The sequence below is a fragment of the Pecten maximus genome, chromosome 9 (assembly GCF_902652985.1).
Source record: "Pecten maximus chromosome 9, xPecMax1.1, whole genome shotgun sequence".
Taxonomy (NCBI): domain Eukaryota; kingdom Metazoa; phylum Mollusca; class Bivalvia; order Pectinida; family Pectinidae; genus Pecten; species Pecten maximus.
Genome location: NC_047023.1, coordinates 35629748 through 35773926, shown reverse-complemented (window position 1 = coordinate 35773926; position 144179 = coordinate 35629748). Strand labels below are relative to the sequence as shown.

Genomic DNA, 144179 nt, shown 5'->3' with positions numbered 1-144179 from the left:
AAAAGCTTAGGGTAGATACGGTGATGTTGGTGGAAAGGTGGCGTGTTGTAGTTTGAGGAACAGAATTTAGGTTAGTGCGTTATTGGGAAGGAAAGAAAAAGGGTTATGTTATAATGACAATAATATTACCAGTTAAAATCACTATGATAGCAAATTGTAAAAGGTTCATTTGTAAAATATCACCAGAGGAAGACACATCATTGTGATAGATATGTAACTATCTGATATTACATCAAGTATTTCAATGTGGAACGATAAATGAAAGGAAAAACTTCTTATGTATTTGGATTTTTAGAAATCATAATTGAAACTACAAACAACCCACTCTGTACATGCACTTTATATAGAATAATCTTCTTTATTCATTCTCCGTGTGTGTCAAACACATCTTAGAACTGACAACACCAACTGTGATATCTTTACGAAGATGGATGCTGAGATGCAGGCGTGAATGGCCTTGAACTATACACAACTAGACTTAAATATCGTGTAACACAGACTCTATCCATGTGGAACCCGAACTGTTAGTCCCTATCATGTGTAACCCGAACTGTTAGTCCCTATCATGTGTAACCCGAAATGTTAGTCACTATCATGTGTAACCCGAACTGTTAGTCCCTATCATGTGTAACCCGAACTGTTAGTCCCTATCATGTGTAACCCGAAATGTTAGTCACTATCATGTGTAACATGAACTGTTAGTCACTATCATGTGTAACCCGAACTGTTAGTCCCTATCATGTGTAACCCGAACTGTTAGTCCCTATCATGTGTAACCCGAACTGTTAGTCCCTATCATGTGTAACCCGAACTATTAGTCACTATCATGTGTAACCCAAACTGTAAGTCCCTATCATGTGTAACCCGAACTGTTAGTCCCTATCATGTGTAACCCGAACTGTTAGTCCCTATCATGTGTAACCCGAACTGTTAGTCACTATCATGTGTAACCCGAACTGTTTGTCACTATCATGTGTAACCCGAACTGTTAGTCACTATCATGTGTAACATGAACTGTTAGTCCCTATCATGTGTAACCCGAACTGTTAGTACCTATCATGTGTAACCCGAACTGTTAGTCCCTATCATGTGTAACCCGAACTGTTAGTCACTATCATGTGTAACCCGAACTGTTAGTAACAATCATGTGTAACCCGAACTGTTAGTCCCTATCATGTGTAACCCGAACTGTTAATCACTATCATGTGTAACCCGAACTGTTAGTCACTATCATGTGTAACCCGAACTGTTAGTAACAATCATGTGTAACCCGAACTGTTAGTCCCTATCATGTGTAACCCGAACTGTTAATCACTATCATGTGTAACCCGAACTGTTAGTCCCTATCATGTGTAACCCGAACTGTTAGTCACTATCATGTGTAACCCGAACTGTTAGTCACTATCATGTGTAACCCGAACTGTTAGTCACTATCATGTGTAACCCGAACTGTTAGTCCCTATCATGTGTAACCCGAACTGTTAGTCCCTATCATGTGTAACCCGAACTGTTAGTCCCTATCATGTGTAACCCGAACTGTTAGTCCCTATCATGTGTAACCCGAACTGTTAGTCCCTATCATGTGTAACCCGAACTGTTAGTCCCTATCATGTGTAACCCGAACTGTTAGTCCCTATCATGTGTAACCCGAACTGTTAGTCACTATCATGTGTAACCCGAACTGTTAGTCCCTATCATGTGTAACCCGAACTGTTAGTCCCTATCATGTGTAACCCGAACTGTTAGTCACTATCATGTGTAACCCGAACTGTTAGTCACTATCATGTGTAACCCGAACTGTTAGTCCCTATCATGTGTAACCCGAACTGTTAGTCCCTATCATGTGTAACCCGAACTGTTAATCACTATCATGTGTAACCCGAACTGTTAGTCCCTATCATGTGTAACCCGACCTGTTAGTACCTATCATGTGTAACCCGAACTGTTAGTCCCTATCATGTGTAACCCGAACTGTTAGTCCCTATCATGTGTAACCCGAACTGTTAGTCACTATCATGTGTAACCCGAACTGTTAGTCACTATCATGTGTAACCCGAACTGTTAGTCACTATCATGTGTAACCCGAACTGTTAGTCCCTATCATGTGTAACCCGAACTGTTAGTCACTATCATGTGTAACCCGAACTGTTAGTCCCTATCATGTGTAACCCGAACTGTTAGTCCCTATCATGTGTAACATGAACTGTTAGTCACTATCATGTGTAACCCGAACTGTTAGTCCCTATCATGTGTAACCCGAACTGTTAGTTTCTATCATGTGTAACCCGAACTGTTAGTCTCTATCATGTGTAACCCGAACTGTTAGTCCCTATCATGTGTAACCCGAACTGTTACTATCATTAACCTGTAATTTACGTTTATATCCTGTTAGGTAACTTTCATACAAATGTGATATATAAGAACATAATTGTCCTCTGAATCATCCTATTAACTAACGACGACTATATTAACTTTTCATATAATTTGTGTGTATTTGCTGTTTTTAAACATCTGATGGACATATATGTACATGCATTTTGTGATGCATCCTTGCATCATCTTTAAAGATAGCATTAATGTAATCATATAAATTCGTGAAAAATATTGATTTGTTGTGATACTCGTGAAATATATGTTGTATTCAACGGGATATCGTTCATATGATTTGTTTTATCTATTTTTTATTTCAAAGACCAAAAACGAGAAAAAACATCTTTGTAACAGCGTAAAAGCGCGGGAATCAGTAGTATATTTTACGTTTCACAAGACGGTGCCATTTTTAATTGGATACTCAACACTATTTCAACGTTTTGCCTGTTACCTGGTAAGCTTTGTTACATTTTTTTTGTGTGAAATGAGTCTGTTTTCAACATTTGCAAAGTATGTTACAGAAATGCAAACACCTACCACCTATTCTACCTTCACTTCCACGATCTGACCGAAAAATCCACTCGGAACTCCAAGAAAGAACCGATCTGATTGTCAAACACAATGAGATGATAAAAGTAGTGACGATTAGATTTTGCATTTGTAAAAATGTAATAATTTTACCTAAACGTTAAACTCTATTTGTCCTTATGCGGGTGGTGGGCCCATTCGCCACTATGCGTGACTATTGTTACAACGATATCATTCTATATCAAAACTTATCAAATATTAAATTAATATCAAGATCAAGCATGGTATATACAACTTTGCATTTTTCAGAATCCAGAAATCCATGTATTGTAAATGAGTATATTGTACCGACCACAGATATTATATAATCATTGTATATTGTACATGTAAGTATGCTTCCCGGCACATTTTATAGTGAATGAGAATGAAATTGAATAGAAATCTTTGGTTTGAATTTAATTGACTTCACTTCATCGTTTGTGTTCTTGTTCTTAATGCGGGGCTTCGTCTACAATACTGCTGTATAAATAACGATAGCATTATTTCACGAAAATCTAAATCAATAATAATAATCAACTCGAATTATTTCCATTAATAATCTTATTTATTTTAAAAATCATAATTAAAAAATGAATTATAAAAAGGCGTTTGTCATTCTTACTGTACTTAAATATCTTTTATTTGTTTTTTTCACCACAAAACTTCAATTACATCCTCGGCAGGAATGTGTCGACTATCTGGTTCATCATTGTAACTTTAAAACTTTATCTTATTTCTCTTCACCAACCTAGATGTACAGAGAACAGATAAAATCAATTTCCCTTGCCTTGTCCTTAGTTTTAGAAACGATGACAAGTACAAAGCATTCCTTTCCCATCCGGGTAGTTTTAGGATGATTCGCATTTCTGTTCAATAGGTCGTATCTACAGATTGACCTGTCTATGACCAGATGGCCACTGATTGTCCACTACCGTCTTGGAAACTGACCAGTGTCGTTATTGACTCAAACTATAGCTGAACACAGCATACAATGGCCGTCTTTGATCGCCCATTAGGTGTTTGTATAAACTGTATAGAAGTAACGTTATTCAAAGTACCCGGCTAAAGAAACTGTGTGATTATGTCGAGAAAACTAAACACTCAGCTACATAATGTCTGGTTTAGCTTACACCTCCAATTCTATGGGGTTTGTGGACGTCCACGCGGTATTACGATTCACAATTTCATTTATTTTGACGGAAGTAAATTAGCAGTCAATTATTTGGATAACTGATTCTACAAACACTATGACACGAGATATGTTCGCACGCGCGGATCCCGAGAGGAGGCACGCGCAAACCCGCATCGGACTTCACCTGACAACACAGGATCCGAGCACGCAATGCTGTATCCGCGCCCAGGAACCTACTCCCTTCCGTTGTCGACTTTCCGTCAACTGATCCCCCTCCGGAGTATTCCGATATGGGGGAAAGCTGGGAAAAGTTAATTCTACAATTACATTTCCGTCAAAACTAAATTGCCTCGGCATCTTGGATGCAAATATAATCATTTCTATGTTAATTAAACTGTCGGTATTGCGTGAAGGAACCATAGCTCACGATAATGGACAAGGGCTGTGGCTTTGTACAGAGTGTTCTATAACAAAAAATATTTCAATTATTAAATTTCACAATTTCTGTAAAAATTAAACTAACCAGAAGAAAGATTCGTTTGAATGTTAGCAGACCGTACCTTCTAAGTGGCCAATCGAATATATGAACACTCTTAGATATGGCACAATATAAAACACCTGCACCCCTCATTCCCGTTCTCCCAATTCTCCGCACCCCTCATTATCACTCTCCACACTCCTCGTTACCACTCGCATCCCCACTCACCTCAAATTCACCAACCTCACTCCCCATACCCTCGTTACCACTCCCATCCCCACTCACCTCAAACTCACCAACCTCCCTCCCCACATCCCTCGATACCACTCCATTCTCTACTCACCTCAAACTCACCAACCTCACTCCCCATACCCTCGTTACCACTCCCATCCCCACTCACCTCAAACTCACCAACCTCACTCCCCATACCCTCGTTACCACTCCCATCCCCACTCACCTCAAACTCACCAACCTCACTCCCCACATCCCTCGTTTATACCACTCCATTTCCCACTCACCTCATACTCACCAACTTCACTCCCAACACACCTCGTTACCACTTGCATCCCCACTCACCTCAAACTCACCAACCTCCCTCCCCACACTCCTCGTTACCACTCCCATCCACACTCAGCTCATTCCCCAACATCACTACACACACGACTAAACGCCGGTCAGTAAAACTGCATTGTGTTAACTAAATGAGTTTTGTTAAACGCCGTAAATCGCAGATCTACTCATGCTTGCGTATCTCCGAAATATCTCAATATAATTGTTTAAATATTTAAATACAATTAAGAAAGACAGACACCGGACGGAAACATCCACTCATAGACTGAAATGTCCCCTAATATTAAAATAGTATAAAATCGTACATACAGTCACCAACTATTTTATACAACTTCAGTAGTTATAAGTTCCGTTGTATGTGAAAAGTCGAATACTGTACAAACCTGTGAACGTGTAATACACAACTACGCAATAAATGAAAACCTTGAAGGTTTACAAACAACCAACTTTAACCTATGTCAGAAGGTTTGATAGTTTATTTTCCCATCCTGTCAAGTCCAGTGTCCGCCCTTCCAACCCAACTGCTGCTAACAAAGCGTTGGAAATGGATAGGACCAGTATCTTTACATATCCTGACCCCTACCCGCAATGTCCCGTTTCCTCTAAATGGTCCCGTTTCCATATCCTGTCACCTACCAGCACTCTCCCGTCACCTATAAACCACCCAGTGCTGGTAAAGTTCGGATGGATATCTTATTCTTAATCTTAATGCCTATGCCCTCAGCCCTCTTCCCACCCCCTCTTAATATTGTACAAAAGAGATATATCTTAATACCAGTGAAGTTTGTTTGAATCATGAAGAGCCACACCCTCTCTCTCCCCGTCCTGCCTCACGTGTAAATACATGGCGACAGGACTTAAGTGATCCTTTATAAATTGCGGATGAAGTTGTACTGCCCTGTAATATTTACCAACGAGATCAGGTCCCTACACCTACTGCCTACAGACACATTACGTATCCATTTGCCGATTCGTTAGAGATCTACGAAAGACATTTGTCCGTGTGAATTACTCAATAATTCTTGTAACGATAACAAAGACATATTTGGACATGGTGTCCCGGTCATCGGTCGATACGTGCTGGTCAATACTGAAAGTAAAGCCAGACTGGACATAACCGATTTTTTCTCACTTTGGATCGTTTCAGTGAACAATGGAACAAATGATATTTATTCCGAAATAATTGAGGTTAGGTATACATTAAAATTCGGCGGCATACATCAAAGACTTGGGGACTTCCTCTAAAGGTAACGCGATTGTGTATTGGTATGCATTTCGATCTATATATGAACATTACATGTTTATTGTGAACTACTATATATACCTGAGGGATAATCATTGTTATGTCTGGTTATAGTACACATTTAAAGTTTTTATTGGGATATACAATGTAGAAAGAAGCAGGTCACATTTAACATACCTAAGAGTAGTCGAAATTCGTTAACTATATTTCAAAATGGAAGGATTTCAATTTCATAAAATGCATTATCATAATACACAAGTAACCTGTGGTAATATTGTTCCTGCTCGAAAAATTTGCCAATAAGCATACGTAATAATTCATCTCTTTCTTGTCTCAAAACTTATCTAAAAAGATCATCCGGAACTACCAATCTATTTCTATAGTGGAACACGTTTAGGTCAAATCTATCATGCTACATTGGGAATGAAAGTAGTTCACAGAATGATCATCAGTCTAAAAGAAATTTAATTCCCTCAAAGTATATTCCCACTTTACCATATACATATGTAACATAACTAAGTTTATTACTGTCTGGAGATGCTTTTCTTTCCATCGACATTTCTTACTGTGCAAAATTTCCTAATTCAATCTAACAGATTTTCAGTACTAATATAGCATGTACACGTGTTTACTTATGTTAGTTAAGGTTAATACCTTATACAATATATAATATACATGTACATCTATAGCCAGATCGAAGCACCAAATACCACATTCACATTTATTTACTAAACTTTAATGTATTTAATTATTTGATCAAATTCCAACTGATGTTTTCACATTAGACTCTATTGTCATTATGAGATGATGTTGTGTTTTATCATGTATATGTTTAAACAAAACTGGAAGGAAAATATGAAGGCAGGATACTTAGTAGATATACAGTAGACTGACCACCAGCCCTAAACTTTTTAAAAATCTGGTCCAGCTAAATCCTTACACTATTTTTTTCTATTTCAAATCCCTGTCATATCCAAGAGACTAAGATATAAAGCTGATATTACATATTTTGTTTTAATATGTCCATTCTATAAAGATAATCGAAAAAAGTTCATTAAAATGTATTACTGGAATCGCCCATCTTCATATAAACCTGTCCAGCTGTTGTCTGTACGTAACAGGAAAGAGCTTTGTAATTTAGGGAAGTACTTGGAATTGTGTTTTACAGCACGTTCTAGATCTCAGCTTAAGCTAATTTTGTTTTCACTCATATCAGTTTCTAGGTTTACCAACATTATAGCCGTCTATCCCCTGACTACACTATTGTATACGCCACTCACTTATCCATTCGATATTGCCGCTCAGAAATGCCAGAACATCTGTAACCTTACTGTAATATTTATTTTAAATATGATATATTTTTTATAGATTTTCTGTATATGTAAAGTAATTTTATTAATGCTGTCCATCTTTCGTTAATTTGTATTATATATTAATGATTGTACATTATATAATGTAATCTTTTAGTATGCTTATGAGCCGTAAGGCTGAAAGTGAATAAAACATTGAAGATATACAAGTCCTAATATCCTAGAGACTAAAATTATAAAGATGATATTATATATAAGTCTAATATTCTAGAGACAATGGTCAGTCTAGATAGGAAAATGACATTTGCTTTATCGACATTTTCGCTTGGTACTGTACCTAGCATGCTGACGTATCTAAAACAGCAAAACGGCTGTGATTAAGTTGGAATACTTAAATTATGCTATTTACATGCAAGTCTAATGCACAATCTTTGTAGATCGTTTTTTATAAATGAGAATAATGAATAAGTTAGTGTGTCTTTCTTCTTACTGGATTAATGAGATTGTCTAATCAAACAGTTCAAATTAATAATTGGGGTAAAAAATTCGTGAATATAATCAGTGAAATAACCTTGAGGTCCTGTGGTACTTCAGTAATGGCCACTGTTGTACTTATAGTAGAGTCGGACTCTCGATCGTTAATGGATGATAAACCTTTGTCATCGATCATAGAAGACCGAAGGAAGAAAACCGAGTAAGCATGGAATATACAGTTCTGCTGATACATACATCGATTTCACCTCTTAAAATACGTCTAAAAAACAAGTGTTAATAAAAATGGTCAGAAAAAAAGGCAGTGATGTTCGAATTTGTTCAACAAGTGTTTATAATATGAAGGAAGAATTTAATCAGCTTTATCACAATTTTCAATACATGAATAAGGTTTTTAGCGATTTAGTATAAACAATATCGCGATTTTCAATATAAATTTCTAACGACTTACTAGCAATATCATATTAAAAAAAATATAAGCCTTCTAGCGAACTAATACCAATAGCCAGCACCCAGGAATAAATTCACATTTGGTAATTATTCAATATAACAAATCCACAGATTTAGCGTAATCTTCAACAACATAGGTGGTACATTATTATAATATATTAGTGTAATTATTATCGCCTTCGGTATAAATATAAAAGTTGAAATTGTACATTTTATTTGCACACAATAAGTTGTTTCCTCTTAACACGGGAGGCTATACATTGGACTAGCCAATACATTAATCATATACAATGTATGATAAAAAGGTGTCGCTGTCCTGCTGATATCCTATCGAGATGTGGCATATATGCACACAATAAAATCAGTGTTTCACTTGTTTAGATATACCAATGACCTATTCTGTTCAGATGACCTGCTATGTAGGTTTACTATTAGACAATACCACGAAAGAAAGAGAGATTATCATAACAGTTAAACATAAATCCAGCGTAATTAACATTGCAAAGTGAGACAACAAACTATACCGACGCAATAACAACCTACAATAGCATGGGGTGTTCCTTTCGACTGTTAAAAGGACATTTCTCAATATTTTTGTTGAAGTTAATAAACATAAAGATTATTTTCTTCTCAAAATCAAGTTTCACTTTGATAGCGCATTTGTGAAGTCATTTAAAGTATAATGTATCAATTAATCTTTTGCTATGTCGAAGACCATCATATTAAGCATTCGAAGTCGGTCAGCGACCAATGAATTTGAGACAATTGAAGAAAGAGTTTTTTTTATTTGTTTTGAAGTAAGTAAGTTGGTGATAGGATTTTCAACAGCATTGCGTTAGATTACATTTTTAGTCTGACTATTTATCACGAAACTGTTTGTTATTTAAGGACAGAAGGGAAAGTCCCCAGAATGAACAACACCAGGTACAGCCAGAAATCCTTCATGTACGAGGTATTCCGCATAACTTCTTTCAAATTTCGAAAGCTGTTCCGTGGATAATCTGAACTGTTCGATGTGTGTAAACATTTATTATATGAAGCTCTATATCAATGTTAATTTCGGACATCGCAACTTTTGCTATATTTGCATATACATGTAGGTATATAACTCCTTATTCAAAAATTGTTTTGACCTGGCATATATTGTAAGACTGTTTCGGAGCTATAAAACCGTTTATGTCTTTTAAATATTTCATCTTACCTTGAAATCTTTTGAGGGACTTAAACTGTGATAGTTTGTCATCAAACTGAGGTGTTTTGTCTTTAAACACTGATAATTTGTCATTTAGCATTGATAGTTTGTCCTTAAACATCGATAGTTTGTCATTTAACATCGATAGTTTGTCATTAAACAGTAATAGTTTGTCATTTAACATTGACAGTTTGTCATTAAACTGTAATAGTTTGTCATTAAACTGTAATAGTTTATTAAACTGTGAAAGTTTGTCCTTAAACATTGATAGTTTTTCCTTAAACATTGATAGTTTTTCCTTAAACATCGATAGTTTGACATTAAACTGTAAAAGTTTGTCATGAGACTGAAATAGTTTGTCATTAAACTTTGATAGTTTTTCGTTAAACTGTGATTATTTGTTAGAGTTTGTCTAGTATTCATTTCTCATCAAACTTAAACGTTATTCGTATTTTTGTGATTACTAAACATGTATTATATAATCTTAAACCTTGCGTTACTTATTTAATTTTTCATGTTTTAATGCTGTAATTTTCGTTTGTGGAAATATTAGATAGTGTCTTGGTTTGATGTCGATAACACTAAGATTAATTACGTAGATCTAGCGTTAATATAACAAAATAGAAACAAAACACTGCAGCAAATTGACCGTGAAAATACTGTATTTATATTTAAAGCATGACAAAACCAGTTAATTGGTATTTTTTTCTCCATTCTTTTCGTTTTCAAAATAGTCCGAACATTGTCTTCAGACAATTGCAAATGTGCGTGTATGGACAGTCGCATTACCATTTTTCGTTCAAACGAAGAGTTTATTTGACAATTTGTGCGTGACATATTATTTACTAATAACAGAAATCATGGATATGTTACAGAAGGTGTATTGGATTAAATAGTTATGAAACTAACAGGTCTACGGACATTTTAATCTGTTTTCACCTAACGCAGGTAATTCAATAAGATCGATTTAATATGGTGAAGGAGTTCGATAAAAATAATCAATGAAATCGCCTGATGTGTTTCTTTTTAGCTAAAATAAGGAGGTTTAGTTGGTTAAGACTAAAGTGAATGTGAATCAATACAAGAGTATTCGTCTTCAATTTTTTTTTTCTTTTTCTAGAACTGATACACTTTTACGCTGGACCCAAGTTGTTGAAGAAAGAGGCACTGTACAGTACCGATATGAACTAATTGTACCGGAAACAGTGTCTTTCAATATAAATGTTTGCCTTCCGCAAAGATGACGCTCATAATATATTGATGAACGTCTTTACTATTCACGGAAATTTCATATGGAGAAATTGATGTAATAGGAGTTTCATTACTATTGTTGTAACTTTCTTAAAAACACAACAAAATAAAATATTCTTACTACATTGTGCCAAAAGGATGTTATGATCATCAGTAGTTATAAAAAAGGTCAAAATCTTAGTTAGATGTACCACAATATACATGTCTAATCTCAAAGAGGTGAAATGATTTACCTACCATCTTACCTTATATAGTAGATCATGAAATGATAAAAGTACTTCAGATTTAAACATGATTACTTTGTAAGACACTCTCTCTGCAGGTATATTCTCTAAAACCAACCACGCCTTAATACATACTTGCAGATTCCCTGATTGATAAGATTCTCGAGAAGAGAACAATTTTATGCAATCGTCAACAGGTGTTTGTGAGGTTAAACTGTAAATGAGACATGTTAACATAACAGGTATATCTTTACAGCATATTTGACACTCACGTGGTTGCACCTGTCAACAAGCAGCTGTCGTTCTCTAATAGAATATTAACAAACTAAGGGTGTGATGGTGAGTTATATGTCAAACGTGTGTATGTTTGTCTACCCAATGTGTAGACCTTTCAGTTAAACAAGATACATATATTAACCTTGGTTAATTATATATGTAGATATCAATTTAAACTCAGAGCAATTCGTATTCAGTGGACAAAATTGATAGAAAAGTCTATGTTTTGTTCAGTGCACAAAACAAAAATCAAGAATGAAGGGGCTTGGCACTTAATCTATCGCTGACCAGGTAACTCTTAATGAACCTATCATTGACCAGGTAAATCTTATTTAATCTATCATTGACCAGGTAAATCTTACTTAATCTATCATTGACCAGGTAAATCTTACTTAATCTATCACTGACCAGGTAAATCTTATTGGACCTATCATTGACCAGGTAAATCTTTTTGAACCTATCATTGACCAGGTAAATCTTATTTAATCTATCATTGACCAGGTAAATCTTACTTAATCTATCATTGACCAGGTAAATTGACCAGGTAAATATTATTTAATCTATCGCTGACAAGGTAAATGTTATTTAATTTATCGCTGACCAGGAAGTTCTTATGTTATCCATCGATGACCAGGTAAATCTTATTTAACCTATCGCTGACCAGGTAAATCTTATTTAATCTATCGCTAACAAGGTAAATGTTATCTAATTCATCGCTAACAAGGTACAGGGTAAATCTAATAAGTTAATTTATCGCTGACCAGGTAAATATCATTTAATCTATCGCTGACCAGGTAATTCTTATATAATCTTTCGCTCCAGGTAAATCTTTAATTTATTGCTGACCAGGTAAATCTTATTTAATCTATAATATATTCTTTGATAGTTTCCCTGGTTGTAGCTCTTTATCAAGAAGAAGTTTTAATTGTTAAACGATGTGAAATTCGGTTACCGAATGTTAAGTTTGATTTAGATATAGGTTACTTTGTTTAACCTTTTAGGCTTGGTATTCAATGACGATAAAATTTGCCAATACTACACAATTTATCGATGAGAAACCTGCTTTCTTTTTAATTTTTTGTTTTTGTTTGTTTGTTTAGCTACCCAGTAAGATTTTTAAAGGGTGTATATTTTTGAACGTTTGATAAGTCCGGTAATTAATGAGGGGTCTATACATTAATTAAATTCCTTTGATAACTAAACTTTACGGATGTGAACATTATGTATTATTTTCCGCCAGAGTTGAATAATATTAATATTATATAATTTGGCTTAATATGTGATTTGACATTGCTTGTCTATGAACACCTATTAATCCGTATAAGGTTTTTATCGAAGATACAAGTCCGTCCTGACTGATGGAAAGATGTGGTCAAGTTATTCAAGTTGTGTTTTAATACATATCATAAAAAGACTCTTCATTCTTACCTTGGGACCCATCTTAAATTTACCGATTTCTACTACATGTACGTAATATATATCGTATTTGAAATTGTTTGTTGTTTTAATGGTTTTTTTATTACTTAATATGTACAATTTCTGCATTTATATGCATTTCACTAAGCCAGCAGAATTTAAACCTTATTTATTTATTTATTATCTTTGAATTTCTGATTTATACACCATTTCCACCCAGCAATGTAGAACGGGGCGTTTAAATGTTTGTACTGTTCCCTATATGCTTGTTTTGCATTTGGATGAAATAAAAACTAAACTATCTACGCCATTATATTTCCATTAGTAACGACCTCCTATTTCATTTATTCATTCCACTATATATCTACAATGCCATACATTTAATCGCCAATCAACTGACTTAGGTTGGATCAGATATTTCCACCAACAGGCATTTGACAAATATTTTTGTATCGTAGATTTATTATAATTAGGAAATCTACTGATAATAACATATCTTTTCATTAATCTCTACAATATCTACTTAGTAATGTATATATATCATTTATCATGATAACTTTAAAAACGTTTGATTATCTATCATATATTTTCATTTATTTCCCCTAATTATTACTAACTGATATTATATCATTTATGAAAAAATGCTCATTTCTTATTTATGTATTTGATAGTTAAAACTGTGTTTTATTTGTCAATTTCAATTATATATATAACATATAAATGATACAAAAAGGAATCAGAAAAAAATGTGTAGAAGACACTTATTTAAATATGACACATGTATCTGTTATTTATCAACGAAATTATTTATATTCAATTGTAGCATTCAGCAGATATATGTAAGTATTTATTAATCTATTTGTTTGTTTGTTTATAGATTTAAAATGCTACTAACATATTTGAGTATTAATCTAATTCAGAGCTTTCTAGTTCCATTTAGACATACAATATCAGTTCGTTGTATAGCGGCTCAGATTAGAATTAAGACCACTATTTATTTTGTATCATTTTCAGTAAGGATGCTACTCAGACTTAAATATATAGTGCCGATTTTCCTATCTATACCAATATATTTCATTGGTGATTTATTAAAGGGATCGGGCGTGCGATAGGGACCACGCCCCTAGTTTAAAGTATATATTTTTAATAGGTGTATACTTATATATTTATCTATTATATAATTATATATTTGGATATAATGAGTCTTTACTTTATGGATATAAATGTTTACACCACGTATCTATAAATATGTAAATGTTTATGTATTGTATATTCATATAACCAAGCTCTATAGCTTTATTAGATTCATTTACATACGTAAACCAATCTCTATAATAAGGCTTTACTTTAATACATATGGAAGTTCATGTACATATCTATAAATAATAATTTATTTTTCTGTATATAAATGTTCATGTATTTCATTTATAAGTAACCAATCACTAGGTTATTAGTATAATGTATATACGTTTACATATACCTATCTCTATAATCAAACTTTACTCTTATTTATATAAATGTTTATAAATTTATCAATACAATGTAGTTTTAATTGAATGTTTATACATACCAGTAAATCTAATCAATACGTTTAACAAAGGTTTACGTTTTATGTACATGAATGTTGTAGAAAATTTGTATAATATGTGTCACCATGTACAAATGTATTTATAGATTCTATACTTTATCATTTGTATCCACTTAATCGATGTATTGTGTAGCTATAAATCTATATTTTAAAAAGCAGTGTATTTGTTTATAAATGTAATAAACTATATATTTAGTACGAAATATCTAAAGTGTGTGTACAAATGCATGGGTACATGATAATATTTACATAATATGCTTATGCATTTATAAATGTCAATTTATGAAACGTATACATTTATTAACGCTTTTAGTTTATGTATTAATAGATAATATATCAGCAATCTTTATTGTATGCAATGATAAATATTAACGTACGTAAAATTCTTACGTATTTATCAAATCTGTTAGTGTAAGTTTTTAGAAATCTATACAGTTATAAATAATTATAGTAATAGGACACTTTTCTTTGTGGTTTCAGGTGTGTATATCTTATAAAATATTTTAATGGGTGCGTATTTATAAAAGTGAAAACAACATGCACATATTTATGGAATGTTTAAGAGTATGAGGTTATAAAATAAGCTACACGTCCATTTTAAACTGTCGAATGTCCAACAACTGTAGACTCACCTGTACCCGGGATTCCGTCAATCCGATTCTCAATGCTAGTTCTTCCCTCATGAAAATATCCGGATAATGAGTCTTGGCGAAGCTCCGTTCCAGTTCGTTGAGTTGAGCCGGAGTAAAGCGTGTCCGATGTCGTTTTTGTTTGGAAGGTTTATCCGAGTCGCTGATGCTGTCCGGTGTTCCTACGCTCCCATTGGAAGAGTCCTTGGAAGGATGCATGTCCTTCATTCCCGCCATTAGTTCGTCCTTCATTCCTAACAGGTGGAAATTTAATTACAGGTGTATAACGATCGCTTGTATTACAGCATCTTCAGCGAAATTATCTTAAAACATCTTATTCCATACCTGCACATTTCAAACGGCCTCAGTTTAAACTCAACAAGAGTATTCTAATTTAATTTTAATATAATTGTTAACGTATTTAATTGTCTCCTTCTATGCTATATCCAATTTAAAATGCAGACTAACTCAATTTCGATCTCAATCTAAATCTCGAAATGTTTTATCATTAAAATTTGTTGGTTTATAATATTTGTTCCATAAAAATATACATGTTTAATAATAAAATAGTATTGTTGTTAAACGGGAGTTTCCCTGTAAAGTATCCGACAACAACAACGGTAAGATCAGTAAAAATCTCGTAAAAAAAGTCGCAAAGAGTTTTCACTGAAAAGGATGAACATTATTTTTACCAGGTAGCGATCACGTACAACGTGATAAAACCATGTTGATGATAAAGGCTAAATGCTATGATAGGTGCTTACTTTGTGAGCAAATTAGCAAAAATATTTTATGTTGGCAATTGCATATGACAGAGTAAAACTCTGTGGTGCGGATTTCAATTCAAAATCAGTACAGGAAAGTAAGTGTAAAAAGTCTATGTAAAAATTTAGTCAGTATTAATCAACATAACAGCAAACTTATATTGGTAAAAAATGAAATAGAGTCCTTGCGTAAATTTTTACACAATTTGTAAAAACAAAAATAATTATCAATTAAAATTTGATATGTTTTTTTACAATAATAATTCTCGATATAATCAAATCTCCCTGTAAACTGTTAATTTACTTACCTGTTTTAACTCCATAATAACACATTAAATCCTTTTATCGATGTCCAATCCAATAAATTAATTTCATCTATTACTTCCATTAATTATAAACATAAGAAAGCACAAACGTATATACATTATGTACAATGAATACATTATACTTCCACACAAACTGACAGCGAATAACCATAATTATAACTCATGTGAGAACACGGACAACTAACTAGTGTCTCCAGTAGATGATCTCATTTTACAGAATTTACGAGGTAGAATGGGAATTATTTAGCGAGAAATAGAGATATAACGATTTGCATGAAATCGTACGTATCCTAGCTAGCACGTGTAAAACAAAACCTTTCAATTAATTACAGATCAATAGCCAACTGAATAATTATAAGCTACCCAAAGTCAGATGAAATTAAATTAATTAGTGAGACCCGCAGCCCCAGTATGTCCGCATTTAGACCTGTTAGTTGTAAATGGAAGAAAATTGAAAAGCAAAGATTTCATGATAAGAGAAATAAATTAAATAAAGCTAAGACCAACCAGTGTTGTTGTGCCTAATACACCCCAAACCGCCTCAAATTACAAGCAAAGGTGCCCAAACCGCTATAAAACGTCCTCGCCTCTACCGACAGTGCTACTTTAGCTAAGATTTTGATGTAGAAAACGACTTACCTGTACTATGTACCAAAGCGTCTCCAAGACTCATAGAAGCACTACTGTTGGGTTCCATTTCATTTGCCTTTGAATTAACAACGCACGACTGTTTTTGCTTTAAACTTGATCCTAGTTTTTACAATACAACACGCATTCTTTGAAGACGACAAGTCGAGCTGTGATTGGTCGAGCGCTCTCTCTACATGCTGACAGCACCGCGCCCCGATGCCATGCTGAGAGTGAGTGCGATATTCCGAGTACGGGCGTGAATTGAAAGACGCATCGATATCATATATAAATAGCATTAATAACTGACTAACATATGACAAGACAGATAAATAATTATTGGAACAAATAATATTTACATTTATAAACAATTGTTTTAAAAAATACAGTTTGTCACGAAGGTCAATTTCAGGTAATAATAGATGGTTGTTAAGATTACACATTTACATATTGGTCAAAGTTTTGAAAAAAAATGTTTGTATTTGGTAGCGGTTTCAAAGAATGGCGACTCGCCTTACAATACATGTAGATCTATTGTCCCGATAATACAAACACAGAAATGTATACCTCGATATGTATGGCAGTGAGAATTTTCTCTTTGTGCCTGTCGCCGCTCGGCGTGGTCATTTTACAGTACAGAACTTCGGACACCACACAGCTAACGCATGGTCATCTCTGTTGTGCCATCAAATAACGACACAATTGGACATTATGGGTCGGGACCTGGAGCGGTTCCTTTGTCACTGAGAGGGCCCAGTTGATTTTAGTTTTCCTGTTTTGTTTTTCGGTATTTTGAAAGACTTCAATATTAGCATTAAGTTATTAGTGAAGTGAATCGGTTCCTATTTTAGATAGATCTAGATTATTTATCAATAGAGACAACAGATTTAGATTTCAGTTCGGTAGTAGAAATCGACACGCTAGTACATCTATTAATTATCTATCCTTCTAAACAGCAAAATAGCCCAGCTGTGGGTTTTGGTGACCTGATGCAAGAACATTTCTTTGTTATGTTTTAATAAAATATTTTTAAGATATAAAAATGTTCGTTAGATAGAAGAAATTGAAATGTGAACAGAAACAATATATTTATTTATTTATTTATTATCTAGTTATTTATTTGTATATGATTTAACTAAAAAAACAAATCAACGTTATCGGTCATTTTTTTATACTTGATATTATTATGTACTAAACGAAAGCCTGAAAATGCTTTCAATTTCTATCTGTTTGGTAGACATTGGGACCTGCACCAACAATGAATTTACTCGGACTATAGTGTTACTTTTCTCACGGAGTAGTGGGGATCGCCAAGCGAACCTGTGATTACGATGACAGATCTCGCGTGCCTTCCTTGTTAGTTTTACTAACACACAGCTAAAAAAGTAGTCGGAATAATTGAAATAAAAAAAAAGTATAGTAATCGAAAAAAAAATACACGGTTGGGTAAAATAAAAAACACATTAGATATCTTCAAAAAAGACAACAGCCGAAGTTTATATCAATTGTTGTACTTTTAAAAAAATATTTACTTTCGACAAAAATGAACAATCAACAGTTTCGGGGATAACCGAGTTCTGGACAGATGGCGTACAGATACTCGTCGTGTCAAACCACATTGACATGGCACGAATTCCCAATCTAAGGTCACGTGCAAGGGTCGCAACTTTCAAGAAACGAAAACAGAACAAGTGCTGTTAAAATAGGTTATCTTATTATGTGACGGATCGTTAACTCACTAATGAGTCGAGTGTAGAGTGTGAGACACAAACATAAGGGAAATGACCTCGTGTAATATATTGTAGTCTACGGGTGTTTTATGGGGATTGTTATACCAGGGTATTTTCTAATATACAAAACCGAATTCATACGCCTTACTTACTAAGATCAATAATATGACCCGTCTCTGATACGGGAATCGTATTGAAAACAACTAGCCATGTGGGTTATGGCGTACACTAGTGTGTGGTTTACATCATTAATTAACGGGTCGATACCGACGTCATACCCACAAGTAACAAACACACCTACACAAAGTAGTCCAATACCACATACAAAAGTAAATCACCACTGACACAGGTAAGTAACTCATCACCTACACAGGTAAGTAACTCATCACCTACACAGGTAAGTAACTCATCACCACTGACACAGGTAAGTAACTCATCACCTACACAGGTAAGTAACTCATCACCACTGACACAGGTAAGTAACTCATCACCACTGACACAGGTAAGTAACTAATTACCTACACAAGTAAATAACTCATCACCACTGACACAGGTAAGTAACTCATCACCTACACAGGTAAGTAACTCATCACCTACACAGGTAAGTAACTCATCACCTACACAGGTAAGTAACTCATCACCTACACAGGTAAGTAACTCATCACCACTGACACAGGTAAGTAACTAATTACCTACACAAGTAAATAACTCATCACCACTGACACGGGTAAGTAACTCATCACCTACACAGGTAAGTAACTCATCACCTACACAGGTAAGTAACTCATCACTTACACAAGTAAGTGACTCATCACCTACACAGGTAAGTGACTCATCACCTACACAGGTTAAGTAACTCATCACCTACACAGGTAAGTAACTCATAACCTACACAGGTTAAGTGACTCATAACCTACACAAGTAAGTAACTCATTACCTACACAGGTAAGTGACTCATCACTTACACAGGTAAGTAACTCATTACCTACAGAAGTGACTCATCACCTACACAGGTTAGTAACTCATCACCTACACAGGTTAAGTAATTCATCACCTACACAAGTAAGTAACTCATCACCTACACAAGTAAGTAACTCATCACCTACACAGGTAAGTAACTCATTACCTACAGAAGTGACTCATCACCTACACAGGTAAGTGACTCATCACCTACACAGGTAAGTAACTCATCACCTACACAAGTAAGTAACTCATCATCTACACAGGTAAGTAACTCATAACCTACACAGGTAAGTAACTCAGCACCACTGACACAGGTAAGTGACTCATCACCTACATAAGTGACTCATCACCTACACAGGTAAGTAACTCATCACCTACACAAGTAAGTAACTCATTATCTACACAAGTAAGTAACTCATAACCTACAGAAGTGACTCATCACCTACACAGGTAAGTAACTCATAACCTACACAGGTAAGTGACTCATTACCTACACAGGTAAGTAACTCATTATCTACACAAGTAAGTAACTCATAACCTACACAGGTAAGTAACTCATTACCTACAGAAGTGACTCATCACCTACACAGGTAAGTGACTCATCACCTACACAGGTAAGTAACTCATCACCTACACAGGTAAGTAACTCATTATCTACACAAGTAAGTAACTCATAACCTACACAGGTAAGTAACTCATTACCTACAGAAGTGACTCATCACCTACACAGGTAAGTGACTCATCACCTACACAGGTAAGTGACTCATTACCTACACAGGTAAGTAACTCACCACATACACAAGTAAGTAACTCATGATCTACACAAGTAAGTAACTCATTACCTACAGAAGTGACTCATCACCTACACAGGTAAGTAACTCATCACCTACACAGGTAAGTAACTCATCATCTACACAGGTAAGTAACTTATCACCTACACAGGTAAGTAACTCATCATCTACACAGGTAAGTAACTCATAACCTACACAGGTAAGTAACTCAGCACCACTGACACAGGTAAGTGACTCATCACCTACATAGGTGACTCATCACCTACACAGGTAAGTGACTCATCACCACTGACACAGGTAAGTGACTCATCACCTACACAGGTAAGTAACTCATCATATACACAGGTAAGTAACTCATTACCTACACAAGTAAGTAACTCATCACCTACACAAGTAAGTAAAGAACTTAGTACTTAACCCATTACCAGTAAGTGACATTCTCCCCTTCATATGCTGTCCTTTTCTGATGTTCACATTTTCCATACCCTATTCATGATCACTGTACTGTGTTTTCTATATTTTAATGTGTATTGGTAATTAAATTTTGTCAGACAATATACATATGTCTACTGCGAACGAAATTAAATTAAAAAATGAGTTTAATAGTCCTATAGTTTTTATGATCATCATTTATCACACTGTATTGTGCTGACAGATTTACTCGGTTAAGAAACATGACATTTTCGATAGTTCCATATCCTCATCTTTTACCCTAATCAAGGCATCAGACCTATTTTTATTCAGTATTTTTCTGATTTTACATTATCAAAAAATTAGTTTAAGGGCCGAGTAAGGGTAAAGGGGGAATGTATTTGTCTTTGCACGCTATCTACCACTCCCTAAAAACGCGTATTTATTTAAAATCCTTAAAAGCTTGTAACATTTGGAAGAACCTTTTAAAAGTTTAAAACCATTGCGATTTTTCTGTACTTAAACCACTTAAGACCTGTCAGCGGTTAGGTGCTGAACTTATCTTGGAGAGGTTAAAATCCGGTCATTCATCTAAGGTAATAGTATTACGTGCTCGTATGTTGAAATAAATTTAAGTGAAAAAAGTTGGAGGAGCGGAACTAAAGATCGAGAACTCAGAGTAAAGTGAACTGAGGGGAACAGAGGAGAGGTGATTTAGAGATGGAAGGAGAGAGGAAGACGATTTATGATAGAGGAAGAGGGATTAAGAAAACAATGGTACAGGAAGAACGAAGGAAATACAGATAGGAAGGAGAGAAGAACGGAGCAGATTCATAAATAAATGAAGGAAAAAAGAACGAAGAAAATACAGGTAGGAAGGAGAGAAGAACGGAGAAATTTAAGAAAGATATGAAGGAAAGAAGGACGAAGGAATTTTAGATAGGAAAGGGAGGAGAACGGAGAAGATTCAGATAGAAATGAAGAAATAAAGAACGAGTGAAATATAGATGGGAAGGAGAAATAGAACAGCGGAGATTCAAATAGAAATGAAGGGGAGAAGGACGAAGGAAATTCAGATAGGAAAGGGGAGGAGAACGGAGGAGATTCAGAAAGAACTTAAGGGAAGCAGGACGAAGGCAATTCAGAAAGGAAAGGGAGGAGAACGGAGGAGATTCAGATAGAAATGAAGGGAAGAAGGACGAAGGCAATTCAGAAAGGAAAGGGAGGAGAACGGAGGAGATTCAGATAGAAATGAAGGGAAGAAGGACGAAGGCAATTCAGAAAGGAAAGGGAGGGAAACGGAGGATATTAAGAAAGAAAGAAAAGAAGAACGAGGGAAATACGGATGGGAAGGAGAAATAGAACGGCGGAGATTCAGATAAAAATGAAGGGAAGAAGAAAGAAAGAAGACTAATAGAGGGAAGAGTGGAGGAAGCGTGTGAGGGAAGAGTGGAGGAAGCGTGTGAGGGAAGAGTGGAGGAAGCGTGTGAGGGAAGAGTGGAGGAAGCGTGTGAGGGAAGAGTGGAGGAAGCGTGTGAGGGAAATATCGAGTAGTAAAATGGAGGGGGTTGTGAGGGAAATATCGAGTAGTAAAATGGAGGGGGTTGTGAGGGAAATATCGAGTAGTAAAATGGAGGGGGTTGTGAGGGAAATATCGAGTAGTAAAATGGAGGGGGTTGTGAGGGAAATACCGAGTAGTAAAATAGAGAGGGTTGTGAGGGAAATACCGAGTAGTAAAATAGAGGGGGTTGTGAGGGAAATACCGAGTAGTAAAATAGAGGGGATTGTGAGGGAAATACCGAGTAGTAAAATAGAGAGGGTTGTGAGGGAAATATCGAGTAGTAAAATGGAAGGGGTTGTGAGGGAAGAGTGTAGAGAGTGTGTGAGGGAAATATCGAGTAGTAAAATGGAGGGGGTTGTGAGGGAAATATCGAGTAGTAAAATGGAGGGGGTTGTGAGGGAAATATCGAGTAGTAAAATGGAGGGGGTTGTGAGGGAAATATCGAGTAGTAAAATGGAGGGGGTTGTGAGGGAAATACCGAGTAGTAAAATAGAGAGGGTTGTGAGGGAAATATCGAGTAGTAAAATGGAAGGGGTTGTGAGGGAAATATCGAGTAGTAAAGTGGAGGGGGGTTGTGAGGGAAATATCGAGTAGTAAAATGGAGGGGGTTGTGAGGGAAATATCGAGTAGTAAAATGGAGGGGGTTGTGAGGGAAATATCGAGTAGTAAAATAGAGAGGGTTGTGAGGGAAATATCGAGTAGTAAAATGGAAGGGGTTGTGAGGGAAGAGTGGAGAGAGTGTTTGAGGGAAATATCGAGTAGTAAAATGGAGGGGGTTGTGAGGGAAATATCGAGTAGTAAAATGGAGGGGGTTGTGAGGGAAATATCGAGTAGTAAAATGGAGGGGGTTGTGAGGGAAATATCGAGTAGTAAAATGGAGGGGGTTGTGAGGGAAATATCGAGTAGTAAAATGGAGGGGGTTGTGAGGGAAATACCGAGTAGTAAAGTGGAGGGGGTTGTGAGGGAAATACCGAGTAGTAAAATAGAGAGGGTTGTGAGGGAAATATCGAGTAGTAAAATGGAGGGGGTTGTGAGGGAAATATCGAGTAGTAAAATAGAGAGGGTTGTGAGGGAAATATCGAGTAGTAAAATGGAAGGGGTTGTGAGGGAAGAGTGGAGAGAGTGTGTGAGGGAAATATCGAGTAGTAAAATGGAGGGGGTTGTGAGGGAAATATCGAGTAGTAAAATGGAGGGGGTTGTGAGGGAAATATCGAGTAGTAAAATGGAGGGGGTTGTGAGGGAAATATCGAGTAGTAAAATGGAGGGGGTTGTGAGGGAAATATCGAGTAGTAAAATGGAGGGGGTTGTGAGGGAAATATCGAGTAGTAAAATGGAGGGGGTTGTGAGGGAAATATCGAGTAGTAAAGTGGAGGGGGTTGTGAGGGAAATATCGAGTAGTAAAATGGAGGGGGTTGTGAGGGAAGAGTGGAGAGAGTGTGTGAGGGAAATATCGAGTAGTAAAGTGGAGGGGGTTGTGAGGGAAATATCGAGTAGTAAAATGGAGGGGGTTGTGAGGGAAGAGTGGAGAGAGTGTGTGAGGGAAATATCGAGTAGTAAAGTGGAGGGGGTTGTGAGGGAAATATCGAGTAGTAAAGTGGAGGGGGTTGTGAGGGAAATACCGAGTAGTAAAATGGAGGGGGTTGTGAGGGAAATATCGAGTAGTAAAGTGGAGGGGGTTGTGAGGGAAATATCGAGTAGTAAAATGGAGGGGGTTGTGAGGGAAATACCGAGTAGTAAAATAGAGGGGGTTGTGAGGGAAATATCGAGTAGTAAAATGGAGGGGGTTGTGAGGGAAATATCGAGTAGTAAAATGGAGGGGGTTGTGAGGGAAATAGCGAGTGGTAAAATGGAGGGGGTTGTGAGGGAAATAGCGAGTGGTAAATTGGAGGGGGATGTTAGGGAAGAGTGGATGAAGTGACAAAGGGAAATATGGAGAAGTATGAAAGTGGAAGGAGTGTGTGAGGGAAGTATGAAGTAAAGTTGAGAGAGTGTGTGAGGGAAATGTGGAGTAGTGAAGAGGAGCAAGTATGTCAGGGCAATATAGTGTAGTAAAGTGGAGGGGGATGTTGGGAGTTAATAAGGGAATTCATCGTATTCTCCCGCCTGGTCTTTAAACAGTATCGGGATTAAAACTCCAGAATGTTTACATCGTGCACGTATCATTTATTTTATACCCAATTTACAGGAAACAAAAGTTATTTAAAATGCATATAGGAATAATAATTCAATATGTCAACAATGAAAAATCATAACCATAAAAATACATTGACGGGTGTTTTTCTTATTAACGTCTTGATATTAAGTTCCTGTTTTTATCGGTCAATTTAAGGTCATTTCAATCTAATCGCGATCTCAAGAAGATAATTTCGATGTAACGTTGTTTAAGATTCTGCCGTAAGCGAATTATTGATGCAGAGTTCTAGCCGGGGCCGATAAGATATTGAGACTAGAAGATCTTTGTATCTCGTGGAATTAAAAATTAATTAGACTGGCGTATAGCCGACTGCACATTTCGCTGTGGTGAGTTCTAAGACGCACAGTGAATGCGAGTTTCGGGTGATGTAGAAGGCATTTCTCTTTCTCCCCATAGGAGAGCTGTCTTCAGCCCCTTCTCCTACATCTTTAGTTTCCTGTAGAAACAAACAGCACACGGAGAAATTTCATTCATCAACGAGGCACACGCCATGTTATGGTAGAGACGTAGAACTGTTCTCTTGTCTCCAACTCCGAGTCCCGTTGTTCGCTAACAGCAGTAATGAATGCCCCTTGAATCATTCATCTGCTCCATTACATACCCAGCAGGTTCTATATTAACCCTCCTTCTCACCTGTATGTAAGTTTAATATCCGGTGTTTATTAAGCAATTTTCTGATATTACCGTGTCTCCCTCTGAAACCTTGACAGGGGGTGGTCGAGCTGGCTCATATAAACAGGGGCTATTCTTTCAGAACAGATCTAATTTTCTCTTTTCTCGGCTGGATAGAAACAATGATTAAATAATACTTAGCGGAGCTCGCTCTAGCCTTGTCGTCGATGGACTACTCTCACAAATCTATCGCTGCCTTAACTTTTAATTTATTAACGAAATCACTGTTGGTGCCTACGACCATGCCCTTTTCTGTGTTGCTATTTAGAAAATAAAACCAAGCAGGCGATGCATATATGATTTTTCCTGGAACACGAAATTAAATTTTGAAATAAGAAGACGTTGAACTACCTCAGTTAGGCCAAGGTCGAGGCAGTACATCCCTGAAACAGAAACGTACCAAGGTTGATTGTCTAATGTCATAGTTCGATCTCAACATAGCTTTTTCATTCCTTGTCACCATGAATTCCCGTGATTATTTTAGACATAATGACGTCGACGGGAATGGTCAGTGTAAAGAGTCATGGCAGTTATCTTTAAACATACTCCCTGGCTTCAATAAAACTAGTACTACTATCGATTATGACGAATGAAAAATCTTAATCGTCTGACGCGTTATTCGTTTTTACAAAGTTTGGGGCCAAAATGAAATACGGTTGGTCAATTGTGCCGACTAAAATTTATTGCAAAGCATTTTTTTTTCATCGGTTGTTCCGCATACTTCTATCCATTATATCACTTCCTTCGTATTCACAGGTTGAACAACAATTAGGAATTCACAGAGATTAGGAATGAACTCTCAATCGAATTACCTGTATGGTACGTACCTTGCTGGTGTTATAGATATAAATCACGGACGATATCAGTGGAGCATATGAACAAGTTCTCAAGTCTAATTAATTGAACAAAGAACGAGAAGATTGTTATTGTTGTTATCCTAAAACGCCTGAACCCCAAATCGTACAATGTACCCAACCTATGACATACCTGCATACATTCGATTTTATTTTTAGTTACGTCATGATAATGTTTGTCGACATTCTCAAGTGTCATAAATCCATCCTTTGTCAGGTATCTCCCCGGAGTCTGGGGTGAACCCAGTATGACACGAAGTCCGGCCCCGGATACCACGGGTAAGATTACACAGGTGCTATATTACTCTACCTGCGTCAAAACGACATAATTCACTTAACGGGCACGTGCGATATTAACATGCTCACGTGTGCATGTTTGATCTTTGTATTAAGCATGCGCTCGTGGATGACATTCCAGTGTCAAGCACGCGAATGCTATTTTCATCTTTTCCGACATTTCATCAAGTCTCATTACATCTTAAAATGTTGTAATGTGAACCTTGGACTGTCGTAATAAATTATAACCTGTACATGTCACGTGACTTATCTCCCCGGGACTGTGTTGTGTTTAATATCATATAGTCATTCTAGGATCTATTCTCACGACAGCACAAAGAATCAATATTTTTTATTAGAATTTTCTAAATGAATAGCCTATATCTTTTTATTTTATTCAAACAATTTATTAAATTACCTAATATAATATGAGCTAACACGGGTTTATGACATTTTTTTCTTGTATTCTACACATTATAACAGAAGAGCTCAATGGCAAGTAAGTAATGACCGTGTTTGCTTTACCATTTAGTATGTTTTCAATTTCACTTTTTATTTCGGGACAAAATAACATTGCAGTCAGGCTTTTTTAAATTTGAAATAAAAGTATGCAATATGAAGAAATGTTCTACATGTTACTTATTTGTACATACACAAAGATTTATTTTTGTTTTTATTTACTCAAAATAATTTAATAAACTTACGTTTCCCGTCAGATTGTAAAGTACGAAATGCCGATATCAGTAATAAAACTTAAAATTCGTGGCATGTTTTAAAGCTAACACTATTTCCATTTGCTCTGCATTGACACGTTATAACCTTAAACACTTTACAAAGTTATCAGATCTTATTTTAATGGGACGGAATTTCCGATATTTCTCCAGCCGCCGTTTTATTTATAAATAATAAAACGTATGTAAATCAAATAAAATGACGTTAACAATCACATCTGACGTAAAATTGTAATCTGCTACTGCAGTGAAAATCATACTCGCACTTCAACAAGACGTCCTGGGTTCGATTTATCGATCGGGAAATGAAATGGGTTTGGGGTCACGTGCTCAACCACATATGGTTGATTCTGGGTACTCCCTTTACCTCTCCTACCCAAACCCCCGTACATGTACATACCTATCAAACCCATGTACGTTCCTATCCAAACCCCCGTACGTTCCTATCAAACCCCCGTACGTTCCTATCAAACCAACGTACGTTCCTATCAAACCCCCGTACGTTCCTATCAAACCCCCGTACGTTCATATCAAACCCCTGTATGTTCCTATCAAACCCCCGTACGTTCATATCAAACCCCCGTACGCTCCTATCAAACCCCCGTACGTTCCTATCGAACCTCCGTACGTTCCTATCAAACCCCCGTACGTTCCTATCCAAACACCCTTACGTTCCTATCGAACCACTGTACGTTCCTATCAAACCCCCGTACGTTCCTATCAAACCCCCGTACGTTCCTATCAAAACCCCGTACGTTCCTATCCAAACCCCCGTACGTTCCTATCAAACCCCCGTACGTTCCTATCCAAACCCCCGTACGTTCCTTTCAAACCCCCGTACGTTCCTATCAAACCCCCGAACGTTCCTATCAAACCCCCGTACGTTCCTATAACACCCGTACGTTCCTATCCAAACTCCCGTACGTTCCTATCAAACCCCTCTACGTTCCTATCCAAACCCCCGTACGTTCCTATCCAAACCCCCGTACGTTCCTTTCAAACCCCCGTACGTTCCTATCAAACCCCCGTACGTTCCTATCAAACCCCTGTACGTTCCTATCAAACCCCTGTACGTTCCTATCCAAACTCCCGTACGTTCCTATCAAACCCCTCTACGTTCCTATCAAACCCCCGTACGTTCCTATCCAAACCCCCGTACGTTCCTATCCAAACCTCCGTACGTTCCTATCCAAACCCCCGTACGTTCCTATCAACCCCCCGTACGTTCCTATCCAAACCCCCGTACGTCCCTATCCAAACCCCCGTACGTCCCTATCCAAACCCCCGTACGTTCCTATCAAACCCCCGTACGTTCCTGTACGTTCCTTTCCAAACCCCCGTACGTTCCTATCCAAACCCCCGTACGTTCCTGTACGTTCCTATCCAAACCCCCGTACGTTCCTATCCAAACCCCCGCACGTTTCTATCAAACCCCCGTACGTTCCTATCCAAACCCCCGTACGTTCCTGTACGTTCCTATCCAAACCCCCGTACGTTCCTATCCAAACCCCCGTACGTTTCTATCAAACCCCCGTACGTTCCTGTACGTTCCTATCCAAACCCCCGTACGTACCTATCCAAACCCCCGTACGTTCCTGTACGTTCCTATCCAAACCCCCGTACGTTCCTATCCAAACCCCCGTACGTTTCTATCAAACCCCCGTACGTTCCTGATCGTTCCTATCCAAACCCCCGTACATTCCTGTACGTTCCTATCCAAACCCTCGTACGTTCCTATCCAAACCCCCGTACGTACCTATCCAAACCCCCGTACGTTCCTATCAAACCCCCGTACGTTCCTGTACGTTCCTATCCAAACCCCCGTACGTTCCTATCCAAACCCCCGTACGTTCCTATCCAAACCCCCGTACGTTCCTATCCAAACCCCCGTACGTACCTATCCAAACCCCCGTACGTTCCTGTACGTTCCTATCCAAACCCCCGTACGTTCCTATCCAAACCCCCGTACGTTTCTATCAAACCCCCGTACGTTCCTGATCGTTCCTATCCAAACCCCCGTACATTCCTGTACGTTCCTATCCAAACCCTCGTACGTTCCTATCCAAACCCCCGTACGTACCTATCCAAACCCCCGTACGTTCCTATCAAACCCCCGTACGTTCCTATCAAACCCCCGTACGTTCCTATCAAAACCCCGTACGTTCCTATCCAAACCCCCGTACGTTCCTATCAAACCCCCGTACGTTCCTATCCAAACCCCCGTACGTTCCTTTCAAACCCCCGTACGTTCCTATCAAACCCCCGAACGTTCCTATCAAACCCCCGTACGTTCCTATCCAAACACCCGTACGTTCCTATCCAAACCCCCGTACGTTCCTATCAAACCCCCGTACGTTCCTGTCCAAACCCCCGTACGTTCCTATCCAAACCCCCGTACGTTCCTATCCAAACCCCCGTACGTACCTACCCAAACCCCCGTACGTTCCTATCAAACCTCCGTACGTTCCTATCAAACCCCCGTACGTTCCTATCAAACCTCCGTACGTTCCTATCAAACCCCCGTACGTTCCTATCAAACCCCTGTACGTTCCTATCCAAACCCTCTGTACGTTCCTATCAAACCCCCGTACCTACCTAAACCCCTGACGTTCCTATCAAACCCCCGTACGTTCCTATCAAACCCCCATACGTTTTTATCAAACCCCCGTTCGTTCCTATCAAACCCCCGTACGTTCCTATCAAACCCCCGTACGTTCCTATCAAACCCCTGTACGTTCCTATCAAACCCCTGTACGTTCCTATCCAAACTCCCGTACGTTCCTATCAAACCACTCTACGTTCCTATCCAAACCCCCGTACGTTCCTATCCAAACCTCCGTACGTTCCTATCCAAACCCCCGTACGTTCCTATCAACCCCCCGTACGTTCCTATCCAAACCCCCGTACGTTTCTATCCAAACCCCCGTACGTTTCTATCAAACCCCCGTACGTTCCTTTCCAAACCCCCGTACGTTCCTATCCAAACCCCCGTACGTTCCTGTACGTTCCTATCCAAACCCCCGTACGTTCCTATCCAAACCCCCGCACGTTTCTATCAAACCCCCGTACGTTCCTATCCAAACCCCCGTACGTTCCTGTACGTTCCTATCCAAACCCCCGTACGTTCCTATCCAAACCCCCGTACGTTTCTATCAAACCCCCGTACGTTCCTGTACGTTCCTATCCAAACCCCCGTACGTTCCTGAACGTTCCTATCCAAACCCCCGTACATTCCTGTACGTTCCTATCCAAACCCCCGTACGTTCCTATCCAACCCCCCGTACGTACCTATCCAAACCCCCGTACGTTCCTATCGAACCCCTGTACGTTCCTATCAAACCCCCGTACGTTCTTGTACGTTCCTATCCAAACCCCCGTACGTTCCTATCCAAACCCCTGTACGTTTCTATCAAACCCCCGTACGTTCCTATCCAAACCCCCGTACGTTCCTATCCAAACCCCCGTACGTTCCTGTACGTTCCTATCCAAACCCCCGTATGTTCCTATCAAACCCCCGTACGTTCCTGTACGTTCCTATCCAAACCCCCGGACGTTCCTATCCAACCCCCCGTACGTACCTATCCAAACCCCCGTACGTTTCTATCCAAACCCCCGTACGTTCCTATCCAAACCCCTGTACGTTCCTATCAAACCCCCGTACGTTCCTGTACGTTCCTATCCAAACCCTCGTACGTTCCTATCAAACCCCTGTACGTTCCTGTCAAACCCCCGTACGTTCCTGTACGTACCTATCCAAACCCCCGTACGTTCCTATCCAAACCCCCGTACGTTCCTATCCAAACCCCTGTACGTTCCTATCAAACCCCCGTACGTTCCTGTACGTTTCTATCCAAACCCTCGTACGTTCCTATCAAACCCCTGTACGTTCCTGTCAAACCCCCGTACGTTCCTGTATGTACCTATCCAAACCCCCGTACGTTCCTATCCAAACCCCCGTACGTTCCTATCCAAACCCCCGTACGTACCTATCCAAACCCCCGTACGTTCCTATCCAAACCCCCGTACGTTCCTATCCAAACCCCTGTACGTTCCTATCAAACCCCCGTACGTTCCTGTACGTTCCTATCCAAACCCTCGTACGTTCCTATCAAACCTCTGTACGTTCCTATCAAACCCCCGTACGTTCCTGTACGTTCCTATCCAAACCCCCGTACGTTCCTATCAAACCCCCGTACGTTCCTATCCAAATCCCCGTACGTTCCTATCCAAACCCCCGTACGTTCCTATCAAACCCCCGTACGTTCCTATCCAAACTCCCGTACGTTCCTATCAAACCCCCGTACGTACCTATCCAAACCCCCGTACGTTCCTATCCAAACCCCCGTACGTTCCTATCCAAACCCCTGTACGTTCCTATCAAACCCCCGTACGTTCCTGTACGTTCCTATCCAAACCCCCGTACGTTCCTATCAAACCCCCGTACGTTCCTATCCAAACCCCCGTACGTTCCTATCCAAACTCCCGTACGTTCCTATCCAAAGCCCCGTACGTTACTATCAAACCCCCGTACGTTCCTATCCAAACCCCCGTACGAACAAGAGTGATTATTGAACGTTACTTTGACTTAACTTTTTATAATGAACTAATTAATTAATTTTACAGATATCCTGTAAATAGGTGTACAGTTAAATACATGTACATAAATTGCTACATTTATTTCTTTCGTATTTTCCCCCATTTTGATTTTGAAAAGTGTGAATCAATTATTTTGAAAGATTGACAGATTTGAATGAAACGCATCAAGGTCTGTCTAAGTCAAATTAGTGATGTTTGTGATTCTAACTCTGACAGTCGTATCGGAATTAAAGGCACTGCGTAACGAAAGCAGGTGTCACTGGTCATGACACGCTTGTTTTTTTAATGTGTAATACACATCCCACGCGTGATAGACGGGTAGTAAGGCGGTATTGTGTTCGGGTGTTGTAAACTCAACATCAAGCACACCTTGTAAAATTTACCTCACACTTAACGGTACATTGTCACGATCGTGTAAATCCAGGGGCAATCAGATGTATTCAGACGATGACACTTTGGTCACACACCTTTTACAGGTGATGACTTAGAGCACGCGCTGGTCATTCTTCTACTGTCTAATAAACGCACCTCAGGTATACATACCGTTATAGCGTTTCACAGTTTACCGTATTTCGCAGGTGAGCGACGTGAAAGGCGTCCGTTGGTCAATCAGTATAATAACGACGACAACACGTACATGAGTGGTCAGTGACAACCCGCTGACCATTACACACTCCGGATACTCAGCGACAGATTGGCACGTGTATACTAAGGTAGCAAATAGTCTATAGGTGATATCAGCTGTCTCATAGTGTCAAATATCCATTGTTTGTCGAGAGATCATATAATGGTCATTCACGGTGAAAAGAAATAGGTAAATGCAAACAAGTAAAACCACACGTTATCGTGTTTAAGATATCAACTTGCAAGAATGAATTTAGTATCAACTTCAAATATCGAATTAACTTCAGTGTTGAATAACTTGTAACAGTAAACATCAACATTATGAATATCAACTAACACGTTAAATGTGAATATTAAAATGTCACTAACACGTTAAATGTGAATATTAAAATGTCACTAACGCGTTAAATGTGAATATTAAAATGTCGCTAACGCGTTAAATGTAAATATCAACTAACGTATTAACTATGAATATTAACTGACGCGTTAAATGTGAATATTGATTTATACGTTAAACATGAACATTGACTAATACGTTAAATATGAATAATAACTAACACGATGTCGTTGGTTTAAGGTCAAGGTCACCGTTAACACTTTTAGAAACTCCAAGTTTCTTTATATATATCATCAGAGTTTAATAGCTGGTGGGGTCCGTTTGGGGACCTGTATTGTTTTAACAATAATCTGTATGCTTTTTTCAATTCTGTAAATTAAAATTTTTTTTTCTTTTTTTTTTCAATTGAGAATTTTCATACTAATCAACATAACAAGACCAATTTTAGCTTGAAATGACAGCATCGAGTTGGGATATGTATTTATTTATTTATCTGTTTATTTATTTATTTATTGTTTTGAATCTCATTAAAATGATATCAAGCTGACGATAAAACACCAATATGATGTGACGTGATTCTAAAACGTCAAGGAGGAAGAAAAGAGCCCTGTAATACTCCTTATATAGCACCACATTTATCGAAATTATACTATAGCAAAGTAGTATGACGCATATATATACAAATACAAATATATTTATGATATTATATATGATATTATATATGATATATTTTGCTGGCTTAACTAAATCATTTAAGCCATGGATATGTCGCGAGAAAATAAACGAGCGTTTTTTTTAACCAGACGGGTGTTCATATATTAGAGAATTTATTATATCATATGAAATAATAATTAATACATGTACATGTGAAAGTAATAACTCATGTTTGGAGTTCATACTTTGATGGAGAATTGTAGGGAAGGGGCATAACTCTGATTGTTTTCAAATAATTGACATGAACAGGTAGATTATAGTGCCATGTTGTGTATAGAGGTGTACATTATCCTACGATGAATAATGCCACTCACGTCTTTTTTCAGGATTTAAAATCTACAGAACGTCTCTAACCAGTCGTATATATTACAACATTGTTCATCTTTTTCGAACTGACACGAACTTCTGTGTTGCTGTCATGTATTTCTATGATTTTGCCGACAGATTTATCAAATGACCGAATAAATTGCGACAAGCCAAGATATTTTGTTGGTCGCTTTATAAGTCTACAATGCAGACATTGTGTAATAATATTATGCGATAAAACCATGATGATTTTTGTTAAATTTCCGACGAGAACTTTATTCATATCATTTATTTTATCGCGGAAAAGATCATCGAAAAAATAAGATGTTATTTCATATGGCTGCGATCTTAGGTCACCCTACCGAAAAATATTGTGTAACGTCACATCTATGTGACGTATGATATATATTTATATATATATACCGTGAGTTGGGAATACGTACTGTATATGTAGTTTTGGATATTCGTGACAAGCACATGAGATGCATTTTTATAAACAGAATCCCTTGCCACCATCTTATATCACTTACACTATAAATCCTATCTCCAGTTGTCAAATATCAAACAACTATTTAATGATACTTAATTGGAGCAATATCGGAACGTTGTCCACTGAATGGAATACGGATGGTTCCCGCGGTTATTTTTTTTTTATATATACATGTATATTCATGAATGTTTAAATCAAACAAGGGAGTCTTTTTTAAATCGTCGTATTCATTTACTGTATAAGTTTTGATTTATGTCAAATAGTATTGTGACAACTTTGACTCACTACGACACCCATTTTCGAGTTAGTGCTTACATAAAGCACTGGTTAAATATAACTTAAATGGTTGAATAACATCAATATTCCTTTTGTGAACATCTGAATCGAAAACATCAGTCGCCATATTGGATCCAAGATGGAACCCCAGACGTTCCGGTAGAACGTTGCGTTCGATTTTTCCAGTGCGGCTGGTTCGTTCCGGTAAAACTTGAACGTACGTTTCGCTAAAAGGAACGCATGATTACATGTATGCTGTCGATAAAGACAATGTAACGTGTACGATTCTATCGATACCAATAACGGCAAATATGGAATTGATTGTACGAATAAAATATTTTAATAATTATTTATTCATTTTACCACAATAATGAAACAAGCTATACGGTTGTATTTATAACTTTTGTTAACCCAAGTGGAAGGGCACTTGGAGTCATATTATAAGGGGAAAACAGAGTACGCGAGGAAAGTCCCGCGTAGTCAGGCAGAGGACGCACCGAGTACATTTTCAGGTCCGATCGTTGAATCGAACCCCGATCGGCTTGATTAAAGTCGAGTGCGATATCTGCTACGACACCCAAATACTCATACATATCGTAATTAAATCGATTCCGCATGACATGGGGGTACAATTCTATTTATCGCGTATCTAGTTCAATATCACAAACCGATAAGCTAATACTGTCATTTTTTACTGTAAGAAGCGTTCGACTCAACGATACACCTAAAAACTGCACAAAGTTTTATCAAGATTTTGTTTCACTAGAAAGATAAGTTGAAATTTATGTAAAGTCCATATGATGTTTAAGAGTTCACTTTTCAACAGAGCAGTATAGTTGTTTTGATGTCCATTTAAAAACGCCAGTTCGGATGTCAGTATTCTGAAAACATGTTTGCTGATTTCCAGATTCCAATGTACAATGTAATTTGAAACCAATTTCCTGTTTCAACAAGAAATGTGTAAAGTTGCCAATAAAATCGACAAAAATAACATAAAATTGACACATTTCTGACGTTGACATCGTGAAGCCCCAATCATGCTCTTCAAAGCTGCGAGAATCACAACGTGGCTATAGATCGTCCATAAACAGCAGACCAGAGTAATGGACTCTGGTTTGGCTAATCTCATTTAGATTGAACGATTTAAAAATACATCATTCTGTCTTATGGAGGGGTTTGCAAGCGATTCCATCAACCTGCCCAGAAAATACTTTTAATCCCTGTTTCGGGAAAGCTGCAGTCTATGTCAACAGACAAGGCTATTTCTCAACTGGTTTTCCTGACAATTCGAATTCGCTGTCGAATCCCACAAATATCATCAAAATGATCCCGCTGTATCTACGAGACTATAAGTTACCAGCCAGCGTAATGTTATAGGATTTTTATAATTCTCTCTGTTAATAGCCCTCGTTTGTTTGCCATCAATTAACTTTGGGATCGAGAGTATGATTCGTCTGTCATTAAACCGGAAGTACTTCGTCTTAATGGGACAGTGAAATGGAATGGTTAATTAAGCACGCGGCCTTTCAGGACCAATAATATGGCGCAGTGCAAACATATAATTTTCATACGTGAGCAAGAATATCCACAAAGTACCCGGTAGAGTAGGACCGAGTGTCGACCCAGACAACAGCACAACGTTAATAGAACACGTGGCCGGATGGCGGTACCAACCAGGGCATACATGATTCAGTTAATCTCATTCTTTTATTGAAAAAAGCGTTGAAAGACATCGACAATACTTTATGGTTTCATCTTGTCTTCTGAATTAAAGACAAATTACCCATGATCTGACTCTGTTTTGTCCGAACTGTCTCGCACTATTTCATTTTGATCATTTATTGTTAAGCTGTAATAAATAATAGATACTTTTTCATTTCTTCACTTCCGTAAATTTCATAAATTAGCCAAGACAAATTGAGATCGGAAGTATGTCTATAGCTTGTTGAAATTCATTAACAAAATGTATATAATATCATATTTATACCCCACTACAAGAATATCGTTTTACAGCACATGTATTTGTCATTAAAACTTATATTATGACAGTTCTTACCATAGCCACTAGAGATAAAGTGATATGTGATATTTATAATTAAAGGAAAAATATTTTTGCTACAAGAATGTTTTTTCCTGTTACTATATAACACTGTACTGTGCTGTAGACATTCCGTAATCATACTAAAACAGTGTTTGTAATAATTTCCTGTTACTATATAACACTGTACTGTGCTGTTGACATTCCGTTATCATACTAAAACAGTGTTTGTAATAATTTCGACTCGACATCCTTCCACTCCCCCTTCCGCACACTCACACTCACACAGACACAACACATGTAATAAGAATTTCCTCTAAGTACATATGTAATAATAAATCTGAATTCCATGTGTGTAATCAAAACTCCCTGTGTGTTATCAAAATTCCCTGTGTGTTATCAAAATTCCCTGTGTGTATTAAAATTTCCCTTTGTGTAATCATATTTGCCTGAGTGTAATAATAATTCCCTGTGTATAATCAGATTTCCTGTGTGTTATCATATTTTCCCGTGTGTTATCATATTTCACTGTGTGTTATCAGATTTCCATGTGTGTAATAATGAATTATTTCTGTTTTTGTAATCAGATTTCCCTTTGTGTAATAATATTTCCTTTTGTGTAATCAGATTTCCCTTTGTGTAATAATATTTCCTTTTGTGTAATCATAGTTTCCTTTGAGTAATCAGATTTCCCCTTTGTGTAATCATAGTTTCCTTTGAGTAATCAGATTTCCCCTTTGTGTAATCATAGTTTCCTTTGAGTAATCATAATTCCCTTCGTGTAATCAGATTTTCCTGTGTGAAATCATATTTCCATTACTATAATCATATTTTCCTGTTTGTAGGATTCCTTCTGTGCAGCTGGGATCCCTCTGTGCAGGATTTCCTCTGAGCAGGATTCCTTCTGTGCAGGATTCCATCTGTGCATTTCGGATACCTCAGTGCAGGATTCCTTCTGTGCAGGATGCCTTCTATGAGTTTGGATCCCTCTGTGCAGGATTCCCTCTGTGCAGGATTCCTTCTGTGCAGGATGCCTTCTGTGCAGGATTCCTTCTGTGCAGGATTCCTTCTGTGCGGGATTCCTTTTGTGCAGGATTCCTTCTGTGCAGGATTCCTTCTGTGCAAGATTCCTTCTGTGCAGGATTACCTCTGTGCATGATTCCTTCTGTGCGGGATTCCTTCTGTGCAGGATTCCTTCTGTGCATGATTCCTTATGTGCGGGATTCCTTCTGTGCAGGATTCCTTCTGTGCGGGATTCCTTATGTGCAGGATTCCTTCTGTGCAGGATTCCTTCTGTGCAGGATTCCCTCAGTTCGGGATTCCTTCTGTGCATGATTCTTTCTGTGCAGGATTCCATCTGTCCAGTTCGGATCCCTCTGTGCAGGATTCCTTCGATGATGTTTCAACAGTTCATAAATCATACAGCGAAAACGTAATTTATAATTTATACCTGTATGAACGTTACGGATGTAGTGACATGACATCTACATGAGAACTGATAACCCAGTATCAACCCATCTAGACTATTACGGAAAGTTTTGATATTGATAATAAACTGGTATGTTAATATTTTTTTACTTTAAAAACAAGCACCTACAGTCGGGTTTGTGCACCACCATATCAATACCGATCTCCAGTATCAGACTGCTTAAGTTACAAGATATTAGGTTTTACTATCCGTATCATTGATTGTGCTGTAATAACAAAACTGCTGTATTTCATACAATCAGATTGATCAGTGGTAAATTTAGCTGTTATGTTGGGATTTCTTGGTGATACACTATCCTGCTATTTTCCCGGCATGCCACTTGTTGTGATGCTACCCCCGTAGATCTTTGTCTTACTACAAAACCAAAACAAATGCGAACATTTGCACCCGGAAACGCCATCCAGGCCAAAATGTCTAGAGTTTCAGAAATACATATATAATTAAGTTCAGTTTTTCACACTAAAAGAGTGATATTATTTTCGGAACCTCGAGATGTTTATGGAGGCTGATGCTATTCGTAGAAACACAGCAAGTAGTTTTGATATAGATACATACCAATGTTTGTGTTATTCTCAACCCTCAAGGCGAACATCGATAATTAAAACTGTTTTATAACATTCAGTTTATACCACACGTGGCATAAACTGTAAGTTCGTTCTTTTTACGCTAAAATGGTTTTAGCAAGCTATTGTCACCGCATTCGACAGATGAGCACGCAACGCGCTTTTTAACCCCCCCCCCCCCCCCCCCCCCCCCAACCCCCAACCCCAACCCGTCTGGTGTTTTGTAAAATTACTTGACTGCTGTGATATCTATGTTGGTAAATTTACACAAATATGTAAAACTGTAAGGTTTGACATCATTCTGTTTGTCATCATTCTGTTAACTTATTTTGCAATAAAAATATAGTATAAAGATAATATTTCCCATGTGTGTAATCATGTTTCCCTGTGTTTAATAATATTTCCCTGTGTGTAATCATATTTCCCTGTGTGTAATCATATTTCCCTTTGTATAATCATAATTCCCTTTGTATAATCATATTTCCCTGTGTGTAATCATATTTCCTTGTGTGTAATCATATTTCCCTATGTGTAATCATATTTCCCTATGTGTAATCATACTACCATGTGTGTAATCATATTTCCCTATGTGTAATCATATTTCCCTTCGTGTAATCATATTTACCGGTGTATAATCATATTTTCCTCTGTATAATCATATTTCCCTCTGCATGTCCATATTTCCCTATGTGTAATCATATTTCCCTATGTGCAATCAAATTTCCCTGTGTGTATTCATAATTCCCTTCGTGTAATCATATTTGCCTGTGTGTATTCATAATTCCCTTCGTGTAATCCGATTTCCCTGTTTGCAATGATATTTTCCGTGTGTAGTCATATTTCCATGTGTAATCAGATTTCCCTTCTGTGCAATCAGATTTCACGGTGTGTAATCAGATTTCCCCTTGTATAATCATATTTTCCCGTATACAATCTGATTTCCCTTTGTGTAATCAGATTTCCCTGTGTAAAATAATATTTCCCTGTGTTTAATCATATTTCCCTGTGTTTAATCATATTTCCCTGTGTATAATAATATTTCCCTGTGTTTAATCATATTGCCCTGAGTGTAATCAGAATTCCCTTCGTGTAATCAGATTTAATTTAGTGTAATCATATTTCCCGGTGTATATTCATATTTCCCGGTGTATATTCATATTTTCCTCTGTTTCGTTGCGATTTCCCGACCAAAATGACATTCCTCTTGTACTATCAGATTCTCTCTGTGTAGATGGAGCTTCTCTGTCAGGTGCATGCAATTATGGTTCCTTTCGTGCAGGATTCCCTCTTTGTAGGATCCCCTCTGTGCAGGATCCCCTCTTTGTATGATTCCCTCTTTGTAGGATTCCCTCTGTGCAGGATTCCTTCTGTGCAGTTCGGATCCCTCTGTGCAAGATTCCCTCGATGATGTCATAAAGCGAACATGTAATGTATGATTTATATCTGTATGAACGTTACTGATGTAGTGACATGACATCTACATGAGTCCTGATAACCCAGTATCAACCCATCTAGACTATTACGGAAAGTTTTGATATTGATAAAAAACTGGTATGTTAATTTTTTTTACTTTAAAAACAAGCACCTACAGCCGGACTTGTGCAGCACCATATCAATACCGATCTCAAGTATCAGATTGCTTAAGTGACAAGATATTAGGTTTTGATATCCGTATTATTAATTATGCTGTAATAACAATCAGATTGATCAGTGGTACATTTAGCTGTTATGTTGGGATTTCTTGGTGATACGCTATCCTGCTATTTTCCCGGCATGCCACTTGTTGTGATGCTACCCCCGTAGATCTTTGTCTTACTACAAAACAACAGCGAACCTTTGCACTCGGAAACGCCATCCAGGCCAAAATGTCTAGAGTTACAGAAAAAAAAAAAAAAAAAATTTGTTAAGTTTTTCACACTAAAAGAGTGATATTATTTTCGGAACCTCGAGATGTTTATGGAGGCTGATGCTATTCGTAGAAACACAGCAAGTAGTTTTGATATAGATACATACCAATGTTTGTGTTATTCTCAACTCTCAGGGCGAAAATTGATAATCAAAACTGTTTTATAATATACTGTTTATACCACACGTGGAATAGACTGCAAGTCCTTTTTAACACTAAAATGGTTTTAGCAAGATATTGTCACCGCATTTGAGAGATGAGCACGCAACGCGCTTTTTAATCACGTGTTTTGACACGATTAACCTTGAAGGGAAATTTAAGGCCGCTTCAGGTGGTCGCGGAAATGATAACACACGCAAAAATAGTTCGCGATTGTTTTTGTGATTGTTAAGCTTTTATTGCTTACAATAAAATAGTTGTTGATTGCTTGTTATGGTTGGTATCAATCATAATATTTCAACTTCTTTTGAAGTTGTCACCTTTACATGTTAATTAGCGGCATTTCACTCAGGTCCTATCCTTACGCCCCACTGACATCGTAAACAGAGTACTCTTTGAGACAGGACAAGTCGATTCATTCTCAGAATAAATGATTTATTGCGGTAGAAACAAATCACTTGTACACACATATGACTTTTTCACTCTCGTAAGTTATTTTTTTAAAAGTTACAAAACACTCGTTTGAAATCCAATATATGACTAGATCTACCACGTGTTGTGTAAACTCTATAAGGGGAAAGATTATATCTACCACGTGTTGTGTAAACTCTATAAGGGGAAAGACTAGATCTACCACGTGTTGTGTAAACTCTATAAGGGGAAAGATTAGATCTACCACGTGTTGTGTAAACTCTATAAGGGGAAATATTAGATCTACCACGTGTTGTGTAAACTATATAAGGGGAAAGATTATATCTACCACGTGTTGTGTAAACTCTATAAGGGGAAAGACTAGATCTACCACGTGTTGTGTAAACTCTATAAGGGGAAAGATTAGATCTACCACGTGTTGTGTAAACTCTATAAGGGGAAATATTAGATCTACCACGTGTTGTGTAAACTATATAAGGGGAAAGATTATATCTACCACGTGTTGTGTAAACTCTATAAGGGGAAAGATTAGATCTACCACGTGTTGTGTAAACTCTATAAGGGGAAAGATTAGATCTACCACGTGTTGTGTAAACTCTATAAGGGAATAGACTAGATCTACCACGTGTTGTGTAAACTCTATAAGGGGAAAGATTAGATCTACCACGTGTTGTGTAAACTCTATAAGGGGAAAGATTAGATCTACCACGTGTTGTGTAAACTCTATAAGGGAATAGACTAGATCTACCACGTGTTGTGTAAACTCTATAAGGGAAAAGATTAGATCTACCACGTGTTGTGTAAACTCTATAAGGGGAAAGACTAGATCTACCACGTGTTGTGTAAACTCTATAAGGGGAAAGACTAGATTAACCACGTGTTGTGTAAACTCTATAAGGGAAAGAATAGATTTACCACCTGTTGTATAAACTCTATAAGGGGAAAGACTAGATCTACCACGTGTTGTGTAAACTCTATAAGGGGAAAGACTAGATCTACCACGTGTTGTGTAAACTCTATAAGGGGAAAGTCTAGATTTACCACGTGTTGTGTAAACTCTATAAGGGGAAAGACTAGATCTACCACGTGTTGTGTAAACTCTATAAGGGGAAAGACTAGATTAACCACGTGTTGTGTAAACTCTATAAGAGGAAAGACTAGATCTACCACGTGTTGTGTAAACTCTATAAGAGGAAAGACTAGATCTACCACCAGTTGTGTAAACTCTATAAGGGGAAAGACTAGATCTACCACGTGTTGTGTTAACTCTATAAGGGTAAAGACTAGATCAACCACGTGTTGTGTAAACTCTATAAGGGGAAAGACTAGATTTACCACGTGTTGTGTAATCTCTATAAGGGGAAAGATTATATCTACCAAGTGTTGTGTAAACTCTATAAGGGGAAAGATTATATCTACCAAGTGTTGTGTAAACTCAATAAGGGGAAAGACTAGATCTACTACGAGTTGTGTAAACTCTATAAGGGGAAAGATTAGATCTACCACGTGTTGTGTAAACTCTATAAGGGGAAAGATTAGATCTACCACGTGTTGTGTAAACTCTATAAGGGGAAAGACTAGATTTACCACGTGTTGTGTAAACTCTGTAAGGGGAAAGACTAGATTAACCACGTGTTGTGTAAACTCTATAAGGGGAAAGATTATATCTACCACGTGTTGTGTAAACTCTATAAGGGGGAAAGACTAGATCTACCACGTGTTGTGTAAACTCTATAAGGGGAAAGACTAGATCTACCACGTGTTGTGTAAACTCTATAAGGGTAAAGACTAGATCTACCACGTGTTGTGTAAACTCTATAAGGGGAAAGACTAGATCTACCACGTGTTGTGTAAACTCTATAAGGGGAAGACTAGATCTACCACGTGTTGTGTAAACTCTATAAGGGAAAATACTAGATCTACTACGTGTTGTGTAAACTCTATAAGGGGAAAGACTAGATCTACCACGTGTTGTGTAAACTCTATAAGGGGAAAGACTAGATCTACCACGTGTTGTGTAAACTCTATAAGGGGAAGACTAGATCTACCACGTGTTGTGTAAACTCTATAAGGGAAAATACTAGATCTACTACGTGTTGTGTAAACTCTATAAGAGGAAAGACTAGATCTACCACGTGTTGTGTAAACTCTATAAGAGGAAAGACTAGATCTACCACCAGTTGTGTAAACTCTATAAGGGGAAAGACTAGATCTACCACGTGTTGTGTTAACTCTATAAGGGTAAAGACTAGATCAACCACGTGTTGTGTAAACTCTATAAGGGGAAAGACTAGATTTACCACGTGTTGTGTAATCTCTATAAGGGGAAAGATTATATCTACCAAGTGTTGTGTAAACTCTATAAGGGGAAAGATTATATCTACCAAGTGTTGTGTAAACTCAATAAGGGGAAAGACTAGATCTACTACGAGTTGTGTAAATTCTATAAGGGGAAAGATTAGATCTACCACGTGTTGTGTAAACTCTATAAGGGGAAAGATTAGATCTACCACGTGTTGTGTAAACTCTATCAGGGGAAAAACTAGATTTACCACGTGTTGTGTAAACTCTATAAGGGGAAAGACTAGATTAACCACGTGTTGTGTAAACTCTATAAGGGGAAAGATTAGATCTACCACGTGTTGTGTAAACTCTATAAGGGGAAAGACTAGATCTACCACGTGTTGTGTAAACTCTATAAGGGGAAAGACTAGATCTACCACGTGTTGTGTAAACTCTATAAGGGTAAAGACTAGATCTACCACGTGTTGTGTAAACTCTATAAAGGGAAAGACTAGATCTACCACGTGTTGTGTAAACTCTATAAGGGGAAGACTAGATCTACCACGTGTTGTGTAAACTCTATAAGGGAAAATACTAGATCTACTACGTGTTGTGTAAACTCTATAAGGGGAAAGACTAGATCTACCACGTGTTGTGTAAACTCTATAAGGGGAAAGACTAGATCTACCACGTGTTGTGTAAACTCTATAAGGGGAAGACTAGATCTACCACGTGTTGTGTAAACTCTATAAGGGGAAAGATTATATCTACCACGTGTTGTGTAAACTCTATAAGGGGAAAGATTAGATCTACCACGTGTTGTGTAAACTCTATAAGGGGAAAGATTAGATCTACCACGTGTTGTGTAAACTCTATAAGGGAATAGACTAGATCTACCACGTGTTGTGTAAACTCTATAAGGGGAAAGATTAGATCTACCACGTGTTGTGTAAACTCTATAAGGGGAAAGATTAGATCTACCACGTGTTGTGTAAACTCTATAAGGGAATAGACTAGATCTACCACGTGTTGTGTAAACTCTATAAGGGAAAAGATTAGATCTACCACGTGTTGTGTAAACTCTATAAGGGGAAAGACTAGATCTACCACGTGTTGTGTAAACTCTATAAGGGGAAAGACTAGATTAACCACGTGTTGTGTAAACTCTATAAGGGAAAGAATAGATTTACCACGTGTTGTGTAAACTCTATAAGGGGAAAGACTAGATCTACCACGTGTTGTGTAAACTCTATAAGGGGAAAGACTAGATCTACCACGTGTTGTGTAAACTCTATAAGGGGAAAGTCTAGATTTACCACGTGTTGTGTAAACTCTATAAGGGGAAAGACTAGATCTACCACGTGTTGTGTAAACTCTATAAGGGGAAAGACTAGATCTACCACGTGTTGTGTAAACTCTATAAGGGGAAAGACTAGATCTACCACGTGTTGTGTAAACTCTATAAGGGGAAAGACTAGATTAACCACGTGTTGTGTAAACTCTATAAGAGGAAAGACTAGATCTACCACGTGTTGTGTAAACTCTATAAGAGGAAAGACTAGATCTACCACCAGTTGTGTAAACTCTATAAGGGGAAAGACTAGATCTACCACGTGTTGTGTTAATTCTATAAGGGGAAAGACTAGATTTACCACGTGTTGTGTAATCTCTATAAGGGGAAAGATTATATCTACCAAGTGTTGTGTAAACTCTATAAGGGGAAAGATTATATCTACCAAGTGTTGTGTAAACTCAATAAGGGGAAAGACTAGATCTACTACGAGTTGTGTAAACTCTATAAGGGGAAAGATTAGATCTACCACGTGTTGTGTAAACTCTATAAGGGGAAAGATTAGATCTACCACGTGTTGTGTAAACTCTATAAGGGGAAAGACTAGATTTACCACGTGTTGTGTAAACTCTATAAGGGGAAAGACTAGATTAACCACGTGTTGTGTAAACTCTATAAGGGGAAAGATTATATCTACCACGTGTTGTGTAAACTCTATAAGGGGAAAGACTAGATCTACCACGTGTTGTGTAAACTCTATAAGGGGAAAGACTAGATCTACCACGTGTTGTGTAAACTCTATAAGGGTAAAGACTAGATCTACCACGTGTTGTGTAAACTCTATAAGGGGAAAGACTAGATCTACCACGTGTTGTGTAAACTCTATAAGGGGAAGACTAGATCTACCACGTGTTGTGTAAACTCTATAAGGGAAAATACTAGATCTACTACGTGTTGTGTAAACTCTATAAGAGGAAAGACTAGATCTAACACGTGTTGTGTAAACTCTATAAGAGGAAAGACTAGATCTACCACCAGTTGTGTAAACTCTATAAGGGGAAAGACTAGATCTACCACGTGTTGTGTTAACTCTATAAGGGTAAAGACTAGATCAACCACGTGTTGTGTAAACTCTATAAGGGGAAAGACTAGATTTACCACGTGTTGTGTAATCTCTATAAGGGGAAAGATTATATCTACCAAGTGTTGTGTAAACTCTATAAGGGGAAAGATTATATCTACCAAGTGTTGTGTAAACTCAATAAGGGGAAAGACTAGATCTACTACGAGTTGTGTAAACTCTATAAGGGGAAAGATTAGATCTACCACGTGTTGTGTAAACTCTATAAGGGGAAAGATTAGATCTACCACGTGTTGTGTAAACTCTATAAGGGGAAAGACTAGATTTACCACGTGTTGTGTAAACTCTATAAGGGGAAAGACTAGATTAACCACGTGTTGTGTAAACTCTATAAGGGGAAAGATTAGATCTACCACGTGTTGTGTAAACTCTATAAGGGGAAAGACTAGATCTACCACGTGTTGTGTAAACTCTATAAGGGGAAAGACTAGATCTACCACGTGTTGTGTAAACTCTATAAGGGTAAAGACTAGATCTACCACGTGTTGTGTAAACTCTATAAAGGGAAAGACTAGATCTACCACGTGTTGTGTAAACTCTATAAGGGGAAGACTAGATCTACCACGTGTTGTGTAAACTCTATAAGGGAAAATACTAGATCTACTACGTGTTGTGTAAACTCTATAAGGGGAAAGACTAGATCTACCACGTGTTGTGTAAACTCTATAAGGGGAAAGACTAGATCTACCACGTGTTGTGTAAACTCTATAAGGGGAAGACTAGATCTACCACGTGTTGTGTAAACTCTATAAGGGGAAAGATTATATCTACCACGTGTTGTGTAAACTCTATAAGGGGAAAGATTAGATCTACCACGTGTTGTGTAAACTCTATAAGGGGAAAGATTAGATCTACCACGTGTTGTGTAAACTCTATAAGGGAATAGACTAGATCTACCACGTGTTGTGTAAACTCTATAAGGGGAAAGATTAGATCTACCACGTGTTGTGTAAACTCTATAAGGGGAAAGATTAGATCTACCACGTGTTGTGTAAACTCTATAAGGGAATAGACTAGATCTACCACGTGTTGTGTAAACTCTATAAGGGAAAAGATTAGATCTACCACGTGTTGTGTAAACTCTATAAGGGGAAAGACTAGATCTACCACGTGTTGTGTAAACTCTATAAGGGGAAAGACTAGATTAACCACGTGTTGTGTAAACTCTATAAGGGGAAAGACTAGATCTACCACGTGTTGTGTAAACTCTATAAGGGGAAAGACTAGATTAACCACGTGTTGTGTAAACTCTATAAGGGAAAGAATAGATTTACCACGTGTTGTGTAAACTCTATAAGGGGAAAGACTAGATCTACCACGTGTTGTGTAAACTCTATAAGGGGAAAGACTAGATCTACCACGTGTTGTGTAAACTCTATAAGGGGAAAGTCTAGATTTACCACGTGTTGTGTAAACTCTATAAGGGGAAAGACTAGATCTACCACGTGTTGTGTAAACTCTATAAGGGGAAAGACTAGATCTACCACGTGTTGTGTAAACTCTATAAGGGGAAAGACTAGATCTACCACGTGTTGTGTAAACTCTATAAGGGGAAAGACTAGATTAACCACGTGTTGTGTAAACTCTATAAGAGGAAAGACTAGATCTACCACGTGTTGTGTAAACTCTATAAGAGGAAAGACTAGATCTACCACCAGTTGTGTAAACTCTATAAGGGGAAAGACTAGATCTACCACGTGTTGTGTTAATTCTATAAGGGGAAAGACTAGATTTACCACGTGTTGTGTAATCTCTATAAGGGGAAAGATTATATCTACCAAGTGTTGTGTAAACTCTATAAGGGGAAAGATTATATCTACCAAGTGTTGTGTAAACTCAATAAGGGGAAAGACTAGATCTACTACGAGTTGTGTAAACTCTATAAGGGGAAAGATTAGATCTACCACGTGTTGTGTAAACTCTATAAGGGGAAAGATTAGATCTACCACGTGTTGTGTAAACTCTATAAGGGGAAAGACTAGATTTACCACGTGTTGTGTAAACTCTATAAGGGGAAAGACTAGATTAACCACGTGTTGTGTAAACTCTATAAGGGGAAAGATTATATCTACCACGTGTTGTGTAAACTCTATAAGGGGAAAGACTAGATCTACCACGTGTTGTGTAAACTCTATAAGGGGAAAGACTAGATCTACCACGTGTTGTGTAAACTCTATAAGGGGAAAGACTAGATCTACCACGTGTTGTGTAAACTCTATAAGGGGAAAGACTAGATCTACCACGTGTTGTGTAAACTCTATAAGGGGAAGACTAGATCTACCACGTGTTGTGTAAACTCTATAAGGGAAAATACTAGATCTACTACGTGTTGTGTAAACTCTATAAGAGGAAAGACTAGATCTACCACGTGTTGTGTAAACTCTATAAGAGGAAAGACTAGATCTACCACCAGTTGTGTAAACTCTATAAGGGGAAAGACTAGATCTACCACGTGTTGTGTTAACTCTATAAGGGTAAAGACTAGATCAACCACGTGTTGTGTAAACTCTATAAGGGGAAAGACTAGATTTACCACGTGTTGTGTAATCTCTATAAGGGGAAAGATTATATCTACCAAGTGTTGTGTAAACTCTATAAGGGGAAAGATTATATCTACCAAGTGTTGTGTAAACTCAATAAGGGGAAAGACTAGATCTACTACGAGTTGTGTAAACTCTATAAGGGGAAAGATTAGATCTACCACGTGTTGTGTAAACTCTATAAGGGGAAAGATTAGATCTACCACGTGTTGTGTAAACTCTATAAGGGGAAAGACTAGATTTACCACGTGTTGTGTAAACTCTATAAGGGGAAAGACTAGATTAACCACGTGTTGTGTAAACTCTATAAGGGGAAAGATTATATCTACCACGTGTTGTGTAAACTCTATAAGGGGAAAGACTAGATCTACCACGTGTTGTGTAAACTCTATAAGGGGAAAGACTAGATCTACCACGTGTTGTGTAAACTCTATAAGGGTAAAGACTAGATCTACCACGTGTTGTGTAAACTCTATAAGGGGAAAGACTAGATCTACCACGTGTTGTGTAAACTCTATAAGGGGAAGACTAGATCTACCACGTGTTGTGTAAACTCTATAAGGGAAAATACTAGATCTACTACGTGTTGTGTAAACTCTATAAGGGGAAAGACTAGATCTACCACGTGTTGTGTAAACTCTATAAGGGGAAAGACTAGATCTACCACGTGTTGTGTAAACTCTATAAGGGGAAGACTAGATCTACCACGTGTTGTGTAAACTCTATAAGGGAAAATACTAGATCTACTACGTGTTGTGTAAACTCTATAAGGGGAAAGACTAGATCTACCACGTGTTGTGTAAACTCTATAAGGGGAAAGACTAGATCTACCACGTGTTGTGTAAACTCTATAAGGGGAAAGACTAGATCTACCACGTGTTGTGTAAACTCTATAAGGGTAAAGACTAGATCTACCACGTGTTGTGTAAACTCTATAAGGGGAAAGACTAGATCTACCACGTGTTGTGTAAACTCTATAAGGGTAAAGACTAGATCTACCACGTGTTGTGTAAACTCTATAAGGGTAAAGACTAGATCTACCACGTGTTGTGTCAACTCTATAAGGGAATATATTAGATCTACCACGTGTTGTGTAAATTCTATAAGTGGAAAGACTAGATCTACCACGAGTTGTGTAAACTCTATAAGGGGAAAGACTAGATCTACCACGTGTTGTGTAAACTCTATAAGAGAAAAGACTAGATCTACCACGTGTTGTGTAAACTCTATAAGGGAATAGACTAGATCTACCACGTGTTGTGTAAACTCTATAAGGGGAAGACTAGATCTACCACGTGTTGTGTAAACTCTATAAGAGAAAAGACTAGATCTACCACGTGTTGTGTAAACTCTATAAGGGGAAAGACTAGATCTACCACGTGTTGTGTAAACTCTATAAGGGGAAGATTATAATCTACCACGTGTTGTGTAAACTCTATAAGGGGAAAGATAGATCTACCTACGTGTTGTGTAAACTCTATAAGGGGAAAGACTAGATCTACCACGTGTTGTGTAAACTCTATAAGGGGAAAGACTAGATCTACCACGTGTTGTGTAAACTCTATAAGGGGAAAGACTAGATCTACCACGTGTTGTGTAAACTCTATAAGGGAAAGACTAGATCTACCACCGTGTTGTGTAAACTCTATAAGGGAAAATACTAGATCTACTACGTGTTGTGTAAACTCTATAAGAGGAAAGACTAGATCTACCACGTGTTGTGTAAACTCTATAAGAGGAAAGACTAGATCTACCACCAGTTGTGTAAACTCTATAAGGGGAAAGACTAGATCTACCACGTGTTGTGTAACTCTATAAGGGTAAAGACTAGATCAACCACGTGTTGTGTAAACTCTATAAGGGGAAAGACTAGATTTACCACGTGTTGTGTAATCTCTATAAGGGGAAAGATTATATCTAACCAAGTGTTGTGTAAACTCTATAAGGGGAAAGATTATATCTACCAAGTGTTGTGTAAACTCATATAAGGGGGAAAGACTAGATCTACCTACGTGTTGTGTAAACTCTATAAGGGGAAAGATTAGATCTACCACGTGTTGTGTAAACTCTATAAGGGGAAAGATTAGATCTACCACGTGTTGTGTAAACTCTATAAGGGGAAAGACTAGATTTACCACGTGTTGTGTAAACTCTATAAGGGGAAAGACTAGATTAACCACGTGTTGTGTAAACTCTATAAGGGGAAAGATTATATCTACCACGTGTTGTGTAAACTCTATAAGGGGAAAGACTAGATCTACCACGTGTTGTGTAAACTCTATAAGGGGAAAGACTAGATCTACCACGTGTTGTGTAAACTCTATAAGGGTAAAGACTAGATCTACCACGTGTTGTGTAAACTCTATAAGGGGAAAGACTAGATCTACCACGTGTTGTGTAAACTCTATAAGGGGAAGACTAGATCTACCACGTGTTGTGTAAACTCTATAAGGGAAAATACTAGATCTACCTACGTGTTGTGTAAACTCTATAAGGGGAAAGACTAGATCTACCACGTGTTGTGTAAACTCTATAAGGGGAAAGACTAGATCTACCACGTGTTGTGTAAACTCTATAAGGGGAAGACTAGATCTACCACGTGTTGTGTAAACTCTATAAGGGAAAATACTAGATCTACTACGTGTTGTGTAAACTCTATAAGGGGAAAGACTAGATCTACCACGTGTTGTGTAAACTCTATAAGGGGAAAGACTAGATCTACGACGTGTTGTGTAAACTCTATAAGGGGAAAGACTAGATCTACCACGTGTTGTGTAAACTCTATAAGGGTAAAGACTAGATCTACCACGTGTTGTGTAAACTCTATAAGGGGAAAGACTAGATCTACCACGTGTTGTGTAAACTCTATAAGGGTAAAGACTAGATCTACCACGTGTTGTGTAAACTCTATAAGGGTAAAGACTAGATCTACCACGTGTTGTGTCAACTCTATAAGGGAATATATTAGATCTACCACGTGTTGTGTAAATTCTATAAGTGGAAAGACTAGATCTACCACGAGTTGTGTAAACTCTATAAGGGGAAGACTAGATCTACCACGTGTTGTGTAAACTCTATAAGAGAAAAGACTAGATCTACCACGTGTTGTGTAAACTCTATAAGGGAATAGACTAGATCTACCACGTGTTGTGTAAACTCTATAAGGGGAAGACTAGATCTACCACGTGTTGTGTAAACTCTATAAGAGAAAAGACTAGATCTACCACGTGTTGTGTAAACTCTATAAGGGGAAAGACTAGATCTACCACGTGTTGTGTAAACTCTATAAGGGGGAAGATTATATCTACCACGTGTTGTGTAAACTCTATAAGGAGAAAGACTAGATCTACTACGTGTTGTGTAAACTCTATAAGGGTAAAGACTAGATCTACCACGTGTTGTGTAAACTCTATAAGGGGAAAGACTAGATCTACCACGTGTTGTGTAAACTCTATAAGGGGAAAGACTAGATCTACCACGTGTTGTGTAAACTCTATAAGGGAAAAGACTAGATCTACCACGTGTTGTGTTAACTCTATAAGGGGAAAGACTAGATTAACCACGTGTTGTGTAAACTCTATAAGGGGAAAGACTAGATCTACCACGTGTTGTGTAAACTCTATAAGGGGAAAGACTAGATCTACCACGTGTTGTGTAAACTCTATAAGGGAAAAACTTTCACTTATTGTTGTTATAGGAAGATAGCATAACTGGGGAACACGTTACTGTTCATGTGTTGGAGCAATTAATGTTAAAATAAACTTATGTAATGGATACAGTATTCTACAGATTAATGGATAAAAAAATTAATACAGTGATTTACTAATTGATGGATACAGAATTGAATTGATCAATGAATACAGTGATTTATTGCCTAATGGATACAGTATTATAAAGATTGATAGATACAGTATTCTACTGATTAATGGATAAATTATTTACTGAATAATGGATAAATTGTTCTACTGATTAATAGATACAGTATTGTACTGATTAATGGATACAGTATTTACTGATTAATAGATACAGTATTCTACTGATTAATAGATAAAGTATTCTACTGATTAATAGATATAGTATTTACTGATTAATAGATACAGTATTTACTGATTAATAGATACAGTATTTACTGATTAATAGATACAGTATTTACTGAATAATAGATACAGTATTTACTGATTAATAGATACAGTATTTACTGATTAATAGATACAGTATTTACTGATTAATAGATACAGTATTTACTGATTAATAGATACAGTATTTACTGAATAATAGATACAGTATTTACTGATTAATAGATACAGTATTTACTGAATAATAGATACAGTATTTACTGAATAATGGATAAATTGTTCTACTGATTAATAGATAAAGTATTCTACTGAATAATAGATACAGTATTTACTGAATAATAGATACAGTATTTACTGATTAATAGATACAGTATTTACTGATTAATAGATACAGTATTTACTGATTAATAGATACAGTATTTTACTGATTAATATATACTGTATTTACTGATTAATAGATACAGTATTTACTAATTAATAGATACAATATTTACTGATTAATAGATACAGTAGTCTACTGATTAATAAATACTGTATTCTACTGATTAATGGATACATTATTCTTTCTACTGATTAACGGATGAATTGTTCTACTGATTAATAGATACAACACTCTACTGATTAATGGATGTATCACTTTAATGATTAATGGATACAGTATTCGCTCCTTAAAGGATACAATATTTACTTCTTAATTGATTTAATATTCTACAGATAATTGGATACAGTATTCTACTGATTAATGTATAGAGTAATTAATGATTAATATATGCTGTATTCTACTGATTAATGCTTACATTATTCAACAGATTATGGATACAGTAATTTACTGAGTAATGGATACAATATTTTACTGATTAATGGATACATTATTCTACAGATTATTGATACAATGTTTACTGAATAATAGATACAGTATTTACTTAACAATAGATACAGTATTTACTAAATAATGTAGAGTATTCTACTGATATATAGATACAGTAATTAACGAATGTAACATTTTTAAGCATAGAAAAAGGGGGACTGTTTGATATCTAGATGAAAAATTAGGAAGAAGCGAGAGCAGCCCCTACTTTTCTGAGGAATGGGGCATATACCCATGACATATAGACATTCAGCTTTCATTGTTTCGCCTTAATTTCGTTTTGCCATGGCAAAATCAAAGATTCAGTCACCGCCATCTTGTGGATAACACAAAAAGACTACAGTGTAGTTTGATCCCTTGCTGTCCGGATGTCGGGGTTTCCGTGCCGTTTGACTGTAAACCTTTTTGTCGCTCCTCTGTCATCTTCAAAGTAAAATTTTCCAAAACTCCAATTAAAAAGTTTGTCGAGCGCATTCGATTTGCCATGACATGATCAAGGTATGTAGAGAGTTAAAGTCATCCCTGGAGTATCGAGCTGTTTCATAATTAAGTCATATATAAATTGGTTAACATCAGTCTGTGAATAACATATGTATATATGTAATAAAAGATACCAATAGACGTGCACGTGCGGACAACACCAGCGAACAACACCAACATCTATCATCATCAATATAGATTTCGAGATCAACACCGCACCTTTTTTTGTGTGTGAAAAATAAATGAAACTGAATTATACAACTGTTTGGTCCTACATTGCACTAGGACTAGGGACCATAGTGTCTAAATCTAATATGATCAATAACAGGAGAGATCAATGATCAATCATAACCATTTATTATGATTTCATTCCCCTCCGACTTCACTTTGTACGTTTTCTTATTATCATTTTGATTTGTTATACAATTTCGAGATTTTGTATAGGAACCTATTTCTGAACTTGACGCCATGTTATCTGTCGTCTTCTTTGATATACTTGTTGTTTTGGTTTTATTTCTAAATATAGTCGTTAAAATGATCAAATAATTTAAAGTCTGAAATGCCAACCTTATAAAATGACCACAAGGTAACAAGGATACAACTTCATCAGTTTCCCTTCAATCGTGACTCTACTGATAAAGGGGTTCACCTTACTGGAGGTCAACTGTGTTTGGAACCTTAATTGAAGAGTCGTTCGACAAGCTACCAGAGTTTAATAATTCCTTTAACAGGGATGTCAACTTCCAGGTCCTCGGTGGGAGCTTTCTCCCACGAAGTCTTCTCTCACACGACGTATGACAAAATTCAAAAAGATTCAGTCAATATACCGGATTACATGACATCAGTTTTTAAACACTTTATTTGCTTGTGAAAGATACTCTGGTTTTTGGGGGCCGCGGTGGCGGAGTGGTTAAGGTGTCCCGACACTTTATCACTAGCCCTCCACCTCTGGGTTGCGAGTTCGAAACCTACGTGGGGCAGTTGCCAGGTACTGACCGTAGGCCGGTGGTTTTTCTCCGGGTACTCCGGCTTTCCTCCACCTCCAAAGCCTGGCACATCCTTAAATGACCCTGGCTGTAAATAGGACGTTAAACAAAATAAACCAAACTACTCTGGTTAACATCACCATCATAATGGAAATCTAGCCAAAAATTAATTTTACATTTGTAGGTACTGCGTCACTCTCAACTATGCTAGAACCAAACAAGTTTATTGTGTTCTAGTTAAGGTAGCAGACCACATAAAGACTGTCTGGACATGGGATTTTTTTGTTCAGCAAATAACTCCTGTATTATGGCATGCATATATATGGTATATTTGGTAATTTCATTATGAGGTAGTACATATAGGATTCACATTTGTTAAACTGAAATGAATGAATTAGTTCCGGATGTTAAAGTAGTACACCGGACATTTAGTTTTGCCTACAGCAAAGAATGGTGCCTCACAGTGAAGGTAAGATTGCGGAAAACTAAACATGTCAAAACAAGATTAATTCTGTCTTCGAGATGGAGATGTTTAATTTCGAATAGGTTTCAGAAAAAATATTAGTAGAGAATTGTGTCATTTTGGGTCAAATACCATTATATTTTTAAGGGTTTTTAATTGATGGTATTCATACGTCTGAAAAATATAGAAAAAAATAATTTTACTTATCCTTCAGAACTGTATTAAAATTGCAAATCTTGTATAGATAACAAATATATATACTTTATTATAAGTATTATGCAGGGCTAAATGACTATCTTGATTGCATTGTTGAAAGTTGTAATACAAACATATTTTGTTCAGAAAATGCATTGGCAAATAATTGATTTTGGACTCGTACAAATTGTCGAATTTAGTAGGTGTTCAAACGCGAACAATGGCAATATTGCTTTATGATGAATTTGAATTCCAGCCGTGTACATAATACGAGTGTTACCAAACTCTATAGATACAAGGCTGTATAAAACTCTACTCTTCAATATGGGAAGTTATAGTAAACATTTCATTAAAGCAAAATTGTTCATTTTAAGCACACGATATTGTACAATACAGTTAATATAACACAACCAATATTCGATCAATTAATACTTTATTAACCTTAATTTACCAATTTATTAGCATGTGCTGTGCTGACATTTAGATACAAGTATATCTGCCCTATATAACATTAATGGCCTCGATGTTCGATGTAAGACTGTGCTTCTGCTACTTATGAGATATTTTTTCTGCAACACTCATGTTTATGGAACGCCAAATTAATATATATTCAGTTAATTGAACCTATCTACAAATAACTGAAGATAGGTTCAATCAAATTAGAGATAGGTTCAATTCAATTGTACTTATCTTTAAATAATTAAAGGTAGGTACAAATAATTGGACCTATCTTCAATTGAATTGAACCTATCTCCAAATAATAGAAGATAGGTTCAATTAATGGAATATATGTTGATTTGGCGTTCCATACATGTTTGGAGAGTTCCAAAGTAGAAAAAAAAATTTTATCCAAAGAATCTACCATTACACACGACTATCACTCTCTCACTTCAATTTATCGACTACATAGGCCTGATTTCGACGTACATGTAATATTGTACGCTGTTTCATATTCTACATATTGACGTCATCAATTCAGGTTTACGCGGACAAACGAAGTTAAGACCAATCAGAGATGGAACTGAAATGTAGCTTTTAAGTGCGATTGAGTCAGGTCGTCCTGATGTACATTTCTATGAACAGGAAGTTTCATGTTTTGCAAATGACTACCGCGTAAATAAGGTCACCCATCGACAGATTTCATGCAAATATTTGTAAACAAATTTGACTTCGACAGACAGTAGGTATAGATTGTTTTATGTTATATTTATATCTACAACACATACACAATCTCTCCGAATGCCTCACATTCATTTCTAAGAGATTGTGCAAATTTGCGTTATAAAGGAAAGAAAGAATAATAATTGTATTTAAATGAGAACGCCAAAAGGTCAGCAATTTCAAATTTAGTCGCTCAAAGGTTGCCTCATAAACGCACGTATGGTTTTAAGCTCGTTGTATTTTAATGTATCTTAATTGTGCACATGTACACTCCTCACTTGGTCAGAAGCAGGTGTTTGTTGCTTGACGTCTGTTTCTACTACAACTTAATTGCTGTGATTACGATTTGATATGTATATGTTATCATGAAAAAGTACGTTGCATTTTCAAATAATTTGAATACCTCGATCATAGATATTCGCATACACAGGTATATATATAACAGTTATTTCATTCAATTAATTTTGGTTAGAAATACAATATGCATTCTCCAAAAGTTGATGTGTATTAAGTAGTAAGTATTGCTATAACTTATCAAATGCACAAAAATCAACGTGTTATAGTTTTGCTTGGAGTGTTGCAACACAATTCTACTTTCCATGCCAAGTATGGCTATAGCCAAACGACTTATAAACATATGTTAGCAGAAGGGAGGTTGCAAAATACGGAATGATGAAAAATGCTGAAAAGAAATATCCATTTGGTAAATTTGTGTATCATTAAATGATTAACGTTCCATATTGGTTGTTATGTAGCTATAACCAAGCAAGCTTAGATTGTACTCTAAATAAGGTAATCCTTTAATCCAATCTGATGTGCACAATCCGTGTGGAAATCCGCTTTTAATGATCGGCACTTTTCTCTTAGAATTTATAACGCCACTGTACCGGCCGATCAAGTCCAACGTTACAAACGGTGGCGTCACGCTTTACCTTACCTTACAAGAACGATTAAATAATATGAACATCTTCTAATCACATTTAAAAGTGAGTATATTCTAAACAGGTGCCTTTATTCAAAAAGATTGTGTGTGGCCTACAGGGTAACGACAACTTTCGGAGACTTAGGTCCACCATCAGGTTGACAACAAGTTCAGGGAATAAGTCCACCAACAGAACATACCACCAACAAATCTCAACAGGTCGTACAAAAGGACATTATTAGCGCATCAAGATGTGTATAAGTAACAGTAACATGGGATACAGAATGATTGATAGAATTTTAATTACACATGTTTCCCTTAATGAACTAGTCAAGTATGCCATGAACCCAAAATCTGGAAATCTGGAAAGCCTATAATTAATTTTTAAAACTTTAATTTTGGATCATTTTAATGATAAAATAACTACGTGCAAACTGTAAATCAATATTGTAAGCGTTTGATTGATAATTACCTGTAATTTACTAAAATACAAAAAGAATGTATTAAGTAGATACGCCTAACATTAATAATTATTGATGTTGTCAATTTTATTTTATTAAAACATATATCTATAGTAATTTATTCTCTCGGCTTTTTAAATTCTTCTGAATGCCATCTCGACACAACTAAAGAAACGGCGATGTTACGAATTATCGACCTATTATTGTACTTAGTAAGGTTATAGTCAGGTAACATTGATACATAAGTTTTCATCGTTTCCAATCCCTTGTAAACTGCACTTGTTTCTTTTTTTATGTTCAGTATAACTGTCAAAATAGCACATAAGGATAAATACTAACACTTTTAATTTACCTGATAAGTAAACAATTAGAATGGTGTAGCTAGGTATCCCACGTGTCGTGGGGGATAGCTTGGTCTTATCTATGTAACCACATGTGTTCGACACAAGCGAGTTTTACTGTTTATTACATATATTCTGAACCATTGCTATCAAATGATTCTACATTACCCTATACAATACCAGTATTTGATTAAATTGAACAATATTTCTATAAACTCTTTGTAGTGATTGATTTCTAGCAATACAATGATTTCATGATAATCAATTTACAGTTTTTGTGTTCTATATTTATCACTTTCGGGTTTTGTATTCTATGATTATCAGATTGAGTGATTTAATATTCTATAATTATCAGATTTACTAGTTATGTATACTATAATTATCAGATTTACTGGTTTTGTATTCTATGATTATCAGATTGAGTGATTTAATATTCTATAATTATCAGATTTACTAGTTTTGTATACTATAATTATCATATTTACTAGTTTATGTTTTCTATAACCCTCCCATTTACTGGTTTTGTATTCTATTATTGCAACATTTACTTGTTTTATAATCTATAATTATCAGATTTACTGGTTTTGTATTCTATGATTATGAGATTGAGTGGTTTTATATTCTATAATTATCAGCTTTACTATTTTTGTTTTCTATAACTCTCCCATTTACCAGTTTTGTATTCTATAATTATCTGATTTACTGGTTTTGCATGCTATAAAAATCACATTAACTTGCATTCGTAATTTCCTATAAATATTTCATTGATTTTAATGTGATCATATTCTCAAACAAATTGATTTACAGTGTACATGTATATAATTATCATTTTCTCTTGTTAAATATATATTCAATGAATTGTTGAATTACTAGTATCAGAGTTTTATAAACGGTTCACAAATTGTGTTAGATAAATAAATGAAATATTTTTTTTATATATTTTATTCATGAATGTGGGATTTTAGTGATATCTGATCATAAATATGAAATAAATAAAATAGGCATTCGAAACTTTAACCCATGCGTTGTAGAGTTTTAGGTTCCTTCTATGTTCAGTTTACCTCTCGTTAAAGTTGCACACTTCCATGTTGATACGACTTTCTAATTCTAATACACGTATTGATGTATTCATTAGAAAATACACTGTCCACAAAAAAAAAATCTGTTTTATAAAGATGAAGTTTTTTAAGAACCTACGCAGCCAGACGTATTGCCTTCAAGAAATCATTGCCGTTCATTTAATCCTCGTCTACACACGAGTCCGAGCGGTTCTTGAGTCTACTCAAACCGACGGTTCTACCGTGTGTCGACAAATGATATTGTCAATAAATGTCTAAAGCGTTTATTTAGCACGATAACTAGCAACCGCAAAAATGTTACCAAGCTGGATCAATCACGCTACTTTTACCATAAAGCCCTTTTAAAGTCAGTGTTTGATTGGAGCGTGTCACGTGATCCCCCCTATTGGATTTTTATGAGAGGATATTTTCAATTATCGACCTCATTACAGTTTTGCCATTCAGCCTGTCTGTTCGTTCATGGAAAATGATATCGCCAATTTAACTCGGATCCCCAAATGTCGCCGAAGATAATTGGATAAGAGTTTTCCAAATGTATTTTCGAGTCAGAATACTTTTCAGTAGTTACCTCAAAGCCTCATTTCCGGCGTGACTTGCCTCTACTGGGGACTGTGGTAATAGAATAGTGTTAACACGTCGAAGACATCTACGACCATCTTACGACAGATACAAAATCCAAGGAAAAATATCTCGTTTATACATTTATTATAAAATTCTCTCAGTACGGTTTTTGTTATATATGATTTCGAACCTGGTCTGACTTAGTCTGTCCCCATACCCGTGTGGAACCCCGCAGAGTAACACTCTATATGAGACAATCCATTATGAAAGGCAATGCACGTCTCTACTTGTTTACAGATGCCGAGTCGTTAAGTGTTTCTCTTTTGCGATGAGGGAGAACGGAAAATCGCAATTCAACAATGTCACCTCTTCTTTGTGTGACGGCGTTATTGATGAGAAGGCGAAGCTCAGTAATGAGTTTTGGCAGGACAAAATATTTCTCTCTAAACCCAATTACAAGAATTTATATGCGTTTAATGTTCATAAAACCCTGTCCTAGGCGCGATCTCTGGTGTTAGAATTTATATCCATATTTCCAGAACGACAATACTACAAGATGGCACATTTATCTTCGGGCCTTGCTGGCAGAAGATACAAACCATACACACAGCTTCTCTCCTTGTCTTTACGTTTATGGAATGAAGATACATTACCTTTTGGGAGACACATATATATATGTTATTGGCCTAGGATTTTTCTACAATACAGATATTTCAAGATACGCAAATACTTCGAGGAAGCAATATGGACAAATGTATCCTGCCTGCTTTTCTTGTGTATATGTCATTAACAACCATGATTAGGAGATATAAATTAAATGTGATCAATACATTCATAACATATTTTCTAATAATGGAATAAATTAATTGATTATTCGAACATGAAATATTCAACTTCCCGCTTGCGGAATTATAACCAACTGGCATGTACATTTATCTCTATTAAAGCCTTTTATCTTATGTTAATTATTATAATTCATTACGGTAGCAATACGTATTTTCCTTCAGTATTTTACATTAAAGATGAAATAAATTACATTCTGATATATATTCATCACTCAGTAATTTTGTTACTTTTTCGTATCTTTCACAAAAGCATTCACGTTTGTCACGTGTCATAAATATACATGAATACAAAACATTTTCATTCATTATTGTGACACAATTACACTGTCCTAGTTTTCATGTCACAATGCCAATACATCATTTAGTGATATATGCCACTACACTGTATATATTTCTCGGAGAAACGAATTTATCTCCTTACATTTCGTGAACAATAAACTTCGATGAACTGTAAATGTAGAAGTAATTGTCTGGGTATCTCCTCTAATTATTGAGTCATTACAATCTGTCACCAAAGAATGCACAAAGCGGGATGTTTTGGTTATCTGCTTTTTCATATCTTTTCATATCAAGCATAATAAATTAGAACGAATAGCAATCAGTCAACTGTCGAGGACGTATAAATCTTTTTCATTTCAAGCTCATACATTTGATCCAATAACAGATTTTAAACATCACAGTTTTGACAATCTCAACCATAGAAGCCTCTTACTATATGTATATACATCTATTAAATATTTAGGATTAACTTTTGACTATATTTTAATGTTATGCACATAAAAAATGTACTCTAAACACACCGCGTGGTTTAAGGTTAAGAGTACCCTCCGGCTGTTTTGTGTTAAGGCTAAAATTATATATACATTGTATATATATTTATAACTAAAATTACTACACACAAAACTTCTGTGGAAGTCGTCATTTTACTATCAATGAACTCTTTTCGCTTAGAAAAGATTACGCCGCTGTATCAATCAATCAAAAGTGACGTCACAGATGATGACGTCAATGTTTACGTTATGGACTGATGACATAAATGTTTAAATTAAGAAAAATTCTAGTTCAAAGCAGGATTAAATCATAATATTATAAATACTCTGTTTTAACAATGGTGACATTGTTATGAGATATGCTGTTATATGTTTAGACAGAGCGCTTGTGTTTAGTTCGTTTTAAAATTACACCACATTGGCAGTATAAAAGGCTAATATCAACCTGTCGAAACATATGCACTTTTTACTTTTATAAAAAAAAAGAAAATACTGAGTCTCATCGCAAACAAATTAAGTCCAAAATGTTTCCTATAACTAAAATACTGCTTGATACATTTTCTGCTGGTTACTGGCGAAAGATATTAATTAAAAAATAAACAGAAATGTAACCTACGTTGTAACCTACGTGCTATAACGTTACATTTATTCCAATATTTGTAACGTCTCTAGTACATACCGCTAAGATTTAATGCATTACTTATGTAATCGAATATTACATCAATTAACTCTAACATTGCCCTGCTTAAATCGTCAGGGTTGCACATTGTATATTAGTTAAAGTCTAAAACACAAAACTATATAAAATACAGGTTTACGCACCACATTGCAGAAAGAATCAAAGATGACTTCATAAAAATATCAAATTGGTCTTTTTTGAGAATTGCGAAGATCAAAATATTGTATAGTACATCATTGCTAACAATACCTATGATTTAAGTTTAAGGAAGGCAAAATTGTAAATCACATATGTGTATATTTACCAATACCCAGTCTATCACTTTGGCTGGCTCCAAATGTTCAGCGTAAGGAAGCCTACACAGCAGAAAAACAATTCTTTCAAGGCAGATGTAACCGCTGCTTTACTAGAATAGTTTATGGAAATTCTTTTTTTCAAAGAACCATATTTGTCTTTTATTCGTCGGACATGCAATCTATTAAGATATGAACTAGGATTGAAAAATCGTGCATCAGTCTGGGGTAGTATTTAGGAAATGATTCATTTTGTGTGCATTTGAAATTATATTTGATTTTTTTCTCTAATATGGAACATGCGTGCAATTTTAGAATTAATTCTAATTAACGTTGCGATTCGCAATAAATACTAATCAAAAGTTCTAAAACTTTGTTGATTATTCATCAATACATAACCCAGTATATCAGTCGTGTTCTACTAACACTACTTATTTCATCCCAAATATATTATTCCCGATGTGGACATACTTTTATATCACGTTGGCTATTATTATATTAAGATGGTTGATGCTGTTTAAGCTTTAGTTTGACATTCTAATCGCTTTAAATGAAATATATGGATTATTTTTAGAAAAAAAAACCATCAATTCGTAATGATAGCAAACCTTTTCGCAATTTTATGTATCTCGAATAGTCATTTTTACAAGCGGACGTTTTTGAGATAGTTAAAATTCAACAAATCCTCACATGACCATATCTGTTCCGAAGGCGTTTAACCCATACAAAGCAACAACTCCACACATGACCATGGCTGTTCCGAAGGCGTTTAACCAATACAAAACAACAACTCCACATGTGACTATGGCTGTTCCGAAGGCGTTAAACCCCTTCAAAACAACTCATTGTTTACATATACAGACACACTATAATCACCACTGTGAATATCCCATCTCTCGATAACAATACCCCTACTTCACCTATTGTGAATAACCCATCTCTCGTTACCAGTACCACTACTTCACGTACTGTGAATATCACCTCTCTCGATAGTAGCATCCCAACCTTACGTACTGTGAATATCCATTCTCTCGACAGAAGCACCCCAATAAGCCTCAGTAATGTTTGAATTCGGATTCTAGACAAATGATACATTCTGTTTCTTTTGCAATATGAAGTAAGACACGACGAATGTTCGTTAAACGCTGTTTTAATTAATACATCTTGATTTTGTTTGTAAGGTTATGACCGAGAAAATAATTCAGCAATGATATTTCACAGAACTATGGTTATCTAGTAGAATACATAATTCTGCTTTGCTTTATTTACACATCATTAGAAAATACATTGAAAGCTGATAATATGATATGTTATACTGCTTGCCGCGTTTGTTTCTATTTAAATAGTAACACTAACCAGAATATACATGTACTGAATTCTTTTTTGACATCCAATATTGGAAATCATTAATTTTGTTGAATAGTACGGCTATCGCTCTTCCCTATCTATATACTCCTTTCCATCCGTTTCTGGTTTTTGGGTCGACTTCTATGATCAATACCTTCGCCTCTAAGCGTAACTGACGGGTCCTTCAAAGAGGAAACAACTTTATTAAGAAGGTAACGACTTTGATACTGTATGTATAGTAGACACTGCTGGAGGAGGTTTAGTTCGCAGGTTTATTGGTGTCTCTTTTTTAACGTTTTAATTCATTTAGATAGTGACACGGCTCAAATAATGCACATGTTATTAAGGGTCATATATATAGGATGTCAGCCGTTGTGAATAATGTCGCACAAATATGACATAAAGTGGGGCATGTCAGTTAAAAGCTACTGCTACTATTCGGATCATAATAAGACAAATTGTTGAACTGGTGAGTTTGGGGCCTTTCTCAGAAATATGCATCTTTTACGCCAAACTGAGCGGTTAAACATTTCCCATAAAAACAGTCTTGTTGTCATGTCTAGAGTTCATGATAGCATCTAATCAGGGCATTTTAATATTTGAAAAACCTCCATATATGCCATACTTGTGCGTTATTATTCACAGCCGCCATTTGCACTTCAAGGTCACAATAGTATATACATATTATTAAATAAAATTTGGTCAAACCAATGCTCCTAATTTGTGCTTTAGACACTTGTGAGAAAAAACGTCGTGGCTATTTTTGCAATATATGTGATACAAACGAGCTAATCGTATCCCCTGAAACATACATTTTCGCATATTTTGTTTAAATTTACAAACAGCCTAACAAATCACATGTCAAAATCATGGCCCGGTTTGCCATGATACATACTAAAAGGTGATCAAGTCACTTCTGTTAAATTGCATCAGAGTAGGAATTTATAGGCCTTTAAACTATCACGGTTTTTACTGGATTAGCTGTTTAGATATCCTCTAACATCTTATTATATATCCGGTAAACACGTATGTAAAAGTTCACGTTTTTGGTATGTAGATGATTGGCGACACTCCGGTATTAAGATGTAAAGTAGATACAATTTTGATTTTACTGATGACGGATAGGCCAAAAAAGGTTGATCATCTAGGTTGAACAAAAGTCAATCAACCGTGGAGACAGCGACGTGCGATAGTGAACACACCTGAACAGGTTTCAATTCAGTTAATTTATTACTTTAAACCTTAGTGTTTAACAGTACATACATATACCGTACACGTCGTTCTTGCCTTATTAGCCTCAAATACATATGTAGAAAGTCTAAAAAGATCACATATTATCAATACTTATTAACTGTAAAAGTTTGTACATGGAAGTATTTCGCCAGTTATATGGTTTTATGCATTCGTCTACTATATTTAAATTGCAGCTCATTAGTCTTTGTTCTCTCGTTGTTCAACTATAACTACCAGTCTCAATAGCTAAATTATGTTGTTTTATATTGTTGACTTTGAGTAGATATTCTTGGTTTTATCAAATACAAAATAATTGTATGGTTAAAAGAATAGTGATTTGTCCATACAGCTGCAAAGAGAAAGAAGAAAGAACCGTTTTACAAATTTTACCCAGTAAAGGTAATTGCATATATTGCTATTTTTAAAAGGAATAGGCAGTCTTCACAATACAATTTTTCGAATCCGTAAGTTTTAACCACTTACTTATCATTCTGAATTTTGTTATATATTCTAAAGGATATCGACCTAATTCAAAATACACATTCATGCATTTCAAGTCGACTTCTTAACTTTTAAAATCTTCTTATAAAACTGAAAATGTGCTCTCTCAATATCTCAATCCTTTGTAGACCCCTAAACTTCACATGCATAATGGAGTTTACTGCAAACATACGCATCAAAAACTGCAGTAACGTTATACAATTTATGCTCAAGTTAGAACAACTTAAAAAAAGAGCTAACATGGCCTGACGTCCTTGATCAGATAACTGCTTTTGTTTATGATTGAATCTATTATTCCAAAATAGCTTAACACATCTACAAACTCCGCCTCCACACCATTATACATCCACCTTTCTCTATCTCGTATTCGACCTCTGTTTCTAAATACAACACTTTTGGTTTTTTCAGTGTTAATTGTTAATTTCCATTAAGCAATAATGTTTCAGATTTTCTAAAAGACGCTGTACACCTTCAATAGTTTCGGAAATATTATTTAGTCATCCGCATACATTAACAAAAACAAACTTAACTTCCCTAACTCAAGTTATATTGCACCATTATCAATAAATGAGGTTTCAAGGTCATTAACACAAACTTAAAACAATAGAGGTGATAATATTTCCCCTTGTGTTGATCCAACATTTTTCCCGAAATGATTAGAATATTTACCGTTAACTGATACACACGATTTAACTGATTTGTACATTGACATAACGACAGATATTTTTTACCAAGCTTAGTCAGCTTACACCATAATCTTAACCTATCAACAAAATCAAATGCTGTGCGGAAATCAACAAAACAACAGTACAAACGTTCCCTCGAAGATAACGTTTTCGTTGTAAAAGAATATGTTGCAAAAATTACGCCTTATCTTTTGGACAGGAATAGTTATGGCTGACGACAAATTAGAAATAAAATAACCAGATTCTAGTATGTAATTAAACATCGTAGATAAAGTAGGAAGAAGTAATTCCTCGCCAGCTTTTAAACGTAATGATCAGGGTTGTTTTCTATGTTTTAACGGCGTTTGTGATGATTACTACTATTTATTTCAATGTAATAATGAAATGGAAACTAAAAATAGACACAGCTATATCCCACATTGCTACTATACATATCTACATATATCAACTAACTAACACTTACATACATATATGTATTTTACACTGATTAGATCTATACACCACGTTGTATACAGCTGTATCACTACTCGAATGCAATTGACCCTAATGGGTATCTATAGTGAGAAAATATTGATTATAGTTAGTTATATAATTATTTTTCAATGTATTTAGTGATATTTTGCAAAGTGTCGTATATATTTGCATTACTATAATATCACCATGTTCGTTTGAAATCCCAATCATCCTTTAGTAATATGTACAATGAGATACCATAGATAATGGTTATTTACAAATATCAGAGTGTAATAAAGAAATCAAATCTGTAAAATGAAACGTCTGAAAAAGGCACTTACCCACCGAATGTTAGTCTAACCCCTAAAAGGTCGTAAAAAGGTACGTTACAAACGGCATGATATTATTCTAACAGCTAAAACGTCTGAAAAGGTACCATATACATCGGCTATTAAGCTAACTCCCTAAAACGCTGAAAAGGTACTATACACACCGGATGTTAATCAAACCCCCTTAAACGTCCAAAACGATGCTATATACAACATACTTTAATCAAATCCCCTAAAACGTCTAAAAAGATACTTTATAAAAACGGATTTTAATTGAACCCCCTAAAACGTCTAAAGAGTGTTATATACACTGGATATTAATCAAACACCTAAAACGTCTAAAAAGGTGATATACCCAGTGGATGTTAATCCTATCCCCTATATCGTCCAAGAAGGTGCTATACCCAGTGTATGTTAATCGTATCACCTAAATCGTCCAAGAAGGTGATTTACACATCAGGTTGTGTCCAAATGACCTGGAATTTACCAAGTCATCAGGTCCGTGTGACAGTGTTAATTCAGTTGTCCTGATGTTATATTTAATAAAACTTCGTTACAGAGTTAAACAATTTGACATCTAAACGATACCATTACACGTAATATTATTCAATCGTTTGTTTTGTCTGTAGATTGGATAGTTAGACATACAATTTAGAACAAATAAATTAAGCATTGAAAATAAGTCAGGAGTTTTAAAATTGGCAGTTATAGTATCTCAGCTAGTCATCATATTTATCATGAACTGTAATATAAAGCTCATCACACGCTTGGTAGACAAGGAGAACATACGTAGGAACTGATCATATATCTCGGAGGCCCTGGCCTGACATTTAACTTCTCTGTACAGTAACCCAGAGATTTAAACGCTTTGATTACAGGCATGGGACGGGACTAAAGTAGCACATATTGTTAATTAATTTAACATTCGTTAACGATAAACAATGGTGTGCACTAAATCAATCGTCACTCTATCGATAATATGACGTAGTATGTAAATCCACGAGAGGGCTAGGTAAGCAGACAGTCTGTGTCTTAATACTTGTGAGTAGTACCGTCGTTCAGAAGGGATGTATGTATTTGTGTGAAAAAACATTCCAAGATGTAAGATTTACCAAATGTATTAAATTATAGAATCGGGGTATATCACTTTCTGTGTTTTAATTTTTCCTATTCCTGATTTGATTCTCATCTGGATATCCATACTTGCTCTCTAGAAGAATAAACTCGTTGACTGGTGCAGTTTTATAACTAAGTCGCCGGTACAACATCTGTTAGTTTGTATGTACGTCATGTAAGTCATCTCTAGAAAATAAAAATAAAAATAAAAGATTTTTTCTTCATTTTATTTGTGAAATATAGGGAAATATCAAATAAGAAAAGAGTAAATTTTCAAAAACAAGTTTGAGTGTAAATTGGCCAACCAGAAAGTTCGATACCATATTTATATACACAAATGAGTTCAGTATTGTTATTTCTTTAAAAAGTGTAATAAACCGAGTGTTTTAAGTAATATTTAATATTTATTCACAGATACAGCATATTTACAGATATATTTCACTCATATAATTGATCATTTTAGTACCTTTTACGAGTACGCAGATAAGAAAATTCTTGCCTCATTTTTTAAATATGTATTTGCTATTAATTAGCCCTTGATATATCCCCCATATCTCGAACGGGTGGTGTGACCTCTCTATAGAATAACAAATTTGGCAGACGATACGAACCTCACATGCCCACACCACCTTGTTACAGGTATTTTCACGCTTGATGTGAAGTTTGATTAAAATCCTTTATAAAATGGAGCGAAGGCATAGCCTCGACCTTGACGACTGGAAACACGAACTCTTCCGAAGTTTTCGCACACTTGACTAATTTGTGAAGTTGGGTCCACGTCTGTTTTAGACTACATTCTAGTTTTTATAAAGACTATTAATGCACTGTAATTGACAAGGGCTGAATCTGGCATATATTTATATATTCATATATTGATCTGGGAGAGAGATCCATCAGTTTTTTTAAGTATCTAAGAAAAAAAAAAAAAAAAAACACCTACAAATATCATTTTGACAAACTAAATTCAAGATAGCATTTCTGGTGAACTAACTGGCTTCGTAAATATTGAAAAATAAATAATTTTACCCATAATTTTGTCTAAATTTAGGGTGAAATCCGGTATTCTCTCTCATTAATCGGGAGTGTTGGCAAACAGAATGACCTATCTTATGGACAATGTAGCGGAATTTAATTTAAGAGAATTGGCTTACCTTATTATTTATCTCTGAACCGACTATAAATATGAATTGAACTGTCACAGGTGCATGGGGTCGATTTGCCTGTGATAAGATATACACGAGACAGCTGATTAATGGCGATGTAGATTATGATTATTATCAAACACGATAACGGTATGAGTGACGTTGTATGTGTCTGGAAGTCTGTATATTGCACCTTTAACCTCACAGTTAGTTTTACACCAAACCTACTCTAGTGACGTTTGTACATATCCGTCCAATTCTAACGGGGTGTGGTTTAAATCTTAACTAAGTGTTACTGTCATCCTCCTACTCACCATTACCCCCCAAGATTTCTAGTGGTTTGTACATATCCGTCATAATTCTAACGAGGTGTGTTTTAAATCTGAACTTAGTTTTACTGTCATCCTCCTACTCACCATAACCCTAGTCTAACTCTAGTGAGGTACATTTTTAATGTCAAGCTTAGACAGTAAAATCATTTTTACTTCATCGCTTACTGTGATGTCACAAACATTTCAGTGTGGATCACCTCCAGAGCTGATCGTAAAAACAACAAAAAATAAATTTTAGTAACTTTGGAATGTCTTTACATTGAGAAAGAATATCAGTTCTCAAGGGTGAGTACTCAGTTCAGAAGGTTTTTATTATAAGGTAGTCTCAAGGGAGGCATGGAGAATTAAAGATGATTAGAAAGAAATATCATTTTTAACTATCAGCCACTAGTACGTATTTGAAGACAAGTCGTGTAACAGGTTACCTATTGAAGTGCCGGGCCGTTCTTTGATTGGTTGATTAAATAGATAAACTATATGCGGTGTAGAATCAGTACCATGTCCCGCAAGGTGAAGACATATTTTATCGTCACGTTCAACCTGTGTTTTATCTACAAATTCCGCAAAAATCACGAGACGTTTGCAGAGGTAAACTAGTTAAAGTTCAAACTCCAGGTAGGGACCAGACCGGCAGAAATTCGCCGACATACACTCATTTATATTTAAAGTTGTCAAATGAGTATTATACACGCAAACCGGTAAACCTGTCCACGATATCGCCGTACATGGAAAATAGACAGACGACGGTCCAAAGTGGAATGATTGAATTGGGAAAGAGGAACTTGATAATATAGTGTTTGAGACAATTATTCTGGACTCGAGGAACATTATACCAAACTAAAGGCAAACAGAATGGGGGGTACAACAGCACGTGCAGTGATGATGCTATGTTTGATATTCATACAAAACACAGGTATGTACACGTAACTGTCCTATTAATGACATCCGGGAGCAAAACCTAAAAATTGGAAGATTCAAATATGAAAGAAAATTTGATTTAATTAACTGATAATGAATAAAAAAAGTATCAGGATATGAAATCTGAAATACAGAAAAGTGCCGGATGCTAAATCGTGTCAAAAACCTGGGAAGTCAAAGTAAATTAACCATGAAATCAAAATAACTTTATTGTATATATATTTAGCTTACTGAGCCGTCAACATACCAGTAACTGTAGCGCGAAGTTAAACTAACTTTGGCGTGAAATCAAAATAATTTATTGTATATTTATTTACCTTACTGAGCCGTCAACATACCAGTAACTTTAGCGCGGAGTTACACAAACTTTGGCGTGAAATAAAAATAACTTTATTGTATATTTATTTAGCTTACTGAGCCGTCAACATACCAGTAACTGTAGCGCGAAGTTACACAAACTTTGGCGTGAAATCAAAATAACTTTATTGTGTATTTGTTTACCTTACTAAGCCGTCAACATAACTTTACCGCGAAGTTACTCTAACTTAGGCGTGAAATTAAAATAACTTTAATGTAAATATATTAACTTTACTGAGCCGTCAACTTAACTAGGAAGTTACACTCACTTTGCCTTGGCGTCGCGATAACTTAACTGTGAAAAAAAACCACACGAAAATAACGTGAACGTTATGTCGTGGAGACAAATAACCTTTATAGCACTAAGACAGAATCATGCCAATGTAAAAAACAGGATAACTGTGACGTCAACAACAAGATAAAAGGAAAACCTACATAAAGAAACCAAACTCAATAAAACAAGGGCAAAGTATGACAAAAATGTAGACTTGCAAGAGACCTTAAAAAATACGAGGAAACCAAGACCAAGAGTTCCGATGGAATAAATAACTCAACCTTTTCCTTTTACCGATAGGTCAAAGTAACTAAACCAAGAAGTCAGCGTAACTAAACCAAGAAGTCAAAATAACTCAGCCATGAAGTCAAAATATTTTTACGTGAAGTCAAAATAACTTAACTGTGCAGTCAAAATAACTCAACCGTGAAGTCAAAATAACTTTACAGTGAAGTCAAAATAACTAAGCCGTTTAGTCAAAATATCTTTACGTGAAGTCAAAATAACTTTACAGTGAAGTCAAAATAACTTTACCGTGCAGTCAAAATAACTCAACCGTGAAGTCAAAATAACTTTACAATTAAGTCAAAATAACTCAACCGTGAAGTCAAAATAACTTTACCGCGAAGTCAAAATAGTTCAACCGTGAAGTCAAAATAACTTTATCGTAAACTCAAAATAACTCAACCGTGAAGTCAAAATAACTTACAGTAAATTCAAAATAACTTTACCGTGAAGTCTAAATAACTTAACAGTGAAGTCAAAATAACTTTACAGTGAAGTCAAAATCACTAAACCCGTTTAGTCAAAATATCTTTACGTGAAGTCAAAATGACTTTACCGTGCAGTCAAAATAACTTTAGCCTGAAGCCAAAATAACTTTACCGAGAAGTTGAAATAACTCAACCGTCAAGTCAATATAACTTTACTATGAAGTCAGAATAACTTAACCGTGAAGTCATAATAACCCAACCGTGAAGTCAAAATAAGTTTATCGTGAAATCAAAATAACTCAACAGTGCAGTCCAAATAACTTTACCGTGAAGCTAAAATAACTTTACCGAGAAGTTGAAATAACTCAACCGTGAAGTCAAAATAACTTAACTATGAAGTCAAAATAACTTAACCGTGAACTCATAATAACTCAACCGTGAAGTCAAAATAAGTTTACCGTGAAATCAAATAATTCAAGGGTGAAGTCAAAATAACTTTACAGTGAAGAACACAGTGAAGAAAACAACTTTACCGTGAAGTCAAAATAACTCAACCGTGAAATCATAATAGCTTTACCTTGAATTCAAAATAATTTTTCCGTGAAGTCAAAATAACTGGTTTGTGTGAAAATAAAGTACATTAATCGTTCGACACGATAGCTCTACCCCTATGAGACAAAAAGACAGACAAATTTAATATGTTTCACTGGCCATCAACACATATAGGCCATGTAGCATCGCGAAATCGCCAAATTTAGAAAGGGATCAACATAATAATTAAAGAGGGCCAACAAAATTATAAAGGAGGTAAAACTGAATGTGTCGAGAGGATAAAATGGTAGATCTGTTAATGAAATCAAAAAGGATATGAAAAGGGGGACCAAAAGGAGCAAGGCTCTTTTGCCCTTGATCCTTTGATGAGGAACTAAAATTGAGCGCTCCAACAATAGGTACACTTATTCGACATTTTATCTAACACCATTATCAGACACTTGTAGCTGCAAATAGGTCCGTTTTTCTTAATTTTCCCGTCGACTTTTGTAGGTGTAGATGCAGACACCAACGCCACCTTGCTGTTTGATCACTTGTTTACTAACTACAAAAGTGGTGTCCGCCCGTACTGTGACAGCAACAATGCCACTGTCGTTCGACTTGATCTTGCTCTCCGACAAATAGTTGACTTGGTCAGTATATCTTAAGAGGTATCCAAAACAATTAGTGTACTAAGAAGTATTAATTTAAACAAATGATGACAAACGGTAATCAAATACGTATTCACCTTACTTACGTGATTTTGTAGTCTCGCACCCATCATATTCTATTATTACAAAACTTGCAAAACAATAAAATAATGACATTTACTAAAGAGTGCCCAAGAAAGAAATTCTTAATAAATACAACAATAAATTATATAACCAATTAATTTGTTGACATTCTGTTATTTTTAGGATGAGCCGTCCCAGATTTTAACTTTAAATCTCTGGGTAAGAATGGTATGTATATATTATCATACTACCAATTACATGTATGTCGTGAAGTGGTCAAAGGATTATATCTCCGATAGGGAGAAATATTAATAAAAAAAAGTGACGCAGTTTACGCTGCACCATCCTCAAGACTTTTTTTTTATCGTTTAACTTTTTAGTGATTAAATCATTAATTGCACACATAAAAATTCTATTCGCCTCTATATCTTGTATCTAACTTTCAGTCATTAAACGATTATCAATATGTTAAGACATCATTCACAATTCGCATTTTCTTCTTTTATTTGTATTATTTTTTTATGAATTTCTTCTCTTGAAGTTTTGGACAGACTGTCAGCTGACTTGGGATGCCAGTGCGTTTGGTGGACTAGGTAACATAGTGGTGCCGTTCAAACATCTGTGGATACCAGATCTTACCTTGTATGACAGGTAAGTTCACATACATGTAGATCTTGACCTTTTGACACTCGCAAAACAAAACTGTCTCAATAACATTGTTTCTTGACCTTATTCTAATAATTTGTTTTATCTTATTCTTAATTAAAACTGTTTATTGATCTTACCTTAGTGTATAATTATGATTAAATCATTTCATTAGCGGTCTTTTCAGATCCAATATTGAATTTTACAAAATTTATTGAATTACTTGTTTTGTGAGCCTTCCCATTCATGTTTTTACATTCTTTCGACCTACCTTGAATCTTTCGGTTTTTCTCCTTTTATCAACACTTTATATTATTAACGTCACTGACGAGTCCTGGAAGGATAGAACAACTGTTAAGTGCAGTTAATTTCATTTTGGACTTCATTGTATCTAACCCTGTTTTAAAAAGTGCTAATATCTTGTGGGTTTTCTGTCCAATCATTCTATATTCATCCCTGTATAAAGTACCAAAATTCAACAGGATTAAATCATTTTCTTTGAACACCACTCTAATATAACTTTTAACTGTATCTTTCCCTTAAAGATGCTACATCTCCGACACACATTGATTGCGTACTAATTAGTTTTAATTCACTTGGAGAGTACAACGGCTCAGAGTATACACATATATTAAATGTTCTTTGAAAGCCAATATTTAAAATTATGAAACATATCGAATTATCTTTTGTTTGTTTTTTTGCTTATCTCTGTCCAGATTTTCTTTTGCCGCATTTTGAGCTTTTCGTCACCTCTTCTAATCAACACTTTACAATGTAGGTTCTTAGCATTCAAGAAGGACGATCCAGATGTATTCTGTAGTTGATTTTGACTTTTCCGTATCTACATGTAACTCACAATTTGTTTTGAACGAATATAATCTGTCTTATGTACAGTCCTTAGATATAATTTAATACTGTTGATGCCACTTTTGTGAGAAGCGTTTAGGGTGTCCGTGATAAAGCCTCTTTGATTTATATCAAAGACACTGCTCACTTGAGTGTCTTTTGTTAATTCAGGTTAGATCTTATTCTGTTTGGTATATTCAGTATGTGGTGATATCAGTGATTATGACTGGCGTTTAGGGCACAAATCGTCGTAAATGCTTCAAATATGTCCCTGAAAAATCGGTAAATACATGGAATGTTTCCTGTTCTCTGTTACATAATTAGTCAGTGCTCTATAGGTACAGAGATTGCACTCGTTTCAGTGACGAAACAGGATGTCTTTGTATGCCTGATCGTTATCCTTTTAGTTTCTTTTTCTTCGAAAACGTACAATATTTACATGTTTGTTCTGTATGTTGTACATTGCATCTCAAATGTCTGTAAGATAAACATTTAATGTTTTAAGAAAAGTTCTGAAGCAGAGGCTAAGGATCAGATAAGAATTGTCTTCAAATTTCAAATTAATGAAGGTTTTTGTTGAAATTCTTCTGCACAGCGCTTCGGATGACTTTCCGGGTTATGATGACTACCGGGCGAATATCTATTCGGATGGGGCCGTATATTACAATTTCCCAACTGTTGTCCAGAGTCGATGTCTTGTGGACGTAGAGAGGTTCCCCTACGATACCCAGAAGTGTGGGATGACTTTTGGGTCGTGGTCTCACCATGGTTTCGAAATGGACCTTGTCTACAAGAACCCCTATGGAGATCTGTCGTCGTCGGTTAAGAACGTTGAATGGAACATATCTAGCTTTACTGCTGAGCGCAACGTTGTGTATTACGGTTGCTGTCCGGAGCCATATCCAGACGTCACCTATTATCTAACTATCAAACGAAAGCCGGCGTTTTACGTCGTAAACATAATCATCCCGACTTTTCTCATTACTGGAATGGGGATCCTCGGTTTCTTCTTACCTGTAGAATCCGGTGAGAAGGTGTCTCTACAGATCACTGTCATGTTGGCCTTGGCAGTGTTCCAGCTTCTTGTGGCAGACTCTCTCCCGCCGTCAGCGGAAGCAACCCCTCTTATCGGTAAGTATTTCTAAAATGAAATCATCGGTACTTCACCTATTTCATCTCAGTTATCCATTAATGAAATAGAATAAAAACATAGGAACGAATCAGTAACCGTGACTAATGACAGGAAATACAAACATAGGAACGAATCAGAAACCGTGACTAACGACAGGGAATACACACATAGGAACGAATCAGTCACCGTGACTAACGACAGGAAATACAAACAAAGAAACGAATCAGTAACCGTGACTAACGACAGGGAATACAAACATAGGAACGAATCAGTAACGACAGGGAATACACACATAGGAACGAATCAGTAACCGTGACTAACGACAGGGAATACACACATAGGAACGAATCAGTAACGACAGGGAATACAAACATAGGAACGAATCAGTAACGACAGTGAATACAAACCTAGGAACGAATCAGTAACCGTGACTAACGACAGGTAATACAAACATAGGAACGAATCAGTAACCGTGACTAACGACAGGGAATACACACATAGGAACGAATCAGTAACGACAGGTAATACAAACATAGGAACGAATCAGTAACGACAGTGAATACAAACATAGGAACGAATCAGTAACCGTGACTAACGACAGGGAATACAAACAAAGGAACGAATCAGTAACGAAAGGGAATACACACATAGGAACGAATCAGTAACCGTGACTAACGACAGGGAATACAAACATAGGAACGAATCAGTAACGAAAGGGAATACAAACATAGGAACGAATCAGTAACCGTGACTAACGACAGGGAATACAAACATAGGAACGAATCAGTAACGACAGGGAATACAAACATAGGAACGAATCAGTAACCGTGACGAACGACAGGGAATACAAACAAAGGAACGAATCAGTAACGACAGGGAATACAAACATAGGAACGAATCAGTAACGACAGGGAATACAAACCTAGGAACGAATCAGTAACCGTGACTAACGACAGGGAATACAAACATAGGAACGAATCAGTAACCGTGACTAACGACAGGGAATACAAACAAAGGAACGAATCAGTAACGACAGTGAATACAAACCTAGGAACGAATCAGTAACCGTGACTAACGACAGGGAATACAAACATAGGAACGAATCAGTAACCGTGACTAACGACAGGAATACAAACCTAGGAACGAATCAGTAACCGTGACTAACGACAGGAATACAAACCTAGGAACGAATCAGTAACCGTGACTAACGACAGAGAATACAAACATAGGAACGAATCAGTAACCGTGACTAACGACAGGTAATACAAACATAGGAACGAATCAGTAACGACAGGGAATACAAACATAGGAACGAATCAGTAACCGTGACTAACGACAGGGAATACAAATCTAGGAACGAATCAGTAACTGTGACTAACGACAGGGAATACACACATAGGAACGAATCAGTAACCGTGACTAACGACAGGGAATACAAACATAGGAACGAATCAGTAACGACAGGGAATACACACATAGGAACGAATCAGTAACCGTGACTAACGACAGGGAATACAAACATAGGAACGAATCAGTAACGACAGGGAATACAAACAAAGGAACGAATCAGTAACCGTGACTAACGACAGGAATACACACATAGGAACGAATCAGTAACCGTGACTAACGACAGGGAATACAAACATAGGAAAGAATCAGTAACCGTGACTAACGACAGGAATACAAACATAGGAACGAATCAGTAACCGTGACTAACGACAGGGAATACAAACAAAGGAACGAATCAGTAACGAGAGGAAAACAAACATAGGAACGAATCAGTAACGACAGGAAAACAAACATAGGAATGAATCAGTAACCGTGACTAACGACAGCGAATACAAACATAGGAACGAATCAGTAACCCTGACTAACGACAGGGAATACAAACATAGGAACGAATCAGTAACGACAGGAAATACAAACATAGGAACGAATCAGTAACGACAGGGAATACAAACATAGGAACGAATCAGTAACGACAGGAAAACAAACATAGGAATGAATCAGTAACGACAGGAAAACAAACATAGGAATGAATCAGTAACGACAGGGAATACAAACATAGGAACGAATCAGTAACCGTGACTAACGACAGGAATACAAACATAGGAACGAATCAGTAACCGTGACTAACGACAGGGAATACAAACATAGGAACGAATCAGTACCGACAGGGAAGGCAAACATAGGAACGAATCAGTAACGACAGGGAATACAAACATAGGAACGAATCAGTAACCGTGACTAACGACAGGTAATACAAACATAGGAACGAATCAGTAACCGTGACTAACGACAGGTAATACAAACATAGGAACGAATCAGTAACCGTGACTAACGACAGGGAATACAAACATAGGAACGAATCAGTAACCGTGACTAACGACAGGGAATACAAACATAGGAACGAATCAGTAACCGTGACTAACGACAGGTAATACAAACATAGGAACGAATCAGTAACCGTGACTAACGACAGGGAATACAAACATAGGAACGAATCAGTAACCGTGACTAACGACAGGAATACAAACATAGGAACGAATCAGTAACCGTGACTAACGACAGGGAATACAAACATAGGAACGAATCAGTAACCGTGACTAACGACAGGGAATACAAACATAGGAACGAATCAGTAACCGTGACTAACGACAGGGAATACAAACATAGGAACGAATCAGTAACGACAGGGAATACAAACATAGGAACGAATCAGTAACGACAGGAAAACAAACATAGGAACGAATCAGTAACGACAGGAATACAAACATAGGAACGAATCAGTAACCGTGACTAACGACAGGGAATACAAACATAGGAACGAATCAGTAACGACAGGGAATACAAACATAGGAACGAATCAGTAACGACAGGGAATACAAACATAGGAACGAATCAGTAACGACAGGGAATACAAACATAGGAACGAATCAGTAACGACAGGGAATACAAACATAGGAACGAATCAGTAACGACAGGGAAATACAAACATAGGACGAATCAGTAACGACAGGGAATACAAAACATAGGAACGAATCAGTAACGTGACTACGAGGGAATACACACATAGGAACGAATCAGTAACGACAGGGAATACAAACATAGGAACGAATCAGTAACGAGAGGAATACAAACATAGGAACGAATCAGTAACGACAGGAAAACAAACATAGGAATGAATCAGTAACCGTGACTAACGACAGGAATACAAACATAGGAACGAATCAGTAACGACAGGGAATACAAACATAGGAACGAATCAGTAACCGTGACTAACGACAGGTAATACAAACATAGGAACGAATCAGTAACCTTGGACTAACGGACAGGGAATACAAACATTAGGAACGAATCAGTAACCGTGACTAACGACAGGAATACAAACATTAGGAACGACTTCAGTAACCGTGTAACTACGACAGGGAAGGCAAACATAGGATACGAATCAGTAACGACAGGGAATACAAACATGGACAGAATCAGTAACGAGAGGGAATACACACATAGGAACGATCAGTAACCGTGACTAACCGACAGGGAATACACACATAGGAACGAATCAGTAACCGTGAACTAACGGACAGGGAATACAAACATAGGAACGAATCAGTAACCGTGACTAACGACAGGGAATACAAACATAGGAACGAATCAGTAACCGTGACTAACGACAGGGAATACAAACATAGGAACGAATCAGTAACCGTGACTAACGACAAGGAATACAAACATAGGAACGAATCAGTAACCGTGACTAACGACAGGGAATACAAACATAGGAACGAATCAGTAACGACAGTGAATACAAACCTAGGAACGAATCAGTAACCGTGACTAACGACAGGGAATACACACATAGGAACGAATCAGTAACCGTGACTAACGACAGGAAAACAAACATAGGAACGAATCAGTAACGACAGGGAATACAAACATAGGAATGAATCAGTAACGACAGGGAATACAAACATAGGAACGAATCAGTAACGACAGGGAATACAAACATCGGAACGAATCAGTAACCGTGACTAACGACAGGGAATACAAACATAGGAACGAATCAGTAACCGTGACTAACGACAGGGAATACAAACATAGGAACGAATCAGTAACGACAGGGAATACAAACATAGGAACGAATCAGTAACCGTGACTAACGACAGGGAATACAAACATAGGAACGAATCAGTAACGACAGGGAATACAAACAAAGGAACGAATCAGTAACGAGAGGGAATACAAACATAGGAACGAATCAGTAACGACAGGAAAACAAACATAGGAATGAATCAGTAACGACACATGAATACAAACATAGGAAACGAACTCAGTAACGACAGGAAATACAAACATAGGAACGAATCAGTAACCGTGAAACGACGGTAATACAAACATAGGAACGAATCAGTAACGACAGGGAATACAAACATAGGAACGAATCAGTAACCGTGACTAACGACAGGGAATACAAACATAGGAACGAATCAGTAACCGTGACTAACGACAGGGAATACAAACATAGGAACGAATCAGTAACGACAGGGAATACAAACATAGGAACAACAGAACCGTGACTAACGACAGGAATACAAACATAGGAACGAATCAGTAACCGTGACTAACGACAGGGAATACAAACATAGGAACGAATCAGTAACGACAGGGAATACAAACATAGGAACGAATCAGTAACCGTGACTAACGACAGGGAATACAAACATAGGAACGAATCAGTAACCGTGACTAACGACAGGGAAGGCAAACATAGGAACGAATCAGTAACGACAGGGAATACAAACATAGGAACGAATCAGTAACCGTGACTAACGACAGGGAATACAAACATAGGAACGAATCAGTAACCGTGACTAACGACAGGGAATACACACATAGGAACGAATCAGTAACCGTGACTAACGACAGGGAATACAAACAAAGGAACGAATCAGTAACGAGAGGGAATACAAACAAAGGAACGAATCAGTAACCGTGACTAACGACAAGGAATACAAACATAGGAACGAATCAGTAACCGTGACTAACGACAGGGAATACAAACAAAGGAACGAATCAGTAACGAGAGGGAATACACACATAGGAACGAATCAGTAACCTTGACTAACGACAGGGAATACACACATAGGACGAATCAGTAACGTGACTAACGACAGGAATACAAACATAGGAACGAAATCAGTACGACAGGGAAATACAAACATAGGAAGCATCAGTAACGACAGGGAATACCAAACATAGGAACGGAATCATGTAACCGGCCTAACGACAAGTGAATACAAACATCGGAACGAATCAGTAACCGCTGACTAACGACAGGGAATACAAACATAGGACGAATCAGTACCGTGGATAACGAAGGAAACAAAACATAGGAACGAATCAGTAAAGTAACGACAGGGAAATACAAACATAGGAATGAATCAGTAACGACAGGGAATACAACACATAGAGGAACGCATCAGTAACCGTGACTAACGACAGTAATACAAACAAGGAACGAACAGTAACGACAGGGAATACAAACATCGGAACGAATCAGTAACCGTGACTAACGACAGGGAATACAAACATAGGAACGAATCAGTAACCGTGACTAACGACAGGGAATACAAACATAGGAACGAATCAGTAACCGTGACTAACGACAGGGAAGGCAAACATAGGAACGAATCAGTAACCGTGACTAACGACAGTGAAAAAGAGTGTCAAACCAGGAGGGTAAACGTCTTCTCCTTCACTGAAGATCCGTAGGATGCCATGTTTTCAAAATGAGAACTAGACTCGATAAATAAAGCTACCAGGCGTTTTAGAGAGTATCTAATAGTCTTACACCATATGTCACTTGAAAATGGTATTTTTCTATTCTGATGTGATACATAACATTTGAAGAAATAATTATATTTTCCTTTTGATAATTTCGTATTTTCGTTTTCAGCGATCTACTTCAACTTTTGTCTGTTTCTTGTCGGATTTGCCTGTGTTATGTCAGTGGTCGCATTGACTGTTTACTACCAGCCAATGGAATACATGAAGCGCTGGATGTTTAAGATATTCCTACAGACTTTGTCTAAGTTCACATGGGTTTATGTACCAGAGCTAGAGGACGACTCAACGGAAAATAACAACGATTCGACATCCCGGGTAAATAAACTGATAACAAGTAACAATAGCATTCTATCAGTGAATATTTTCCTAGTCATTCAATTAAATGATAAAATAAATGAATATATATAAAAGGTCATGACGTCTGGTATCTCTGATTAAAGTAGAAAAGTAAAGATATCTAATAACTTTTATAATTGTACTTTTTTTTTTATTTCTTTCAATGAAAAATTCGTAAGAAGTAAATTTTATTTTTTTTAGCCTCAGACATCTTCGTCACTTCACCAGGGAAATGGGAACAAGATCACAACAATACATGTAACAGGAAGCGCGAAAATCGGTACAGAAAATGACAAGCCTAAAGCCACACCGACAATAAAGGTTACCGCTGAACACTGGAACTCTATGTCGAAGGTTGTCGATAGACTCGCTTGTTTAACATTTATTCTTATGGGTTTGGCTGGAACTGGAATTGTCTTTAGTCAATTTAGTGACGACGAATAGTGCTAGACATTGCCAACCTTCAATAAAATTAACATGAATTAACATTTTATTTCCAATACACTTTTGAACCACACTTTCATCATTGACATAGCAACAACGGAAAATTTGTCATCAAATGTCTACGCTGTTATCTGTGGCACCAAACATCTACCCTGCCCCGTGCCATAACATCTATGACGAAAACATTGCCATTAAATATTTACCCTATTACCAGTGTCATGACACACATTGCAAACCATAACCCTCGTCATCACATACAGTTAACCTGTGTCAGTGACATAATACGCATTGCATCAACTAACTTTGTCTTGTCTTGCAATTATAACACCTACGTCAAAGTATATTATCAACACCCATCACTTAATCTTTGTCATCAATTGACTACGATGTTATCGGTGTGGTAGCATAATCATTACACACAATTATCCTGCAATCAGTGTCATCATTTAGATAATATTTGTCATCATATAATTGCACTCCTATCAGTGTTATACACCAACGATGACATGTGGCATCAAGTGACAACGCTGTTGTCAGTGCCATAACGTAATATTCGTCATCACAAACAATTCATCTGTAATAGGATATATCTTATTACAGATCAATTGTGTATATACATGGCATATCATTCTGTACATGCGTATAATAAGACCTAGCGAAGCTATAATTGAATGTAGATTTCGTTAATAACGTCATATCATCTTAACGACATATATATTGTGACGTCATCGCAGACAAAGAAAGAGTAAGAACAGAGAAAGAAGTCATTTTTGATTTTGTATCAGTCTTTAAAACCTTCTTAGTAATCGTATTATACGGTATGTGATAAATAGAATTTTACATTCCTTACCTATTCGAAAGACGCTGGTAAAATTGAAAAAGAAAGAATTCAATATTTGAGTGTATTATTGAACATTATTCAATTTTATTTAGAAATAAAAATCGCTTAGTGATGATATTAAAAAAACCCAGACTTCTTCCCAGAATGTAGGTTATATTTATAATACAGCAGTTGGAATGAAAATTATATACGAACAAACTGTTAATACTCTTATTTACCAAATGAATTAAGATATATTACATATTTTTCATATATTAGTTAAGATATATTTCGAACTGTCAAAAACATGTTCAAAACAGCTCAGATTTTAATGCATCTTATATCTATAAAAACGTAGTTTCACTCAGACATGTAGGGCATATTGCTTTTAATTGCTGAAATTAAATTTGTTTTTAATTTTCGTGGGATTTTTCTTGATATATTCGTAGTTTCCGGATTAGAAACGCAGCCAGGAACGTATTGAATTGTATAACTTGTGTATATTGTAAATATGTAAAGCTTTTCATGGCACAATGATTGACAATAGTTATTTTGTATCACATGTAATCCATAAATAGGAACGCTTCCCAACACTATTTGGTTCATTCAAAATAATCCTCCTCCGTATTTGCTCGCACTTTGAGCAGTTTGTCACATAGGCAGGCTATAATGTTGATTTGCTAAGGATTGGGTGGCACAAGACATACTGTTGCATACCTGTAATACGATTGCGACTTTTTTATTTATTTATTTATTGTTTATTTATTTAATATACAGGCATGTGGAGTCAAGACGAAATCAGCTAAACTTGTTATATATTAACTAATAGATGATGTAAATATTTTCATGTGGATCCCATTCTTTGACATGTCCTAATTCTCGCCATATTTATTTACTGATATAATTAAACCCGGTGATATTTCTTTTGCTTTTACCGGAATGATATATATTTTGCTGTATGTAACCATTTGGGATTTCATTGTTATCATAGAAGGGATTTTATTGTCTATGTAAATGAGATTCCATTGCTTATATGGATCAGAATTATTGTTTATTTGGATAAAATATCTTTGTTTATGTGGACGCGATTTCATGGTTCATGCAAATGAGATTTCATTGTGTATGTGGATGATAATTTATTGTTTATGTGGATGATAATTCATTGTTTATGTGGATGAGATTTCATTGTTTATGTGGATGATAATTTATTGTTTATGTGGATGATGTTAAAGTGTTTATGTGAATGAGATTTCATTGTTTATGTAGATGAGATTTTCTTGTGTATATGGATGAGATTTTACTATTTATGTAGATAAGATTTTTTTATTGTCCAATTAGATAAGATATCATTGTTCATGAAGATGAAATTTCATTGTTTATGTGGATAACATTTCACTGTTTACGTAGATAAGACTTCATTGTGTACATAGATGACATTTCATTGTTAATGTGATTGAGAATACTTAATTAGTTTTGATAACGAACGATTTAATTCATATGATTAATGACGTTATATACAGGATAAATGCAATATTGTATTATCAATGTATTTATTTCTTTGACTATTGCAATTCTCTATCTAGGTTTTGATCTTTGACTTTCCAGTCGTCTACTAAATATTAGCCCTTTGCATCACTGACGAGTCCTAGAAGGATAAAACGTATAATGCGGTCTAGTTCATTTTAATCATCCCATATCTAACTCTCAATTAGTATAGAAAGGTGTTTCAAAAATGTAATATATTATTGGTTTATTATACATTCCATTGAAACGACCAGTAAAGAGGTTATGTCCCTCACATTATTATATGATTTTTCACAATGAGGTCAGGCGAAGATTAATTGACCAATCCAACGGTTTAACAGATCAATAGTGCACCTCAATGTTGCCTAAACAAATTAATCCCTTTGGTAACCTTGGTAAACTGCACCTACGTGACAGTAAGTACACGTCAGGCATAATTGCCAACGTTCCCTATTTTGGAGGGAAACCGTATTATACCCCTAATTTAAAAGAAAAATATCTGTATAACGTCTTTTATCTTAATTATTTAAAAAATGCAATCAGCCAATCCAAAGATATATTGTTTAAAGAACTGATAAAAGGAGGTTTATGAATTTGTGTTGTTTCTAGGTCTTACAATCTTGAATGCGCACCATTCTCCCTCCTCAACAGAACATACCTTTGTTAGATTCTATTGATCTAGAACTGTAAATTTACTCTAGGGTAATTAAAATCATCACGCCTATTATACATATTAGTGATAAAAATACCCGGTGGTAAGGATCACATGACTCCTTTATGTATATCATTTTACACATAAAACATAAAATACAATTTATCAATAAAAGATGATTGAATTAAACGACCATCTTCGACCTCATTGCTCGTTGACCTGTATGGTTTATCTTGGAACATAGAAAATTACAATATCTATATCGTATTACATATTATCACTCAAACATTATATTATATAATTAGCTTTATTTGTATAAGAATATATTGTTTATGTGTATTGTTTGTAAATCCACAACTTGATAGACTGATAAAAATAAATTTTCTTAAACTTTTATTTCTAATTGTAATTCCAATCGTAGCACAAGTGCCGCAATTATTTCTTTCTTTTTTCCTGCCATTCCCTTTCCCCCTTGGTTGATGTAATGTTCCCATTAGCTCTAACATTAAATGACCCCTGTTGTTCCGGCGATGTTGACAAACAAACAAACCAAAGTAAAAGCATCGAGGTATATCAAAAGAACGATAAGTGTCGATAATTATTTATTCGAAAAACCTGGACATTTAAAAATTAGGACCTACAGTCCACAAATGAACATTTTCAGTAATAAGAATGGACATCAAGGGACACACACCTTAGAATTAAGTATTTTAATCCTGAAGTAGATTCGTGTATGTTGATTATTTCTCCTTGTTAAGAACATGTCAACGCTACACCATCATATTATTTTCCACTGTCAATAACCAATACACACAAGTCGTGAAATAATTCACCTTTTGTAACGACGAGTAGGTATGTTGTTAGTTTGTATAACAGATCAATTTATAGTATAGAAACAGTACCATGTCCCGCTAGGAGAAGACATATTTTATCGACACATTCAACGTGTGTGTATTATCTACTGTTTCCGCTGAAATTCTCTGACGAGAAGTTTGAATAGGTGTAGCAAATGTTGATACTTCAGATAGGTAATAAACAGGTAAAAATATACTCGCACATATTAATTTGTATTTAAAGGCCTTCTTAAATGAGAATTACACACGCAAACCGACAGTTCTACATGAAAAGTAGACAAATATAGGTTCACAGTGTTAATTCTAAATTGAAAACAACATTTTTTTTTGAAACAATCCACACGAGGAAAGTTGAAATTAAACCAACGGCGAACGGAATGGGAGGTACAACGACACGTACAGTGATGGTACTGTGTTTGATTGTCATACAAAGCAGAGGTAAGTTTACGTCAATGTTTCTGAAGTAAAATCAGGGATGACTAAACAAGATAATATGATAATGTAATAGAAAAGGATGGGGAGTTGAAATAAACAAAAGTAGTCGGAAGTTACACATAACGTCATCATAACTTTACCACGACGTCAAAATAACTATAAAAAATAACTATCAAGTCAAATAACTTTACTTCGAAGTCAAAATAAATTTACCTAACAGCGATGATTCCAATTTTTCACTTCTTAATTTTCCATCTTAAACAAATTAACATTAAAGCGATGTCAAAATGACTTTCATATGAAGACAGTGTACGTTTATCGTTACTGCCATGGGACTGACTAATCTAACTTATATAAACAGGATCGAGACATACTTAAGCTTTTTCTCGAAAAATGACAACTTAAGATGATTCTATATATTATATTCAGGTTATCCACAGAGTGGATAATATTTCAGAGCCAAGAAGAACATTCTTAAGACTTTCTTTAGCAGCTATAGGCGCAAAAAATCCACTGACACGTTCTTGAATATAGCATCAATATACAGTAAAAGTGATACCTAGAAATCTGGTAACCCTGCTTCACTCGAAATAAGAATTCATTTCTAATAGTAAAATCATATTCAGTTATTTCGAACATATATCATATATCTCACAGTTTCCCCATGGCCAATCGGATTTCGAGATAGATATTTGATTGTACTTGAATTGAAGATCAATGTAATTATTATAACGTTCTCAGCTACATATGAAATGATCACCAACTGCGACATGTTAGAAAGACAGGACCAATGCGATGAGTGATAACAGCTTCCACCATGATTTGAATAAAAATAGCATACTGTGATGACAAAGCAATTTTGGCATTATGATCCGATAATGACGATGCTGTTTTATTTTCTTAATGTCATAACCCGAATGTTTGATAATTTACCAATGAATGCTTTCGAAGAACAAAATTTGGTTTATATTTTATATTCTAGAATATCAGTTTATCAACAAAAAGCTGGATAACAGTAACCTTTCCTTTCTTTGAAGTTATAGGATCTATCATCACGTGCAAAATATTTAGTATAGGAAAATTACCTTATATCGTTTTGTTTAAGTTTTTATTTTTCATTGTCATCATCGTTATTTAAAAGTAGATATTAACGGGTTTTTTTTTTCAATGTCATCGTCGTAATTTAAAAGTAGATATTGACGATAGTTTTCATTGTCATACTCGTAATTAAGTAGATATTGAAAATTAATTTAATTGTCATAATCGTAATTAAGTAGATATTGACGGTTGTTTTCATTGTCATAATCGTAATTAAGTAGATATTGACGGTTGTTTTCATTGTCATAATCGTAATTAGGTAGATATTGACGGTTGTTTTCATTATCAAAATCGTAATTAAGTAGATATTGACGGTTGTTTTCATTGTCATAATCGTAATTAAGAAAATATTGACGTTTGTTTTCCCCAAGCCACTGAACCTACTGATTAAAAAATATGTTACACAAGTTTTTTTCATTTCGTATTTTATCAATTAAGAGACGCTTTTTGTTAGGATATATCGGAGATCCAATGCTTTTAAATATTTCCATCCTTTATCATATCCTTGTAAGGAAGTCGGTAATTTTTATCATATATCAGGTCAATTCTAATACATGTAAACATTTGATAGTTCCAAGTGCATTTCTCATTTCAACGACAAATATACCTTACCGTTTAAAAAAAATCATTTTTTCTTTTTTTCTTTATTTTTGTTTCTTTGAGATTTAACGTCCTAGCCCTCACTTAGATATCTTCTGAAATGTCTGTTTCTATAAATCAACATTCCGACATCTTTGTGATATTTCTTTCCATATTTCCATATACATGTGAATTAATATTTCAATTTTTCGTGTTATTTTATAACAGAACGCATAAGCGTATCCAATATTTCTAGAGACGAATTTCAAATTTCTCTTAACAATGCCAATTGTATTTTATCAATACACATTAAACCAGAGATTATTTCTCTGACACTATTTTTTATTATTGGTTTTTTTAATGTAATCAATTATTATGTTTATTTATCTATTTTTATTTATTTTTCCCGTCATTGAAAAACATTTAAGATAATAACTAAATAGTTTCGGAAATAACTAACCCCAATCACATTCTCTTTCTCTGGGCTTCAAACTATAATACTGGACGGAATTCCGCCAGGTCTATATCAACTTTTAAGCTGCATTGTAATAAACAAAACTGTTTATCTCTTCTCAACGCAGGTTGATCATTTAAGAATATATAAAAACATAAAGCTTATCAATAAAAAAGAACAGGGAACACTGAATTGAAGCTTGATTTAATACCCCGTGGGATAATGAAAACAATATATTCGCCTCATGTACGACATCAAATACATATACATTAAATAACAGTAGGGAATATCTTACTACGTGTGGGGTAGTTTAGAGGGATTAAACAAAGACACACAAGATATTAAGATTTTCCAATACAAAAAGTTAGACATTGAAGATCAAAAAAGAATTTTATACCATATATCTCTTTCGTCATTCCTGGACTCGTTAGTGATGCTGATTGCCTATTATTATATATAAAATACAGATATAAGTATGACCTAAATAACTATTGCTGTTTGTCTCTTTTCTCGTTAAACAAGACGAGAAATACCGACATTTAAATGGAAGCGTAATTCACGCTCAAAATCTATAAAATGAGGCACAAATAAAAGAAAAATATAGAATTAAATGGAGGCTCCTGAAGAAAGCTAACAAGGAGAATAGGACCAGGTGTTCCTGGATGATAGGCGACACGCGTCTACTAAAAGTAGATCAAGCCAGGCAATAGAACATCACCTTCTCAAACTGCTGTATCAATCTTTCTTAACCTATATTGATGAAAAACGTTGACAATTTAAAAATGCTATTGTTAATTGTTCCATTCGCTGTATTTCTTCGACCCACTTTCAAATTAGAGGTAAAAGCTACCACTTATTTTATTTTTAGTATTCCCTTTTGCTGACACTGAGAGACACAAATGTCCTAAATTTGTTTCAATGTTTCATAAAATCTAAAATCTGCCATTTTTTTTCCCGCGAAGCACCAGGTTTTTTGGTTGTTCTCTTTAAGGCACTTAGTTTACCAAATACAACATGATTTCCAGTTACATACCCTAATTTTTTAAACCAGCACTAGTTTTTATTCGTTCGAGGAACGTGCTGATTTCCCAAACCACCTACTAGTTTAAGACGACACCTACCAATTTTCGCTGACCATCACTAAAATCTTTGAGACTTACTAGTTGTAGACAAATGCAAACATTTTCGAAGAACATGCCAATTTTCCTTGCCACTTACTTGCTTCCGACAAACAGATCATTTTTGAGAGGCAATACTAATTCATCAGTGATACCTATTTATCTCAGACGCCTGGTACCAATGTTGAGGACATCGTGGAGAAACACCAGTTTCCCAGTACTTTACACAGACAAAAAGAATGAATAACATAAAATGGCAAATACAAAAACTTGAACAAACACAAACACGAAATAATTATCCTCATTCCCCAACTGTAAACGTACATATCTATCTATGATTGTAAGTGTTCGCGCTGAAATCATTTTATTATCGCGCTGGATCATTACGCTAAAGTTTGATTACTTATAGTACACCAAGCGTATACCTAATAGTTTTAATAGTAGAAATCCATCAGAAATAGATATCTACAGAATAATACTTCTTTTTTTATTTCCTTGAATTATGAAAAATATCTTTCGTGCCAATAGTGCCCTTTTGCCCGATTATTTCTTTGACTTTTCCAGGCGTAGATGCTGACACCAACGCCACGTTGTTGTTCGATCAGCTATTTACAAACTACAAAAGTGCTGTCCGCCCTTTCTGTGGCAATAACAGTGTCACTACTGTACGGATTGATCTTGCTCTGCGACAAATAGTTGATTTAGTAAGTATATCTTAAGTATATCTAAGACAACAAGAGGCCATTACTGCACTTAATTAGAAAGTTTTTGTCTTACATTGTTATATCCCGTAATTTCATGCGTATTACTTTCTCCGGAGAATAATCCATGAGAAGGTAAAAGTAGAATTTTTAGCCTTTTGTAAAAATGTGTAATTTTGTGATATTACCTGAATCTAGGAAATAGTGATTAAAAAACACATAGCCCACTTGCGTACAAATTGATATGATGTAAAAGTAAAAATGCAGATAGCCCGTTTTACGTAAAAACAAAATCGTCTTTAGATTTAAAACAATCGTATAACTTGCTAGGTATGCGTAGAAAATTACTGAAAGAGATTTTAAGACAACTAGAAGACTAATACCCCTATGTTGATAGACGAAATGTCCCATCGGCGAGCGGAAATACATAAATATAGTTACCTTTCGTCACATAGACGTACAGGTAACCATGTCTTTCGCTTACACAGTCAGTCAGCGCTTGACAAAGAGACCTGTTGGTCTTGGAACGTTGCAACGACACTCGTACGTATTGTAACATTTACTGTTTGTGTATGTACATCCAAACTGACAAATCTTATTAAAGATGTATGCTTACGAATTTCTCATATATCGATTTGTTTATGATCTCTTAATTTCAGGATGAGCCGTCCCAGATTTTAACCCTGAATCTTTGGGTAAGAATGGTACGTATACATAAGTGTACTGTCTCATATGGCGTTACGTCAAAGTCAGGAGTTCTTTAATATCTCACGCTAACATAATATGTTTCTAAATCAGGACTTTTGTGATATGACTATATGTGCATACAACACAGGGTTGAATATTCATAATGTTGAAAATACTATGTTATATATAAGAAATTAAGTAGAATACAAAAAAAGGGGGGGGGGGGGGGGGGGGGGGGGTGGTATTTAAAAATAAAAAATATTTCCTACACTGGAAGAGCTGCCTCACTCTCCTAAGTTATGTGTATATAACAAATTTCACTGCTATCTTCACTTTCAATATTTTTTATACAGTTTTGGACAGATTGTCAGCTGACTTGGGACGCCAGTGCGTTTGGTGGTCTAGGTAACATCGTTGTGCCGTTCAAATACCTGTGGGTCCCCGATCTTACCTTGTATGACAGGTAAGTTTACTCTCCTCCAGGTTCTGGACTCTACCTTGTGATCTCAACTTGTAATACAAAGATGTCTTAATACATATTACTTCTAGTTCTTAAAATATAAACAAGTATGATTCATAACCTGTCATTTTTAGCGACTCACTTGTAAAACATATATGTTTAACCATTTCTATACCTTACCCTTATACCTGATTAAACTGATTGAGTTATACTGTATACTGTAAACGTATATATTTTCGCTGTCATCTTATTTTAGCTTTTTTCGTGCGGGACGCGTTGCGCTAATTTATCATTGCACGTATTTATCATTGCGCTAATCTAGTTAAATTTGACAATGCCCTATACCTAGGTGCGCTAATCTGGTTAAATTTAACAATGTCCTATATCTGGCTGCGCTAATCTGGTTAAATTTGACAATGCCTTATACTTGGGTACGCCAATCTGGTTAAATTTGACAATGCCATATACGCTTGGGTGCGCTAATCTGGTTAAATTAGACAATGTCCTATATTTGGGTACGCTAATCTGGTTAGATTTGACAATGCCCTATACCTGGGTGTGCTAATCTGGTTAAATTTAACAATTCTTCTACACTTGGCTGTGCTAGTCTGGTTAGATTTGAGAATGCCCTGTATCTGGCTGCGTTAGTCTGGTTTGATTTGACAATGCCCTATGCATTGCGTGCGCTAATCTGGTTAACTTTGACAATGACCCGTACTTGAGTGAGCTTATCTGGTGAATTTGACAATGCCCCATACTTTGGAGCGCTAGTCAGGTTAAATTTGACCATACCCTATACACTTTTGTGCGTTAATCTTGTTAATTTGACAATGCCCTATACTTAGGTACGCTAATCTTTTGAATTTGACAATGTTCTATCCTTCTTTACTTGAACATTTATTTAAATTCAATTTGGCTTTTAACTTCCATTCTCGATTTCCTCACGTACGGTCCCTAGCATCACTAACGAGTCCAACAAGGATATAACATCGCTGTGGTGAAGTTTTATATTCATGATTCAACACATACCTCTATAAGCCTCTTGCTAAATTCATATCAAAATTTGTAACTCAATTGTGTCTTCTGTACAATCATATAAACACTTGTATACTAGTAGGCTTTGGATCTAATTCTGTTTGATGGGATTTTAATACATTGTACGTGTTGATACACTGAATGTGCCACTTTTGTCGGGCGTGACATTTAAGGTTACGGACAGGCGCCCACGCAAATGCAACATAGCGTGGAACAATTGAATGCGTAAAACCTGATCGTTTAATCAGAACTCCTTCCATTTGTATGATGGCTGCTTCAATTCAGTGGACAAGTTAAATTGTCTTGTGGAACAAATTAATAATCAATTTAATTATTAATAGAAATACATCTGAAATGTACGAAGGGTGCACAATTGCTTTAGAGAAATTATCTAATACCAAAGGGATGTCTTTTATTAATTTTACACGTGTATATACTTATTTTTATTTATTTTTATTTAGTTATTTACAGTATTTATTCATTTATCATTCATTTTTATTTATCTATTTTATTTACATGTGTTTTGTATGTGTTATTTTCTTTTTTTTTTTTTTTGATTATTTATTTATTTATTTATTTTAAATATATATAGCACCGCAGATGACTTTCCGGGTTATGACGACTACAGGGTGAATATCTATTCGGATGGGTCCGTATATTACAATTTCCCAACTATTGTCCAAAGCCGATGTCTTGTGGACGTAGAGAGGTTCCCCTACGATACCCAAACTTGTGGGATGACTTTTGGGTCGTGGTCTCACCATGGTTTCGAAATGGACCTTGTCTACAAGAACCCGTATGGAGATCTGTCGTCGGCGGTTATGAACGTTGAATGGAACATCTCTAGTTTTACAGCTGCACGCCATGTATTGTATTACGGTTGCTGTCCGGAGCCATATCCAGACGTCACCTATTATCTAACTATCAAACGAAAGCCGGCGTTTTACGTCGTAAATATCATCATCCCGACATTTCTCATTACTGGAATGGGGATCCTCGGTTTCTTCTTACCTGTAGAATCCGGTGAGAAGGTGTCTCTACAGATCACTGTGATGTTGGCCTTGGCAGTGTTCCAGCTCCTTGTGGCAGACTCTCTCCCGCCTTCAGCGGACGCCATCCCTCTTATCGGTAAGTACTCACAAAAAACTAAGATGTTAAAGTTAATGCTTACATCAATTGAAAAAAAAAAGTAAACATGTAAATGTATCTGGCAAATACATGAATAAGGAATATCAGCAGAATACTCATTTTTGGGTTCCTACTTCAGCTTACCGAGGGATTGTTTGGCCTTGAAATTAATCGCTCTTTTTTCCGGGGTAGGAACGCCGTGAAAAGACGGCTAAACAACTTGGTAAAATATCCATGGACGGAAGGAGTAGCAATATATTCACTGCATAATAGGGAAAAATTAATCTCAGGAGAAAGTGGATCTCGCTGATCCGACCAATTCGCATCTGGCCCCGAACAAATGGACCAGGATTTGTTCTTGCCATTTTGTGGAAGGACAACTTTCCGAGATGAATCCCATCCCAAAGTTGGCACTGACACGTACAAGATACTTAGAAAACTTACATAGCTTCCTTCTGTGCTGCTGTACAAACGATATGATCAGGTTGGTCACAGCCCGCGTATGGGTAATAATCCTGGACACACACCCGCATATGGGTAATAATCCTGGACACAACCCTGCGTATGGGTAATAATCCTGGACACACACCCGCGTATGGGTAATAATCCTGGACACAACCCAGCGTATGGGTAATAATCCTGGACACACACCCGCGTATGGGTAATAATCCTGGACACAACCCCACGTATAGGTAATAATCGTAGCCACACCCCCGTGTATGGGTAATAGTCCTGGGCACACCCCCGTGTATGGGTAATAGTCCTGGGCACACCCCCGTTTATGGGTAATAATCCTGGACACAACCCCACGTATGGGTAATAATCCTAGCCACACCCCCGTGTATGGGTAATAGTCCTGGGCACACCCCCGTGTATGGGTAATAGTCCTGGGCACAACCCCGCGTATGGGTAATAGTCCTGGGCACACCCCCGCGTATGGGTAATAATCCTGGACACAACCCCGCGTATGGGTAATAATCCTGGACACACACCCGCGTATGGGTAATAATCCTGGACACAACCCCGCGTATGGGTAATAATCCTGGACACACACCCGCGTATGGGTAATAATCCTGGACACAACCCCACGTATGGGTAATAATCCTAGCCACACCCCCGTGTATGGGTAATAGTCCTGGGCACACCCCCGTGTATGGGTAATAGTCCTGGGCACACCCCCGTGTATGGGTAATAGTCCTGGGCACACCCCCGTTTATGGGTAATTATCCTGGACACACACCCGCGTATGGGTAATAATCCTGGACACATCCCCGTGTATGGGTAATAATCCTGGACACACCCCCGTTTATGGGTAATAATCCTGGACACAACCCCGTGTATGGGTAATAATCCTAGCCACACCCCTGTGTATGGGTAATAGTCCTGGGCACACCCCCGTGTATGGGTAATAGTCCTGGGCACACCCCCGTGTATGGGTAATAGTCCTGGGCACACCCCCGTGTATGGGTAATAGTCCTGGGCACACCCCCGTGTATGGGTAATAATCCTGGACACAACCCCGTGTATGGGTAATAATCCTGTGCACAACCCCGTGTATGGGTAATTATCCTGGGCACAACCCCACGTATGGGTAATAATCCTGGACACAACCCCACGTATGGGTAATAATCCTGGGCACAACCCCGTGTATGGGTAATAATCCTGGGCACAACCCCGTGTATGGGTAATTATCCTGGACACACACCCGCGTATTGGTAATAATCCTGGGCACAACCCCGTGTATGGGTAATTATCCTGGACACCCACCCGTGTATGGGTAATAATCCTGTGCACAACCCCGTGTATGGGTAATTATCCTGGGCACAACCCCGTGTATGGGTAATTATCCTGCATTTGAGTAGGAGTTCGGGTAATAAACAATTTACAGATTATTTATGAGATGTGTTGCACAAAACACAATGATATTTGATGTCCATTGCCGTCACCCCCGTACTTTGAGAAAAGCCTTTTGATATCAGCCTTCCTCGTATTAATTATTGTTGTACTTTTCCTGGGCGAAACTTGTTGTGTAAACATTTCAGCCACTACCCTACCAACCGGCAAGCAGATATCATTTTTGATCTCTTTTTTTGAAGGGCATGCAATTGGAAACTAATTCAGAAATTGTGTATTCGACCAGCTATTTCGAATTATAAGTCTTACTGACGACATCCGCCATATAAATATATGTCGAATATTGGTTATGTCATGTCCAGCCAGAGTGAACCTCCAGGGATGTTAACGAAAAATTAAACACGTTATATATCACACCAGGAAATAATATGATAATGTCCAATGGAATTATGATGTCGACCATGAACCAAGTGGTATGAATTATTTAAAAATTTTTACTTGGGTTTATGTTGTCTTTTCAGCGATCTACTTCAACTTTTGTCTGTTTCTTGTCGGGTTTGCTTGTGTTATGGCAGTGGTGGCATTGTCTATTCACTACCAGCAAACTACAGTCATGCGGCGCTGGATGGTATCGATATTTCTTCGTAGTTTATCCAAAGTCACATGGGTGTATGTACCAAAGATAGAGGACGATTCTAACCAAAGTGATAACAATTCCACGACTCAGGTAAATAAAATCAAATCACGTGCCAAATAATACCTGTAGAATAAAGAGCTTTGTGATATGTTTGTGTAGTGAAAGCCATCATTGGCAATTTGTTCATTTTTGACTGTTGGCCATGCTGTATCTGTGTTAATAGATTTCTGTTGTTTATACATTTTACTTTTCATGAACTTTAATCATGCATATGTAACTAAAAATATTGTGTTTATACAATCTGTATTTAATTGATTGACCGGTAAACGTTGATCCACATCGATTCAATCTTCTTGCCGTTACTTTTTATTGTTTGTTGTATATACACTGTATATTATTGTACGTAGGGGAGCTTTGTGCGAGGGTTATCTCAATGACAAGTTTTTATAGGTATATATTATCTATAGCTTCTTTTACAAAATAGTTTTGTTGTGATGTATTACTGGTATTTTCTATATAAATACAAAAATAACGATATTGTGAGGTAATAATTATAATTCAAAATATAATCACATTTAAGACTATACAAGTATTACAAAGTCAAACAGGTGTTACTAAATGTCATAAAATCCTGTTTTCTAGCCTGAGCTCGATTCTTCTTCGTCGATTCACCAAGCAAATGGAAAGAGAACAACAAAAATAACAGTGATGCCAGCAAATACGAAAATCGGTACAGAAACAGATAAGCCTAAAGCCAAACCGACAATGAAAGTCACGGCAGATCACTGGAAATCACTTGCTAAGGTTGTCGACAGAGTCGCCTGTTTAATCTTCATTCTCATGGGTTTTATTGGAACAGGAATTGTGTTTAGTAAGTTTACTTACGACTAGTACTACACTGCAGTAATAGATATATGAATCAGTACTGTACATAGCGCTGCTGTGATTGGCTGTAAGTCCTGATTGTTTCAATTATGACGTCACCGAGCAACGCCTTTTAGATTCCATAGCAAGCTGATGAAATGCTGTTTTCTAATAATGTACATGATACACACATTTATATAATTAGTATTTGCTACCAAGAAGAAATTATGCATGAGCAAATCTTTGAAAAATGCTTGATATTATATTTCTAAATATATCCCTCTGACGGCATTCTATTTATAGAAACGTTATCCTTGTTGCCAAATATATTAACCAATAAATGATATTTTTACTAATCATTATGATACTAATTTTGTTCTGAACACAATACTGTCTGATTTAATCTAATATCCTTGATATTTAAGTTAATGATAATAAGCTCTTTGTGTCAATGAGAATAAGTAAGTATGCATTATATTGAGACGAGTACATAATTTATCTTCAGCTTGAAGAAATTGCATTTGTTATGTTGATCCTTTGTTGTTGTATCATGTATTTATGTCAATGATATATGATTATTTGTCCTGACGAGTCGAACAGATGACAGTGTTACATGTGAACATCACAGTATCTATTGATTGGAATGTTTCATTCTGGTAGGCATCCGTATTTTTGTCGACACAAATTCTGCAGCAACATTCTAAGAAATAAACTAATGATTACGCAAAAGTCAATCTATTGATGTTTTTACGTTTCTGAAAATTAAAAGGGAACTCGCATTCGGTAAATGTATTTCTAAATCCTAGTATTTCATACCCTTTGTGATATACTTTTCTGAGTTACATATATTATATCAACAACATTTACTGTAAGTATGATTCACATATCACCATGGTTTGTTTAGACGTAATGCTTATCACAGGAGTCTGTCGTGTATCTATGACAACATAACTATGTTAATGATTTAATGAAAGTTATCCTCGATTTCGTGTGTGTTACAATACCCACACAATATCAGGCACTGGCAAGTGTTACTGCTTAATGCACTTACACGAGGTGTTGGGGTTAAATATAAAAGTACGGTAACATCACAATATCACTAAAAAAATGAGCATTATTGAACTGATATGTTGATCGGTGAAATAATGAGTTCCGACAACCTAGGTTAATATAGTGTACGCATTATCATATCTACAACACAACACTTTAAACTGACAAGTTCTCGCTGTTTATTTGAAATTTAGTCTTACACTGTTATCAATAGTACTAGCATTAGGTAAACTCTGTTTGTGTGAAAAAGGCTATGACAGGTAGCAAAAACCTAACCATGTGTAATAATGTCGACAAGGGATGTTGTTAAAGTGACCTAACCATGTGTAATAATATCGACAAGGGATACAGTGATAAAGACATAACCATGTGTGATAATGTCGACAAGGGATATAGTGATAAAGACCTAACCATGTGTGATAATGTCGACAAGGGATATAGTGATAAAGACCTAACCATGTGTGATAATGTCGACAAGGGATATAGTGATAAAGACCTAACCATGTGTAAAAATGTCGACAAGGGATATAGTGATAAAGACCTAACCATGTGTGATAATGTCGACAAGGGATATAGTGATAAAGACCTAACCATGTGTAAAAATGTCGACAAGGGGTTTTGTGATACAGACCTTACCATGTGTAATAATGTCGACAAGGGATATTGTGATAGTGACCTAACGACGTGTAATAATGTCGACAAGGGGTATTGTGATACAGACCTAACCATGTGTAATAATGTCGACAAGGGGTATTGTGATACAGACATAACCATGTGTAATAATGTCGACAAGGGATATTGTGATACAGACCTAACCATGTGTAATAATGTCGACAAGGGGTATTGTTATACAGACCTAACCATGTGTAATAATGTCGACAAGGGGTATTGTGATACAGACCTAACCATGTGTAATAATGTCGACAAGGGATATTGTGATACAGACCTAACCATGTATAATAATGTCGACAAGGGGTATTGTGATAGAGACCTAACCAGGTGTAATAATGTCCACAAGGGGTATTGTGATACACACCTAACCATGTGTAATAATGTCGACAAGGGGTATTGTGATCAAGACCTAACCATGTGTAATAATGTCGACAAGGGATATTGTGATACAGACCTAACCATGTGTAATAATGTCGACAAGGGATATTGTTATACAGACCTAACCATGTGTAATAATGTCGACAAGGGGTATTGTGATACAGACCTAACCATGTGTAATAATGTCGACAAGGGATATTGTGATACAGACCTAACCATGTATAATAATGTCGACAAGGGGTATTGTGATACACACCTAACCATGTGTAATAATGTCGACAAGGGGTATTGTGATACAGACCTAACCATGTATAATAATGTCGACAAGGGGTATTGTGATCAAGACCTAACCATGTGTAATAATGTCGACAAGGGATATTGTGATACAGACCTAACCATGTGTAATAATGTCGACAAGGGATATTGTTATACAGACCTAACCATGTGTAATAATGTCGACAAGGGGTATTGTGATACACACCTAACCATGTGTAATAATGTCGACAAGGGGTATTGTGATATAGACCTAACCATATGTAATAATGTCGACAAGGGATATTGTGATACAGACCTAACCATGTGTAAAAATGTCGACAAGGGACATTGTGATACACACCTAACCACGTGTAATAATGTCTACAAGGGATATTGTGATACACACCTAACCATGTGTAATAATGTCGACAAGGGATATAGTGATAGAGACCTAACCATGTGTAATAATGTCGACAAGGGATATTGTGATAGTGACTTAACCATGTTTAATACTGTCGACAAGGGGTATTGTGATAATGTCGAAAAGGGATATTGTGATAAAGACCTAACCGTGTGTAATAATGTCGACAAGGGATATAGTGATAGAGGCCTAACCATGTATAAGAATGTCGACAAGGGATATTGTGATAAAGACCTAACCACGTGTAATAATGTCGACAAGGGATATTGTGATACAGACCTAACCATGTGTAATAATGTCGACAAGGGATATTGTGATAAAGACCTAACCACGTGTAATAATGTCGACAAGGGACATTGTGATACAGACCTAACCATGTGTAATATTGTCGACAAGGGACATTGTGATAAAGACCTAACCATGTGTAATATTGTCGACAAGGGACATTGTGATAAAGACCTAACCATGTGTAATATTGTCGACAAGGGACATTGTGATAAAGACATAACCATGTGTAATATTGTCGACAAGGGACATTGTGATAAAGACCTAACCACGTGTAATATTGTCGACAAGGGATATTGTGATAGTGACCTAACGACGTGTAATAATGTCGACAAGGGACATTGTGATAAAGACCTAACCACGTGTAATAATGTCGACAAGGGATATTGTGATAATGTCGACAAGGGGTATTGTGATAATGTCGACAAGGGGTATTGTGATAAAGCTGTGAATAGCGACTATAATATGTTATATATTGCTTTACCTTTGACTTCAACACTATACACAAATGTAAATATCATTCTTGTTTTCCTTCTATTCTCAATATTACACAATTGACGTCATTATGTCGTATTTAATTATCAACTTAGAAGGGTGTGATATCGTCAGCGGCACGTAAAGGGCTTGTCTATAATATGTCAGTAACACTTATTGACGACAAAGTAGACATTCACCTTCCGTTCACGTCAACCTCAAACCGATACCCAGACGCAAGTCATGATCAAGAATTGACACTCAAATGTCATAGGGATTCATTCATATTAACTATCTAAAACAACCCATCCATTGTTTGGGAAAGCATTATGTTATAGATATATACACTGTATACTGGTATGTGAAAAGAAAATATTCAAGGGAGGGGGGGGGGGGGGGGGGGGGGGGAGGCTTCAAAATCAATTAGCTAATTAATCTAAGAAAATTATACCATCTAATAAATTAAAAATAAAAATCAACGAAATTAAATTACGTAAACTTATCACGGAAATTGAATCTGTCACCAACACCCCTGCTCCCTATATCAAATATAAGTGGTGGTAAGAGCTAAAATTAATTCATACACAAATAAGAACAAAAGGGCATAGCTCAATTCAGAGCCTGTGAGTGGTCTTTATAAATTATATCTCAAACACAAATTCAGATTATGACTGAGAAGGATGCTTCCCTAACATGTGTATTAACAACACGCAAAACATTTTCATCTCAGATCAAATTCATCAATTTGTAAGATCCTCTTTACTTGACAAAACGATTATTCCTCCATAGACAAAGAGTAACATATTACTCGGCAAAGAAATATTTTACCTGATGAATGGAACATATTTTACCTGACCCCGATAATGCTCTTTACCTGACAAATATATCACTCATTACCTGACAATGAGGTAACTTTAAACTAACAATGATATATCATTTTACCTGACAAAGAGATACCATTTTACATGACAATGAGGTACATTTTTACCAGACAAAGAAGTTACATTTTACCTAGCAAAAAGATACCTCGTTACCTGAAAATGCATTGTAAACGTACGACAAATTCAGGTTTTGTCGCTTTCTCAAAATGAGAAAAGTTCAATGACAAAGAGATATATCACTGAACACCGCCCATGTCGAACTCACGCAAGGAAGCATAAAACTTCCTAATAAGGCAGGCTGTCAATCTTAACCATCAAACATACAATTTCATAATAAGGTCAGACTGTCAATCTTTATCATCAAACATACAATTTCCTAATAAAGTCAGGCTGTCAATCTTAACCATCAAACATACAACTTCCTAATAAAATTAGACTGTCAATCTTAACCATCAAATATACAATTTCCTAATAAGGTCAGGCTGTCAATCTTTATCATCAAACATACAACTTCCTAATAAGGCAGGCTGTCAATATTTATCACCAAACATACAATTTCCTAATAAGGTCAGACTGTCAATCTTAACCGTCAAACATACAATTTCCCAATAAGGTCAGTCTGTCAATCTTAACCATCAAACATACAACTTCCTAATAAGGTCAGACTGTCAATCTTAACCATCAAACATACAATTTCCTAATAAGGTCAGGCTGTCAATGTTTACCATCAAACATACAACTTCCTAATAAAGTCAGACTGTCAATGTTTACCATCAAACATACAACTTCCTAATAAAGCAGGCTGTCAATCTTAACCATCAAACATGCAACTTTCTAATAAGGTCAGGCTGTCAATCTTTACCATCAGCCTGCATATCCCAAAACCATGTGTTGCAATTTGTTCCGATTTTAGTCGACATTTGTCATATTTTATTGAAGCACACTCTTGAATATAGTGTTAGCTGTAAAATTGTAGATAAGAGAAATAAAGATGCTACTACAAACAGAAAAATCCCAAAATGGAAATTGACAACAATCTTGCTTATCATCTTGCTACATCTTGGAGGCAAACTCTCCCAGGTGGTTAAAATTCGAAGTAATATCTCTTGTTGAATAGTCTGTATATTGTCCTTATATTAATATAGGTCAGTGATTCATTGTCAGAAGTCAGAGGTCCCCTGATTTATATATAACAGTGACAATATCTGACAAAATGACTGTTGGTTTTGGTTACATTGTAGATAAGACTCTATCCGACCAAATACATACACATAACACGCACATACATTAGATTCAGTTACCACACTTTAACACCATCGAAACGGTCGGTTCCAACTTCTTTTTCATTTGTACATAAATAATTCCATAAAATATAGATACATGTTTGAATATTTTATATTTTATTCTTGTTTATATATAATCAATCTATATTGTGTTTTTAATGTTTACTGTATAGGTGGTCATAAATACGGGGATCTAAATTTCGCTCCATTCACGTTTATAATTCTTATACATACAACTGTATATAATCTAATACCCTCAAACTTGGTCCGACAGAACAACCGCGAAATATTAGTCCTGTGTCATTTAATAACTGTGCAATATATTCATGCATCAAATCAACATTCTAGTTTACTGAACTAAAGTGTTTTTAATATACAATGATCGCAATACCAGTTATGATTGCATGCCTGAGTCTGATATATCTAATCTGTAACGAAATTATATATAGTTGACTAAATATTGATCCATATACCATATTTCAAATTGAAACCTAATCAGACCTTTACACACATCGAATGCAATATGTAAATTTCAAACTAGGTACGATACAAACTAAAGATTTTTATTAAGAGTCAACACTCCGACATATTCCATATACTGCATGTGGTTACTGCTAACTGCGGTCTCTCACAGACACCATTAGGACTAGATTTTGTCATATTATTTCTTTATGTTGATGAGCACACCTGGATGAGAAATTCTGATTCAATATCGAGATCAATGCTTTGTTGATAGAAAAAGATAATGAAATTGTTTCAGTTTTTCCCCTAATATTGTCCAAATGCTAAATATTTTCATTATGTTTACGCTTATTTTGATCGCGATAATTGACCCTGTGAGGTTAGATAGTTTATATTAACTGCACGTGTATGACTGATAACACGTGCGGCCAACAAGCCCCAATATAATGGCCAATTTCTCTTTGATTCCTTGGCGTCTATTGTACAAAAATGTCCTACTTGGTTCATTCGGAGAGCGATCAGTCACCGGAAGTATTAAAGGCCCGTATTTTCGATTTGAATATTATATTTTCTGTATCATTTGTCCGCTAAAATCTAGTTAATAGGCTGAATGAATGCTGCTTTTAAACAATTAGTCGAGATTTAAGAATGAATGTGGTTTGTCCTCGCATGGCTGGCTGGTGTACTGGTCACCGCTACATCTTAAGCTGGACTTAAATTGACACAAAAAGGAGACGCATTCACGGTCCCAGCTCAAATTTCCGTTGGATCCATCTTCTTTTTGTCTCGATATAACGGTTTAGGTCGAGAAGGGTAAATCCGTGAGCCTGACTCGGCATTATCAAGGAGAGAAAGTCTTACGCTTCATGTACTACAGCGTTCCATCTCTGATTTTTTATTGTTAGATTGAATTATGATCTCGACCGTTTGACCAGGACGTAGCGTCGACTTAATATAACAAATTATAGCTATCATAATGCCATTGGTATCACAAAGATGTACATTTTTATTTGTTTAAAATCCGTTTCGTTCTGTAAAAATCTAATCTCTGCTAGCGGTGTTTTTATCCGTGTACTATCGTTGTGCTAAATATTGTTGTTTAATGTTGCTTTCAACTAAGTATTACTTGTAATTAAATTATAATATTGCCTGCAGGGTGTGGATTATAAAGAATCTAAGCCGATATTTATGAGGACTCATCGATTTACAATGTATCTGTATATTGTGTACCTGTGTTTCGATACACTTAAACTGGACAGCGTAAATATCTTGAGCGCTATGAAAAATGTTTATAGACATACAAGTTTTATTTCCCAATACAATTTTACTGACTTCGTCTTTATATTTGTAATTATAAATCAATTCCCATAGACTCTGTGTTTTATTGAAACTTCACGATTTTGTCGCCCGATACATTGCATATGCTTTTCTCTAAGATATCCATGTATATTGTATTTTGTATACATGAAAAACCTACTCAATAATACGGATTTAAACAAATTCTAAGATGAATCACAAACATATTTCATAGAAAAATTTTCTTCTAGCACAGTCTTCAAATTATCCTTTTCAGAAAGCTACATCAGGTATATACAAACATATTTGTGGTAAATATGTATGGCAGTGTATTGTTCATTGAAAAATAAACAGAAAATAAAATAAAATAAATAGTAACGAGGGAAACTTAAGAAGAGCGCATAGAGATTAAGATAGTGTGTTTAAGTCAAACAAAATACATAACGATTAATATATCTGAATTTAGTGTTAATTATAATATAAAGTATTGTCTACAAAATATATACTTTAAATTGTGTTTTATTTGTCAATTTCCATTTAATAATATTTCTACCACAATACCCCATGTTATTCAACTCTCAGACCATCAGTTAATCATTACAGCTGTTGATTAACACTCTGTTTATACCACACGAGGTATAAACTCTGTACGCATTTCGATTGGCTAACACTGTGAAATTTGACCAAGGCTGCAATTGTTATTGACGTCATCAATAATCTCATGACGTCACATCACCGGGTCCCGGACGTCACCGGTACACTTTATTTGCATACGCGAAATTATACTTGGCCACGTTTCCCTTTGATTCAAACCGATATTATTGTGGTAGAAACAGGTCACACGACTCGAAATTGTTGGATATGGAATTGATTTCACACTCGTAAGTAATTTTTTAAAAGTTGCAAAAAACACTCGCTAAAGCTCGTGTCTTTTGTAACTTTTAAAAAATAACTTACTCGTGTGAAATCAATTCCATATCCAACAACCACTCGTTGTGTAACCTCTATATAAACAACATATCAATTAAACAAAAAGATATCAGAAACAAGTGTCAAGACACATATAAATCTGAAACCTTTATATATGAAGTAAAAAAATGCTTTCTTACATTTATTGTAAAACAAACCATTTCAAATGAATACAGTATAAATCGACATTTTGGTGTATTGTTACACGTGTTAGAACGATACACCCTTCCCTTTTCATCAGTACTTCAGAGTTAAATATACGTTAAAATATCATATTAGCCATTGTCTAATTGTGTACCTTGAATCCCACCTAACTGTACTACAAAAGTTAATCCTACGCCGGACTTGTAATCTATGTCTTCTTATTTATATTCATTTTTTAATTAGCATTACAACATGTCTTTATGTTTTTATTTGTGTGATTGTAGTCGAAATAATTAACACGACAACTTATCTGTACGCCGAGAAAAAAGTAAACGTATAACCTAATTTTTTTTATAATTGGCACTCATAAAAAATGTCTTCATTTTTATCATTATTACTATTACAGATGTTCTAACTTAAAAATAATAGTGGATATAACTATTGTGTAATATAATGAAAACTAAGATACAATGTTTCCCCGGATACAAAAAGAGCAGGTCAGATTAGAACATATCTTATTGCATTAACGTAGAGAACAACAGAGGTTATATCAACAAAAGTGTTTCCGGGGTAGAGTTAAGGTTACATTCCTCTCTGGGTTCTTTATCACACAGAGTTACAGATGTAAATATATACAGTCTACTAAATTAATAGGTACTCCAGACAAAAGGAGGTTTGGACTGGAATAAAGAGATAAATTAATTGGTAATCTATATAACTAGGAAGGCTACAGGTATTGAGCGGTTCTTTTAGACAAATGCATAGTGATCGCGTGGGTTAGAAACAAAGGAAAAACACCGGGGATATAGATTGTTCTAGTCACTGACAATGACAAGTATTTAATTATATTTTAGAGGAGTTTATTTATTTATTTATTTTATTATTTATTTATTTATTTTATTATTTATTTATTTATTTTATTATTTATTTATTTATTTTATTATTAATTAATTAATTTATTTATTTATTTAGACAAAATTGGATTGGGTACAAGTTTTTAACAACTTATAAAAGCCCTCTCCACAAACATATATTACAAAGATTGTGATAGCGACACAGTAAACTTATAATGATTATAAAAAAAGAACAGCAAAGAAGAATGACTGGAAAAAGACAGATCTAGAGATCTAAGAGTAAGATGAATGTTGCAAAAATTACGATATGCTACAAATTAGGATTTATAAACGATGAACGAACCCACATATATTTTTGAATACATTTATTCAATCTAATCAAAAACTAAATCATGGCACATTCTAGCTACACATCCAATACACGTCACTTATCAATTGTCCATAAAAACACGTTCCTTAAGTCCTTCATCGGGTCACTCCTGAACGTTATAGGTTTCTTATTCATATGACATGCATTAGAGGTTTATCATAAACTGTAAATGATATACGTAATATATGAACCAATCACAATATCAATATCAGCAAATTGTAGACTTAAAGAGTGACATAGGTGCGATAGGAAAACAACATAGTGATGTACTTGTTCAAACGAACGGTCACTTAGTCGAATAAAAGTTTGAACTGTTGTAAAAAATAAATTCAGTGTCAACTTTAAATAATTCATCATTTCCAAGCAATAATAAGTTTAGGCGTGCTGATGGTTATCTATTTACTTCTTCATTCATTATTATTATCATAGAATTTGTATATGTTTCTTAATTCTTGTATATTGTTTCATAGCTTAATTTCTGTTAACACCGAAATCATAAGAAATATCCTTATGTACTTATTCCCCACACCAGTAAAATATAAATTACATGTCTTTTAACTAATACATGACATCGAATGGAATTGAATCGTGTTGTCTAATCATATTCTAGGATTTCATTTGCTGTCGACAAATTAATGTTCTAAAACATCATAAATGTCTCCATTGTTTTGTTTGAATTCATTTTGTCAGAAAACAGCTATCGTTGTTGTGTTTCCAGTAAAAATCAATATCAGTTAGGACGGCCTAGTCTTCAGGCCGTGATATGAATTAACCTTATATTTAACGTCCTTAGTAATGGGTATGTAACACGGAAAAATAATGTTTTCTTTTGAGTTTCATCCACCAGCACTTTTATTGGCAAAATAAAACTCCATGATGTCTAGCTTCCTGTTATAGGGGTTATGGGCGGGGCCACTAGCAGACCCCCATAAAAACAAACGGCATTTTCTTTCCGGGTGGTTTGTCGTTCCGCGATTCGTATTTCAAGTGATAACTTTCAGTAACCTCTCTAATGAAAGAAATTAATCCCTGTGATATTTCCTAAGCACAAATAAAGTCATCAAGTCGGCAAAATCTCGCAGCAGGCTATTAAATATTTACGCGTATGATTTTAGGATGTTGGTGACACATAGCGGATGGTGTGACAAGTGAGGGTTGTGATTCGGCCTGCATCTAGTAATTTTCCAGTATATCATATTTCTCTGTGGCTGTTTCTTTGCTAATTGATAAATCAACATTTTAACCCATCTCTGTCACGGCGATGACTTTAGCATTGTGTTTTAGGGTTGTCTGATATATCGGCTCATATCTTATTTATGGATTGCAGAACCGAACTCCAGCGCAGCGAGCAGAATGAGGAATGAGCTGGTGCGCCCAGTCTGATCATTCATTTCATCACTAGCTAAACTTTTAACTGTGATACTAGAATGATATTCGTGGTGTAAATCTGTAAAATTCATTTAATGACGAATTATTGTATTAATATTTCATGTATTCAACGCAGTGATCAATTCATATCGGGAAGGAAACCGTGGGATTGTAAATATTGATCTAATCCGTGAGAAAGGGAGAGACAGATTAAAAAGGACAGTATAACATAAAAACATTATCAAACAGTTAAAACGCTGGGAGGTATTAATACCTTATCCTATGGAACCAACAATATAGCTTCTGACAAACAATGGTGTTTCCTTCCTAGAGAAAGTCACGGATAGGGAAACTTGTATCACATAAAAGTAAACATACCGAATAATGTATGAACTCTTGGTTAACAATATTTTTGTCCGGGCCAATAGTGAATTTTTCGGGAGGATGTCATATTTATGACCTCTAATAATCGGCCGATTTGTTATTGTTTTTCATATCAATTTGGCTATGTCGATGATATGCCATATTTAAATATCAATATCCAATATGTGTGTGTGTGTTTTTTTCTTCTTCATATTTTGACATCATTTTGTGTATTTCGTGTTACAGTTTAATCTAAATATTGGTATTTTTGTGGTTGTTTCGTTTCTTCGTTTTTGTAGAATATCATTTCATTACATGATTTGCAATTGTAGTATTAGTTGTGTTTCTCTGGACACACTTCACAGTATATATATATAGGAAAGAGAATAATTATTTATGTAAAGTGTATAAGGTATATATATATAGGAAAAAGAATAACCATTTATGTAAACTGTATTAGGTATATACATATAAAAAAGATAATAATCATTTATGTAAAGTGTATTGGGTATATATATAGGAAAGAGAATATTAATTTATGTAAAGTGAATTAAGTATATATATATATATATATAGGAAAGATAATATTCATTTATGTAAAGTGAATTAGGTATATATATAGGAAAGATAATAATCATTTATGTTAAGTGAATTAGGTATATATATATAGGAAAGATAATAACCATTTATGTTAAGTGAATTAGGTATATATATATAGGAAAGATAATAATCATTTATGTAAAGTGAATTAGGTATATATATATAGGAAAGATAATAATCATTTATATTAAGTGAATTAGGTATATACATTGTATCTGAGCAATCGTTTCTCTGGTAATATATATGGTAGACATGTTTATCGCATTTTACACTTTTGAATATGAACAATTACAATCCACCAATGTTCCTAACTGACAATTCATTCCTTGAATGTAATCTTATGTTTTGATACATTTTCATTTATATTACTACTTATATAAATAAGTGTTGTGATTTGACCACTATGCTAAATAAAATCATGCTGAACTTCTGAAGGAGATGGATTGATATAAGTTGTAAGCTTATTTCCAGATCTTTTGGCAAATTATGCACCTATATTTTTGTATATTTGTATGCAATGTATATGGATTAAATGAGATATTGGTTAAACTAACAAGTATGACAAACACTTAACGCATGCTTAGTGTAGTTATATTTCCACTTTTTATAGAGTTGAAAAGTGTAATGTAAAAAACGGTGCCCGACATGCAAAGAAAACCGTAACTATTGCTCCATTAATTAAGAATGTTGTCGTAGAATTTGTGAACCGTTTTGATGTGCTGCTAAATTGGTATATAAAACTCCAAATTAATATAATACAAAATATATTTTTATAGGTTATACACTTTAGTAATTGTACAATATGCAGTACATACATTGTAATACAAAATATGTCTGTATTTACATTTTTGTCATACCCATTTTAATGTTATCGTGTTCGTTTTTATTGTAATGTGCTGTAATTTTTTAAAGATTTTTATATTATTTTTTCCCTTATGTTCCGACCTGATATGGTCCTAGTATGATTTGCTGTGTATGATTACTGTGATCCATACGTTACCTATATCAACACCCTGTAGATAACGTGTTGTAAGTACCCTGTTTATAAAGGATGGGCATATCTAATATATTTGATATATACTTACGGTCTAGAAACAAATAATATGCTCATTTCACTGTTTAATTCCAATTTTATACAGATAGAATCTTTAACTTAATCAACACTTAAAAGACATTTATCTAAATGAGAATGAATAGTGGTTCGGGATACGTAGACATATTTTTATTTCCTTTATTCTAGCCAATATCATTGAAAATAAGAAAAGATTAAATTATCTCTGGGATGATGCAGTCTTTCTTTTGTGTTTTTGTATGGACCTTGATTGTTTTTGCCAGTATAACGTTGGAAAGGACCCCCAATGAATACTGAACAGGGATCAGTTTTCCAAGTTGACCGGCTTTCTTTCTGGATTGACCCTATGATGACTGTACAATCCTCATGTGAGAGAGGATTGCGCTGATGTTAAAGTCTAGTCCATGTAATAGTCGAGTTTATTTTTCATCTTGTGTAAAAAGTAGGTTGGCAACTTGACATAATTGAAGATAAAGCGAAACTGAAGGTAGAAAAGGATAGGATAACGATGTAATGCTATCGTCCGAAATATTACAGTACATTATTTCTATATGTATTTTTTTTGTAGAAGGTACAGACGTGATGAAGATTGGTTTGGAGTCTGTAATTAGAGATCCTATAGGTATCTTTATTCTTTAAGCATATTGGTTTGCTTTTCCTTCCGTAGGTGGTAAACATTTAATAGTTTATTCAGTCAGGTGTCTATTTATTTAAAATAGCAATTGTTGTTTCATCTTTCTATACTCTAACACTGTTTCTAAATATGTAATGAAGAATTTCCGGCGTCTGAAAACAATGCTGTTATCATTTTAGAAGCTGCATACACTTGTGTCTGGTTTAACTCTTCCAAAACAGCCAGAAAATATCGATCCCATCACTCGCATGCATATTTCAGAAGAAGTAATATGCATATTATGTTTATTTTGACAAAAAAACAAACAAAAACACGTATTTTCACATTTTTCTTTATATGTTGGGTTTTCATTACTGATTTATTAATTTGATAAACATAGTCACTGTTCATATGAATCCCCTAATACTATCTACCGGTGGGAAATAAGAAAACATGGAACATAAGAAAATAAGAGTTCCATTGTCACTTATATATACAAATGTATTTGAAAAATTTGCAATTACAGAAAAATTATAACAAAAGTTATATAACTGCCAACTACAGACAAATTATAACACAAGTTATATCACTACCAACTGCAAACAAATTATAACAAAAGTTATATAACTATCAACTACAGACAAATTGTAACAAAAGTTATATAACTATCAACTACAGACAAATTATAAGAAAAGTTATATAACTATATATCAACTACCGACAAATTATAACAAAAGCTGTATAACTATCAACTACCGACAAATTATAACAAAAGCTGTATAACTACCAACTACAGACAAATTATAACAAAAGCTGTATAACTATCAACTACAGACAAATTATAACAAAAGCTGTATAACTACCAACTACAGACAAATTATAACAAAAGCTGTATAACTATATATCAACTGCAGACAAATTATAAGAAAAGTTATATAACTATATATCAACTACCGACAAATTATAACAAAAGCTGTATAACTATCAACTACAGACAAATTATAACAAAAGCTGTATAACTATCAACTACAGACAAATTATAACAAAAGCTGTATAACTATCAACTACAGACAAATTATAACAAAAGTTATATGACTACCAACTGCAAACAAATTATAACAAAAGCTGTATAACTATATATCAACTGCAGACAAATTATAAGAAAAGTTATATAACTATATATCAACTGCAGACAAATTGTAACAAAAGCTGTATAACTATCAACTGCAGACAAATTATAACAAAAGCTGTATAACTACCAACTACTGACAAATTATAACAAAAGCTGTATAACTACCAACTACAGACAAATTATAACAAAAGCTGTATAACTATCAACTACAGACAAATTATAACAAAAGCTGTATAACTATCAACTACAGACAAATTATAACAAAAGCTGTATAACTATCAACTGCAAACAAATTATAACAAAAGTTATATAACTATCAACTACAGACAAATTGTAACAAAAGTTATATAACTATCAACTACAGACAAATTATAAGAAAAGTTATATAACTATATATCAACTACCGACAAATTATAACAAAAGCTGTATAACTATCAACTACAGACAAATTATAACAAAAGCTGTATAACTACCAACTACAGACAAATTGTAACAAAAGTTATATATACGCTGTAGATATCAACTATAAAGAAAATAACAAAAGTTATATTACTAGCAACTAGAGGCAATTTATAATAAAACTAGCTAATTATGGCTGCAGACAAATTGTGACAAAACTAATTTAGGTTACAAAACAATCCCCAAATACCTTCATGAATGATTTCCACACAAGTTGTTTGTCAATACACATTCAACATTTCTTATCTTTTTATAGATACACATATATATATGACTAATAACAAATTATAATTGGTGTATATAACGTATTTCAACCTGTTGAAACCCGACGGATTCACTTTACAAAAGGAATGAATCAACATCTGTGACAAGCTATTGCAGCTGACAGGGTGGAATATTTCCTAGTTTTGAATTATTTTCTATTTTTTTGTTACCTGTCGCCACTCCAGTCAGAGCCTCCCACTTTCCTCTTTGTTTTACATGTCGTGTCGAGACGTTAGAAACGTCCTGATAATCATACATTTATAGAATCCATCGTTCATAAATAAATGTCTGTTTCCATCTTTCCAAAACTCATTCAACTATCTGAATCATATTGTCGAAATCACAAAATCAGTATTCGATGCTGGATGAACTTGGCATCAGAGAGCGGTTTAATCTCCTATTTGACTCCATAAGCCTCCTTATAATGCCATTTTATCCTGTTTCAATATTTCCATCTACTTCTATAAGGATTTCTCCACCACAACCATGTAAAATCACCAGGGGACGTATCACAGGGACGTGTGAGATACCTGTGGGGACACTTTGACGATCACTTCATTTACGTTATGTATCTAATATGTATATTACTTTGTGTGAATTGTTTTGGAAGCATACCATGGTAAACATCAATATACAAAGTATGATGTAAGTGATCTAATCCGATACACATGTCAGTTGTCTTCAGTCATGTGGTTTATTTATTTATTTATTTATTTATTTAATTATTATTTATTCATTTATCATTTTACCTATCATTTGGGGGCAGGGATGTTTCCCTGTTCTTTTGAACTAATGATCCTTGTAAGATTGCCATTCTATAGTAAAATATTGAAGAGTGGGCGAAATAAATGAAAAACGGCAATTTTGAAAAAGTGTTGTTTACAAAGACAACACATACAATATTAAGCTGAGCAATAAAGAAGCTTCATAATGTTGAATTGTAGAGAATAGTACAAATATTCTACTGGAAAAATAAGCAACCAATGTAATAAAAACAGTTCAAAAAGAAAATGTGGGATTTTTTTAATGATAATTAGTAGCCGTTAGTATATTAGTCCGTGACGTTAGTTGCTCGTTTTGTGATCAACTGTCACTTATACAAGGGAAATAACTCTTATGTGTCACAACCGATGAAGATCGGACAAGTTAGCTCCCCTGTCATCACACTTTAAGTGCCTAGAAAAAGTGAAAAGTTTTGAAATCCGCAGGAAATTATATCAAGCACTATTTCTAATCCATAATGTTTGGACCTGAGCCTTGACCGATATCAAAACTGAGATACATTAACACACGACGAGACACTAAAAGGCTCGAAACAATGTTTGCTTATTATTGGCAAGAGTTGAGAAAATAAAGTTACAATGTACTGCCAAATATTCCATATAGAGCAATGTCACCTGTGGAAAAGGCCGCATATATTACTAAAATAAACAATAAGAACCTGTGTTTCCATGGGGCTTTGTTTGTAACAGTGTTATTTCCCTCTTGTTGATAGCCCGCTTTGTTCTAACACCATTATAGCATTTTGCCTCTTTTTCTAATTTCATTTACGTATCACAACTGATGCACGCGAATGATGAACCGACAAATGATTATGATTCTCAACTGTTAATGCATACAAAGTTTAAATGTTCGATCTATAATGTTTGACGAAATTCCTCTCCGTCGCCACATGTTCCGGTATTCCACCTACTTTATGTGGGTTTTTCCCCATTGACACTTGTAATCCCCTTTTCCCCTTCCCCTCTACCCAGTTTACACTCATTTACAGTTCTATTTCTTTCCTTTCTATCTATAAATAACTAAAGGAAAGGGGCCGAGGTAGCTCAGTCGGTTAGAGGGCCGGCACCGCTAACACACTTAATTATGAAAGACTAATTATTTAGTGTTTTAGTGAGAAATGGAAATATGCGAATTAGTATTTTGTTAATTTCTTTCTTGGTGTGGCGTTGCTCTGCATTTATAAGCGCAGGAATATGACGATGCTCAGTGAAGGGACTGTTCCAATGTTGCGATTTTTAAAATTTACTATAAAACAATTCAGTAGTTATATTTTTTACATATTATCGTAATCGGGATAACTGGAAGCTTTTTGATAAGAAATATTTTGCAGACGATAATAGAATGGTTTTTGCCGATTTTGATGGTGTTACTGTCAATATTTGAGTATCTAATACGTGTGTATGGTACCTGCTTTTTTTCATAATGAAAGTTAAACATCTTTGATTATACTGCCTGACAAAAATTCTGTAATATTTTAATTATGTCTTTCTTATAATGCATTTTATCTGTGAACTGTGAGGAACCTCAGGGGCCCCAACCCCCGGGGCCCTATGTCTGGGATATTAAATATTTAATTTTAAGATGAACAAAGAGCACCGGCCACGAAACCTCAGGCTGCCTATAAGGATAGCCATCTTGAATGAAGCATTCTGGAAGAGAAAAATCCTCAATAGATGTCATCAATTCTCTCTCTTGTATCTTGGTTTCAAATACAGAAGTGACATACCTTTCTTTAACTGTATTTTCTTGAGATTTTATTTTTTCAGGGTGAAAACCTTTGGAGATTGAAGAAAAGCATGTTGAAGATTGTATTAAAAAAAATAAAAAAACAAAAAACACATGTAGATAATTTATTGAGATCTGTTGTTTTTTTTATTATTTAATCAAAAAAAAACATTTATGGAAATCATTGAAATTTTCCAGTGCTTTTTCATTTTCCACTTCATGGAAGGGGATGAGGTATCTGTCTGAAAAATAAAAAGAATTGAAGATAGAATGTTTGACTTTTAACAGTTTATAATTATAATAAAAAATAGAGTAGAAAAAGGACAAATAAAAGATATGAAAACTGATACTCACTATTCTGTTTTAATATGTAGTTGTTTTATATGGCAAATCTATACAAATTCTTCATCTGAGGGTGGTTCACTGTTATCAAGGATGCACATCTCAGTTCAAAATAATCATTCTTAATTGTTGTCTTCATTACAGTAGTAAAACAAAGGTTTTGTTTTGTTGCTAGATCTAAACAATACTGCCGTGGTAAAATGCTTTCACTTTCTATTCCCGGAACTTTCTAGACTGTGACGTCACAGCCATAACTGTCCAGAGTGTTACGGAGGTCATTTTTGTGAATTACAATAGATTTAGATAGTTTTTATTGTAAAATGAAATCATGTCAGTTCAAAATAATCATTCTGAATTGATGTCTTCATAGTTTTGATAATTTAAAGGTGTTGTTTTGTTGCTAGAACTTAAAATGCTGTCTTTGTAAAATACTTTCACTTTCCATTCTCGGAACTTTCTAGAGAGTGTGACGTCACATCCGTTAATGTCTTGAGTTGTACGGAGGTCTTTTTAATAGAATCATATTGATTCAAAATAAACATTCTAAAACTGTGTCTTTTTAACATGCTAATTTAACATGCTAACAATAAAATGCTAAAATAAGCATGTTGGCATGTTAAAAACAGCAAATCAGCATGATAAATTATCATGTTAGCATATTAAATTAGCAATCAGCATGTTATATTAGCATGTTGACATGTTAAATTAGCATGTTAACATGTTCAATTAGCATGTTAGCATGTTAAAAACAGCAAATCAGCATGTTCAATTAGCATGTTAGCATGTTAAAATAGCATGTTAGCATGTTAAATTAGCATGTTAAAAACACACAGTTTTAGAATGTTTATTTTGAATCAATATGATTCTATTTTACAATAAAAACCATTTGAATATATTGTAATTTACGGAAAAAGACCTCCGTACAAATCAAGACAGTAACGGATGTGACGTCACACTCTCTAGAAAATTCCGAGAATGGAAAGTGAAAGTATTTTACAAAGACAGTATTTTTAGTTCTAGAAACAAAACACCTTTAAATTATCAAAACTATGAAAGACATCAATTCAGAATGATTATTTTGAACTGACATGATTTCATTTTACAATAAAAACTATCTAAATCTATTGTAATTCACAAAAATGACCTCCGTAACACTCTTGACAGTTATGGCTGTGACGTCACAGTCTAGAAAGTTCCGGGAATAGAAAGTGAAAGCATTTTACCATGGTAGTATTTTTATTTCTAGCAGCAAAACAAAACCTTTAAATTATCAAAACTATGAAGACATCAATTCAGAATGATCATTTTGAACTGAGATGATTTCATTTAACAATAAAAACTATCTAAATCTATTTGTAATTCACAAAAAATGACCTCCGTAATACTTAGTCACTTGAGCATCAACAAATCAATCTCCGTAAATCAATCTCCGTAAATGATGATAAAAACAAACTTCCTTCTAAATGTATTGGTATATTTACAATAAATATTCTATGATAAGATTAAAAAGATTAAAAAACAACTTACCTGCTATATTTTATGATGTTAAAACCCATAAACATCCTGAGGTGATGTAAATACGGATGCTGCCATGTTGAATTCTTCACAGCCTCATTCTGGAATGTTTTGAGGTTTACACATATTTAAAAATGGGGTGTATACAACAAATTTAGCATGGCTGATACACAGACAGAAACTTTTTACGTGTCATCAGGATCATTTATCATGAGAACTTGTTTTTCAAATTCAAGGCCTCTGATGAATTTGGTTCCAATGTTTTTTTTATATACACCATGAATCATCAACAGCAGATATCGAAAGAAGAAGATTCCAGAAGAACTTTAAAAGATAAAATCTCAAAAAAAAAAAAAAAACATTAAAGAAAGGTATGTCACTTCTGTATTTGAAACCAAGATACAGGGGAGAGAATTGCTGACACCTATGGATGATTTTTCTCTTTTTCCCATGAGGGCAGCCATCTTGAAATGAGGTATTCTCGGAGAGAAAAATCCTCCATAGTGCCAGCATATCTCTCTATTTCCTTCTCGAAAGTGTACATGTACCTTTCTCTGATAGTTATTTTCAAAACCTTAATTATCTGCTATAAGATAAAATTGTACAGTAGATTATTTCCGGTTTTAATAAAATGTCTGATCTTTCCCAAAATTCTTAATTCCTTGTTGACAAAATACACACTTAGCGTGATTTAATAATCGGAAATCAAGAAACATTATATAAGTGAATTTAAACTTTTCGGAACCTGTGTTCTGCAAAACAAGATTTATATTTATGACATTGGGCATAAGTATGTTTACGCTATAAGCAAAGTAAGTAACAACACCCCTTTCATTAATATCTTAGACGTTTCCGATTCCAAAATTCAGTACATCAGCTTGCTAGAAATATAAACTTTCTTTATAATATAACACATCCACAAGTATGTACAATTGAAGGGAGAACACCTTTTCCATTTTAGGTGATTGGATCGCCTCCCTTGCCCCGTTAATTTTCAAACCGTTTGTCCCGTACGTAATATTGTGTATATGAATTATCTTTGGGCTAAGTTTGACATGTGTGACAGATTGGTGTTCGATTAAAGGGAAACAGGAAATAATAAAAAATCCTCCTCACTGGTTCGTGATTTTACCCAACCAAAAAACCGGAAACTGTTTACAGTTATCTAAATCACGAAGTAAAACGGACCCGGATATTTTATTATTTTCATACATAATAATTGCTTTGCTAAATTGGAATCTTCGGGTTACCATGCCATCTTCAGGGATTGGTTCAACTTTCAAGCTGGTTCAAGCTTCAATTCAAATGGAGAACTGCGTACTAATTTGTTGAAAAATGAACTTTTTATTTATTTGTTATTATGTAATCTTCATCGTAGACATTTAGAATACACAACTTTTTATTGCTGGTTTATTACAAGCTAACCGGTAATTTTCATATATTGATGCATTTCAAATGCTCGTATCTATCCCCCGTGTTCATTGAATAATAATAATAAAAAAAAATCTGTGTGAACTACCATCGGGTTGGCCAATACTTTGTTTTATCTAGCAAAAGCAAAGATTTTCTTCGATAAAGTACTGGATGTAGTCCGAGTACATACAGCCAAACAGCACTACAAGCAATGTGTATGCAGTTTTTCTCTCTGTACAATAGCATTATCTTTGACCTTTGACTTCAAAGCATGAAGCTGCACGTAGTATTCCTTATTCCAAGCAAATACTTTCTTTAGTAACAGTGACATTGACCACCAGGCCTGATAAGATATCCCAGCAAGCAGGCACAAGGTAGAACTTGATACATTGTAACATCCTATATACGTAAACAGCTCAGCAGTATTCGAAATAAAGTGTACATCAACTGATTTTTAATTTATAGAAACAGAGCAATTGACTTTTGACCTCTGAGCATGAACGATATTTCAAAGCAAGCATTTTCTTCAAGGAAGCATAGTATATGTCAAAGTATAATCCATACGGCAGTACGTAAGATATTGTGCGGCAACCAAACAAGAGGCCTTCCTATGGGCCTGTTTCAATCACCTGCTTTTCCGAACTTCTTCGCTATTGAAAAAAAAATGCTTAAACATTTAGCATATTTGACTCCCTTGACCTTGAACACATTACTGTCGTTCATTTTAACAAACTTGGTATCACTTCACACAAACATGCTACAGGCCAAATATCAGGTCTCTCGGCTCTTGATTTACGCATATTTCACCCCTGTGACCTTGAATATAAATCAAGGTCATTCATTTGAATAAACTTGGCAACCCTTCATAGCATGACACTACAGACCCAATACCAGGTATCTTGGCCTATGGGTTATTGAGAAGTTTTAAAGATTTTAGCATGTCTTGCCCCTGTCTATAGATGTGTATTTGAATCTTTCAGTCCCACCCGTACCCCTTGGGAGCCAGCAGAGTGCTACGCGAGAACCTTTTTACTTTAGGGCGTCAAATCTCATGATATGGGACCATAACTATAGAGGTGTATTTGAATCTTAAAATTCCCCTTTTCGGTTCTACCCCTACCCCTTGGGAGCAAGCAGAGTGCTACGCGAGAACCTCAAGACTCTCAAACAACATTTAGTCCACACAGGTAATGCTCCGGACCAAGTTTGACATTGTGATCGTCAATCAAGTTAACCAAACAGAAGAACAACTTAACAAGGATATTTTCTGAGACTATTTGTCCTTTCTTGACCCTTCCTTCCACCACAGAGGGGTTATATTCTCCGTTATAGATGGTCACCCGAAGGAGAAATTGTTTGAGTCAGCTAACCTTTAATATGAAAGCAAAGGGACCTAATTATTTATGTGATAATAAAATTTTGAATTAAGTATGTGTGAGTCTGACATATCTGCCAATTCAAGATCTAATTGGTTATCACATTCAAATTGAATCACAAATTATATTTTTTGAATGTTTAACATCATCAGTATGGGAAGTTTAAAGCAAACTTGAATCGTTGAACTTCTTCCATCTAAACAACTTCTTCTCAATAACCAACCAACAAGATGTCTATGATATTATGAAAATGAAAATCAGTCGCTGTAAAAATACGACAGTAAGCAGTGTGTAACAGATAGTAATTTTTCATAGTGCTGTTACAAAATAACATAGTGAATCTTTGTGTTTCTTGCAGGCTGTTGAAACGAAAGAGGCAGATCTGATGTATTAGAGACATGCAAATTATTGATGTATTGCAAAACAAGAAGCAATTGTGCAAAACAACAAATTCTCAAAATTCACCTAAATACGACAATTTGTTTATCCCACGACAGCTTTTACCTTCTTAAGCTTAGTAAACTCACAAAAACGCCATTCAATCCCTATTTTAACGTCAGTCCCGGTCAGTAGTATGTGTATAGCGACTACACTTTAAATCTATATAATTACATTCGATATGTTCGAAAACATTGACGAAAATTGTATTCAATTTTCATAACAACATTAGCCTCATCACAGTATGTAGTAATGTCGGGGACCGCGTTAGCACGGGTAGTGCTCTCCGCCGTCCGATTTCTTCTTCTTCTTCTTCTCGTGTTCTTTCAAATAAACACGATCCATGTAATATTCACATAAGCAAAATGTTGTAACGGTCTCTAAAATGTTCAAAACATAAAAATCACTCGAAAAAAAAAGAAGCAAAAACAAAAAAAACTTACAGAATGCATGTTGTAGACGGAGCTACATATTGTTTGTGTTGTTGTTATGACGGTTGCTAATACCGTGCCAAGAACTGTCTGACACTTTCCCGTGAAACAGTTGTTCTCTTTCTGACGACACTCCCAGGTAAAAACATGAACAAATCCTTTATTTTCATTAGGTGCTTTAACAGATAAAATCAAAAACAATCATAGTATAAATATAAGGAATGAAATTTATTTTTTTAACATTCTTGAGGTCATAACAACATTGGCTTTCTGGCCATGGTTAAAATGGTTGAATATTGATAATACTGGTAGCATTACCGATCGATAATATAGTAAACCCGATGTTATTCACATAAGGCGTTTTTAAGTCTATGATTATATTTTTCCGGGAAAAAAACACGTGTAAATTAATGGTTCTGTCATCTTTTATAAATATCCAATCCACAAACCTATTACTACTTAATAATTTGATTATTATTAGTTATGGAAGGAACAACCATTCTATTTTATTTGATGATAGCGTGTTGTATAATTTGTATTCGTGAATTTTAGTTGTCTCCCTTTCCACGTTTTAAAACATATATAGATCCCACCAGGACGTACATACATGTACTACATTTTTGTTTTGTTTTGTATGTGTGTCCCTGATCTAATAAACATTTTGTCTTGCACCGGAAGTGACCTGTACCTTTCTGTTTTCAAGTGCAAGACAAAAAGTCTATGGGGTCTGCATGTGTTACAACTTGTGCAATTGAATAAAACAGCAAACTTTATATATGTAGCCAAGAGAGCGTCACTTCCGAACGGCACAAGAAAGGGCGTCAATTCCAGACCTCACAACAAAAGGCGTCAACAACTGTCCAAACATCCCAAGGCATCAATGACTGCCCGAACCAACAAAGGGCGTCCAAAGGGAGTCAAAAATGCCCACACATCAAATACAGGGTCGTCAATAGCTTGCTACATATCAATCAATAGGCGTCAATAACTGCCCACACAACCAAGGAGTCATTCTTTCTGATGATTGTAAGTGGAACGTACATGTAGAATCTATAGTCAATAAAGTAACTAAATATATAGCCACCCTCCGTAAATTAAAACTTATCTTAAACAGAAACACATTAGAAAAAATGTACCTTACCTATATACGACCATTACTTGAATATGCATGTGAAGTATGGGACAACTGCGGTACAACAAACTCATTGTTATTAGAAAAGATAAATCTAGAGGCCGCAAGAATAGTCACAGGGCTGCCCATATTCACAAAAAAAGAGTTCTTATATCTGGAAACCGGTTGGTTACCACTTTCGAAGAGAAGAGATGCTCGGAAACTTTCCTTATTCTATTCTATAGTAAATAATCTGGCACCTACTTTTCTTATCGACCTACTACCAATGTATATTGGCAACATAGCTCCTTATAATTTACGAAATGCAGATTAATTTAGGGAACAACACTTTCGTCTACAACTATCAAAAAACTCCTTCTTTCCTTCTACTTCAAAACTTTGGAATGACTTACATAACACTATCAGAAACTCGCCTACTTTAAGTTCCTTCAAATCTAATCTAAAAAAATCTATGACAGTAAACAATATATATGACAAGCATTTTATCAGTTATGGTCCTCGAAAACTAAATATTCTACACAACAGAATAAGAAATCGAGCAAGTGCACTAAGCTATGATCTTTTTAGAGCCAATCTCGTTGATTCACCTGCTTGTCAATGTGGACATCCCTGTGAAGATTCCCATCATTTTTTCCTTAACTGTCCCCTCTACAACAACTTAAGAGGAACTCTTATTGCTGATTTAACCTGGTACGGTCCTGTTAATGTAAATATACTTTGCAATGGTGACACGAATATCTCCTCAACTGACAATATAAAAATTGCCAAAGTTGTGCAAAACTTCTTGAGTAGGTCGGGAAGATTCGACTAATCATCACTTCCTATCCCCCCCCCCCCCCCCCCCCCCCCCTTCTTTTCATACTATTTTCCTATAATAAAAAAAACTTTATCCAAAATGCTCCATTTATCCATATAATATAAAAAAAAAATTCTTCTAATCGATTAAGTATATTTGAATTCATTCCAAACATTTATATGTCATGATCTTTCCCGATGCAGTCATTTAACTTTAAATGTACCTATCTCCTCCTCCTTCCTGCCCTCTCTCTCTCTCTCTCTCTCTCTCTCTCTCTCTCTCTCTCTCTCTCTCTCTCTCTCTCTCTCTCTCTCTCTCTCTCTCTCTCATTATATTTTCGTTTCTTTATCGAATTTCTGAATATTTGTATATGCCATCATGTGACTATGTTATTGTTAATTATTTTGTTATTATTATGGGAGAAGTCGTCTATAAGTTGGAAAAACTTGCTGACTAATCCCTTTGTCATTATTATATGTCAATAAAATGTGTTTAAACAAAAAACAAACCAAGGGCGTCAATAACTGCCTACACAACCAAGGGCGTCAATAACTGCCCACACATCAAATAAAAGAGGCGTCAATAGCTGCCCAAACATCATTCAATATGCGTCAATAATTTCCCACATATCGATCAAAGGACGTCAATTAGTGCCAATATTGGCGTCAATAACCGCCCATACATCAAATAAAAGGGGCTACAAAAGCTTCAAATACATCAATCAATATGCGTCAATAACTGTTCTCATACACAAAAAAGCGCGTCAATAACTTCCCACACAAAAAGGCGCGTCAATAACTACCTACACAAAAAAGGCGTCAATAACTTCCTACACAAAAAAGGGCGTCAATAACTTCCTACACAAAAAAGGCGTCAATAACTTCCTACACAAAAAAGGCGCCAATAACTTCCCACACAAAAAAAGGCGCCAATAACTTCTTACAAAAAAAGGCGTCAATAACTCCTACACAAAAAAGGCGTCAATAACTTCCTACACAAAAAAGGCGTCAATAACTTCCCACACAAAAAAGGCGTCAATAACTTCCCACACAAAAAAGGCGTCAATAACTTCCTACACAAAAAAAAGGGCGTCAATAACTTCCTACACAAAAAAGGCGTCAATAACTTCCTACACAAAAAAGGGCGTCAATAACTTCCCACACAAAAAAGGCGTCAATAACTTCCCACACAAAAAAGGCGTCAATAACTTCCTACACAAAAAAGGCGTCAATAACTTCCTACACAAAAAAGGCGTCAATAACTTCCCACACAAAAAAGCGCGTCAATAACTTCCCACACAAAAAAGGCGTCAATAACTTCCTAAACAAAAAAGGGCGTCAATAACTTCCTACATAAAAAGGCGTCAATAACTTCCTACACAAAAAAGGGCGTCAATAACTTCCTACACAAAAAAGGGTGTCAATAACTTCCTACACAAAAAAAGGCGTCAATAACTTCCAACACAAAAAAGGCGTCAATAACTTCCCACACAAAAAAGGCGTCAATAACTTCCTACACAAAAAAGGCGTCAATAACTTCCTACACAAAAAAGGCGTCAATAACTTCCTACATAAAAAAGGGCGTCAATAACTTCCCAAACATTAATCAAGGGGCGCCAATAGCTGCCCAATCACAATAACAAAGCAAATTGACTGAACCTTAAAACAAATAGCTTCTATTGTTTAAAGACCTTTGGTGATCAAGGGGTATCCAATGAGCATCGAATAGTTTTTAAATTTCACTTATAAGTGAATAAATCATGATAATTATTCTCCTGTCACATGGCCCATGGAAATCCAACTAATTATACAAAAGTATTCCATGGACCTAGAGATCAATGTAATACAACAGTATGCCATGGACCTAGAGATCAATGTAATACAACAGTATGCCATGGACCTAGAGATCAATGTAATACAACAGTATGCCATGGACCTAGAGATCAATGTAATACAACAGTATGCTATGACATGGACCTTTAGTTTGTTTGTTTTAATCTGTCACTGAGAAGAGACGATGTTTAGAGGAGCAAAATAAGGAAATATCACAACATATCAAACACCGAAGAAAGAAAGAAAACGTGGAATTAGATAAATGTCTTTCTCCCATGCATTGAATGTTATATATGTCATGCCTGGTTGCGATATTCTTTTCTATCAGAGTTAGTTCCCTTTGTATAGTACCAACACCACTGGAGTACTTAACGAGTATTGAAAGACATGGTACATGTCGGTAGTTGAACCGAAATCAAATTAGTGCTGGCATAATACTGAAATTGTTAAAAGTCATAGGATCTACGATATTCAGGAGAAATATATGGCTAGTCTAATTTGAATGTTTACGTTTGTTTTTGCCGTCATAATCTTTATTATGAAGATTGACGATTGTTTTCTTGCAACTCATGTTTATCGTACTGACATTCCTTACCTATCAATTTTCAACATACATCGCGTTTGTCGCGTATAGCCAAGGTAAAAGGAGGTTACACACGTTGTTGGGTTTTTTCCATTACACATTCTAGAGTTATATCAGTTAAAACGCATTTGTGAGGCTGTATCGTAGATCCCGTACGTTTAATGATATAGAAAGTTTTTAATTCAAATTTCCTGGGACAATGAAACGTTTCCACCATCAAATCGGACAACTAACAATGTGTTTGTAATATTCGTAATGCGAATACCAGCAAAGTTTTTAGAAGATCTGATATTGGTACCTATTTCAGCTGGACAGTATATTACATCGTGTTCATTTTTGGCAGGGGGTAAATTACTAAATACAAAAAGACAGAAAGTAGATGCTAAGTCGTTGGTCCAATCCGATGGGCCTAACAAATATATCATTTTGATAACACGAACCAGCATTTCTAATTAAGAGGCCCATGGGATTGACGGTCATCTGGATATAGGCTGTGACAATGAGAACATCAAATAATAATATTAGTCTATATTAATATTAATATTAAAAAAGAAAAACAAACTAAAACTAAATATACTGAAATAGTTTTTGTTTCCTCTATATAGAGTTGTTGCCCTTTGTCAACTTTCGAAATACATTTTTGTTTCACTATGAATGAGATATGAACATGCCTGTATACACGATTTATAACAGATAATGTCAATCAGAAACTCATTGAAATAATCCTTTTCCCTGGTGACCCGTGAAATTAACTCGATAGAATCGCCTTCCCATACCAGCTCACTCAAGATACACTCTAACGTGTTCAACATTATAGTACAAACAAAAGAAAAAAAAACAATAATGATTTTCACACACAAACTCACACACACAATAAACAAATCTTTAAGCGTTCTGGATTGAATTTTGAATTTAAAATGCTTGTATAAAGATCATATTTTACTTTTCTAAATTTTGAAGTAAAAGGATATGAGTTTAAGGCTAAGAATATCGTGGAGACTGGCCACGTTTTCCTACCGTTGCCTACACAATCCTGACCGTAATAAATAAACCATGGTCGCTAATGGAAATTTTCCTTTTAAAATAAAACTGTCATTTCACATTCGTCATCGACAGTTTTTTCTTCAGATTTGATATTAAATATTCAGTCGTGTACTAACTTTAAGCTGAGAATGTCCTTATATCTGGCCGGCGTCCAACTGTTGTGTGATACAAACCGCTAGCCAGAAGGTTTTTTTTACTTATGATCTTGTCATACTGGTCGTTATCTAGCGTAAGACTGTCGTTTTACAGTGAATGTTTAATTAAGAACACACAAAGGTATTTTATATTTGGATCAATGTGCAAATTTCACACATAAGTCAATAATAGCATTTTGAATATATCAATTTGGTGATAAATACAAAATAATGAGTTTTAAAAATACATCATACAGCCTTTTCCTACGTCTTTGGCTTCAAGTGTGGAAATTCAGAAAGAATTTTGGTATTTCTTTTACATGTGAATTCAAAATGTTTGCAGAAGAGTGGTAAAAAGTCAGTGACATGTTCGACGAAACATCCTAAATGTACCTTATTAAGGAATAAAAAAACTTAATACCCCAGACTAATACATTATAGACTGAGTTATCAAATCAATTACCTCACTATAGACTAAGTTATCAAATCAATTACCTCACTAAAGACTAAGTTATCAAATCAATTACCTCACTAAAGACTAAGTTATCAAATCAATTACCTCACTAAAGACTAAGTTATAAAATCAATTACATCATTATAGACTAATTTATAAAATCAATACCTCACTATAGACTAAGATATAAAATCAATACCTCATTATAGACTACGTCACAAAATCAATTACCTCACTATAGACTAAGATATCAAATCAATACCTCATTATAGACTAAGTCATCAAATCAATTACCTCACTATAGACTAAGTTATGAAATCAAAACCTCATTACAGACTAAGTTATAAAATCAAAACCTCATTACAGATTAAGTTATAAAATCAATTACATCATTACAGACTACGTTTTAACGTTAATACCTCATTATAGACTAAGTTATAAGATAAATTACCTCGTTATAGACTAAGTTATAAAATCAATACCTCGTTATAGACTAAGATATAAAATCAATACATGTACCTCACTATAGACAGAGTTATAAAATCAATACCTCATTAAAGACTAAGTTATAAAATAAATACCTCATTATAGACTAAGTTATAAAATCAATTACCTCATTATAGACTTAGTTATAAAATCAATTACCTCATTATAGAATAAGTTATCAAATCAATTCCTCATTATAGACTAAGTTATAAAATCAATTACCTCATTATAGACTAAGTCATAAAATTAATTACCTCACTATAGACTAAGTTATAAAAACAATACCTCACTATAGACTAAGTTATAAAATCAATACCTCATTATAGACTAAGTTTTAAATCAATTCCTCATTATAGACTAAGTTATAAAATCAATACCTCATTATAGACTAAGTTATAAAATCAATACCTCACTATAGACTAATTTATAAAATCAATACCTCATTATAGACTAAGTTATAAAATTATTTACCTCATTATAGGCTAAGTTATAAAATCAATTACCTCATTATAGACTAAGTTATCAAATCAATTCCTCATTATAGACTTAGTTATAAAATCAATACCTCATTATAGACTAATTTATAAAATCAATACCTCACTATAGACTAAGTTATAAAATCAATACCTCACTATAGACTAAGTTATAAAATCAATACCTCACTATAGACTAAGTTATAAAATCAATTACCTCATTATAGACTAAGTTATCAAATCAATTACGTCATTATAGACTAAGTTATCAAATCAATACCTCATTATAGACTAAGTTATAAAATTATTTACCTCATTATAGACTAAGTTATAAAATCAATTACCTCATTATAGACTAAGTTATAAAATCAATTCCTCATTATAGACTAAGTTATAAAATCAATTACCTCATTATAGACTAAGTTATCAAATCAATTCCTCATTATAGACTTAGTTATAAAATCAATACCTCATTATAGACTAAGTTATCAAATCAATTCCTCATTATAGACTTAGTTATAAAATCAATACCTCACTATAGACTAAGTTATAAAATCAATACCTCATTATAGACTAAGTTATAAAATCAATACCTCATTATAGACTAAGTTATAAAATCAATTACCTCATTATAGACTAAGTCATAAAATCAATTACCTCATTATAGACTAAGTTATAAAAACAATACCTCACTATAGACTAAGTTATAAAGTCAATTACCTCACTATAGACTTAGTTATAAAATCAATACCTCATTATAGACTAAGTAATAAAATTAATTACATCATTATAGACTACGTCTTAACGTTAATACCTCATTATAGACTAAGTTATAAAATCAATTGCATCATTACAGACTACGTCTTAACGTTAATACCTCATTATAGACTAAGTTATAAAATCAATACCTCACTATAGACTTAGTTATAAAATCAATACCTCACTATAGACTTAGTCATAAAATCAATACATCATTATAGACTAAGTTATCAAATCAATACCTCATTATAGACTAAGTTATAAAATCAATACCTCATTATAGACTAAGTAATAAAATTAATTACATCATTATAGACTAAGTTATAAAATCAATACCTCATTATAGACTAAGTTATAAAATTATTTACCTCATTATAGGCTAAGTTATAAAATCAATTACCTCATTATAGACTTAGTTATAAAATCAATACCTCATTATAGACTAAGTTATAAAATCAATACCTCATTATAGACTAAGTTATAAAATCAATACCTCACTATAGACTAAGTTATAAAATCAATACCTCACTATAGACTAAGTTATAAAATCAATTACCTCATTATAGACTAAGTTATAAAATCAATACCTCATTATAGACTAAGTTATAAAATCAATACCTCACTATAGACTAAGTTATAAAGTCAATTACCTCATTATAGACTAAGTTATAAAATCAATTACATCATTACAGACTACGTTTTAACGTTAATACCTATTTATAGACTGAGTTATAAAATCAATACCTCATTATAGACTAAGTTATAAAATCAATACCTCACTATAGACTTAGTTATAAAATCAATACCTCACTATAGACTTAGTCATAAAATCAATACATCATTATAGACTAAGTTATCAAATCAATACCTCATTATAGACTAAGTTATAAAATCAATACCTCATTATAGACTAAGTAATAAAATTAATTACATCATTATAGACTAAGTTATAAAATCAATACCTCATTATAGACTAAGTTATAAAATTATTTACCTCATTATAGACTAAGTTATAAAATCAATTACCTCATTATAGACTTAGTTATAAAATCAATACCTCATTATAGACTAAGTTATAAAATCAATACCTCATTATAGACTAAGTTATAAAATCAATACCTCACTATAGACTAAGTTATAAAATCAATACCTCACTATAGACTAAGTTATAAAATCAATTACCTCATTATAGACTAAGTTATAAAATCAATACCTCATTATAGACTAAGTTATAAAATCAATACCTCACTATAGACTAAGTTATAAAGTCAATTACCTCATTATAGACTAAGTTATAAAATCAATTACATCATTACAGACTACGTTTTAACGTTAATACCTATTTATAGACTGAGTTATAAAATCAATACCTCATTATAGACTAAGTTATAAAATCAATACCTCACTATAGACTTAGTTATAAAATCAATACCTCGTTATAGACTGAGTTATAAAATCAATACCTCATTATAGACCAAGTTATAAAATCAATACCTCACTATAGACTTAGTTATAAAATCAATACCTCGTTATAGAATAAGTTAAAACGTTAATACCTCCTGTAATTGCATTTTTGCCAGTGAAATATATAGAGGATATTGAATGGTTTCCCGTTTAATATAACATATATTTCACTCGTATGACAAAATATCGAAATATTCTGTCATACGAGTGAAATATATGTTATATTTAACGGGAAACCATTCAATTTTCTTTTTATTGCATTTCATAAACTTAAAAACAAAATAAAAAACATCGAAAAATTAAACCTGTCAAAAAGTGCGGTAATCAGTAATGACGTCATATATTTGTGACGTTACTCCACGTCAACTTGACGGCGCCATTTTGAAAGGACTGATCAGCGCAATTTAAGTGTTTTCTGCTGTTATCGGAGAATCTGTGCATGAATAGCTAACGTCAAGTGAGTATTTTGTCAAAAAGTAGTCTGAAAATTTCAGAAATACAGCAAAATAACCAGTTTCTCTATCTGCGATTCGATTGGAAAAACCGGCAAGTTTCAACGAGGTGAATACAAAGGTACACTTTCATTGGTCAAAAACGGAAAACTTATATTTTCACTGCCAAATCTTATATTTTCACTGCTCATCGCTGCAGTGAAAATATAAGTTTTACTAGGTCGATAAATTTCTTTATTGCATTTTTGCCAGTGAAATATAGAAATTTATCAAACTAATAAAACTTATATTTTCACTGCAGCGATGAGCAGTGAAAATATAAGATTTTGCAGTGAAAATATAAGTTTTCCGTTTTTGGCCAATCAGAGCGGACCTTTGTATTCACCTCGTTGAAACTTGCCGATTTTTCAAATCGAAGTGGAGATAGATAAATTGGTTATTTTGCTGTATTTCTAAAAAAAATCATACTAGTTTTTGACAAAACATTCATTTGACTTTAGCTATTACTGATTCCCGCACTTTTTGACCCTCCTAATTTTTCTATGTTTTTGATTTTGTTTTTAAGTTTATGAAATGCAATAAAAAGAAAATTGAATGGTTTCCCGTTAGATATAACATATATTTCACTCGTATGACAGAATATTTCGATATTTTTCACTCGTGCTTCGCACTCGTGAAAATATCGATATTCTGTCATACTCGTGAAATATGTTATATTAAACGGGAAACCATTCAATATCCTCTATATATTTCACTGGCAAAAATGCAATAAAGAAATTTATCAAACTAATAAAACTTATACTTTCACTGCAGCGATGAGCAGTGAAAATATAAGATTTTGCAGTGAAAATATAAGTTTTGCAGTGAAAATATAAGTTTTCCGTTTTTGACCTGTCAGAGCGGACCTTTGTATTCACCTCGTTGAAACTTGCTGATTTTTCCAATCGAAGCGGAGATAGATAAACTGGTTATTTTGCTGTATTTTTTAAATATTCTGACCAGTTTTTGACTTAATACTCACTTGACGTTAGCTAATCATGCACATATTCTCCGATAACAGCAGAAAACGCTTACATTGCGCTGATCAGTCCTTTCAAAATGGCGCCGTCATGTTGACGTGGAGTAACATCACAAAGAGATGACGTCATTAGTGATTCCCGCACTTTTTGACAATTAATTTTTCGATGTTTTTAATTTTGTTGATGAAATGCAATAAAAAGAAAATTGAATGGTTTCCCGTTAAATATAACATATATTTCACTCGTATGACAGAAAATTTCGCACTCGTGAAAATATCAATATTCTGTCATACTCGTGAAATATATGTTATATTAAACGGGAAACCATTCAATATTCTCTATATAGACTAAGCTATAACGTGAATGCCTCATTATAGACAAAGTTATAACGTTGATATCTCATTAATCTACTTAATCTACTCCACCAAAAGGAGCTATTTTCTTGTTACTTTAATTTGCTGCAGTTTATTTCCGTCCTTTTTATTTTATCTTTTTTTTTTTAATTTATTTTTTATTGACTTATTTTAAACTGATATCTGAACACATTATCTTAGTCTAAAATTATACTGTTTAAACTGTGTAGCTTATCAATTAAAATTGTTTTTTGTCAAACTAGTGATGTACACCGTATAACTTTATGCTTATCCTTATTCTTCTACATAAATGTACTAAGAGCTATTCTTCTGACTCATTTGAAAAGAACAAACTGCCTTTAACCGCGACTCGAGTCATGTATACCATGTTAAATGATATGTTTCCCTACAGAAACCATTACGTTAAATGTACCCGATAGTATACACAATTAAACAAAAGTCAAAAAGGAAAAATCATGTGTACGGTATGACCTTATAAGAAATAGAAATACAGTAAACTAGCCTGAAAGATGATTATACGGAGTTAGCACATCAAGAAAACGGCGCCTGTGAATCTCCTCAATTACTACAAATTACAGGTAACGTATGTCGTCAGTGGATACCTGAGGCAACGTAATAAAGACTTCAGTCAATACTCAACAACCGGGATGGCATTGTAACATGACGCTTTCATTGTATCGTTACTTTAAATTGAACAAATTTAAACGGCTTGTGTACGCTAGGGCTCCAAAAAGCGCCGTTATGTATCAAGTTATGTAGCCCTACTTAATAGGAAAATTAATATATTGAAATGTGCAATATATATTAAAGATAAATATAATATGCATATATGGTCTTTGATCAGAGAAAAAACAATTTACAAGCAAAGAATAAGTCCGAATTGTGATGATTAATTTCCAACAAGAGGAGACTATGGATCAAAGCATATAGAACTAACCTGTAGTTAAGGATTGTCTATACATAGTCATTTAAATCTCAACGCAATGACACCGTAGGAAAATAATCCGTTTTTAAATAATCGTATTGACTGTTAGATTCCAATAGTTTGCCGTCTAAACTTAATTATAGTCAACAGGGCCTCTATTCAGACTGACTAAATGTATCCCTTAGGCTCTCCAGTACAGATCACTGAGTACATCATGTAATTCCTTATATGTCTGTCCAAAGATAGTCTTTGATTTAAACAGGCCTTTGCTAAATTCAAGCACATAAATTTCTTTAAGCTCTACTTAAGAAACCCTAATTTCAAACAAAGGAAAAGCATCTTTTTCACTGTTTTAACGTCTTTGGTCATAACTTCATCAGTGAATTAGTATTAGAGAGAAAGCGATGGTGGACGAAATGGACCTCTAAAAACAAGTTAAGGTTACGAGTTTAAATGCATGCACAATCCCCGTTGTTTTAAAGAGCGCTCAACGTGTGTTATTCTATGAATACTAGCAAACGGAAGAGAAAACAATGCTATACAATTAGACTAATTCTAGGATTTCGACTTTATAGGGTTTACCATTATCATGCTTAATGTCTTCGCAACAGGCATGATCATATCAGGACAGGTATCAAGGAGGTACCAACAGCCAGGATTATATGAGGATATGTGTCAAGGAGACACCAACAGCCAGGGTCATATGAGGATATGTGTCAAGGAGACACCAACAGCCAGGGTCATATGAGGATATGTGTCAAGGAGACACCAACAGCCAGGGTCATATGAGGACGGGTGTCAAGGAGACACCAACAGCCAGGGTCATATGAGGATATGTGTCAAGGAGACACCAACAGCCAGGGTCATATCAGGACAGGTATCAAGGAGGTACCAACAGCCAGGATTATATGAGGATATGTGTCAAGGAGACACCAACAGCCAGGATTATATGAGGATATGTGTCAAGGAGACACCAACAGCCAGGGTCATATGAGGATATGTGTCAAGGAGACACCAACAGCCAGGGTCATATGAGGATATGTGTCAAGGAGACACCAACAGCCAGGGTCATATGAGGATATGTGTCAAGGAGACACCAACAGCCAGGGTCATATGAGGATATGTGTCAAGGAGACACCAACAGCCAGGGTCATATGAGGACGGGTGTCAAGGAGACACCAACAGCCAGGGTCATATGAGGATATGTGTCAAGGAGACACCAACAGCCAGGGTCATATGAGGATATGTATCAAGGAGACACCAACAGCCAGGGTCATATGAGGATATGTGTCAAGGAGACACCAACAGCCAGGGTCATATGAGGATATGTGTCAAGAGACACCAGCAGCCAGGGTCATATGAGGATATGTGTCAAGAAGACACCAACAGCCAGGGTCATATGAGGACGGGTGTCAAGGAGACACCAACAGCCAGGGTCATATGAGGACGAGTGTCAAGGAGACATCAACAGCCAGGGTCATATGAGGATATGCGTCAAGGAGACACCAACTGCCAAAGTCATATGAGAATATGAGTCAAGGACACCGACTACCAAAGTCACATGAGCATGGCCCCGGATGTCAAGGAGACACCAACACACAGGGTCTTTTAAGGACGGGCGTCAAGGAAACACTAACAGACAGAGTCATATGCGGCCGGATATCAAGGAGATACCAACGGACAGTGCCATATAAGAACGGGTGGCAGGGAGCAAGTGCAGCAATCGAGGCAGCAGGTCTATTTAGTCTCTTAATTGTCCTTTATATAGAGGACAAAGAAACCCTGATTTTACACAGGACTACTTGAATATATTCAGTTTAATTATTTTTATACGCACAGAGTGAAATATGTTCATTTATCAAGGCAATAATGGATAAAAAAAATGTTTTCCCGTGGACCAACGAGAATTTAAAGAACAATTGAAATAAATACTGACAGATGTTAAGAGAACAACAACAGAAACCTGTTTTGTGTTGTTACTAACAGAATAACCAGAAATCAAAGGAGAAGGTGTCATTGTTATCGATATGTATGATAGACAGGGTCACGATGAATCCACCGATACAGTATGAATATGTGAAAATAAAACACTTCTAAAACTAGATATTAAAACGTTTATTTTAGCCAGAAATAATAATCAAGAATTCATAAAACTTGCTTGAACTCAACATGGTTCCCATGTAAAATGAAAATATTACAAAAGAAAAACACCTAACTTTATCAACGCTACCATACGAAAGACAGAAACTGGGTCGATATACAATGAAGACGTCATATTATTATAAAAATAGAAACAACCATGTGTTTAGGAACAGAGCAGACAAGACATATGATTGTGGCCCCTTAATACGCGATATATGCCACTAAAACGGAAATCCCCTGAGAAATGGGATTTTGCCTTCCTGTCATCTGTTTGAGACATGAAAGCAACGAAAATTAATCTGTTGTATTCGACATAGTATTTAGAATCTATGTTTTCTCTCTAATTCCGAACTACTTTATCATTTAGAAATGTCCTCATTTGGCATAACCTCGCTTTTTGCGGTTTTTTTTTTTTTTTTTTTTTTGCGTTTTGCGTTTTGCGCAATTTTTAACACTTACGAGCTCTTTCAGGCGGGGACTTTGAACAGCAACGACTATTTAATTAAAACTCAATTTATTATTACTAGGTTTATGATTTTGTACCTGATAGCAGTCATTAAATGTTGATAATACTGTCAGTATTAACGAGGTTCGGTTGTACCGTTACTTAAGAGATATCCTTCGTAGCCCGTAATCCAATAGAATTATGACCGAGGTTCAAGGATTAGTTCTCATTATCGTCAATATATTTTATCGTTATGATGTATATATAGAATTAATTAACGTGTAATTACTCTGATTTATATGCAAATTATAAAAAAAAAACAGACTGCAGAAAATAAATATCAGTTTCAAAACGAGGGACAAAAACAGGTACTGTAAAGCGGTAAAATTGTACGGGTCTGATGTTTCGCGGTTGTCCCATTCGGAACTAGTTCGGAGGTATTGAATTTCTCTCCACCACGCATTGTACACATTTTGAAATAAACACATCTATGCATATATATTTTTGCACTATATTTGGTTAACGGGAATAGTCGTTGGGATTTAATTTCGCTTTATCAACAGCTATGCAGTATATCAATCGCTATTGTATAACTAGATACATGTTTCAATCACGATTGATATCTAGTGTTATACAATAGTGATTGATATCTAGTGTAATACAATAATGATTGATATCTAGTGTGATACAATAGTGATTGATATCTAGTGTGATACAATAGTGATTGATATCTAGTGTAATACAATAGTGATTGATATCTAGTGTGATACAATAGTGATTGATATCTAGTGTAATACAATAGTGATTGATATCTAGTGTGATACAATAGTGATTGATATCTAGTGTAATACAATAGTGATTGATATCTAGTGTGATACAATAGTGATTGATATCTAGTGTGATACAATAGTGATTGATATCTAGTGTAATACAATAGTGATTGATATCTAGTGTGATACAATAGTGATTGATATCTAGTGTAATACAATAGTGATTGATATCTAGTGTGATACAATAGTGATTGATATCTAGTGTAATACAATAGTGATTGATATCTAGTGTGATACAATAGTGATTGATATCTAGTGTAATACAATAGTGATTGATATCTAGTGTGATACAATAGTGATTGATATCTAGTGTAATACAATAGTGATTGATATCTAGTGTAATACAATAGTGATTGATATCTAGTGTAATACAATAGTGATTGATATCTAGTGTAATACAATAGTGATTGATATCTAGTGTGATACAATAGTGATTGATATCTAGTGTGATACAATACTGATTGATATCTAGTGCGATACAATAGTGATTGATATCTAGTGTAATACAATAGTGATTGATATCTAGTGTAATACAATAGTGATTGATATCTAGTGTGATACAATAGTGATTGATATCTAGTGTGATACAATAGTGATTGATATCTAGTGTAATACAATAGTGATTGATATCTAGTGTAATACAATAGTGATTGATATCTAGTGTAATACAATAGTGATTGATATCTAGTGTGATACAATACTGATTGATATCTAGTGTGATACAATAGTGATTGATATCTAGTGTAATACAATAGTGATTGATATCTAGTGTGATACAATAGTGATTGATATCTAGTGTGATACAATAGTGATTGATATCTAGTGTAATACAATAGTGATTGATATCTAGTGTGATACAATAGTGATTGATATCTAGTGTGATACAATGTGATTAACACCCTCCTATTGTGGAACAACACTAGATATCAATCACTATTATATAACACTACATTTTTTCTGCATGATTTGTCACTAGACATATCACACTGCTAAGGACATTAACCTTTCCCTCCACTATAAATAATATTTATCACGTTCCTATTTCCGAATATCAGTTGATGATTTTATCACGCAATGTCAATACTCTGCTTTTACCCAGAGGTCAACAGAAACAAACATCACAGTCCGCCATTGCTGGTATTCCGGGCAGCACGCTGTTCATTGATGATATGTAAAGTGAAAACCGTAACGCAGTTGTCGTACCCCATCGGTACTCAATCCAGGAACAAACAATTCGTGTAGCCCTTACAACACAAATACACCAATCTACAAACAACATTACACGTGCAAGTCCTTCTCTCGTGTTTGAGCTGTAGCTGGTTTTAACTGGTCCCTCGGGTACGAATAACTACCGACTCGATAGTCCCCTCGCGACAACTTGCTTATTGCAATCTTGCAAAGGAAAGAAAGCACGGCCAAATATTTCCTATCATATTACAGAAAATAACATAAATATTGAATTGAAAATATTGATTGGTTGAATTTTGGAAATGATATCAGTGATTTTTTTCACCCACTTCATATTTTTGCAGGGAAATCCACGAGACAAAATTCCATGGACAGTTCCGTCCGCTGTTCTACTTCTTGAACATACCTCATTTTTTTTAATTAAAAGGTTACAAGCTAAGCATGAAAAAAATGAAAATATAAACATTAAACATTATGATTATTTGTTTGCAATCCTGTTCCGTATTATAGGACTGTAACACGGAACAGAATGCTGTTTAATGCTTAAATCAATATCAGATACGACATCAACAGAGGAGACATTAAAACAACACTGTCAACGTTGTCAGTGGTAAGAGGTTAAATCACATGACAACAACCAGTTGTCAGCAGTAAGAGGTTAAATCACATGACAACTACCAGTTATCAGCAGTAAGAGGTTAAATCACATGACAACAACCAGTTGTCACTAGTAAAAGGTTAAATCACATGACAACTACCAGTTATCAGCAGTAAGAGGCTAAATCACATGACAACAACCAGTTGTCACTAGTAAAAGGTTAAATCACATGACAACAACCAGTTGTCAGCAGTAAGAGGCTAAATCACATGACAACTACCAGTTATCAGCAGTAAGAGGCTAAATCACATGACAACTACCAGTTGTCAGCAGTAAGAGGTTAAATCACATGACAACAACCAGTTGTCAGCAGTAAGAGGTTAAATCACATGACAACTACCAGTTATCAGCAGTAAGAGGTTAAATCACATGACAACTACCAGTTATCAGCAGTAAGAGGTTAAATCACATGACAACACCCAGTTGTCAGCAGTAATAGGTTAAATCACATGACAACTACCAGTTGTCAGCAGTAAGAGGTTAAATCACATGACAACTACCAGTTGTCAGCAGTAAGAGGCTAAATCACATGACATCAACCAGTTGTCACTAGTAAAAGGTTAAATCACATGACAACTACCAGTTATCAGCAGTAAGAGTTAAATCACGTGACAATAACCAGTTGTCAGCAGTAAGAGGTTAAATCACATGACAATAACCAGTTGTCAGCAGTAAGAGGTTAAATCACATGACAACTACCAGTTGTCAGCAGTAAGAGGTTAAATCACATGACAACTACCAGTTGTCACTAGTAAAAGGTTAAATCACATGACAACTACCAGTTGTCAGCAGTAAGAGGCTAAATCACATGACAACTACCAGTTGTCACTAGTAAAAGGTTAAATCACATGACAACTACCAGTTATCAGCAGTAAGAGGCTAAATCACATGACAACAACCAGTTGTCACTAGTAAAAGGTTAAATCACATGACAACAACCAGTTGTCAGCAGTAAGAGGCTAAATCACATGACAACTACCAGTTATCAGCAGTAAGAGGCTAAATCACATGACAACTACCAGTTGTCAGCAGTAAGAGGTTAAATCACATGACAACAACCAGTTGTCAGCAGTAAGAGGTTAAATCACATGACAACTACCAGTTATCAGCAGTAAGAGGTTAAATCACATGACAACTACCAGTTATCAGCAGTAAGAGGTTAAATCACATGACAACACCCAGTTGTCAGCAGTAATAGGTTAAATCACATGACAACTACCAGTTGTCAGCAGTAAGAGGTTAAATCACATGACAACTACCAGTTGTCAGCAGTAAGAGGCTAAATCACATGACATCAACCAGTTGTCACTAGTAAAAGGTTAAATCACATGACAACTACCAGTTATCAGCAGTAAGAGTTAAATCACGTGACAATAACCAGTTGTCAGCAGTAAGAGGTTAAATCACATGACAATAACCAGTTGTCAGCAGTAAGAGGTTAAATCACATGACAACTACCAGTTGTCAGCAGTAAGAGGTTAAATCACATGACAACTACCAGTTGTCACTAGTAAAAGGTTAAATCACATGACAACTACCAGTTGTCAGCAGTAAGAGGCTAAATCACATGACAACTACCAGTTATCAGCAGTAAGAGGTTAAATCACATGACAACAACCAGTTATCAGCAGTAAGAGGTTAAATCACATGACAACAACCAGTTATCAGCAGTAAGAGATTAAATCACATGACAACTACCAGTTGTCAGCAGTAAGAGGTTAAATCACATGACAACTACCAGTTATCAGCAGTAAGAGGTTTAACACATGACAACCAGTTGTCAGCAGTAAGAGGTTAAATCACATGACAACTACCAGTTATCAGCAGTAAGAGGTTAAATCACATGACAACAACCAGTTATCAGCAGTAAGAGGTTAAATCACATGACAACAACCAGTTGTCAGCAGTAAGAGGTTAAATCACATGACAACTACCAGTTATCAGCAGTAAGAGGTTAAATCACATGACAACTACCAGTTATCAGCAGTAAGAGGTTAAATCACATGACAACTACCAGTTATCAGCAGTAAGAGGTTAAATCACATGACAACTACCAGTTATCAGCAGTAAGAGGTTAAATCACATGACAACTACCAGTTATCAGCAGTAAGAGGTTAAATCACATGACAACTACCAGTTATCAGCAGTAAGAGGTTAAATCACATGACAACTACCAGTTATCAGCAGTAAGAGGTTAAATCACATGACAACTACCAGTTATCATCAGTAAGAGGTTAAATCACATGACAACTACCAGTTATCAGCAGTAAGAGGTTAAATCACATGACAACTACCAGTTATCAGCAGTAAGAGGTTAAATCACATGACAACTACCAGTTATCAGCAGTAAGAGGTTAAATCACATGACAACTACCAGTTATCAGCAGTAAGAGGTTAAATCACATGACAACTACCAGTTATCAGCAGTAAGAGGTTAAATCACATGACAACTACCAGTTATCAGCAGTAAGAGATTAAATCACATGACAACTACCAGTTATCAGCAGTAAGAGGTTAAATCACATGACAACTACCAGTTATCAGCAGTAAGAGGTTAAATCACATGACAACTACCAGTTATCAGCAGTAAGAGGTTAAATCACATGACAACTACCAGTTATCAGCAGTAAGAGGTTAAATCACATGACAACTACCAGTTATCAGCAGTAAGAGATTAAATCACATGACAACTACCAGTTATCAGCAGTAAGAGGCTTAAATCACATGACAACAACCAGTTGTCAGCAGTAAGAGGTTAATCACATGACAACTACCAGTTTATCTATTAACTGTAAACTTAACACGTGCAGAAGCGCGGAAAGAATATGCCTGTCTGTTTTATTATTATTATTCCCTACTCCGTAAGAGGCGACTGACTGTTTGGCCCCTCTGTAGGTCGTGGTAATTTTTCGGATGTCTTCTGTCTAGGAGACAACCAAACGCCCAAGAACAAAGCCATTTGTATCCTACTGCATGTTGATCGTAGTGGGCAACTTAAAGTGATTCCCTTCTTTATATTCTATGTAGACATTAAGGGGACAACATGGTATCAGTGTATTTAGCCTAAATATGTTTTTATGCATTGTATCGTATTGTATTGCATTGTATTGTATTGCTTTGTATTGTATTGCTTTGTATTATATTTTATTGCATTGATTTGTATTGTATCTATTGTACTATATTGTATAGTATGATATTGTATTGTATTGTATCGTACTACTAGTATATCGTATCATTTCGTCGTATTATATCGTATTGTATTGTGTTGTATTGCATTGTATTGTATTATACTGTTTTGTAATGTATCGTATCGTTTCGTATCGTATTGTATTATATTGTATTGTGTTGTGTTGTGTTGTATTATATTGTATTGTATTGTGTTGTATTGTGTTTTATTGTGTTTATTGTGTTTATTGTGTCTGTTGTGTTGTGTTGTGTTGTGTTGTGTAAATTGTGTTGTGTTGTGTTGTGTTGTGTTGTGTTGTATAACAGTCCATGGATAATTTGATTGATTTAAGGCCAAGACTAAATTTAAGAAATAAACTTTATAGGGTACTTCGTCATGAACACTTTGTCAAATTTGTATGCATAAACTGTTGATTACCATGTGTACATTTGAAAATGCTCAAAAGGGTATGTAGAGCATATTTAAAAAGTGACTTTGGCATACGTGTTTTGATAAAATATTTACTCCGTAGACTAGATCATACCGGTAAAGGCATTATGAGATACTACACTATGTACAGTAAGACTTTACATGGCAAATAGACCTGTACATTTTGTCAATTAAAAATACATAGCTACATTGTATCAACTGATATAGGTCATTGTAATGATGTGAATACCAAGTAGATATAACGTTGAGTGAGTTTTAGAGATGACAGGGAACTGTTGTAATTAAATGTAATCCTGGAAATGAGGGTTATTAATATCGCGTACACATGTTTTAATCTGCCAATTAGTATATCTGCTTATTTAACGAAATATAATACCTCATTCCAGATGTGTATATTTGTATATGTACTAACCCTCGTCTATTCTCTGTCTCATCAATTATTATCAAGAGCCCACGTGACTTATGTCATAGTCCTTTATGCGTTTGTTATACCTGGCCCACTAGTAGGGTGTTCTCCCTGGTTAATCAAATAAAAATAGTGTTTGTTCACTCTATGTTGGAAAATTATCACGTCAATACACGATCCGGTATGAATACCATTTATTTTGAAATCAACAATTTCCTTTCATACGATATATACAATACAGTATTGAACTACAATTAAATAACGTTTTTCTTGTTTAATTCGGGTAGCGCCCGACAATTCTGTGGTAATGGTTGAGGTTGCTTATGTTCTGTTAGCTTTCAATAATCATTATCATTTAATGTTAAAATTCACCACGGAAAAACCTTCACATTTAGATTTAATTGGTGTTATCTTGGCTCAATTTGATACAGCTTTAATGCAATTTTAGAAAGATTCAAAATGAGGAAGTTATTTCTTATTTTCTTTCTTAATATACCTGACAATACTCTCTAACAAACTTGGTTTTATTCGTGTGGCGAGTGCTCAGGACGCTTAAGCCTCTGATTGACATGGATTAAGATGACATTACAACACCTATGTCACTAGAACGTTTGCCAACAGAATTAAGATTACAATGCAAATGTTTACGAACTAATTTACTGACAAACATTTCGCTGATGTTGAAGTGCCGCCATATGTTTCCTTTAAGAGCAGAAACGATTTTCTTATGTTTTCTTTGACAAATATTTCTCAGTTTCAAGAGGGTATTGATACTGGTCGACAATCGACAATACTTATCTAATTGATAAATTGGTGTGTCAGATTTTTATCGAGAGTACTAATGAGATATCAGGTGCGGGTTCATGCTGTATGATAAATATTTCGGTTGTTATTGCTAATTGATATTCGATAGAGTATTTGTAAACAGACAGCCATTTCTGACCAAGGAATAGCACTTACAACGTGAAAAGGGCCTCTCCCTGCTGTTAAACGGGAACCGCGCGAAGTGGTCCTCGGTACATGTTTGTGTGGAACATATTGCTTTAGCCGGTATTCCAGAAGGATTTCGATCCATTACATGCTTTACTTAAGACTTGCCTTGTGTAGCTATACAGTTAAAACACTTAATCTTCAACCTGTTTGAAGTCATGATAGAAGTTCAATTTAGACATTAGCCTAGATCGATTTACTTTAATTTGTATCATACTACTACACGTTGTACACGACAATAAGTATGTTGTCCACATGTTACGTATATAGTATATTACAGGTTCACATCTGACGCCTCAGGCATAACCATTACAACGATTGGTCTTTCTTTGTAGCTCCTAATATATACGGTTATTTTATTTTTAAAAGTTAATTCTAAATACTGTAAACCTGTATATTTTAGCGGTAAGCTTATTTCAGTGCTTTTCGCGGTGAAAACATTCCGCTAAGTTTTGATGGTTCTACTCTGAGTAGGCCAGTTCATCATTGCGCTAATCTGTTCGAATTCATGTATGCGATGAGATTTGAGGGCGGCAAAATATATTAATACAGTGTAGTATATGATTATGTAAAAGTTATTAATAATATTTGATCGGGGGGAAAAGATAAATCGATATCACACAGGGTGGTAAAGACAGCTGTCAGGCGCTATATCACGCTGTTCACAAATTGATAACGTAACGTCATCTTTTTACGTTGAGTAATCATGTCGTAAAATATGACGTCATCAATTTTAACGCACATTCCAAGGAACACCAGATGGTGCGATGAAAATCTTCAGAAAAAAATAACATTTGCTTGCAAGAGAAAAAATAATTAAACATTAATTGGTTCCGCGAACAAGGATATCTCAACCCTCGTGTAAGAGTTTGGCTGGCCAGCACTCGAGCTGACTGGCCAAACTCTTACACGAGAGTTGAGATATATTCCTGTCAACGGAACAGACCCATATTAGATTCTATGATTCCGATATAGTATTATAGTAATAGTTTTTTTTATGAAGAACTATCGTCATTC

General features: G+C 35.3%; 2 protein-coding genes and 1 long non-coding RNA gene across 5 annotated transcripts in view; 1 reads left to right on the top strand and 2 right to left on the bottom strand.

Moving 5' to 3' along the window:
* The window catches only part of LOC117334116 (homeobox protein orthopedia-like), a 21457-nt gene extending 4341 nt beyond the window's left edge, over positions 1–17116 (bottom strand). For 2 of the 3 annotated variants that reach the window (XR_004534036.1, XM_033893574.1), the window contains exons 1-2: positions 16918–17116; positions 15192–15442 (exon numbers count right to left, since the gene is read on the bottom strand). Coding sequence is in view for 2 of the 3 variants with exons in the window: in XM_033893574.1 (XP_033749465.1) it covers positions 15192–15442; positions 16918–16975 (309 nt within the window). In the remaining variant the exon portion in view is untranslated. Of the gene's footprint in view, positions 1–15191; positions 15443–16260; positions 16735–16917 lie in introns of those variants that run through there. The other variant, XM_033893576.1, reaches the window with a different exon arrangement.
* A 23355-nt stretch (positions 17117–40471) lies between these two features.
* LOC117333977 lies at positions 40472–98006 on the top strand. Its single transcript, XM_033893399.1, has 13 exons — positions 40472–40511; positions 72899–73038; positions 73661–73770; positions 75206–75741; positions 81702–81907; positions 82130–82371; positions 86518–86660; positions 90471–90610; positions 91267–91311; positions 91648–91757; positions 93382–93917; positions 96293–96498; positions 97051–98006. Exons 1-13 carry the CDS (start codon positions 40472–40474, stop codon positions 97297–97299), a joined length of 2703 nt encoding a protein of 900 aa, XP_033749290.1. The 3' UTR covers positions 97300–98006.
* Positions 98007–115592: 17586 nt separating this feature from the next.
* LOC117334115 lies at positions 115593–117404 on the bottom strand. The gene is made up of 2 exons (XR_004534035.1): positions 117315–117404; positions 115593–115687 (listed from the first exon to the last, which is right to left on the bottom strand). It is a non-coding gene; the product is annotated as an uncharacterized LOC117334115 (long non-coding RNA).
* Positions 117405–144179: the final 26775 nt, after the last annotated feature.

Excerpts from the sequence above, each read along its gene's own strand:
- LOC117333977 (XM_033893399.1), top strand. The coding sequence starts at position 40,472 with ATGTTTATGGAGGCTGATGCTATTCGTAGAAACACAGCAA. Across the intron at positions 73,771-75,205 it reads GATCTTACCTTGTATGACAG|CGCTTCGGATGACTTTCCGG; the intron begins GTAAGTTCACAT and ends TCTTCTGCACAG. Across the intron at positions 86,661-90,470 it reads GATTGTCATACAAAGCAGAG|GCGTAGATGCTGACACCAAC; the intron begins GTAAGTTTACGT and ends TGACTTTTCCAG.